At 32.6% G+C, this 144,179-nt stretch overlaps 1 protein-coding gene and 1 non-coding gene across 3 annotated transcripts; both read left to right on the forward strand.

The window, feature by feature from the left end:
* The first annotated feature begins 26,483 nt into the window (after positions 1–26,483).
* Positions 26,484–89,553, forward strand: LOC118186368 (protein FAM98A-like). 2 transcript variants are annotated; one of them, XM_035356449.2, is made up of 11 exons: positions 26,485–26,686; positions 37,707–37,855; positions 39,238–39,294; positions 45,019–45,096; positions 48,147–48,226; positions 54,114–54,221; positions 61,238–61,432; positions 71,455–71,554; positions 71,708–71,790; positions 79,176–79,272; positions 89,041–89,553. In XM_035356449.2, exons 1-11 carry the CDS (start codon positions 26,649–26,651, stop codon positions 89,121–89,123), a joined length of 1,068 nt encoding a protein of 355 aa, XP_035212340.1. In that variant the 5' UTR covers positions 26,485–26,648; the 3' UTR covers positions 89,124–89,553. The 2 variants fall into 2 exon arrangements, with proteins under 2 accessions (XP_035212346.1, XP_035212340.1); XM_035356455.2 differs by lacking the exon at positions 37,707–37,855 and having other exon boundaries at positions 26,484–26,686.
* An 18,390-nt stretch (positions 89,554–107,943) lies between these two features.
* On the forward strand, positions 107,944–108,017 carry TRNAT-UGU (transfer RNA threonine (anticodon UGU)). Its single transcript has one exon. It is a non-coding gene; the product is annotated as a tRNA-Thr (tRNA).
* The last annotated feature ends 36,162 nt before the right edge of the window (positions 108,018–144,179 follow it).

The following is a 144,179-nucleotide window of genomic DNA, read 5'->3' on the forward strand; positions in this document are numbered from 1 at the left end:
AACAAATTTCCTAACTTACTGAAACCCAATATAAAAAACAATAAAATTAAAGAACATGATGTGCAACATTACATCGAAACCAAAGATAACCCTGTATCCTTTAAAGTCAGACGACTTTCTCAAGAAAAGTTGATTGCCGAGAAAAAGGAATTCGATTATATGCTGCAAGAAAGTCTCTGCAGACCATCCAAAAGCAGCTGGTCAAGTCTATTACACCTCACTTTAAAAAAATCCGGTGACTGACTAGAGACCATGTGGCGACTACTGTGGCTTTAATGCAAATACTGTGGCAGACCGTTACCCATTACCATTTCTAACGGACTGTACTCATATTTTGCATGGAAAAACAATTTTTTCAACCATAGATTTGATAAGAGCCTACTAACGGATTCCTGTTCATGAAGCTGATATTCCGAAGACCACCATCATCACACCTTTCGGACTTTTTGAATTTCCTTATATGACATTTGGCTTACGCAACGCTGTACAGACCTTCCAAAGGTTTACGAACACTGTGCTTAACGGCTTTGTATTTTGCTACCTCGACGACATTCTCATTGCTTCTCCAGACACAGAAACTCACAAAAAACATCTTGAAATAATCTTCCAAAGACTCAATAACTATGGACTGTGCATAAACATTGCAAAATACAAATTCGGTCTGAGCAAATTTGAATTTTTAGGATATGAAATATCAATGGAAGGAATCAAGCCTCTTCCATCGAAAGTCGATACAATTAAAGAATATCCTAAACCAGAATCATTCACAAGCTTACGCAGATTTTTGGGGATGGTGAATTTTTACCATCGTTTCATTACAAACTGAGCCAAACTACAATAGTTCCTGACAATCTTGCTTAAAGGAGTGAAGAAAAACAGCAAAAAGCCTTTAATTTGGAATTTTTCAGTTATGTCCCTACTGTTACGCATTCAGATTTTATACAAAAATTCCAAAGTCACATCCAAAACCTAAAACCAATTCCAACAACCAGCCATAAAAAAAAATAAAAATAAAAAATAAATTTCGTGCACAAGGACTTAGCAAATTGTTCACACGTATTCATCTATAATAGCATAATTTCATCTTCTCTTCAACCACCCTATCTCGGGTCATATTTAGTTAAAAAACATTTTGAAAAATTTTTCGATGTGGAAGTTTCAGGTAAAATTAAAAGAATATCGATAGATAGACTGAAAAACCATGTTTCAGTCTTAAAAATGAAATAACAATAAATCTCCAGAGACATGAAGCTGATAACTCCAAAATCTCACCTCCACTTCCTGGAGACAATGATTCTTCCAAAGATATTCATCCTAAAAACACAAAAGCTGGAAGAAGGGTGAGATTTCCTGCATACTTGAAAGATTACGAGGTATAACGCTATCACTGGGAAGGGGATGTGAGGCGACATCACTTGCGTTAATCAAGCGCCATCTGTGAAACTCTTCGCATACAATATTCTTTTCGCCAGAGTGGCAACACTAAGCCTTCAAGAAGAACAATGACTGATTTTCTGTCTATGTAATCCTATTTCCAGAAAATGTAAATAAATATTAATCTTATTGGAGTCAGAACGGTGTTTAACATTCCGTGTATCAAACTTCCACAACCACCATCTCCATGAGAAACTATAAATCCGAACAAGTATCTTTGAACGTCTGAGGGGCCTATGGCCAATATCCGGCGTGTCAGATACATGTGTGCTGCGGCTGCACCGGGAGTCGTAATCATTGCGCATGACGGAATACATCGTCGTTGGAGACGTATTTGGTGACAGTCAATGAAATTGAGTAAGGAAATCACGCGTCCAACAAAGCAACGGCAGCTATTGGATCAGTGTTTAGCCTACTAAATAACATATGCCACGAAATGTTTGGAATTTTTGTTAATGTTTTAGCAAAGTTTATTTATGATGAGATATTTATTTCATATCGTAATTTAAAATTTATTTCTTTATAAATAAAATATTTTTTTCACTTTGATAGAAGTGAATTGCTTTTGTAAGCTACAGAGCGATGTATTTTTTTCACCTCATTTGTTAGCATTAATTAACGGATAGAATAATTTTTCCTGTTTAAAGTGATTATTCTTTTGTTCTGAGAAGTCTGATAAGTAACAAAGATCTTAATCTATCGTCTATTCGCATTTGATTATATTTTTGATTTTCTACTGTTAATGATGTATCATTGTCTGGACTAGTTCTAGTTAGCTCCATTGCTTTACGCAGTTACCGAAGTGTTTTTTGCTCTAACCATCAGACTGCAAATGTGAATCCAGCTGAAGTGTTTTCTCACTTTTCAACAGAAAATAAGTGTATTATTATTTCGTAATTAACAAAATTCTGTTAATATTAAATATATCTTATGCATGTAACATATAACTTATTTTATTACTATAAATACAATATTATTATGCATAGAATTTTACATCGATTATTTATTCATGTAATAATTTTATATTAATTGTGCAAATATCATTATTAGATTTTAATATTTTTAAGTGAAAAAAAAATGTTTTCCCTCTTTCATATACTATTATAAACATAGATTCATATACTATTACAATGACATTCTATTATAAATCGAATTTATCTGCTACGCATTTATATGTGATAGTATATATGAAGCAATTCGACTTAGTTTCTTCTTTTATATAAGTGAATAAGTCAAGAATGCCTTTAAGGAGACGAAGAAGGCAATATCGGCAATTTGCTCATCTTGTACGAAGTCGAGTAATAGGGCTACGGTACGGTATATTACGGCAAGGATATATCTACTCTTAATTCGTGTTTGCAGTCGTAGTCACGGGAATGTACTTTTTTTTTTTTTTTTTTTTCCTCTTCGTCATCGATAGAATAACTGGCCCACTGGATTAGGTGCTCTTTAGCCGGTCGGATCCCGTCGATGGAATAAAGAAAATTTAATTAAATAAATTTTAAAAACTAGAGCTGGTTTTTCTGGAAATTGACTATTATAAATACTCAACGAATGACAGAAATATGGAGAGAAAATGCATGGTGAGGGCACTGTTATTGAGACTAAGTCGAAAATGCTGATCACCGTTTACTTTGAGCACTGGAAAGTTGCTGTTGCTTGCAAGGAGGTATTAAGACACTGGGCAGTACAATGTGCTCACAGATGTAATGCATACTAACAGTTATACTATAAGGTTCCAACCTTAAAGTTACAGCTATGTGTGTGGAACCTGGTAAGCGAATAATCACTTTGGCTCAGGAGCAGAAACGTAAACTCATGAAGAGTTAATTACCCTTTATTGCTCAAAATAAAGGTTAACAGAGGGATTTTTCTCAGGATGTACAGGAAAGCCTCCACTTGGGCTTGAACTCGAGAGTACTAAGAAAATCAAACTTAACTAATGCTTAACTAAAACGATATAGCCGAAGCTATCAAAATTCTACAGGAACTGGCCCCTAAATGTTAACTAAAGGGCAAAGCTATCAAGGGTCTGAAATACCGTGGAGCGTAGTAATAACTTAGAGAAAGTGTAGCCAAAGGGCGAACACGCGCTAGTCAGAATCTCTGGCTCTCTAACGAAGTCGGTGGAACTTCGACTTAAGTACTGTTCTTCCTTCATTTGCATTTAACCGCGATTCTAAAAACGCACTTTGGCAGGAAATTTGTAAGCTGAAATTAGAAGGGATAGGAAAGTAGCTTTAACTAAAGATAGCTGTTAAAAACTTAAGATAAAACCTTACAATACAATTAAATTAATTTAAATAAAAAGATGCTTTAAATGCTACATTACCAATAGATTCGCAAATTTGTAAATACCAAATAGATTCGTTATTCGGCTAATTCAATACATATTTTAGATACTTTTCACTATTATTTTATATGCTAGGCATATATGTATAATAAAGACAGGGTGTAGATACAGGTACAGATGTAAAGATGAAATCTGCACAGATATTTATGCATTACAAATCATGAAGCAAAAAAAATTAAGAAGTAGGTAAATAAAAATGAATATATGTTGCGATTACATCATGCAAACACTAATGGCAAGTTATACTGGCAAAACTGCAGATTCATATATTCATATTATGCACTAATAATAATTACAAAGACATTAAATGAATTACATTAACATAGATAATGTGATGTTAGGTGCTATCTGAATGACTTAAATATAATATGTGTACGAATTGATTTCCGGAACATACATTATTGCAGATAATACCTGTTTATATATATTTATGGTACAATACTCCTTGGTAATGCAAAATAATAAAGAAAACCATGTACCTGTTAAGCTGCGTTCACACTAGTCCGTTAGGACGAAAAGCGACAACGCGGGAAAAAACGCTTTCCGCGTACGTCAGTTCACACCAACGCGGCAACTTTCGCTTTAACCCTTTGCGGCATGGTGGGTCAATATATGTCCCACCTAATTAATATTTATTTTGTCAGTTAGCAATTTCCGTTAGAAATTTTCTAATCTTTTGAAAATGTTCTATTTTAGTTATTATTTTTCTCAGTAGATGTCACTACAATACCAGGGCTTAAGTTTATAAGCAAAAAATATTCAAAATAGGATCACAAGAGTGATATCCATGTATCTCGCATTTTTCAATATTTTAAAAATTTTGGTATACAATTTATGATATGTATGATTCTTTTTAATATTCAAAGGTATTTTATTTTAAAAAATCTGAATTGGATTCAATATTTTATAACATTAATTCTGCAGTTGAAATAAGTGGGTTAAAATTTGTCCCACCACACACTTGAATTTCCGCTCAATAGATGGCAGCACTCACGATTATTTTTTCTTTTCTTTTTTGCATCTATCTTTCGTGATTGCACTCACTTTTACATCCGTTGTATGCTCTGATGTGCTAAAATGTCTAGAAAAAAAAATTAACAACTCAGGAAGCTTTAAATCTTTTTGCTGAATTACCATCCGATTGCGACTCAAATGCTTCAGATGTCAGTTCTGATTCAGATGAAATTGAAATCCAGAAGAGAATAACTGAGGTTAAAGTTATTGCTGAAGAAGAAAGGGAAGTAGTTATAATTTGTTTCGCTTTTTAAAGACACAGACCCATCTATGCATGTGGCTGCCATCTATGCATGTGGCACAGTAAATATGAATCGGAAGTATCTACCCACAAATATATGTCAAGAGAATATATAGACTTTTCAGTTAGCGATGATTCAATTTATTGCATAAAATGGAAGGATAAAAGATCCGTTTCTATCCTGTCTTGCTTGGAAAAGGCAACTGAAATTAAAGAAATTAATAGAAAAGAACGAGACGGAAAGACCAAAAAAAAAGTACTGTGCCCAAACAGCATTATTTCATACAATAAGAACATGGGATATATCGACTGATTGATAAACTGAAAGGACTATATGAAATATACCGCAAAAGCAAGAAATGATGGCACATGATTTTTTTTTTTTTTTTTTTTTTTTTTTTTACTTTTTAGATGCGAGTATAGTAAACGCATTTATTCTATTTAAGTTTGTTAGCGAACCCGATCATGATGTAAACACAATGAAAGATTTTCTTCTCTCAGTTATAGAAGGTCTAATGGCACTTGCAGGCAAGAAAGAGCTGAAAAGAAAACTGAAATCCCCAGTTCAAATAAAAACTAAAACCCGTTCGTACAACCGGAAAAGTGACTAAAAAATGTAAGTCATACGTCAAAGAGAAAGAGCAGGAGAAGATGTGCATATTGCAGCACATCGAAAGAAGAACGACGAACATTTTGGATGTGTGAAACATGTGAAGTGCCTCTATGTTTACAAAAAAATGAAACAACATGGTTTTCGAAGTTTCATAAAAAATGACTTTTTTTCAATTTTAATCATATATAAATGTTTTTGAATCAAGTGCCAATATTAATATTTTATTTAGTATCATATGTACGTGTATCAAATTTTAATCTTAAAATAATATTCAAGAAAATATTTTCTTTTGTGCCTAAAATTTAAAATATTAAATATATATATGGAAAATGTGCATATGCAAAATTTTACAAGTCATGCATATATGCAATAAGTACAAAATACATTTTAGTGTGTTTATTATGAATATTTTAGAATTTCACGCTTTATTTTGTTTATTCATTCCACATATTTTTTTTTCCTGCTATACACCAATATGCTATACAACATGTGCTAGCTGCATAGTGGGAGAAACGGTATCCCACCTTCCCCCGTAAAAAATAAAAGCGCAGAATTTTTTTCAAGCCTTAAAGGCACTTAGGTAAGTCCATCTGACTTATTCGAAGACATTTTTTTAAAGATTAAAATATATTTTAAATATGCGTGTCACAAAGGGTTAAAAGTTGTCATATGCTCGCAATAGATGGCGCTTCATATCAGAAACTTGGAGTGAAAACCTGAAATATTTCTGTGGTATTTTGACTTTTTACGATTATATATTTTAATTAAAATGGATTTAATTTCTGCTCGATTAAAACTTATTTTACTTCTTGCTTTGGGTAAAAGAAGCAGAATGCAGTGGTTTATATTAATATGTGAGAGATAACTGCAGTAAAGAGATGCAAATAATTTAATTGAAAAAATGCGCTTGAACGAAACGAAATTTTTTTTAATTTCTTTCGCATGACACCACATCAATTCGATACATTTCTAGCCCTCATTCAACTATTTATTCAAAAGCAGAACACTAATTTTGTCCGAATATCGCAGAAAAGAATCGTTTGAAAGATAGGAATAGGATATCCCAGAAAAGGATCGTTGTATATGTCAAACACTGTATATATATAATTTAATTTATTTATGAATTTTGTTGAATGATAATTAAAAAATCTTAATTGCATGATTCTATTTTGGAGAGTAAATTTTTCATGGGGTAGAATACCATAAACGTTTCTGCATGATCTATGAACTTCCCTTAATTGGTTGCAATAAAAAAGTATGTTTTGTTTAAATATATGTAGTATTTACAGCATTACTAAATTAAATATCACACTTCAAAACGCAGTTCTTTTTAAGTTAATAAACAACAGCAATTTTTTTAAATATTTTAGTTTCTGCCTTATGTACATATTTTTCCCTTAAATGTAATAGTAATTACTTCAATTAGTCATTTATATGTTAATGAATAGCCACTATCTAAAGGTTTATTTTATAAGGTCACTTTTACCTAAAACTCATTGAAGTAAGTGCATTTTATATAATACTTCGTTTTCTGCGTTAAAAATTGAATTCCGCAATTAGCAAATTTGCTAATATTCATGCAAAAGTTCTTTAAATTAATGAAGAATTATCATCAAGATTAAACCTTTCGAAAAGTGATCATGCATGTTAAGAAAAACAAACATGAAGCCGTTAAAATACGTAGAAGTATTCCGTAAAATTAGCTACATACTAGTGAGCTTCTTTTCTGCATAAATAACGGTTTTTTTAATTTTTTAAACAAATGGTTTACTCGTCACCACTTGTTTAACCCGCAATATAAGTCCTTAGTTAAAGCTAAATATTTTACTTGAGCGTGTTACCTTCGCGACAAGGTATGTTGCGGGTAAGTATGGTTTTCACACTTCACCTTCAGGAAACTGAAAAAGCATCTGGGCTACTCTGAAACTAGCGATAATATTTTCTGTAAATATATTTTTTTTAAATACCACTCCATTACAACAACACTCCTGGTGACGCTTAAATCCAAAATCTTTTATTCAAGAAGCCAACGTTTTATCCACTAGGCAAGAAGAGCAACCTTAAATTGATGTAGATATATTTTAAGAAAAATTCAAAATCTAGAATTTCGAAATCCATCACTATTTTCTCTATTGCTTTAGATTACTCTTATTTATTTACAATCTATTGTAGATTACTCTGTAAAAATTATCAACCATCTATCATTTATGGTTGATTATTAAGGTTTATTAGTGCTAATAAACTTGAGAATTTTCAAATTCAAAATCTAGGATTTCGAGATACATCACTATTTTCTCTATTGCTTTAGATTACTCTTATTTATTTACAATCTATTGCTTTAGATTACTCTGTAAAAATTATCAACCATCTACCATTTATGGTTGATTATTAAGGTTTATTAGTGCTAATAAAATTGAGAATTTTCCTTTTAAATAATTTATAAAGCTATTTATTATATTAGCATTTATTATTAAGATTAGTCTATTTGACTTTTTTTTCATCAAGAAGAATTTCTGAAAGGGCAATCATTTAAAAACCATGGTATAAACTGGACGTTTGAAACGAGATGCCTGAAACTGACGCGTCAAGCATCAAAAAGGCTTTAAGCGAGAACGCATGACCGCGTTGGTGTGAACGCAGCTTCAGTGTTCAGTGCAAAATCTTTGTATAAATAAAATCATATAAGGTTCACTCTTAGTGCAAGATTAAGTAATTAGACATAAATAATAAAATTTAACTGCGAGTAAATATTCAGAACAATACAAGCTGCATTAATCATAATAATAAACAATATAACAAACAATAAGCAGATAATTATTGGACAGTAAAAAATTCACAAAAAAAGACACTGATTAAATTAATAAGGCACGGTACGGTGTCAGAGGAAAGCAACAAAGAAGTCACTCCAGGCTCTCGCAGTACTCTTAGCAATATTAGTACAATCTCTAAATTGGCTGAGCGCATAGTTATTTTTATTTGTATTCCTGATCCACGCCGCATAATAATTACAGCGGCTCTTTTTAATTAATGAAAGAATCTTTTAATCAATTTAATCTTTGAGAACTCACTGTTTGTAGGCCATCATACAGATAGGGTCACCATTACTGCCACAAATACACTGGTCGCTGCCTATGAAACTAAATCTGTGAAGACAGAGCATAGTTGCGAGAAGTAAGAAGCCGCTTTTTAAATTCTGGTTTACTTTTGGATAGAAATTATACAATCTTTCTGCCCGTGGTGCTCGATTCCTAGTAGTTTTGCCATTGTTCTATTAATTCATATCTGAGAGGGATTTCGAGATATGATTTCGGAAGAGACACATTGATGCTATTCAAGTGGTTCTCGTTAGCTGCGTTTTTCACAGTCACATCTTCGTTTCCTTTAATTCCAGTAAGGGCTAAAATCCATAAAAGCTTGGGCTTCAGACTTGTAAGGAATCGAAAATAATTGTTTCTGTATGACTTTGACCATGAAATGTGCACTGCAGCCACTTTGAATGGCCTAGAAGCTTGACACGGGAAGGTACTGTCGTCTCAAGAAAGCCGAAGTTCATCCGCACACCTGCCACCGCTCAAAGGGAATACAGCTACATTTGACGCATGTTTGTGCTGCAATGTACCGCATTTGCAGGTTTAGGTTCAGTTTGAGGTGTAGAGGACACTCTGTTTGCTATTGATGATGTGGATATTGTCCTTCTGCAATAACTGATTGTAAAGCGTTAATTTAGTTTGCAGTAGTAGTACAATAATGATACATCAATGCCGTTATAGTCGGTACTTCATGCACTATGGCACACTTGAGGACATCTACAATTGATGAATGTTTGACCATTGTTGTGATGGTTTAAAATTATTTATTCACAAACGGTATATCAGGCGCTTACAGATACGGAGGGGATCTCCGATATTATATTACAAATATACCAGGTCGCAACATACTAGACGTAAATAAACTTTGTACACTATCACTGGTACTAGTTTCAACTTATGTGCATTGCATTTTGCTTTTATATATTCTGCTGATTTATGCAAGTTACTAATCAAATTTTTTCCTCCTTTTATTTTTTCCCTCCAAAGAATACAAAATTTCTTTATGAAGCTTGAACAGATACTGCTAACTGTTTGAAGGTCCTGGCATTCTAAAGCTTAGTTGACGTTCATACAAAACGCTACTTAAGAAACAATTTAGCAAATTTCACCATTTTGATGTAATTTCAGCTTATTTTGTATTACCAGGAGTGATGCAATTTTTCTACTTAACTTAGAGTACTCTGTAAAGATTCACTCGTTTCTTCGTCGTGGAAAAAACAACAAAGAAAGAATATTCTTTTTTCTGTTTACTTGTTTCTTATCATGTCATTTATTTCGTATCATGTTTTATTAATACAAGGATTTTTTATGAGATTTGATTTTCTTGTGAAATTATTTACTTTTAAAATAATTCTTTTCTAATTCTGTTTAAAATTAGCATTATTTTAGGTCAGTTTCTCTTTTTTTAAAACAAACGTTAATGAACGATGTCATAGTAGTTTGCGCCCACCAGCGGCCGAGCGGTAAAGTCGCTGAACACTGGTAGTTCGGTCCGAGGTTCGAATCCCGCGAACGGGCTGGCTGCATGGGCGTTTTCGTGGTTTTCCCCATGTGTAACGTGTATACGAGCCAGTTTCCCTTAGAAAGTCCTCCACGAAGGCATCCCTCCTCTTAGGCAGATAGCCCTCGAGGCTTTGCCATAATCACACACACACACACACACACATAGTAGTTTGCAGCAAAGATGTATGTCAAAGTTGGATGAAAATTCTAATTATGAATTTCTTTTCAAGAGTAAATAATTTATAAAATTATATAAAATTTTGGAAACTTCTTATGAAAATAAAGGAATGGAAATCAAAAATGATAAAATAATATAATAATGGCTTTGTTTCTGATTTTTTAAAGATTTTCTAACAACAGAGTGTGTAAAAATATATAAAATTCTTATTAAAATGGTGTTCGTTTCTGTTTTCGAGCATTTAAACCAAACCTGAAGAAACATTTTAAAAAGAAGTATTTGTAAAATTAAAAATTATTTTCTAATGAAAAAAGCAAAAACATATAATTTAATTTGAACACAATTTGAAAAAATATTTTTATGATGTGCAACATTTTGGTTTTGCTTGATGCAACTGAAAGAAATCAGCTTTACAATTTTAACATAACTGTACTATGAGAATATGATCTGTAATTTTAATTTTTAATATGAGAAATAAGGAAACTGACAAGAAGTCGTATTAATTTCAGTAGAAATGATAAATAGAAGCCAAACTGAAATTCCAGACTATGTCCGGTATGGTATAAGACTAAATCGTTTATAATCAAATGAGTTATTTGCCAAGCAGTAGAAATCTTATTTAGGAAATTATTGCATTGGACTATCCAACAATTTCGGGAATATTCGTTTTGCTAAAAGTAACTTCATTTTCCTCAGGTAATTCTGAATTTTGTTGAATATTTCTGATTCTATCGAGTCTTATTGGTTGAATAATGATTTTCTGTTTAAAATCAACTTATTCAGAAAAGAAAAGCAATAAAAATAATAAGCTTTACGAAATCCTGTTTTACGCATCCTCTTAACTATGAAAGAATTTTCCGAAAATAAAAATAAAATTATTTTATTAAAATCAAGCATGGTTTTCCATCTGATGCATTGTGCTCGCTCGTTAATCTGCCAGAGGAAATTGATAATTGTACTTAAATTTTTGTTTGATAAGATTAATTTGTAGGGTTTATATTTATTTTAACTAACATTTATTTTAAGTTTAAACTATCTTTCCTGTCAAGCCTTACTTTCCCCTGGAACTGCCAATGCCAGAATATGTAAATTTGAGTAGAACGCGCAAGGATTCAAATTATCAGCGGAAGTATTATGATTTAAATAGAAGGAAACGAGTTCGGTGAGAGAGTTATTCTTACTTAGCGAGCGCGGAGGTAGAAATCGAGAATTGAAGAACCCCGCGTTGCGGCCTATGTGCTTGGAGGGAAGTAGTTGCAATTGTTCCAGTGAGCTTCAAGTCTGCTGAATTAGCTGCGGCATTTGTAAAACGCGGTGAGTTAGTTATTTTAGAGAGCCTCGTAGTTAGAAGCTTGTCTTTACTTTCTTTTCAGGTTCTTATTTTTATTTGACTGCCTAGTGGGCACAGTCTGTAAGCGTCAAGAGGACGCCATTGTAATTTATTACGTTGAATAAAAAGGGACTTAAACCCTTTATAAGACTCTGTGGTTTATACAAGCTTTCACAGTCACCTCTTGGTTGCGTGCTAGTTAGAGGCGCGCAACGTTATATTGGCGCCCGAACACTTATCGAACTGAAATGGCCGAAAACTGGATGGAAGCCGCTGGACAACACCAAGAAATGACAACGCAGTTAGAAGGATTTGGATACCTGGTCCAGACTTTGAGAGCATCAATCAAGCCAAACGTCTATTTCGACGGAAAAAATTCGGTGTCCGTATTTTTAGAAGGTATAGAAAACCACTTTCAGCTCTATCCTGTGCCTGAAAGACAAAAAGTTGCTATTGCCACATCAGCACTAAGAGGACAGGCCGCGCTATGGTGGAAAAATATAGGCAAATTTCTTCTAGGTGAATTTGGAAGCCCGACGTATACATTTGAAAATTTCAAAAAATCGTTAGTAAAGGCCTTCCCCATAGTGAAAGATCGCGCACGGCTGGAAGCCGAGCTATATAGTTTCTATCAACGGGATACATCACAATTGACGGACTTTATTTTACGAAAAATCAAGCTAACGGATATGCTGTATGGCAAGAAACCCGATGCGGAGATTATTGAAATAATATTACCAAGATTGTTACCCGCTGTTCAAGACTACTTTGAAATTAGAAACCCAACCACATTGCAGGAACTTTTCGAATTGGCGGTGAAATTTCAAAATCGCAGAATAGCGGAAAGAGCGAGAGGGGAAACATATTCTCAAAGTACCAGAAGGAAGGAGGAAACCAGAAATGGAAATCGCTCGTATGGGGTAAAGAACTATCAAGCTAACGCATCGAAACTCGAAGGTGAAGGCCCAAAAAGAAAATTTGAAAATAAGCATCCGCGTACCCAGAAGACACAGATTGAAAGGAAAGCTTTAAACGACTAGAGGGGCCTGTGAAAGGGAGGGTCCAGACCCCGGAAGTTTTAGAAAAACCCTCAAATAGACATCTAAATACAGTCATCGTAAAAAACTCACAGCTACCAATTATACAAGTCCTGGTTGGCGATGTACCAGTAGAAGCCCTCATCGATACAGGGGCAGAAGGAAATTTCATGAGTGAAAAGTTCTTCAAAAAGAATTTTTTTAGGATACGACTCTTTAAAACCAGAAATACGGAAATTATAGCGGCGCAAGGAAAAACATGTCACTGCATCGGGAAAGTATCATTAAACTTACAGATAAAAGAGGAAAATCTCAAAGTATTAATTTTTGTGGTGAAAGACCTCCAACACTCTCTTATTTTAGGTATGGACTTTTTAAGGGCCGCGAGGGCCAAATTAAATTTTCAAGATAGTTCCGTGGTGCTGGAGATGGACCAGAGGGTGGTGGAACCGGTGGAGACACCTGAATTGGACCTTAGCCATTTGAATGACCAGGAAAGTAAAGCAATACAGCAAGTGGTGAGTAATTTTTCTCATTTGTTTTCAGAAAAACCGGGAAACTGTCAGATCGTGACTCACAAGATTCAATTAAATGCCGAAAAACCTTGTAGGACTAAACCGTATCGCTATGATAAACAAAAAGACTTAATCATCGAAGAACATATTAAGGAGATGTTAAAGAATAAAATAATAACGCCCATAAATAGTGAGTACGCGAGTCCAGTCGTACTATGTAGGAAAAAGAACGAGTTTCCTCCTTCGGATAAAAGGGCTTGGAGGTTTGCTATCGATTATAGAAAACTAAATAGCATAACTAAATTTCCAGTTTACCCTTTGCCGGTTATAGACGAGATCATTAGACAGATCAAATCGACGAGATATATGTCTACTTTGGACTTAACGTCTGGCTACTATCAAATAGCTATGAGACCCGAAGATATACACAAAACCGCGTTTATAACAAAATCGGGCACTTATGCATTTTTACGCATGCCTTTTGGGTTGTGTGGGGCCCCATCAACATTCCAGAGAGCTATGGACATTGTTCTAAAGCCTGTCCTAGGAAAATCAACTTTAATTTATCTAGATGATATAATTATAACGAGTAGTACGTTGGAACAACACATTAATGACCTCGAACAAGTTTTTAAATTATTAAAAGAGGCCGGTCTTACAATTAACGCCTCAAAATGCAAGTTCGCAACTAAAGAACTTAAATATCTCGGTTATAAAATTTCGCAAAAGGGTATAGAAACGCAAGATTCAAAAATAAAAGCTATTAAGAATTTCCCACCGCCCAACACCGCCAAGAAACTTTCGTCTTTCCTTGGATTACGTTCTTACTATCGATCTTTCATAAAAGATTTCGCTAATATTGTTGAACCACTCTTAGTAATCAAAAGAAAAAAGAGTAAATTTACGTGGACAGCGGAAGCGAACACAGCTTTTGAAAGATTAAAAGAAGCGCTTATTAATGCCCCTGTTTTAAAATTCCCTGAGGGGGACGAAAACCTGGAAATTGCGGCAGATGCATCAGACTATGCGGTGGGTGCGGTTCTTATGCAAAATAACCATCCGCTGGCATTTTTTAGTAAAACATTGAATCAAACACAAAGGAATTATACAGCTACAGAAAGAGAAACATTAGCCGTATTAATGGCTGTACACAAATTTCGAGTTTATTTCGGCAAATCGCCAGTAACAGTCTTTTCGGATCATGCGGCTGTTGGTAGACTTTACTCGGGAAAAAACCTAACGCCCAGGTTAATAAGATGGGCTTTAAAACTCCAAGAATATAATATCACAATAAAATATAAACCGGGTAAGGAAAACAATGTAGCTGACGCACTTTCTCGTATAAAACTGGACGATGAAGGTAATGAACTTAAATGCGCTGTGTTGACTTCAAAAATTTTAGATTCTAGAGATACGGTTATTACTGAACTGAAAGCTGATCCTGAATTTGGAAATATCTATGCTTATTTGAAAGACCCCGAAAGCTATGAGCATACAGATATCGATGCGATAAGAAATAGAGCAAAAAACTATGAAATAATAGATAATTTATTATTCTATACGAAAACAACAAACGAAAATCTTGAGTATAAGCCAGTCATCCCAGCCTCGCTTCGATTAAGCATTTTGTGTGAGTTGCACGAAAAAAAAACAGCGGGCCACCTCGGGGTCAGAAAGACTATAAAAAGGGTACGCGAGGCGGTATATTTCCCGCAATTATACAAAATAGTAGCGGCGTATGTCAGGTCCTGCAATCAATGTCAGTTAATAAATGATATTAATTACAGCCCGGGCGGGTACTTAAATAGCATTCGCGCTACATTTCCGAATGAAATTTTAGGCATAGATCTCCTTGGTCCCTTCCCCCAGAGCGAGTTAAATAAAAATCGTTTTCTTTTAGTAATAGTAGATCATTTTTCAAAATGGATAGAAATTGTTCCACTTAAACGCGCGTCAGCCAAAACAGTCGCAGATGCATTCTTACACAGATACATTTTAAAATACGGTGCACCGATAAAAGTCATTAGCGATAACGGAAAACAATTCATTAGTCAAATATTTGAAAACATATGCAATGGACTTGATATACGCCATATCAAAATGGTTCCGTATAGACCACAGGCTAACATAGCAGAAAGAGTTAATAAAAACATTGTAAAAATAATTCGCAGTTACGTTAGCACACATCACAAGCGCTGGGATGGCTACATAAATGAATTAGCTTATGCTTTAAGAACGGCACATCATGATACTACGGGAAAAACTCCAGCAGAATTATTTTTAGGCAGAAAGTTAATTACGCCTTTAGGTAAATTATTCTTTGTGCAACAAAGAGAGCAGGAATTTAGATAACAAGACGTGCAAAAGTTGATTGATCAGGCGCTTAAAACCTCGGATACGGCAAGAAATAGACAGAAGTTATATTATGATAGAAAACGCCGTGAAGCAGATTTTAAAGTTGGGGATAAAGTATTGAAACGGAAATTTTCTTTATCAAGTGCCCCAGACAATTTTATGGCAAAGCTAGCTCCAAAGTTTGAAGGCCCCTATGTAATTCAGGAAATCAAAGGAGTAGTCTTATATCTTAAAAACGAGAGAGGGGAAATCTGTAAAGCAAGTCCCGACCAGGTGAAAAAATACTATAATCCAAATGATTTTGAAATCCTTAAAAGTTTCTTGCAGGACTCAAGTCTAAACGAAATAGAAGGGCCACAGACTGCAACAACTATTCCACCACCCAAGAAACGGAGAACTGAAGAGAGACCTAGCACTTCTACAACCCGGACGTCGGTATCAAAAAGAAAAAAGGATTTTCAAACTCCGGCGTTTAAAAAAAACAAAAATACAGATGAACCAGGTAAAGAAACCGTGGTAAAGACGAAAACACCACCTACAAAAGATGGCAGGAGAAATTACACATCAAGGAGAACGCGCACACGGCCACAGAGTCAGGTGCCAGCAAGGCCGCCGTTCCGGAAACTGAAACGCCAACAGGAGGCACAAAAATACGACGAACAGAAGAAATTCAAGAAGGACTCCAGACCGGAGGACGTCACGACCAGCCGTCCCAGGCAGAAACGCAAAGGCCAACAACCAGACGATTACTCCGTCAAGAGGCTAGCATGTAGAGGACGCAAAAGAAAGAGCAACGGGGACGACACTCGGAGATCAATAAGGAGAAGAGTGACATCCATGAAACCTCTAACTTGGGATCAATTTTGCCAAAAACGGATGACGGAATTTCAAGCATCGAAAACTCAAAGATAAGTTAAAACCTTCTATAAATATTTTTCTCTTTTGTTCCGAAATGTTATGCATAAGTACGAAGTTCTATGTTTTGACGAAAGTCAATATGTCTCGGTTGAGACTTAGTTTTGTTACTTTATTTAGCTAAGACAAAAGTATTATTTTCTTTAAGTGTAAAAGCTAAAAACAAGCATTTTCTGTTGGTCGAAAGACTAATTCTGTTATGTTAAAGCCAAAATTTGGCCGGAGATAAAAATAACTTCGTATTCTTGTACTAATAAGAATTTTAGTTTCAGTGCCGCCAGTTTGGCGAAGAATGAGTAAAGTAAAAATTTATTTTCTCTTATTCATTTTATGGTAAATTGTAAAAAGCATATGTATTAAACTTTTGTAAATGTATGTAAATACTTGCATGTTATGTAAAAGTAGAATTTAGTTTAGAAGCATAAAATTGTAGATGCTAAAAGTGAATGCTTAAAAGCAATGAAGTCAAAATTTAAGTAGTAAATTGTAGATAAAGTCATGCTTTAGAGCGAAAGCCTGCATGTCTAAAGATGAATGAGGGGGAAGTTAGAATGAATGTGTTTTGTAGGGTACTCCACCTACATTTGAATTTTTAAGACTATTAAAGTAGCTCATTGAGTTGTAGAATGTCGAGTAAGGTGTGTCTATTTGGTTGTTGAATTCTAACAAATCATGGTGGTTAAGGGAAGTGTTGTAAGACTAAAACACGAATATTCCCGTTTGACACCACACACGGTGGAGAGCCAGGGTAAAGTTAAATTAATGCTTGAAAAATTGAATGAATGTGAAGTGAGCAATAACTAAGAAAAACGAATCGTTTAAAAACAAAAATTTATTGTGTCAAGAAAGTGTAAATTATAATGTATGTAGAAAGATACTGATACTTATTCCTTCCAGATGCTGGAAGGAAAGACCAAGATTGATTGATGAAGTCCAGGAAAAGTTGCTGTAAGAAGAAAGCTTTGTAACGAGCAAAAGAATTTTAGTATATAATTGTTACATAAGATTTTTTTTGTGTAAACGAGGCTTTCGCCAGTTAGTTCAGAATTAGATAAACTTACAACAGGTCGTTTGTAGGACCTGCTTCCAAGTTTTTCAAATTCTGGCAGCGGCAAATGTAGGGTTTATATTTATTTTAACTAACATTTATTTTAAGTTTAAACTATCTTTCCTGTCAAGCCTTACTTTCCCCTGGAACTGCCAATGCCAGAATATGTAAATTTGAGTAGAACGCGCAAGGATTCAAATTATCAGCGGAAGTATTATGATTTAAATAGAAGGAAACGAGTTCGGTGAGAGAGTTATTCTTACTTAGCGAGCGCGGAGGTAGAAATCGAGAATTGAAGAACCCCGCGTTGCGGCCTATGTGCTTGGAGGGAAGTAGTTGCAATTGTTCCAGTGAGCTTCAAGTCTGCTGAATTAGCTGCGGCATTTGTAAAACGCGGTGAGTTAGTTATTTTAGAGAGCCTCGTAGTTAGAAGCTTGTCCTTACTTTCTTTTCAGGTTCTTATTTTTATTTGACTGCCTAGTGGGCACAGTCTGTAAGCGTCAAGAGGACGCCATTGTAATTTATTACGTTGAATAAAAAGGGACTTAAACCCTTTATAAGACTCTGTGGTTTATACAAGCTTTCACTGTCACCTCTTGGTTGCGTGCTAGTTAGAGGCGCGCAATGTTATAAATTATATCTCAAAATCAAAATACTTTTGTAATTTACTTAGCAACTCCTCTGCCTTTGAAAAAAATGGGAATAAGTAACAATAGTAATAACAACAAGGAATGAGTAAATAAATTATTATTCGCATGAGTATCCAAGAGCAAAAAAAAATCTTCAAAAATTAAATTTCTCACGTTGTTTTTTTTGAAGATAGAGCTATCCCGATATTTCCTCTTGTAGAAATTTCAATTTCAGTGTTTTACCACGAAAAACTGCATGGTCACTTAAACTTTGTTACTGATTTGTATATATGTAAATTATTTTAGTGAAATTACAGATAAGATTCTAGTTTTTTTTTTTTTTTTTTTTTTTTTTTTTTTTTTTTTTTTTAGTGTAACAAGAAAATATAAAGAAACGAAGCTTCGGCGGAAAAGAATACAGAGGCAAGTCTATTTAACACTAAATAAATGGCTATTTCGCTAAATTGGCTAGATATCACAAACTTGCGATGATTTTGGCGACTAAGTTTTGTCGCCAAATTCGGCAAAACATTTTCAGTGTCGCCAATTTGACGACTATTTGGCGTCATTTTGACCCTGTCCCTAACTGGTATTGTGATTTAATAATTGCCACTAATCTATATATGTAACTGTCACCGTACCCGGCCCTCATATGCTATCTAGTAATTTCGAGAAGTGGAAAGTACTAGAGATTTCTCGGCGATCTAGGGATATATAAGATGGGAGATAATATCAATTTTTGATATGTTACCTCAGAGCTGAATTCGGAGCATTGAGATATCCGTGAGAGAGCTTCGCTTTTAGATACGCTTTGCATTGCATTCTGTTCAACGTTTTTAGTATTTTGAAGTACAACGGATTGTGCTCCGAGATACTGAGAAGAGTATTTTTATGGATAGTTCCAGAATTGTAAAGAGTTTCTTCTGGTGAAATAAATTTTATCAAGCTATCATCGGGTATGTGTTCATTCAATCCGTTACGAACCCGTATGCAAGGAACAATATGTTTTAAAAAAAAATGTAGTTGGAGGCATGATATTTTGGGGACATTTTCAACAAATGTCCTTGTTTCTCCAGCATATTACGTAAAGCTTTCAAATTTTAAAAGAAATTAACTTGAATTGTTTATTAAGAAAAACATTCGAAAATTTCTTGCTTTAGGAAGGCTTATTTGTGGAGAATTTTATAATGAAAATTAATGTTGCGCTTAGACATATAAACACACCGTACAGAAGTATGCTTTAAGACATATATATATATATATATAAGATATAACAAAATATGACAGCTGTTTCAAAAAAATAATTGGCAACCTCAAAATTAACATTCTAAATTTGGTGATCTGTCCCTAAATCCATTTCTTCTCACAGGTTCCAGATTTTTCTATCTTATGTAACGTTTTAATGCAGATGCCTCTTGTCCAATCAAATTAATTGTAAACCAAAACTCTGAACTGAAACTTTTCCGACTCCTACCTTTCTTCCTCTGAGGTTCTATGATACTTTCCCCTTTTCTGCATAAGCTCTCCTGCCGGCAATATCCTTTTTATGCATACTGCTGCCGCTTACTTGCTTAAAACTACGTCGTACTTCCAAATGCAACTTCTGTATTCAAATATAATTAGGAAACATCTTCTCTGAAAAAAGGCTGATTTGATAGATATTGATGATTGTAAAAAAAATAAAGATTGTGATTTTTCAAGATACGTTCTGCTAAATAGCGTCATCATGCTTACCACTCAGCCAGCTTCAAGCCACTACGATCTCCTCAGCCATCTATACAATATCGAAAGCTATTCCAGTGCTGTTCCAGAAGTTCCAGTGCCTTCATCTACTCATTGTAAAATCATTATATATTTATAGGAAGTCAAAACAGGATTAACCTGGTGCAAGTTTTCCCCAATCTGCTGCCTCAAACTTCCAGTGAATCATCAAATTCGTTTCCGGTGTGTGATTTAACGGCATATTCAAAAAGTGCTTTGAAATCATCGAGTACGTATAAGTTCAAAGTCGAAAAGTATTTCGAATCAAGGTCAGTGCCGCAAACGTAGCGAAATATGGTTACTGGTTCCCGCTCGCTTCGAATATTCATAAGGTTTAGTCATTTCCAATCATCGTATAAAAAGAAAATTAAACATCCAAAGTGATTTGAAGGTCAGCCACTTCATGACTGAAATAGTGTTTTGTGCACATTTTGCGTTTTTCAGAGCTCTTATTCAAAGAATGGAACATTATCAAAAGTTATTAATGTGATACTGAAGAGGTGTGAAATTCCAAATTGAGTAAATTACGATTCAAAAAAAAACTTTGCATTTTTAAGTTATTGTATTATGATTTACTGATGGTAATATTTTGCTTAAATGATTTTAAGATCAAAGTTAATAATTCAAAATTTTATGATTTATGTAAAACGTAGTTTCCTATTTCTGAACTGGGAAAATTATTGAATTTGGTAAAAAATAGTTAAAAAATTTGAAGGTTTTACTTAGGGAAGGTTTCTAATACGAATAAGATTTTTGTACTATTGTTTAAGTTTCTTTAAATTTATATTTTTTAATTTTTACTGTATGTTAAGAATGAAATTATTGTTTGAAATTTTTGAGTTGTAGGTTAACTGTAATGTTTTCAAGATAAACGTTGACGGCTCTCACCTTATGAAAAAATATTTTTTTAAATTAAATTGCGTCATAATGCTTACCACTCAGCCACCTTCAAGCCACTACGATCTTCTCAGTCATCTACGCAATATCGAAAGCTGTTAAAAATTCAGTGCCTTCATCTACGCGTTTTAAAATCATTACATATATACCGTATTTGACGGCATATAAGACGCACTTTTCTCAAAAAAGTTAACTGCGTCTTATACGTGAAGGACGCGGGTTAACTTTCAATACTGAATGCTAATTTTAGCCCGGATAAAGATCTAGACACACATAACTTTTTCTACATCTGCCATAATTATTTTGCACATGCGTGAAATATCTGTCGCCAAAAAGCGCCAAAGCTTGAAGCTGATGTCGAAATTCGAACAGGTTCCACGGTCACATTACGTCTATGGAGCCTTTCCTTCTTTACATAGACTTTCTTTGACTCAGCCGACACACGTGTCGGTATCGGTGCTAGTCTGTATAAACGTGTCGGTATCAGTGCTTAAAACTATTTGTTTAAAAAAAATACCCTGGAAAATATGACTACAGGAAACAAGAGATTAAGCTATACAATTCAGTATAAACTAGGACTGTTAAACTACGCCAAAGTGCATAGAAACAGAGCAGCAGCAAGGCATTTCGTTCCGCCTCCTACCGAAAAAATTATACGTACTTGGCGACTGCAGGAAGATCAACTGAAGACTGCTAAAAAACAAAAACATAACCTTCGATGCCCAGCTCCATCTTGGCTTGAACTTGAAAATGCCGTAAAAATGTGGGGGATACGTAAGAGGAAATCTGGGATAAGTGTTTCAACTAAAATGATAATCAATGAAGCCAAAGGATTTGCAGAAAAACAAGGGAATCAGAATTTTTCATGGTCTGAGGGCTAGTGCTACAGTTTCATAAAAAGGCAAGGCTTATCAATGCGCACAAAAACAACTATTGCACAGAAAATGCCAGCAGATTATGAAGAAAAAATACTAGCATTTCATAGGTTTGTTAAAAATGCGCGCAAGAAAACTTCTTTTGAGCTCGGTCAAATACCGAAATATAGATGAAATTCCACTCACATTTGATGTACCATCCAACAAGACTGTGAGTATTAAAGGGTCTAAATCAATAACCATAAAAACCACAGCTCATGAAAAAATCCGATATACGGTAGTTCTAACATGTTGTGCTGATCGCACAAAACTAACGATTCAAAAGAAAAACTCATCCGAAAGAAAAACTTCCAATGGGTGTAATTGTTCATGTTCATCCGAAAGGCTGGATGGACGAAGCTGGAATGAAACTGTGATTACAGAACGTATGGGCGAGGCGACCTGGTGGACTCTTAAGAAGACCCTCTCTTTTGATTTTGGATCAGTTTAGCGCCCATAGAACTGAAACCATAAAGAGTAAAGCGATAGAATTAAAAACCCAGACAGCTGTCATTCCTGGTGGACTGACTAGCCAATTGCAGCCTTTAGATGTATCAGTGAATAAACCATTTAACCTTTTGAGGCCGTTGCTTTGCTAGCAGTAAAAGCTACCAAAGGACAGGGAATCTTGAACCAAATGCTTTCCCCCTTTAAGAAATCACCTCCTATGTGCAACAAAGATTCTTGTGTGTAGTTTAATGGATTCTCAGAGGGGTGCATCTATGTCACAAAAGGAAGACCTTTGAAAGAGATAAGTGGTTAAAACCCCAGGGACGTCAAGTTTGACATTTCACTCCACTTTTCAGCCTGGAAAATGGGGGGAAAATGACATGGCCACTAAAGTGGATAACACCGTCTTTTCAAAGAGAGGACTCTATGGCCACTATAATGGCCATCCCGTCTTCAAAAGTTTAAGGAACAAATGGATAGGAGAGCCACATCACGCCCTCACACCCTCAGGTAGAATGAAGTGGCGCTCTATTTCACAAGTGTGAGAGTGGGTAAAAAGATCTTGGGAGGACGTAAAGGCTGAAGTAATTGTTAAGTCCTTTAAGACGTGCGGAATCAGTAACACTCTTGACGGAACAGAAGACGACGCATTATTCGAAGAAGGTGATACTAGCGAAGACGGAAACGATATAACGAGAATATCGAATGCCGATATTCTCGTTTTCGATGATGATGATAGTGAAAAGGATTTTTATGGTTTTGCAAGTGATTAAAGTCTAATTTCATGATAGGTAACGTTTTCCTTGAATCTGTGTTTTTTGTTGTTTCTGCTTTATTTTGTATTATGTTTGATTGCTTGCCGTTCATTCATTTATTCATTATTGAAATTTACATATCATGTTCAAAACAGCTTGCTGTTTGTTAATTTTCCTTAATAAAAATATGATTGGTAATTGCATTGAATGATTGTTTATTTGGCTTTTACGAAACGTGAGAACTAAAGAAACCACATTTTAAGTTATTGTGGTACCGCGCCATCGCGCGGACTATTGAAACTTTTTTTTTCTTTTGTGTAGTCTTCTAAATAAGGATGCGTCTTATATGCCAGTGCGTCTTATATACCGTCAAATACGGTATATATAAAATAAAACAAAATACAATGGCTGCTTCAAAAAATAATTGGCGACCTCAAAATTAACATTCCAAATTTGGTGCGATCCCTCCCAAACTCATCTGTTTTCCCAAATTCGATAACATTCCAAATTACACAACACTGCTTGAAAAAGGCAACTAAAACTAAAATTGACCAGTCATAGCTTAGAATAATTTCTGCACCCACGAAGTATAAATACTGAATCACGAGTACTACGCTTCCTTTTTTTCCTGACTTCTGCCGTGCAAACAACTCTGCGCCATTTATGCTTCCCTAACTGAAGGCTCATGTGCGAAGCACGTGGAGAACAGGCGCCTAGGCTAAAAGACTCATCCTGTATGTAACGCATGGCGAAATGACTTAGCTTTCCTACCATAACATAAGTAGTGTTGGTTGAGGATTCTAAAAAAAATTCCCACAAGATGTTGCGATGGTAAGAGCCTTGCGTATACCACCTCAGGAGAAGAAGGTAGACTGCATAAGAAATAGAGAAAATTAAGTCCAGAAAATAGTTGTGAGGATTTCCTGCTTTCCTATTGGTTAGTCATGGAAGGCGTTTCTAAATCTTTTCTAATATTCTGATTCTGCGAATTTTATAAGTAGCATAGCTGCTTGAAATTCTGTTTGTAGCTTTTCTGCTGAATTCTTTGCTGCTCTGATTTTGCCGATACATGATATGATGGAAGTTAGGAATGTGTTAATTTTTTCGTCTTGAATCCAATTAAGAGCATCGTTTAGATCTTTCGGTGGAGGGGTGATTTTTCCTTGCAATTTCTCGCTGTACGTAGCTTGAAGGGGGTTTATCTTCGCTGGGCTTGAGGCTGTCTTTGAACTGGGAAAGTTTTCTTCGGAGAGTTCAGGAGCTTTAGGCTGGGGTGGGTTGCTTTTCCTTTCAACCCTTTTTTTATATTCGCGGCAGCCTCTGTAGCTGCTCACATGGCAGAGTCCGCAAAATAAGCATTTAGATTATATTCGGGTTTCATGGTTCATTCGTTACTTTGATGTTGTTGCCCACACTTTACGCATTTCACTGGATTACTGCAACAGTATTGAGAGGTTCCGAACTGCTTGCAGCGATAGCATTCGACTGGTCTTTTCTTGAGGTTGAATTTTTCTATGGCGATGTTGAAACTGAACATATTATTGAGCTGGTGGATCTCATTTCCTTCGAGGGTTCTCTTGAGTTCCAGGAGGTAGATGAGAAGACTAATTTTTGGTCCTTCGGGACTTTTGGAAAACTGCTTAACTTTTTCAATAAGATAGTTCCTGAACTTCAGGTCTCGGAATATGGCATCTTCTTTAAAAGTAGCGGGGAAATTCTTCATGATAACCCGGACTAATGTCATAATGACGCATATGATAACTAAACTAAACTCAGTAGCGCAAACAGCCCTAATGGGCCAATTCCCTACCTGAAATGACTTCGCATCTTTTTACCTGTGCATTTAAGAAATTATCGTAATTGCTATGATTAAAGAGTATATTGTCTACAAGGAATTATTCTAGTGTGCCTGCAAATCTGCAAATAAAGATGTTAATTGGCTAAATCTAGTTTGGTATCAATTCCTTCTCGCCGTGCCACTCAGCCATCGCGACTGTGCTTCGAAATTAAGACATATATGCATATATACATCACATTAAATCAATTTCACTTATCCCTGTATAATGTGAGCTGAAGAAAGTTATTTGCAAGCTTTCTTTCTTTATTTTATTTGTAATTGCTGCCCGTAAGCTACTTTTAAATTGTGCATTCGCCCGTGTGCGCTGTAAGTTCGAGACCACTGCTGCAAAGTATAGTTTATGCAATATGTCTTCATGCATTGTAGCAAAGTGCCATAATAAATTCATGGAAATGAGTGAAGTAATGATATTTTACATCGTATTTTTCCAAAGGACTACTTGCTTTTTGCGAAAAAAATGGATGCATGTGTCCTAAACAGGATTTTATGAATGTGAAGAATAGCAATATTTGTCACTGAACATTTTCTATGCATGGTTGTGAAGATGACACGAAAAATCACTTGCTTGGATTACCGCAACAGAAGCTTTTAAAATTCAATACTGTGCCAAAAAAAAAGAAAAATAATGTAGAATGTTTTTGAAAGACTCTACGAATTAAATGTGAAGAAAATTCACTTTGAGGCCGATTATGAAAACGATATATATGAATGATAAATCAGATAACAAATATCTTCAAAATGAAACTCACAAATGACGATGCAAGTATTGCTGAATCCCTTCATTGCAAAAATAGACAAGAATGCATTAATAATTTATAAAAAAAAACAAAGCTAGCTCAGCCTTTTAGGTAATTTATAATCGTATAAAACGTCAAAGTAATTTTGCATAAAAAAAAAACTTTCCTCCTTTGCCCCTCTTTTGAAAGATTAAGTAATTCTCTTTAGATACTGTGAGCAAAGTTCTTTCCTCAAACTTAAGACAACGATCTTGTATTTATTTAAATGTAATGTATGTGTATATATGTGAGTATGTAATGTATTATATCAAATTGGAGGAGAAACACGCCAAAGTAAAATTTGCAATTAGGTCGAAATAGCAGTCTAACTATCGATTTCAAGGGCAGTCAAACATAAGTTCCTCTTCTTCAGCTGCAGAAAAAAAAATTGACATATAAATTCAAAACTATGCCAAACTAATTTTCTTCCCTCACTTTAAAAAGCTATTATCTTAGAAATCATCAATTATCTTAGAAATTATAATATAATTCTCCCACTTACTATGCAGATGAAGAAACGAGGCTGAATGCCGTAGCTTTTTTCTTTGTAATTTAATAATAAATGCACGGAGAGAAAAGCCTGCAACTTTTAAGAAAACATAGCGTAATTTATCTAGTGTTTTTTAATTAATAAACAAGTATTATTAACTTTTTAAACGTCATAAGTGCTCACAGTAATAACATCGTTCTCTTGCGAATTGCGTCTTTACAATCAGTGTCAACATGGATATGTCATTACACCTCACTTCCTGTTTCAGAGGGAAAAGCTCTATGAACTAGCCCTTCTTTGGTTCTGTTATATTGGAGATTTCGTAGTTCTATCTTGAAAACGACGAACTGTTGGCGACTGTTAAATCTGATACAAACATTGCGAAAGGGAAAGCAAATTACCGCGTGAGGAATATTCGAATGATATTAATGGTAGTTCTTGGTTGCGGTATTATACATTTTTTTCTTGCATAAACCGAAATTAAATCATCAGTATGGATTTTGATATTTTAGATTCATTGGACGACTTGGGGTAGGTTAAAATTTGTATATATTACGTTGTGGTGTGTAGAATTTTACTAAACACGAAAAACATTTTTGTAATTAAAGCATGGAACTAGGCTTTATTACTTCATATACATTACTAGTTTAACAGCTATTATTTGTATATAATGCTGTTAATGTTTTTACTCTGGAATAAATTATTCAAAATACGTAAACTGTTAAATCCCTGTTTAACGAATAAATAAAAACATACCAAGACAGTATCTTCTAAGAATGTTGTTTTCATTTATGTTTTTTTTTTTTTTTTCCTTTCTTTTTTTAAGTTTTAGATTAGGTTTTTATATGCGACATTAAACAATTTCACATTCTAAATTTATGCTTTTTTTTTTTTTTTTTTTTTGTCAAATGAAGGCAGATTTCTTTTACAAATCAGGTTTAACATTTAGGTAGAAAGAATTATTTTTGGTAGCTTTGATCATTTCAAGAATCCGGGGGGCAGGAGAAAAAGTTTCCTGTCTTTTCAAACAAAATTTTACAATTCAGATTGCAGTTAATTTTTTTTTCTTTTTAAATCTTCCTTTCAGATGTTATTATTAACGATAAAAGTATATTTACGGGTACCCATTGGTGGAACATGGATACTGAGTTTGTGCAATTCTTTGACATGTTATTTTGGCTTTGTGTAGCCGCGATTTTAGCTCCAAAATTGCCGATACACAAAGACAAAATAGCAAGTCAAAAGAATTGCACAAATTCAGTATACATGTACACATTAGCCTATTTTCACTTTAAAAAAAAATCACAGAATTGCACAAACTTGGCATTACACACTCCCTTAACTTTATCCATGTACATGTCGACCTATTTTCTCTTAAAAAAACATCAGAGAATTGCACAAACTTGGCATTGCACACTCCCTTGACTTTGTCCATGTGCACATCAATATGTTTTCACTTAACCTTTTGAGGCCAGGGCTTTGATAGCAGTAAAAGCTACCAAAGGACGGGGAATCTTGAACCGAATGCTTTCCCCCTTTAAGAAATCACCTCCTATTTGCAACAAAGATTCTTGTGTGTAGTTTATTGGATTCTCAGAGGGGTGCATCTATGTCGCAAAAGGAAGACCTTTGAAAGAGATAAACCCCAGGGACGTCACATTTGACATTTCACCTCACTTTTCAGCCTGGAAAATGGGGGAAAAAAGACATGGCTGCTAAAGTGGACAACCCCGTCTTTTCAAAAAGAGGACTCTATGGCCACTGTAATGGCCATTTTGTCTTCAAAAGGTTAAAAAGTTGGAGGCAAACAAGTTCAAAACACCCAGTTATAGAGGCAAACAAAAAATATATAATCTCAGTAAACTACATTTTAAAGCAAACAATAAGTTAACATAAAAAAGGGAAAACCTGTTATGCGTCTAAGCACTACAAAAAGGAAATATCAACTTACCTTATTTAGAAATTTCCTTGTCTTCAGTCTGTGGCATACAAAATTCCTTAACAGCATCCAAAAACGTACTAAAATTATCTGAACTCGAATCTATATATTGTCATCGCCACATAAATTTAAAAAATATCCTCCGTAGTTCTGGACTATCTGGAAAATGGCTACTAAGTAAACCTTCGTTTACACACCAGTCAATTAATCCTCTTTTCTCCTTTCGTTTCAAATCATGCAGAAACTTCAAATTAATCTTACTATATTCAGCCATTCAACCATCTAAACAACAAAACAAGCAGTGTACTTCCTTACCGACGTGCACTATAAGCCCTTACAAAACATGCCATGTACTGACCACAAAATTTACCACAATCTTGCTACCCGTTACATCATAATAGGTTTTAACATTCAACTACTCAGGTTACCACAAATGAAACAACTGGCGATAAACGAAACAACAACTTGGCGATAAATGAAACAACTTTGCAATGATGCAAGGGGTACCCTTTAGTTTACTCTAACCTTATTAACGTCTCAGAGGCTAAACCATTATAGAGCCATATTTGTCTTATTATCCTTGCGTAAGTACATTTTTTTATGTATCTTAAAATGTGCCCAAAAGTCCTAAGTTCAACATAACAAGATCATTTTGAATTATAATTAATTAAATGTCTCTTTCTCATGCTTTTTGTGAAATTCAGGATATCAAATTTTGCTGCAGGGAGGATTAAGAGTTGAAATAGTGTGTGAAAACGCACCATATAACTGAAACTCATTTAATTATTTTATTAAATAAAATCTGTCATGTGCAGAAGAAATTTTGTTAAAAACGTTTTTTAATGTTTTGCAATATTTGCCATACTTGTGATTAATTTTTTGTGTGTAAAGCAAATTACTCATATCTAAAACAGAGGACTTCAGTTGGATCACATTTAATTTGATGATATCTATGATCAATATGCCTGCCAGCGGCTGAGTAAAGAACGCCGTTGAATATTAGGAGTTTGAATCCTGATGAAAAGGCTTGACTATATGAACATTTTTATAGTTTTCCCCTTTTGTGTAATAGTTTTCTTTTCATAGGTTTCCTTTTGTGTGTTTGTTTTCCTTTTAACTGAGGCAGATTTAGCAGCCAAGCACTAAATTTCCTTGTTGCTGTTATTGTTGGTAGCCGGGATTGGCGGTGATCAGCCCCACCAGTCACCAGGGCCCGTGTTACAACTCGAACATGAAATAAGTAAAAGTTTTGCTTCTGCCTGTGGCAATATTGAGTCGAAAAACAAACTTTGAAATGAGCTGTGGGTTGCTCTACTTCTCTTAATAGAATTTGATTCAAAGGGGAGATAATCTCTATCTTCTGATTTAAAATTAATCTTGAACCATGTAAATACTGTAATATAAAAGATGTGTGTAAATAAAGACTAATTTTGAGTTATGATTCAAGTTTGAATTGAATATCGAAATCGAAAGTTCTCCCAAATAGATTCTTCGACCTTTTAGAATTCGTGAATTAGGAAACAACAGCCCGTTTGCCAATAGCCGATTATCCAAAATCTGCCCAATAATCTTTGAAGAATAGAGGAGCTGGTACGAGGGAGCTTTATCTATATAGAGGAGCTTGGCCAAAATAGCAGATGGTCTGGAGAAAGTTGGATATGAGTACAGTGAGGACAGCTATTACAGTTTCTCTGGCCATCAGGGGATATCTTCATTCCTTTAAAATATTTTGTCCTCAGTCTAGCTATGGTAGTAGAAGTGACACGGTTACATAAAGTTTAAATAAAGTGACATACTCTTACACACAAGTAACTACTAAATGGCACAGCAGCCCTAGTGGGCCACGGCCTGCAGTGCCCCAAAATATGCTCTCTTGACCTTGGGCCCCGGAGTGCATCAGCATATGCCCTGGGCAAGTAGTCAGCTTGTCACAGGCCTCCCGGTGTTTAGTCCGCAAGTGAACTTGGTACTAATTTTATCAACCTGCTCAAGGGATGAAAGGCTGAATCAGCCTCGCCCAGCCTGGGGATCAAACCTCAGATCTGTGGTTCAGCTGAGTGACAACTAGCCACCAAGCGATCACACACAGAAAAAGCGAGAGAAATATTTATTACTATTATTTTTACACACAGGAAAAATATTCTTACACATAGGAAAAGTGAGGGAAATATTTATTATTATTGGTTCTTTTAGCAAATTTAGTTAAAGTAATGTATTCTTAAGAAATGATAAAATCTGTCATTCATGAATTTTTTAATTTTTCTTTGTCAAAATGAGTCTCATTCTTCAAGAAATTTCATGGTTAACTTATTTTATTTTTATTTATTACAGTTGCTGAAAATATTCTTCTAGATGTTCCCAGGGGTCGTATGGTCCTTAAAAGTCCTTAAGTATTTTGGAATCGATTTTTGGCCCTTAAGTCCCTAATTTTGGTCAAAATCAGCAGAAGATCCTCAATTTTAATCATCTGAAATTTCCGTCTTTTTACGACTGCCATTTTGTGTGTATTTAGCATTTTTGAGAAATATTTGTGGTGATTAGCTGACATATATGGTTATCTTTTGAATGGGTTCATGGGTTATAATTTGCTTCTATTACTAATATAAATGATGGGATACTGATACTTGCATTTCTAAGCAAGAAGTGAAACATAAGCATTTTGAAATTAATTTTTTTAATGAAGAGCTCTTAAACAACTTTTTGCTTTTGGGGATGTGAATTCTTTTATTAAGTAGTTCTGAATTCGGCGACTTATCAACATTTTGGCGATTTTAAGATCAGCTTCTGTAAAAAATTTTTAATTTTGAGATATGGGAATTTTTCGACGATTTTTTTTTAAACATTGTAATGTTGATAAATTTCTTTAAAATATTGAAATTGTGTTTAAAAAATAACATTAAAATAAAACATTTTTAATTTTCGCTGTCATATTACAAAGCTCTATTTTGGCTACTTAATTGTACAATATTTTGAATCTGCAAAATAAACAAGGTCTAAAGCACAATTAACAAAATTTTTAGCAAAAATAAAATTGCTATGTAAATAATTTAAAATGCCTTTTTAAATTTTTTTATTATAAGAGTTTTGCCCATGTAATTGTCTCAAAATATTCAAAATTCTCAGAATATGCATCAGTTTTCTTTATAAATTTAATTTTACACTTTTACCCTCTGATATTTTTTCTCAAAATATTTCTGGCTTTTTACTGTTACAGAATAATTTTTCTTTAGGATTTTAGACATTGCAGCTTGAAAGGTTTAGGAGGATATGAAGGCAAGATTTATAGACTCATGATTCTAGAGGATTACAGAAAAATGTCTCCATGGTATTAACACATAATGAAAGTATTGAGCAGAAAGTTTGCAATGTATTTCTTACTTTTTGGAGAAGGTCTGGAAGAGCAATGAAAACATATTTGAATGTTTTAGTTCTGATACTAGAATCTTTTTCTTAACGTGTTTATCTTCCATTTATTTCGTCTACTGTTCACTAAACACAGGCATGGAAAACATCTAATCTTATCACAAGGACAGGCATTATAGAAAGAAATTCTTTTATTTGTAAAGCTGAAAACTGACAATTTAAATGATTCATATAATATGTCTGAATGCATCATACACAGGGCTGGCACCAGGCCATTTTCCCACCTGATACAATCTCTGTAGATCCTAAATTCTGCTGCCAAGTGCATTTCTAAATTCTGCATCCAATGCCTGCCCTAAATTCTAAAAGTTTTGCCATTTCTAGATTTTGTTGCTTGGTGTGTCACTAAATTCTAAAAATTCTGCCACACTGTCTCTGTAACCACATCTTACCATATACATTTCATATTTTTTCTGAATGTTCATATTACTAAAAAATAAAATTAGCAGCTTTTTCTATGCATTCTAAATGCATTTAGTGTTTTTAGAATAATAGAAATATTTAATTGAATCCAAAAATTCTCAAATGAAAAGGAAACTTGCTTTAAAAAGAAACTTATTCTTTAAAAATATGTACTGCTGCTATTATGTATAGTTATTATTATGTAAATTATTTAGTTCTTTATAATTTCAGCCTTTACTATAATTTCCCATTTCTATTTTCTCGCCAGAATGCAAATCGCTTAGACAGTTTTTAAACTGAGGTGTTTGGAGTATACGAGTGTGTTTCTGATTGTTCTCGCTGCATTACTTCCTGTCAGCTCTGATAATTTGTAACTACTCGTCTTTGCATTATCACTTCAGATCAAGTAAACCCTCATAGGTACATTGTGGAGAGGTTAATAAGTTAGGAGATAAAGCACGCAGAAACTAGTGAGAACACTAGTTTGCTTGCTGTCAACAAATTTCTAATTGTTAGAAAAGATGTTAAAAGAGAAGGAAATTGATACAAATTAGCTAGAATGTCTGCAAAGCCTTCAAATTAAAAAGACTCATAAATATTTTGTTGTACTGTTGCTACACATGTTTTGTAGCTTTTAATGTGTAATTATCCTAATATCGTTTAAGAATATATGTCATAAATTACATCTATTTTAAACTGTAACATAGATTTTAAAAGATTTTTAACAAAAATTTTTAAAAGATAAATTTAATAGCGGCCAAGCTGTAAAGTCACTGAACACTGTAAGTTCGGTTCAAGGTTCAAATCTCCCAAACGGCCCAGCTGCATGGCCTTTCGTAGTTTGCCCCTTGTGTAATGTGTATATGAGCTAGTTTCCCTTAGAAAAGCCTCCACGAAGGTATCCCTTCCTCTAGGAAGATAGCCCTCGAAGCTTTGCTGTAATCACATAAACCGAATCTATTTGGGCTTTCTTTTTTTTCCGTGGCGTCTATACGTACAGACAGCATAAATGCCTCTTTTTTCCAAAAAGTATTGTAAAATGGATTCAAAAGGGATTTTTTGTTGACATTTGTATGTTCGCATCTATGCACATATATGTGTATGTATGCATCGCATAGCTCAAAAACGATTAGCTGTAGAGCGGTGAAATTTTGTACATGGTACTGCTATAATATTTGTGTACTTCTCTTTTTTATTGCAATTGCCAGTGTACATTAACATTATATTCACCCCCCCCCTTACCAACCTTTATTTTTGAAATCGTTTGTCGTAGTCATATCTTCTTTTACAGAAGTGTTTTAAATGAGAAAAAATGTTTTGGCTATGTCAAATTTTAAAAAACATAATGTTGGACAAATAACAACATTTAACTTTTCATTTGGTCTCCCGGTTCATCTACTTATATTTGGGAAAGTTTTATACTCGTTATGAAAAAATTAATTAGAAGTTTAAATCCCGTACGACAAAAACTGACAGGGATATTTAATTCAAAATTTGAAATTTTTGATGTCATTTTCAACTTGCCTTTAAGGATTGGTTAATTAAGTTAAACATCATTCAAGGAAATAACTTTAAATGAAGTGCAGCAAAAAATGTGTATAATTTAATAGGCGGTACAAGGAAGTCATGACTGTCCATATCAGATTTTTAACTATTAATCCTGATTTAATGAAAATCATTATCAAACCTGGACTTTTTTGGGGGGCATAGTACCGTAAATTTATTAGGAGGGCAAGGAATGTTTTTGCATAGAGGCCCTAGAGTTCTAGTTACACCACTTGATTGGTATGTTTCTTTAATAGCAGTTTCATTTAATGAGATTTATAAATTCAAAGCAATGAGCATTATAATATAAAAATAAACTCATCAGCAATACTAAACTTCTCAATATGGAATTTTTTTTTCTTCCACTCATGTGACTAAATGTCACTGTATCTGATTGAGCATTATCAGCTGGATTTTGCATCAGTTGATGTAAATTGTAAGAGATTAAGATTTCATAAAATATTTCTTTCCTGCAAGTGAAGTTTCATTTTTATTTCCTACAAGTGAAATTCGAAGGTGAATGTGACAGACAGTCAACTAATTGAAATTTAGATTTAATACTTCTGGTGTTATGAAAATTAAGAGAAAATGTGCCTTAAGTATTTTGTAGTATAGTGACAAGTTAATGCGTGCCCAATTTCTTAAAATCCGTCTTCTGTTTTGCTGAAGATGAGGCATACATTCATAAATTTTTTTCTGATGTTATTTGATTGTTATTACTTAAAAGGGGAAAAGTACTGGATCTGATGGTAAATATACTACAGCACTAAAAGCTTTCAGAAATGTGTACTAGATCTAGAACAAAGATATTAGAAGTGATTCTCTGGTCCTTTACTCTTAATAATCTTACTATGCAAGATGTTTCAAAGGGGACTTCTTTTATCAAACCAGCTCAAATTAAAATATACTCTAATAAGAAATTAGAAGTAATAAAACTCTGAGGAAAAACTCAAATGCATATGATCAAAGATGACATGTTTATTCTGTATCTTTTTTAATTCTAAAACATAACAAAAAGCTGTCTTAAGAGATACATCACTGTTGCACATAAAAAATAACATGAAAAATAATTATTGTGCATTGAATATACAAGTGTCATGCTTAACAACACTTCTAAGATACATAACACATTAATATTTATCACATGGACTATTTGCAGTTATTATTTAAAAAAATTTCATAATAAAGTTTGCAAGAAAGTTGTATGCCCGTAGTTTTTATATTGTAAAGTCATGGTTAAGAGGAAACATAAATAATGTAAAATAATTATCAAGAATAACTTCACAATATTATTATTTATGGTTAAACATTGTTTGGTTTACTCCCTTTAAACTGTTTCAGTGTTACAGTATAAAAACTTATAAAGTTAGGTTGTTCATTGAAAAAATATAAATGAAATAAAGCCGTAGGAGTTATTCAGCAATGTCACTAGATGACGGATGGACAAAAGGCAAATGCAGCTGTTCTAATTACTTAATCCAACCCATTATCAAATCCTCAACACAATTCACATCTCCTTCTTGTTGATTTTGTATGCAGACTACCAAAATTAGCAGTACAAGTATGCACCTATAATTACAGTGGATATGCTCATATAAACACATGATTATACTAGCAATCAGCCTAAGCACAGACCGCCAGATATGTTAGAACGCATGTTCATTTGCTGAAAAATACGCCGAAGAGCCATTACATTATGACCTGCCCGTTAATAATATGTAGGACCACCTTTAGCCCTCCAAACTGTACCTAGCATGGCATTGACTCTACTGGTTGCTGATATGCAGTCTGAGATATCTGGTACCAAGTCCTCACCAACTGATCCTGCAATTCCTGCATGTGAGGGCAGCACGAATTTGGTTTTCCTGGTGAACCACAAACTGTATTGAATTAATATCATGGAATTTGGAAGCCAAAACATGACTTGAAAGTCACTGGAATGTTCCTCGAACCACTCCTTGATGATACAACCCTTATTGACATGGTGCATTATCTTGTTGTTAACACCTTCCCCCCGGAAATACTGTTGTCATGAATGGGTGAACCTGGTCTGCAATAATGTTCACATAGTGCAGACATCAGGAATTGTTCTATGGGGATTATGGACCCTAATGTGATCCGTGAAAAAATTGCCCACACACCATAATACCACCACCACAGGCCCATCTCCATCCAGTTGTGCATCCGAGAGTCAGAGTTTCATTTGGAAATTGCCATATTAGCACATGCCTATCGATGTGATGGACCAGAAAATGTGATTCGTCGAACCATGCAACTTTCTTCCATTCTTCTAATGTCCAATTCCAATGTTTCTTGGCCAGACGCAGCTGGCAATGACTTGCCATCAGTGCAGAGACATGCTTTGGCCTCCGGCTGCATAGGCCCACACGCAGCAATGTACGCTGCACAGAGTGTTGAGAAACACTGTCTAGGTCATCACTGTTGTAGCTGGTGGTGATTTCGGCTGTTGTAGCTCATCGGTTATGGCGAACAATGGGTAGCAATCTCTGCTCTCCTCTGGAATCAATGCACCATTGATGACACACTGCTGGCCTGCAACTTGTCGTTTCACCATCCATAGGCCACTTTCGATATATGCTCACAACAACTGCACGGGAACAGCCCATTAAACACGCTGTTTCTGATATTGATGTTCTCGCAGTTGCTGAGCCATAATGATTAAACCTTCATCGAAGTCTAATAAATCAGCTGCTTTTCGCATTATGTTGCTTATCGCACTGTGTTTGGAAAGACATTGTTTAGCTGCTTTATATACTACTTCAGCATCAACCGAACACGCACAGTGCTTTTGTTCCTTGATGACCCCATTGTTATAGATGGAGGGTTGTCATAATGTAATGGCTGTTCTGTGTATAGTTCTATCATTTCTAGCAACTTTAGTTTAGAAATTTAATAATGAAATATGAACATTGTTGAGATAAAAATTGATCAGAAAAAAAGCGTAGAAAAAGCATTAGAGCAAAAGCATTTTCCTCCCTAACTTTTATTTGGAAGTGAAAGTGCATACATGTTAATTACTGATGAGTAATAGGAACAGATCCAATTTTTTATGTATTTGTAATTTTTTTAAATTACCATTTTTTAAATTTTAATTGTTTAGCCCAAAGGCCAGACTAAAAGTCTCAAAACAGCATTTTGCATTGTTTCACTGTACTATGTTGGTTCACTTTTCAAACTGTTGCCACCAAATATTTTAAGAAACTAAATGATGAAGAATCTGCATGAACGTTTCTCGCATTGTGAAAAAACAGCAGTACCTACAGCCATCGAATTTTGAATAACGTAGTCCTCCAACTAAAGATGGGCACTTGGAAGCCTGAATTTAGAATTTGTTTTATTATCCATTTCAGATTTTGTAAAACTTTAACAAGTTTTTGATTAACAAACTCAATGATTTCAAAGCAAGCAATGGCAACACTATGGAAAAAAATATTTCTATCTCCAGTGCACAAGACTGTGTATGGGAAATTCTAAAGATATGCTGTTTTTAAATATTTTGTGATATTGCTGTTGAATTGAATTTTATGTGGTATAAGTGCAAAGAACATGATATGTAACAAATAAGGGTAACACGTAAAATGTTAAAGAAAACGCCATTTTGGGCATAATATAAAATATGAAGACCTTCAGATTTTTTATTTCCCTCCCATCATTATCTCCAGCAAACAGTAGGAGTACACCAATAGATTGTTAGTACCCTGCCAGCATGATATGCTAAAAAAGACTTTTGGCTGATGTTTGAAAGTATTTGCCCACACTTGCACAATATTTTACTTGGCTGATATCAAGATAAGTGTGATTGATGCTCATCCAGTGATGAAGGGCTAGACTGAGTATCTAGGGATGAAGGATGGATCTGTTAATAATTAGAGATATTATGCGTTGCATCCGACTTTTTCAGTTAGAATATATTAATAAAAAGTTAACCCTTGAAAAAATCACCATTAATTCTGCTTAACTTCTCAATCAGAGTATTGAGGAGTTCAAGAAAACAACTGAATTTAATCGTGGAGACCTCGGTAAAACCATTTATGCTAAGTGATATCATTGTTTTGTGGCAGCATAAATTAAAACTTCTTTTTTAATTGTTAATATCATTAATATATATATTTATTCATTTTGGCATACTTTTTAAATTGACATAAATGTGAATCGTGGTAAAATGGGGGTTTGCGTAATCTTGCTGTTGTATGTGTTTTACATATACATTATGTTTTGCAGCTATGCAGGTCCTCTGAAGAGTGATTCTGCAGTTAAAGAGGCAATTAACGCTGGACCGAAGTCTAAAGAATTTACAGAACTTATTGAATGGTTTTCAGAAGAGTTACAAAGTGCTTGTGGACTAGATTCATATGTGAATGCAATTACAGGTTTTTTTTTTTTTTTTTTTTGCCTTTATGACTATTAAATAATTATTCATCTTAAAATAGATGGAAGTGGACTACTCACATAAATTGTTGGTGATATTATAATTATTTAGTTTAGATTTTAACCATAGGTATTATTTAGTTTAGGTTATATATATTTTAAAACTGATTAAAATTTGCTTAGATCATCATGTATGATACTTACATATAAGCCAGGAATTTCTTTTTGCATGACATTCAGTGTAGTGATAATTTGCCAATAAATATATGCATTTCTGTTGCAACCATGCCCTCAGTCTGAGACCCCCCTCCAGCTTTTCCATTTTTTAATGAATTCATTTGAGCCAAAATCAGAAATGCATGGCAAAGAATTCTTAAATATGTTAAATGGATAAGCAATTGGTATGAGAATATAAACAGGAGATAGAACTGCGTGTAGTCTTTGTTTGGCATTATTGCTCAGAAGCAACATATGTTTTCTAAGGTTCTTACAGAGAAATCTGCATCTCCAAATGTTGCAGAATTTAGTAAAGTTGCATTACTCTCTGTTTTTAAGTATCTGAGAACTTGAAAATGCTATCCATGTATCCAGCTTATTCAGTGTGTACACTCAAAATATTTCTCCAATAACTTTCCACCATCTCCCAATTAAAAGGTTACAATATTGTACTTTTAATTAGTATAAAATAGAATTGAAACATCTAGAACTGCTAAATTGTTTAATTGAATGATATTTACCACTTAAAGCTCAAAGTAAATTTTAAAAAATTTGGTACTTTTTGATTATTAGCATGCCAACTCATTGCAGATTTTATGAATTATCAGAAAATGCTTGTTTATATAATTTTAGGGTTTCACATGTACTGCCCATAAAATAATAATAAAAAGAAATACTTTAAAAAAAAAGAATTTTTTATGAAGAAAACAAAAATCTGTAATTCAGATATTAAAGTTCTGGTGAATGCTGCTGAGCAAAATAACACTTAAATATAAAGCATGCAAATGGGTGTATACCAAGCACATCTGTATGCATAGGTTGACTTTTGTCACAAGTCTGCTTGAAAATATACCAAAAATGTGGTAAATCTATAGTTTGTTGAAAGCAAGGGCATAAATAATTGAAAAGTAAGTTGAGTAATGTTTCTCAAATTCTTATTTATAAACTTATGTGTTTTATAAAATATTAGTCTATATTATAGCAGTTTTGAAACTTCTTTGTTGAGATAAAAATAAGTTTTGTGTGCATTTAATAATATTATATGTATTATTTATTACATGAAAGGCTTTATTTAATGTTTTGTGTTAATATGAACATTATCTTTTCATTTGTACTTAATATTTGTAATTTGTCTTTTCCCTGAAAATAAAATATTTTTATCTTATAGATCCCGAAGATGTAAGTTCATTCCTAATGGAAGTTAGTTCCCTTTTAAAAGAGCTACGTAAGTGTATATTATTGCTTTTATTATTATTTTGGACGTGAAAGCATTTTTAAACTGTAATTAGTGTAAAATAGAAATTAACTTCTGTAATGTATTTTTTATTTAATTTGTTTCAAATATAGTAAATTTCATTTTAAATTGTGCTTATTATCTAGCATGTAAAATGTACTTTCCTTCCTGAAGTGTTTTTCAAAATGTTAAATTTTTTGCTAGATTCTATCTGTAGTCAGATAGAATTTATTTCATGATTTTGCTCTTACACATTAAGTGAAATTTGTGATAAATTTGAAAGAGATTGCTGTAACTAAAGAAGGATTTGAATGCATTCTAAATTGCGAAATGGAACTTAAGTTGCATTCATTTTCAGTTCGAGACAAAAAATACAATGTGTTAGAATCTTTTCTCAGTGTCCACAGATAGCAAGAGAAATTAAATTTTTTCCTGTTAAAACAATGCTGCGAGTTTGTGAAAGAACAAACTTTTCTTATAGATAGCAACATTCCAATAACTGAATTTTGTGCATCTATTTTATGAGCCCAAGGCAGTTCACAGCTTCGATTTTCATGATTTTATGATGACACTTAAGAAATTTCTATATAAGTCTGCTTTCACACATCCGTTTGTTTCGGAAGAACAACTATTTGGAACAATTTTTCTGCTCTGTCACAACAGCCAATCACCACAGATCGTGCTGGGGTTAACATGTAAAGGGAAACTGGTTCTCCATTGCAAACAAGCTGATAGGTGATTGGTTGAAAACGAACAACGTAAAATTTTTTCCGAAAGGAAGGAAAAAAATCTTTCTTTCAGTAGTAAACCAGGCAGAAAAATTGGCTGAAACAGTTGTTCGTATGAAACAAAGGCATGTGTGGTGTGGACCTAACACATGCAAGAAGTTTGTGATATTTTGTCTTTAACGTTTTTCTTAAGAATGCTATAAGTAGATACACAAAATGAACTTAATTCAAAAAGGATACAGGAACTATCAAATTACACAAATTCTTGTTGCTTAAAATTATCTTTTCATTTGGTAATTGGTGTGCTTGTATAGATAAGATAAAAAATACGTAAATCAAAATTTTAACTTTAATTTGCAGTGCTGCTTTTAAAAATTTTGTGTTTGTAAAGTTGTTGGTTTGTGAATCTGAAGCATTACATCACCAGAGAATATTATATGCTACAATCAATGCAGTATTTTCAAATGAAAGCATGAGAACGAATGTGTACGTGAGTACGTACAGTTGTCACTGTCCATAGTAGAACAAAGAATAATAAAAAATGAATAATGTTTATAGGTAAAGTTTAGCCATGAAGTTTATAAACAGATTAGATTTCATCTACAATCAACTGCACTTTAATTTGGGTATTTCCCCTTTCTGTTGTAAAAATAGTGAGTGCCTATAATAAATCTCTCTAAACTGTGTCATTTCAAAAGGAATCCATGTCATAATGTTCTTGCATAGTGCTAATGACAGAGGCATTTATATAAGGCTTCAGCTAATAATGATTTCATATTTGGGAATGAAAACTTAATAACCATTAGGAATTAAATATAGATTTATTCTGAAGATTATTATGATATTACAGATTTTTTTTGAAGAAAGCATTCATGTTAGGCCTGTTATATTCTTGCTGTCCTGCCAGCATGTGACTGCTTACCTCAGTTTCATCAATCAATGTCATAATGATGTAAAAAGGCACAAATGTGATTAAAAGTTGGCATGTGAGTTTGTGCCCATTGCAGTTTATAATTCAAGCTGAGAATGTTTTCAAGGAATTCAATTGGGCTGGATGGTAGCTATCATTTTATGCATCAACATAGTTTATGTTCCCAACAACTTGCAAATGGTTACACGTATATAAAGAACATATAATATATAGATACTTTTCCGTTTCGCCGGCACAAATCTCGCCAAGCAGACTTTATTGCCGACAACACACAGTATACACATAAAAAATATTAAGAAATTTTTATTTTGAAGGCATAAGCATTTTAATATCATTTAAAATTTTGTAAAAAGACAATAAATAAAAACAAAAAATGTGTAAAAAGATATTAATTTAAGAATTTACTATGCTTTCATGGTACGACATCCTGATTCGCCGTTTCATATCACTTGTCCCTAAATGATCTCATCTCACGTAAACTACACTACAAAAATCTAATTCTCTCAGTAATTATCTACATTAATTTTTAAGTTAAATCGTAATTTGGAATACAAGTGCAAGAATTATTTCAATTCGTAAAAACTGCAGTGCTTTACTTCACTAGTGCATTCTCATTAGAATTGATTAATTTAAACCTTGGCTTTGCCTTTTCTATATTTTCGTCTTCGGGTGAGCGGTGTGATTTCACCCTAATTACCGTGAATGGCCTTAGAGCATAAAATTAAACTATCTGGTTAAAATTGTATGTAATTGTATGCCAGTATTGAAAGAAACAATCAATCTGATAACTGGACTTGTTTTGAAAATGAGGCGTTAAAGGTTACCGGTGAGGATATTCCATTTGGCATCGGTTGTACCATTTTTGGCGACTTTATTGCTTGTGCCGGCAAAATGGAAAAGTACCAATATGTATATATATATATTTTATATGATCTCGTAGTGTGTATAACTCGTTTATAACAAGTCCTGATTTAATGAGGAAATCAGAAATATTTAGTTGCTACAATGTTAAATCTGTGAAAGCGTATCTCGCTTTTAATGAGCAAATCCCAGCTATAGTGAGTAATATTTTTGTAATCCATAAAATTTCTGTTGACTTCACCTCTCCAGCTCAGCAAATTCTTTATTGGAAAAATTCCCTTAACATTCCAAAGTCAACCAAAAGTTAATGATGAGTCATAAATCCCGCAAACACGTCATTGTTTCCTTTTCATCTTGTGGAATGCATGTGCGAGGACATCTCACGACGTCAGTTTGCCGATTGGACAGAAGATTATTGTGCTTAGGAATGTAAGGGTCTTTTGTAGAAGTCATTCTTTGATCTGTATTCATAGAGTACACTCGTCAAATTATACCTTGCGATGTTAAAACTTAAAATTTCATTGGTTGATGGAAAAGTAAGGATTTTATGAGAGTTAAAGATGGCGTAAAAAATTCCAAAATCTGAAAATCGCATGATCTGTCTTCTACTGTTTCAACTCTGTTAAAGAACAAGGTAAAAGTAATGGCTGTATTTGATCAAAATAAGAAAGATTATAAACATTCAAAAATGTCCTAAAGAGGAATGGATAAAACTCTTTTAAAGTGGAAGAAAATGCAACGTAGATCAGTTTACCCCTCTATAGACGACTTGAAAAATTTGGAAATGAGTATAGAAGAATTTGAAAATTATGTACCTGTCTTTTTCTTTAGATACCTGTTCCTAAGGATATTGTATCTGAAATTCAAGCTAAGAAAGTTTAAAAAAATAATGAAAATGACGATGATAAAGATGAATGTGAATAAATTCAAGCTGAACCATCCCTGACAGAGTCATGGCTTTCAAGAACCCGTTTTTTATGAGCACTCGGTTATAACAAGCAATTATTGTGATCCCTTCCACATTATAAGTGAGATCAACTGTATATATATATATACAGTACAAAGTCTGTAATCCAGACTCGTCGGGACTTCGGCGATTCTGGATTATAGATCATCAATTTAAATCTGATAAGATGGCATGCAGAAATTATACAATTAAAAATATGAAATCATAATTTATGAAATAAAGAACAATTATGATCTAAAGGGTATCAAAATTTGCAAAAAAAAAGCTTAATATTTATTTGTTTACTTTATTAAACATTTCTTTCAATGCAAGTTGTTTAAGATGCTTCCACAAAAAATTCAAAAAGTTCCTTTTTCTTGTATGGGCTTTCCAGTATAATGAACTTTCCAATGCCATACTTCTCGCATAATTTTGAGGCAGATGGGCCTTTATCTATTTTTTTGTAGCAATTCTACTTTTTGTTTAATGGACATCAAAACGGGCTTTCACTTTGTAGATCCTTTGGCAGCTCCAGAATTGGAAACTCTTTAAACACCTTTCTTTTTATTTATGACTATTTTTAATGTGCATGTTTTCCTTTTATGTGAAGAATATAAATGGGTTATTAAATTAAACTTTCTAAGAGTGGTTACAGTTAGAGGGTTCTTATCCAATGTTATTGACCAAGTGGTTAAAAATTTTCCTCTTATTAGATGAAAGAATATTCTTCCATTCCAATCGATCATGAAAGTTTTCATAATTAGTTGATTCTTTCCTTCAGTTAGTTTCAAAACTGCACATATTGTACTTAGGTTTAACTTTCTGATAAAACTGAATTGACAAATCATCATCTTTATTTTTACACATTTCAAATCATCTCTTTGGCAAACAAATTACTATTCAATCATCGTCGGATACAAAAAGTTTTTATTTAAGAGAAAAAAGTACATCATTTCAGGCAGAGAAGCATAAGCAGCGTGGAGATGTTGGCATGACGGAGTTCCTCGCGAAGCAGTATTTATACTGCATAGGTGCATATGTGAATCTAAACCGTAATTGGTTAATTTAATCTTAGTTACCTTTTTCAAGTAGTGTTATGTAATATGGAATGATCTCGAATTTGGGAGAACAGATGAATTTAGGGAGGAGAACATCAAATCTAGAACAGTCTATTTTGAGATCACTAACTATTTCTCAATATAGGCATAGTATTTTATTATATCTTATATATATATATAGTTCAGTTTCTTTTAATAAGATTTCATTTAAAAATTCATTATTACTTTTTTTAAGAGGGCAATGCATCAGGATTTCTCCATTGTGAATATTATATTTTTAGAGATTAGAATAATAAGCATATTTCCAAGCAGTCTTAAATTACACTTTTCATGCATATAAAAATGTATTATCTGTAATGTTATTAAAACTTCAAAGATTTTTTTATTGTTAGATGCATACTGTTTTTTTAAATATGATGTAAAATTCTACATAATTTATTAGTGTAATTTATGCCTAAATACTTTTATATAAATTATTATAAACTAAGTGTAAAAGTCTTGTTCTTGTTATTTAAGCCTCCCCCATTCTTTCTATATGTAAAAATACCACATTTTTAAATAATTTAAGAGAAAACATAACTTTAATTATTATATTGAATGTTATTAAAATAATCTTTATCTTGAAGTTCTTGAAATCTCTGATATATTTCTTGGTTAAGGAAAAAAAAATTTGAATTGTTTATTATACCTGGATTCAAATGACTATATATATATATATATATATATATATATATATACATAAACATCATCATTGTTTCTGATGGGAAGCACACATGCTTTCTAATAATGAAAGAAATTTAAAAAAAAAAAAAAAAAGAAAGCAAGAAAGAAAGAAATTCATTCTTTACTCTGAATTTATTGCATGATGCTCATACCAGCTTAAGTGCTTGTGAAGAATGCATGTTATTAGACTAAGAAAGGGAAAAGGAATTAACTGCATCAGAAATATTATTATGAAAATAGACAGCTTTGTTATAGACAGAATTTCTGGATACAGATTCAAGATATAGACAGATTCAGGATATGGAGCATTAACTGTAACATGTATAATTTATTATAAATAATCACACACTTATTTCACTTATTAATACATATTATTCATATTAAGTGAAATACATATGATATATCTGTAATAAAACTATAATATTTTCTCTAGGTGTGAACTGAATTTGTCTTCATTTTTATTTGCAGATTGCCCTTATAAGTCACTGGTAAGTGGTCCTATCAGTCAAAGGCTTCTTGATGTTCCTAGCAGAAATGTGTTGTTAGGTAAATAGTGATTAAATTATAATAAATTATAATGCTACCAAAATAAATACCAAGTTTTCTAATTTAAATATTTGTATTTAATGGTAATTACAGGATTTTCCCGTATTGTTTAAATCTGTTTTGTATGGTTGCTTTAAATAAACTTGATAACTTGTTCAGTGTTGATTTTTCTCTGATTTATGGAATTATGAGTTAAAACGCATTGCTACAGTCACAGAAAGGGGGAAATACAAACATTTATTCAGAGTTTCTTCTTTTAAAAATTAAAATTTTAAAAACTTATCATAAAATGCTGTTTTGCAGAGAAAGAACACAAAAGAATTTAGATGAGACATTTAAATTGAATATGCCTATTATTTCCTGTTTCAAATTCAGCGTATTTTTAAAAGTAAATGTCAAAATTTTTAAAATTAAGACACTTGTTCAGTGTTAAGATATCTTAGAATTATATATAATAATGAGATTTAAACTTATAAAGTTGTAAGTTCGCTAGCATTGAATATTCAAATGTTTGGAATGTGTGTAGCAAGAAATTTGCAGTTTTTTTTAATTTTATAATATATTAACTTTTTTTTTTTTTTTAGTTTGGTTTGTGAATCAATTCCCTTCAGTTTTTGGTTCTCAGCATTTCCTCATTTCATTCCAGGAACTGCATAATTCAGTTTTATTCAAAGTTCTCTGTATTTTTTGCTTGTGCTTTCTTTCAGTTACCTTAGGATCTTACTGTTTCATGTATTTTAAAGGAAATAATCTCAAAATGTGTTGTTGTTCCAAATGGCTGGACACTTGTAACTTAATACATTCATCAGAAATGGCCAATACCCTTTGATTATTTATCTGTCTCATCAGCAAGAACATTGACTGGGTGCACCATTGACAGCTACCAAATTACACTCATTAGAAAAGGAAAACATCATCTGATCTATATCTCTTTACAGGTCCGTTTGGTCCTAAAAGTCCTTGATTTTTGCCAAAATCAGCAGAAGGTCCTTAATTTTTATCATCTGAAATTTCTGTCTGTTTTTACAACTGCCATTTTGATTGTGAATTAGCATTTTAAAGGAATATTTTTGGAGATTCACTGGCAAATATGGTTAGCTTTTAAATGGGTGAATAAGTTCATGGGTTATAATTTGATCCTATTTCTACTGTAAATGGTAGGATACTTGAGTTTCTGAGCAAGCAGTGAAACATAAGCATTTTGAAATTATTTCATTATTTCTAATGAAGATAAAGGGCATTTTATCTTCATTATAGAAAGGAATTTTTTTATAATAATTACTTTATTAATAAAGAAATTCCTTTCTATAATGCCTGCCGATGTGATAAGATTAGAAGCATTTTGATATTATCCATGCTTGTGTCTAGTAAAAAGTAGGGAAAATAAAGGGGAGATAAGCATGTTAAGAAAAAGATTCTAGTATCAAAAATAAAAAATTCAAATATTATGTTTTCATTGTTCTTCCAGATGTTCTCCAAAAAGTAAAAAATTCCATTATGTATTCTGTAAAATACATCCATTACATGTATATAAATAATGGTACAAACCCATAAATATTGGTACAAACTTTAATTGCAGGTAGGGCACAAGGATTGAGAACTAACTGCATAGCAACCCATAACCACAAGTGTCATTGTACACCCCTAGGTGGTGTTATTCACAAAGACACTGGAGGAAAAAAATTTTTTTTTTCCCTTGATCAGTAGTCACCTTAAAAAGAGCATGCAATGTTATACGAACAGAGAACCACTAGCGGACATACATTTAGTGTATGGATTAACTGATGGCAATGCACGAGCAACTTATGATCGTATAGAGAACGGTTCCCATAGAAAAATGTACAGTACAACCATTTGTTATTTGAATATACACCACAATTTGTGTGAATATTCCTAGTAGCCTTAGTATGCTGAACCTGTGATATGTTTCCTTTACTGATGAGGCATAGTAACACGAGATGGTGTGTTTAACGAACACAATATACGTTAATAGGCCCGTGTGAACCCCACAGAGTGAAACCACATGATGCCTAACATCACATCTTAGTGAATATTTGGGCTGTTTTGGTCGACAGTTTCTTAGTCCAGCTTTATCTGTTGCCATCACCTGTGACATCAGCAAATTATCTCATCTTTTTTAAACAGGTTTTACTAGGCTTATTTCACCCTGTTTCTCCAAATGTAGAATGCATCGTGTGGTTTCAACATGATGGAATGCTGTGCCATTAGGTTGAGACATCTGAGTGTCTGGCTGCCATGCTCTCCGGTTTTGAGCAGCCAGGATTTCTTTCTTTGGGAAGCACTTAAAGCTGTTGTGTCTGAAATGGAGCTGGTGCAAGAGTCATCTGTGCTGCTGTAAATATCTAAGCAAATCCACATGTTTTTGACTGGGTTCAACAAACCATGGTTTGTCAGTGTAATGCATCCATAGCTTAACATTTTGAAATTACGGCAAATGTAATATTTATGAGGAATAAATACTTCTAGTAATATCTGTCCTGTGTCTCTTAATTACTTATACCTCTTACTACTTTCCCATGATGTTTCCAATCTTGGGTTGCTATACAATTCTCAATCCTTTTGTGTCTGCCCTAGCTTTCTTAGTCTGTTTTTAATAATGAAAATAACTGTTACATCTAATTGATAAAATGAAGTAAAAATGTCAAAGCTGATGTCTTTCAGTCTCTGTATCAGCTGTTGTGTCTTAAGTGCAGCTTAATTTTAAAAACCATTTATAAAAAAAAATTTCCAAGCAAGATTGAAATTTTACATTAATATAATAATTTGATATGAATTTTGGTAATTTAAATGTTTATATGTAATAATTGAAACTTCTTGTATTCACTTACACATGTTTTAGATTATATATTTTTAAAAATCATAAAACTTAGAAAAGTTATTGGTGATATTATTGTAATCAAATTAAAATCAGCATGCTCATTTGTTTGCCCTTGTATGAAATATAATTATAAAAAATCATTCCTGTGTGTAGTAGAACTATGTATACAAACTATATTCCCTTTAACATGTATATTATTATTTCTGTTTAGATTTCTTGTGTACTGAATTGCAAGCTGCTCGTTTACTGCAGTGTAAAACAAAAAAGAAGCATACTCTTGAAATTGAAATGGTAATTTTCATTCCATAATAATTATCTTAAATTTAAAAATTTATTTAGGTAAACAATATAAACATCTCTGTTATGTAAGGAAAAAGGTGCTGAAAAACCTTTATTCCAAATTGAGTTCCATTTGACACTGATGAAAACTGACATGAAAGCATTAATACTATATAAAACTGCTTATGAGTGTAATAAAGAATATGATGTCTCTTTGAATGTGACATAGGCAGCTATTTAAATATGACATGATAATTAACCCTCTGACCGTCATGACCGGATGAGATTTTTTTGTCACTTGTTATATAGTAGCTTATAATTTAAGATATTTTGCTTTCTTACTTTCATTAATAACATAAATGCAATCTTGATGAATGTAAGTTTATGAAAATAGAGACTAAAATAGGTAAATATACATATTTAGCTAATAAAGGCTTTTTAAATACAGGTCTTCATAACAGATCCGAAAACCCAGGCTGCTCAGAGGGTTAAAGTCCATAAGCTCCATCTTTCAGTTAACCCCTTCGCCCCAGGTAGCACAAACACGCGCTTATCGCGGAGGCCGGCAGTATCTTACGCGAGCGTCTGTCCAGGGCCGGGGGCTTTTTTGCTATTAAGCCTAAATCCATGAAATTTCCAAAGTATCAACGCATTGTTTAATAATGCTCTATAGAGTATATAAACGGGTTATGCTTTATAGATATTTTTATATATACTCTAATTACCTTATTTCTTGTTTAAATGCATATTTTACACATTTTATTTTCATTACTCACCATTTTATGACTTTTAACATTATACATCTGAAAACTAAATATATTACTTAAAATTCTCTTTTCATATGAAAAATTTGAAAACAGGGATCTACACACAGTCCTGTGTTACATTCCTTGCACTCGTAATAACGACATTGATGATGAGGACATTAATTAATTAAGGATTAATGATGAGGAGGACATTTCGGACATCTCGTCGGCATACAGATGTCCGAAATGTCCTCATCATCATTAGATTCACCAGATTCTTTATGATCAGAATATATCATAGTATCACTATCACTACTATCAGAATCTGTTTCAGAATCAATATCTGAAATATTTTGCATCATTTCTGCTATTTCATGCTCTGTTAAACATTTTCGACGCTTCGACATTGCAACGGTAAAAACAGAAAAATTTCACGTCTAACAAGATCTAATTATTTTCTAAAAACTGAACTGCAAACCAAAATACCCAACGCTTGAGCGAAAATAAAACTTCTCTACTTACAATAAACAACTACCACGCGCGAATTTAAAGAGACGTCATTAATCGCGCCATTCGGAAACATTTATTTCCCCTTTTGTTTATATAATAAAAAACACGTGTATGTAAGTCATGCTTCTCTCATTTCGAGTAGAAGATCTAATGTCCATGTATCTGAAACCATATGGACATACAATGCCATCTTGTGGCAGAAATTATAGTTTTTAAAATGTTCCAGGACACTGGCACAAATACGTGACAGTCGGGGCTGAACGGGAAAATGCTCTGGCACGCCTGCGTGTCAGTCGGGAAGTGAGTCTGTTCGTTGCTGGCACGTGGACGTGACAGTCGGCGCGAAGGGGCTAAACAGTTTAGTTCTGTATAATTCAGTGTTGCTTATGTGATGACTGACATTATCATGAAGTGAAACATCAAAAACACAATCTAGAGTCACTAACCTGGTAGATCCTTGAAAGTTACTGATTTAAACATATGAAGACTAAAGCAAGTACCGTATATACCCGCGTATAAGTCGACCCCCACCCACTTCGACATAAAAAATTCATAGAAAATAAGAAACCCGCGTATAAGTCGACCCCCCACTTCCGAAATCGATCGAGAAAGTTCGAAAAATTTTTTTTAAGTACTACGTTTATTCAGAATCATCTGAGAAGAAAAGTAAATATACGATAAAAAATACCTTGGTAAATAAACAAAATCAAAATCCTTCAACGTCCGATTCATGGTCAGATTTGCCAAACATTTCATAGAACTCTTCTGTCGTCATTGGCTCGTCATCATACATATTTTCAGTCTCAAACTCTGTATTGTTACAATCACTACTAGAGCCTTCGTCGTCATTTTCACTTTCAAAAACAGCGTCATCTTCCGTGCCGTCTAGTTCGTTGCTAATACAACATTTTTTAGATGATTTTATAATCATTTCAGAGGGTATTTCGTTCCAAGCATCTTTAACCCACTGAGCAATTAATGTAATATCGGGCTTTTTATTGTTCGGGGGCCGAAAATTCTTTGGTTTAATAGAAACTTACTCTAGTTAAAGTATGAAACTCTGTGATTAGTTCATCACATAATTTAAGTCATGAAATTACTTCAAATAAGTGACTTATTTGACAAGTCATCCAATGTGAGTGCGGGAAGAAAACAATTGCATTATATAAAGAAATTTTTGAACTTCCGATTCTTTTAATTTTTTATGGCCCTGCATATAAGTCGACTCCACCCCCACTTTGAAGTCTTTTTTTTGTCCAAAATATCTCGACTTATACGCGGGTATATACAGTAGTCAAATAAAATCATGAGATAGGCTCAGCAGATATTTCAAATATCTTTCATGTAACTTCAAGTATTTCCTTTAGCATGACATTTTTCTAGGAGGGAAATTACATGGCATATTTTGGAATGGTGTCATATCATAATAGCAGTAGTAGCAGCATAATGGTTTGATGATGTTTTCTGGCTTGGACTTTGATTATTATTTGTAAACATTGCATCTTTGGAGTCTGAATTTTATTATTTTGATGTTTCAGGTCAGTGATTTTCAACCATAAATGACCTCTTCTGCTTGATGATTAGCTTTATGCTTCCCTATGTTAGAAAAGTATAATAAAAAATACGAAATTAATTTAATTTAGAAGTACAGTACCACTTATTCCAAGTTGAACAAGAAGTACTTATTCCAACTTAGAATGGAATAGGTTTGCTTTTCGTAAGTGTATCAAATTTTAAAAAGCTCAAGTTAAAGTTGATGTGCCATAAAAATATGTCTGTGGCTTCCCAAAATATAATTTTGTTTGTGTAACCTCCCCAGCAGTGTTGTGTGGGCCCTTAGGATACTGTAGAAAATATAATTAATGGATTCATATTCCGATATTCAATACCGCAAGCAAAGGGTCGGCTTAGGAGATACACCATTCTCACACATATCTTGATTATTAAAGTATAATCAAGATATGTGTGAGAATGGTGTATCTCCTAAGCTGACCCTTTGCTTGCTGTATTGAATATCGGAATCTGTTTCATGTTGAGAAGTTGAGCTTCCTGCAGCTAATTTGTAAGATAGCTGGTAATTTGGCCTTGGTTCAAATGTTTGTGAATGGGCTAGCTGCACGGGAGTTTTTATGATTTTTCCCTAGCGTAATGTCAACATGAGCCAGTTTCATTTAGAAAATCCTCCATGAAGACATTCCTTCTTTTAGGCAGATAGTCATTATGTGCTTTGCCGTAATCTAAATAACTGAAACTCATATTGAGAATTCAGTTTCAGGCAATAACATTCTTCTTTTACTGAGGCAATAGTTAGAATATCCTTTGCTTGTTTTAGTGGGTCACTATGCATTCTTCGTGAAGTGAGATTTCTAATTTTAGCACTCCACTCTGAGGTAATTATGCCAATTAATTGTGTGACACTAATGTGAATATTTGTGTCTGAACTTGTCTGAGTCAGTGTGTTTAAACTTCAGGCTGACATAGGCAACTATTAATTAATTAATGGAGAGGAAAACAGTTATCTAGATGTGCATTGTGATGTAAAATAGGCATCCAAAATTTTAATCTTCTGATTAACATCTAATTTTACATGAATGTTTGGAAAATATATTGCTGAGTGCTTCGAACTGTTAAATATCACGTTTGGTGAAAATGCCATGATAAAATCAATTGTGTTAAAGAGACATAAAAGAAGGTGGGGAAACAGATGTGAAAGAGTCAAAAACAAAAATTGAAGAATATTAATAGTATGGAGTGTGAGAATTGATATGGTGTAAAAACTATTAAATGTGATATTGTTATCAGAAGAATTATAAATTATATGAAAAAAAGTAGACTGATTTTAACTGAAAAATTACACAAGCGAAAGATTTCTATGAAATGTTTGGCTCATACATGCAATTACAGTATACTGCTTGTGTGAAATTTCTGACCAGAAAACAATTACAGTCAAAAGTCTTTAATCCAGACGTCCATAATCCGGAATGATCTATAATCCGAACCTCAAAGCTACAAACTTTCTGTGCATTTGTAAACGCATAATACCTTTATGCATGCTCGTTTAATGTATAACAGATGGTATAAGCTAAGCTAAAATTATCTATTTCAGTTAATGTTGCAGATTGCGTTGTCCTAAATCTTCGAATTGGATCTGGCTTATTATTTTTTGCAGACTGTTAGAGCAATTTTATAAAAGTAAGCTTGAACTTTCGATTATGTCAAAGAATTTCCAATTCTGGAGCTGCCAAAGGATCTACAAAGCGAAAGCATGTTTCGATGTCCATCAAACAAAAAGTGGAATTGCTGCAAAAAATGGATAATGGCATATCCTTCGTTTCTCTAACCATTCTGAAATCTATTTATCAATTTCATGCTGCTCTACAGGGGGGGGAACGTCGCGGCACGCAATGAACTGGAAGTTGATCTGTCAGCACTATCCTTATCTTCAGGGCAGATGTTTTTATTTTATTTGGCTTATAATTCCTTACTAACTGTAGTATTTCATCTCGATGTACTCCGTCTTTGATATGATTTAAATCAAATTCCTCACCATTATAAATATCATGAATACATATCAAATAGTTTTCTGGTTGCAATTTTCTAATTTAGTGCTTTACGCATGCACGCATTGAAAGAAATGTTTAATAAAGTAAACAAATAACTATTAAGCTTTTTTTTTTTTTGTAAATTTTGATACCCTTTAGATTATAATTGCTCTTTATTTCATAAATTACGGTTTCATATTTTTAATTTTATAATTTTTGCATGCCATCTTACCAGATTTAAATTGATGATCCATAATCCGGAAAAACCTATAATCCGGAATCGTCAAAGTCCCGACGAGTCCGGATTAAAGACTTTTGTCTAGTTAGATCACCCTACCTCTTTAATTGACTTAATTCCCTATGATTTCTGGCTATTTCCAAAATTAAATGCTGCTGTGAAAGATTGAAATTTTTCTAAAATAATTGACTTCCAACAAATGCTTCACAACTCAATAATATTCTGAAAAAAGGTTTTCTAGTCCTTCTTTCCTAAGAATGCAATCTAAATCAGTTCATAACTGCATAAGAGGAGTACTTTTTAGATGAAAGTGTCCACTAGTCTGAAGCTATATGGATATATATTTTTAAATGTATATAATTACCAGGAATTGATTAATCACACTCTGTAATATGCTAAATTTTACATATTGATGTATTTTTAGAGTTATATCTGTTACAATTTTTACAAAGAAATATCTAAAAAATATTCAGTTTTTATTATAAACTTGATTATTTAAAATACTTATGTTATTGGGTGCCATAACTCAGCATCTGGTTCATCCCACAGTGCCAGTTCTGCTTGAATCTAAATTGAACATGAATTCTTAATTTGCAGCTTGGCTTAGGTACAAGATCTTTGTACTGAAGTGTAAAAGTTGCTCTGATTTTAATGATGCAAATTTTATTAAATACTTTGCCATTTAAATTATGTCATATTAAGTTTTATAAATACTAAGTCTTTTGGAAGGTTATATATTTCATCTGGAAAAAAAAATTGTGATAGAAAACTTGTTTGACAGAAGAAGTGGAACTCCTGTGAAAGTAATAGTAGATTTTATAATTTTTTTCTGTATTAGTTCTGCCTTTTTTCACTATTTGTAGGATGATAGTACTACTGCCACATCACTCATGAAAGTTATGGAAATTCTTGGTATTCCTAAAGAGCTTGCTGAAAATCCTGATTCTGTGTTACCTGAAATAGAAAAGAAGGTAAGCTGTTTTGTGTATTAGGTTTTACATGCAAATGTTCACTTTTTGTTCAGAATTCTTCAATTTTGTTATTCATGAGTATACTTTCATTATTTCTACATTTACGTTATTAAAATTAGGGGATATTTTTGTTTGAAGTGAAATAAATATTCAATGATGTCATTCATAGTGTATTCACATGAACTTCAGTTTTTCCTCATATGCAAGAAAATTGTTTTGAATTGATGGTCCAAAAAAAGCTTTAAAATATTGATTACTTACTGGTTACTCAAGTCAATTTTCATGGCTACGATTTTTTTTTTGGGGGGGAAGAAGGAGGCTAAGAAAATAAATATAAAAAGTAGGCTCCCAAGATGAACAATAAACAGTAAACTTGCTCATAAAACTTCATAATGGAAACATTTGTACAGATTTTTGCTTTAGGAATGATATTAAACTTTTGAAAGACATCTATCACTTCTGGCACTGTCCATGTTAAATTCAGTTAAGTATACTTGTTTGACATTATTGCAAAGAAAAAGTAGGTACCAGTATTGATGTGCTGGAAGATCAAAAGAAAAAATGCAAATTGATTGTAATAATTATGAATGTCTTTTTGAAAACTAAGAAAAGAAAAAAAAAAAAAAAAAAACTAGAGGTAAAATAATCATTAGATGTCACCTAGAAAGTGTGTCTCATAATAAGTGCCAAGAATTGATACATAAGTAAAGCCCAAATGGACCTTAGCCCAGAAGGGCTGTTAACCTCGAAATGGCATTTTGTGTCAAATCACTGTAAACAGCTGTGTCACTTTTTTAATTGTTGCCACCAAAAATTATTTCTATTTAAAGAAACTAAATAATGAAGAATCTACATGAATGTATGTAGGTATGTTTCTTGCATGGTGAAAAAACAAGGGTAACTAGAGTCAGCAAAGTTTGAATAACATAGTCCTCCACACGAATATGAGCACCAGGAAGCCCGAATTTGGAATTTCGAATTTGCTTTATTGTCTGTTTAATAGTTTGTAAAAATTTAATGAATTTTTGATTAAAAACTTTTACAATTTTAAAGCGAGCAATGACAGCACTATAGGAAATAAAATATTTGTATCTCCAGTGCATGAGACTGTTTATATGAAATTCTAAAGGTATGCTGTTTTAAATATTTTTAGCCCAGTGTGCCATCAGACCAAATGCTCTCAAAATGTGTATGTGTCTGTAAATGAAAAAAATGCCTGTTTAGGCATAACATAAAGTCTGAAACCTTTTAACTGGTGCTAAAAATGGAGACCCTAGCAATATATACAGCTTCATGAGAAGAATAATTTTCTAATTAACTTCAAAATAAATACAAAAGTTTTCTTAAGTAAAAAAAAGTACAAAATCAATTTTACCATAGTAATTTCAAATTATATAGGATGCATAATTTGTGATTTAATTCAGCATTTTATCATGCAATCAATGCCACATGAATTAAATTGAATAGAAATCTAAGTATTGCAGATAATGCAGCACTAATGTTTATTTTGCCATTTCTCAAATCATGTAATTAGTACAGATTTTGTTTTTCTAAAATGTAAAAGAAGAAAGAGATAAAATAAAAACATGTAACAAAAAAGTAACTGAAATTCTTAGATTTAAAATAATTGGATCATGTTCATTCCTTAGACATTATTGCTTAGACAATTATTGACATTGTTATTTTAGTTCTAATTAAGACCTTACAATTTAAAGGGGTATGGTATCAAATAAATTACATTGCATTTTAATGTGCCTTTTGTGGAGAAAAAGAAAAACTTGTATGTCTCTTACTGTTTCTTCCAGGTATACTGTTATAATATGTTTTCTCTAGATTCACTCACGAAAGGTTAGATAAGGCTGTTTGAATATGGCAAAGCTCTCAAAGACTATCCATATTCAAATAACCTTATCTAACCTAAGAGGTTGGATGTCTTCTTAGAGGAATTTCTAAGTAAAACTGGCTCATTACATGAAAACCAACCATGCAGCTAGCTAATTCGTTTGCCTGAATTTGAACCTGGGTCAAAAACTACTAGTACTAAGCAGTCTTAACCTCTTTAGCCACTGGTGAGGCTATGTGCATTAATAGAAAGCAGATTACTGCATGAAATAAGTTTACATTATCGTTTATCAGTGAAAGTTCCAGTGATTCAAGATTAGTCTCTTATTAGAAGTGAAATGAATTATTTTTTAAGATCAAATGTTTTTGCTCATTTTATCTGTCTTTAAACTGTTTATTGCTAGCTCTTTCAAATGATTGTTTCGGATTTCATTACAAAGATTAGTATAGCACATATGTGGGTGCTAATCATCATCTATAGTAAATTGACTATCCATAAAGCTTGGAAGATGCCAAATGCAAGATATGGGAAAACTCTGGATAGTTGAATTTATAAAAATTGAAATTGTTGGTAGACAAGCTAAGTGAATGGAAGAAATTTGAGATCTAAATTTATAAAAACAGACACTATATTTATTTTCAAAAGCCTACCTATGTAAAATTTAAATATATATATATATTTATATAAAAAAATTGGTGTATTTTTGTAGGGTTGAAACATATAAAACTAAAACATCTTAACCAATTATAAAAATTCTGTCAACCATGAAAGTTGATGCTAGATTTTGCCAAGCTTTTACCGACCATGCCAGCAAAAGCTTGAAGGAGCAGATTTATCTTTATTTAATTAAATAATCAACAGGTACAGTATAGTTACAGATTATAACAAATAAAAAATTTAATTACCTTTCATAGTTTTTTACATCACACCAATATTGTTTATCCATCTTCAAATAAAATCGCATGCTGTGCCATTAAATGCCATCACTTTTCTTGATGACAGGATATCACATAACTTTGAAAATACTCCTCTAGATGCTGCCCTACAGATTGCATCTCAAGTTGGAATACTTTTTTTTTTAATGCAAGGGAAGGGCAGATAAACAGCAGTTAACTTATATCTTTCTTTACAAAAACTAAATCTGCTTTTTAAGAATTAATCAGGTTTACATATAAACACAGCAAAAATCTTATGATTGTTGGTATCTCTTATTGATGTTAAACGCACCATTCGGCAACAATTTCTGTCTGTTACAAATGGTCCATTCGGAACAAAATTCTGTGAGGAATATCTTGTTCCAAGTACACATTCTTGGATTAATATGATACGTATGACAATGTGTGGGGGGTAACAGTATCTACTCATGGCAACATCTAAACGATCAATGGTTCTCAACATTTTCTGCCCATGCCCATTCACCACTGCCAAGAAGATCGTCTCCCCCGCTTTTTGTGAAATAAGGCTCATATATACACTTATTTAGTTTTAAAGTATTTTAGCTAAATAAAAGGCTGACCACATCCCCCTCTTGAAGTTATGGAATTTCTGAAATTCTCAAATGGAGAGGAATTAAGACTAAATACTTAGCAGCTAAATAAAAGTCTGACTACATCCTGATTTCCTCCCAGTTGAGAACCCTTGTTCTAGATGTTGTACATGGATTCTCAGTGGTAGTCTTATACATGTTTTTGATGCTTTTATAAGTCTTGTTTGCAAAATTTTTTTGTTTAAAAAAATTCTAAAATTTACCAGCTATTTGAATTTTTGAGTTAGTTGAATGTCGAATAGTCAAGCTTTTATTGTATTATATGAATTTGTATTATATGCCAAATTAAAACTGTGTTTTGTAATTAATTTTGAAACAATATGTGTTCATTAGATAACAAAACTAATGTTGCATTTTCTTGTTAGCATATGTTTATTCAGATCTTATGTATGACTTTTCTTTTTTGCATTTTCCCTTTTCATTATGCTGCATTAAATATTTAAATTTATTTTTTAAATGAGAGATTATATAAGAAAGGATAATAAACATATGAAGATGAGTTTAATTTCTCTTTATACAATTTATAGCATGGCTGAAATACGATCCCTAATATTTTCGTGTTGGGCAGCTGTGTGCTGATTTCAGGCTAAGGTAACTAAATATGGATCATTGCAGGACTTGCATATGTTCTCAAGTTGCAAGAAATATCTTAAACTCTTTAACTCACAACTTAACTGTATAGTCATAAATATTTAGTTACAGATTCTTATCTATTAGTGTTGAGAGAGTATTTAACTTAACTTTGTACCCATACTTTTCTTGATTCTAGTATTTACTGTATTCCCATTAGAAACATTTTATTTTAGTTCTGCTTTTAAAATTTTTGTTTATCACTATAAAGGCCCTAAATACATATGATTAGTAATGTTACAAATGTTTGGAAATCGCTGATATGCTATTAAACTAAACTAAATGGCATAACAGCCATAATAGGATAAGGCCTGCAGTGCTAGAAATCTGATTTCTTGACTGTGGGCCCCAGGGTGCATAAAGCATATGCTCTGAACAAGTAGTCAGCTTGTCGTAGGCCCCCTAGTGTTTAGTCCCCAAGCAAACTTGGTACTCATTTTATTGACCTAAGTGATGGAAATCAAGGGATGAAAGGCTGAGTCAACCTTGCCCAGCCCAGGAAACGAACCCCAAACCTCTGGTGCTGTTGCACAATGTGCTAGCCATTGCGCCACCGGGCTTCTACTGATATGCTATTAGTGCAGTTAAAATGAAGGATTCTTATTTCTACCTTCATTTGAAACAACTATTCAGTATAGTATAGGAATACTGCTTATATTTCTTGCTGATGTTTTGCAGATTTAGTTAAAATGTCAGAATATCTTAGTTTCATACTTATGAGAGTTAGTATATTATAGTATACAATATATTTCATATTACTGCCTTTTGTAACATAGTAAGTAAGAATGCTTTATTATTACTTCATTTAAGATGATAATGTCAGTCTTAACCATAATTATATATACATTACACAATAGATCTATTTGATATAATGCTCCTTATCTACTCTCTGTGGTAAGTTTTGGAATGTGTCAGCTATAGTTGATGTAAGTGTAACATTGTCCAACACAGCATTCCAATTTCAATGTATTTTGGAGAATAATGTTTAGAATCTTTATATCTCCCATTCTACTGGGCCATTTGACGAAATTCAAATTGCGTTTTTCATGTGTCAAAAGCGTGACTTTAGAATATATATTAGATTTATATATAACAACATTCCAACATAGGTATTTTGACACAAAATTAGGCTTTTATTGAAATGATATGCCAATTTTTTTTCCATATTTCGATTCTACGACTCAAATTATGCCTAAATATTAAATTTTGTAAAATTTGTGCAAAATTTACAGAGAAATTCAAAAATTTATCTTGTCGTATTTTTTCCAGTCTTCGCTCAGAATACTTTACTTGACGAAATTCTTAATTTATAGCAACCTATTTTCCTTTTCTTTTTTTCATTGTAGACAAGCAAGGGGGAAAAAAAGTCATTGTTCATACTTTCAAATAATTTTAACAAAGTACATATTATCATTTGGCATTATTATCTTTAAAAAAAAAAAAAAAAAAGATTCCAAATTTCAAAATGCTCCAATATGTAAATTCATGTATATCTTGAAAATTTTGAATAAAAAAACTCTAATTTTTTGCAGGTGTGCCTAGAAATACATCTACTTTAAGATGATATTAAAAATTTTATAGGTTATAACGCAAAATTTTTTTCAAAAAATTTATAAAACAATATTTAAAAATACTGGGTTTAAAAATAAATCATAACAAATGTGCAAATTATATTTGGATTAAGCCTAAACTCCAAATTCTGGAAGCAAAAATAAAGTAAGTTTAATAAAAAAAAAAAGATATATCTATAAAGATATATCAAATTCAATTAACATCGAGGAGCTAAAATTTTGAGAGCTAATTTTTTAAAAACTATTCATGCGATGTTTGCAAAACGTGGCAGTTTGGCATAATTTGAGTCGTTGAATCGAAATATGGAAAAACATTGGCATTTCATTTCAGAAAACGTCCGATTTTGTGTCAAAATACCTGTATTAGAGCAACGCTATGTAGGAATCTAATGCATATCCTAAGTCTTGCTTCGGAGACATGAAAAACGCAATTTGAATTTCATCAATCTGGACAGTAGAACGAGAGACATAGAACTGTCCGTTCCCCTCTGCTGCAGTGTACTTTTTTGTGTATATAATGATTACTAACATTAATTTAGGATTCAAACCCAAATTTTTCAGCATGCTAGTAACCTCTGCTAATCTTCATATTGATCAGGCAGTTTTGTGTCTTAGGTTTTAAAAAATAATAAAAAATTATCTTATTTTTCCAACAAAAGCTTTATTTCCCTTCCTTATTTTCTTTGCTTTGAAAATAGTGGTCTTAGTGAGTTTTAAGGTAGTTACTACTTAAGATATATATTTAACTTTAGCAATCAATGAAAAAAATAGGATTAAATTGAAATGTAATTTTTCTTTAGGACAATTAAGATACAAAACTGAATATCCTTATATATCTTGAATATCTTCAAGAATCCTACTTTTCCTGAATATTTTGAGGATGTCAATTGCACTTTTATTTAAACAAACTGATAATCTTTTTTAAATAGGAAAAAAAATAAAAAAAAGCAGTAATTGGAAAATGTGGTAAGAATTGAAATATCTCCTGCAAACGCACACATACGTATATGAAATTGACTTTATTTACCGCTGTAAAAAATTAGTGATTATATTATGTTTTATGAATTACCTCCACCTAAGTATTTTTCACAAGTAGTTAAATATCATATTAGACAGTGTGAAATTAACAGACAAATAACAGAGACTTCTTTTAAATGTGTTTTATTCTAACAAAATATTGGTTTTCAGCGATGCATTATTATGTCTGTAAGTAATTTAGCATGTAATGTTTCAAATCTATCATTATGCAGGCTTCTGTTTTTTCCATTGTGCTTTATTATATTTTTTTATTATTCAAAAAATTGAATAAGAAAACTCTAGTAACGAGTAGCCATACTGAAATTTCATCATTTCTTTTATCATGTTTATTTTTATTTGCTTACAGTTATGTTATAAATTCTTATTTCATTTTCAATTCTCTTATTAGGTGAATGAAAAAGTATCAAAAAGGCCTGAACTCATATCTGAGCCTGCATTCAAAGCAAGTTTGACTGAAAAACAGTGGGCGGGGCTTGAAAACCTTTTTGAAGAATTTGAGGCTGATTATACAGTTCGACGAGAATTATTAATCACAAGGTTAGATGTAACCATCCAGTCATTTCAATGGGGTGAAGGCAGCAAGGTTGATAAAACTTTTGCTTATTATATCAAATTTAAATTTCAACATTATATCTGCAGGCTTGCCAGCTTTGCTGGTAAGGTGTGAGACTCCCGGTTTTCTGACTGCACTTCTGCCACTGAATTTCTTGTGATTTTTCTCTTATACTTAAAATTTCTCATGATTTATTATTCCAGGTTAATATTTCATTATTTTCGTTCCGGCATCTGAACTCGTTTGTCCTTTATATATATATATATATACACACACAGTACAAAGTCCGTAATCCGGACGTCCATTATCCGGAATGATCTATAATACGGACCTCAAAGCCGCAAAATTTTTTTGTGTGTGTGTGCTTCACGCATGCGCGTTTAATGCGTGCTTCCGATATGCATTCGCGTATGCGTTTACGCTCTTCCGATAGTGAAGAAAGTGATAGAGAGGTTATTGAAAACGAAAAAATTTCGATTGACAAGTTAGTCGGCATTCTTGACATAGCAATTACAGGACTTGAACAGTGGAACTTTGTAACTGAACAAGAAATTATGTCTGTTTATAGAATTAAAGAAAAAGTATTAGCAGAAAAAATGAAGCAACTTAAACAACTTGCATTGAAAGAAATGTTTAATAAAGTAAACAAATAAATATTAAGCTCTTTTTTTTTTTTTTTTTGTAAATTTTGATACTTTTTAGATCACAATTGCTCTTTATTTCATAAATTACTGTTTCATATTTTTAATTGTATAATTTCTACATGCCATCGTACTAGATTTAAATTGATGATCTATAATCTGGAAAAACCCCTAATCCGTAATCGCCGAAGTCCCGACGAGTCCGGATTACGGACTTTGTACTGTATATATATATATATATTATATAGATCAACATTTACTACTATGCATATGGGTTTTGAAAATATATGATCTAGTCCTTCAGTGGGCATCAAGCATAGCTACAATTCATTTGATGTATTTCAGCCATTGTGCAGCAAAACAATATCAGAACAGTCCTCAGAATTTCTGGACTTGTAAATGACACAATCACATAACAACCTTCATATGTTAATCACATAACAACCTTCACATGTTAAAAATTGAGAAGGAATTAAAAATTAAGTTAAGAATATGCAATTTTTTGTCTTAATTATTAAAAAAAAGAATGCCAAAATTAGATCTTCAGTTGTTTTTTGCATTAAAACAGCTCCTTTCTTCCATTTTATAGATGGAAGCAATAATACTGACACAAAATTGCATCCAGCTGTTGTTACTTTTTTAATCCTGTGAATTTAGGAATTGAATATAGTTTATGCGTTCCCACTTCGGAAGGAGATTGTATAGGCCTTTTATGTAGCACAGCTAATTATTAAATCTTTGAAAGAAAATGAAGTTCCTCAAGATAACCATTTAGGTCTTTGCACAGATAATGCGCCTGCTATGGTAAGTTTGGGGATTGGTATTGCTGGCTTCTTTAAAGAAAAGAAAACTCAGATTTGCAAATTATTGGTTGTACCAGTGACCTTTTAAATTTAGCATCTGAAAAAAATACAAAATGCAGATAATAAATGTTAGAAAAATAAACATTCTTTGAATAAATATAAATAATTCGGATGAATAAATTACATTAACTGAAAAATTCACTTTTTGTCTGTGATATCTGAACACTTTCAAATTCGCAACAATCATCATAAAGATTGCTAGAGTCTGCTATACACTGCTGAAAATGTAACATGAGATTGGCAACTAAAGACGTGTTGTTCTGCTAATCTTTGTCTTCCTTTCGTAGCACACTGAAATCTGAAATCCACTCGTGTGCAGAATTAAGAGAATTTGCAAATTATGTGTGTTTTTACAAATGTGTAATTAAAGGTCTTATTTATTTCTCCAAAGAATTATACAAATATTCAGAGTTGTATATGTAACTACAGCATACTGCAGAGCTTAATGTAATGCCTAGTGGCTTCTGCAATTTGTGGAAACAATTTCAGAATGTTAGATCCATATTGAGAATACCTGAATAAGGTTGACTAGCACTTTCAGCGAAGTGACACAGGACTGCTACAGCTTCACAACTCACACTTGAGCAGTATATTGCCACTGGAAACCAAGTTTCACAATCTGTAGTTGCCAGAACACTTCATGAGATAGAACTGTATGCCAGAAGACCCACTGTTTGCATCCATTCACTGCACTATGCAAGAATGTGCATTCAGTATGGTGCAGACAACGTGCTCCTTGGACCAGACTTCAGTGGAGCAACATACTTTTTTACGGATAAGTCAAGATTCTGCATTGACACTGATTCTTGGTGTACTTGTATCTGGACAGAGCCTGGAACATGCCATCCCTCCCTCACCAGGAAAAAGGATCATTTCTGTGGTGTAACAGTTTGAGTAGGCATTATGTTGAACGGCTGCACATCCCTGCAGTGCATTTGACAAAGGCTTCCTGATTGCTGTAAGGTATAGAAAAGAGATGCTAGAGCTCTATTTTCGACTTTTCAAGGGTGCTATATGTCCTGGGTACCTGTTAATGGATGAAAATGCTTGTCGTACAGATAGGAATCTGCTGATTGTTGGTTACTTGGAAAGTGAGGATATTCACTGCAGGGATTTGCCAACCAAATCTCTTGACCTTAACCTTATAGAGCATGTCTGGGACTCTCTTAAGAAAGCAATTTCCTTTCACCATCCCTCCGACAACCATCCCTTACCTGAAAACTGTGTTGTTGCACAAGTGGGATCGACTGCTACAAGAATTTCTCAAATGCCTCCCGTCCAGTATGCTGCGCGACTTGTCTGGCTGTGAGATGCCACTTTACCTCATGTTAGACTCATTTTCAGGTCAATTTCACTAAATGGCTTTTGGGTATCCCTGCACTACGAACTTTATGAATAATTGTGTACATGTAAAATGACTTTTGAATGGTACATCTCTTTCTCTGTTAAAAATGTATATTCATACCACATTTTATTAAAATCTGTCCATAAGTCTCATAGAAATCTGACATAATGTACAAATTCTCTTAATTTTGCACACAAGTGTAGCTTAGTTATTTATTATTCCTTATGCCTATTTCCTGCACATACTTAAGGATTAGCTGAATTCTGAATAAATAAATTCCCACATATACTTAAGACTTATCCAGAGCTGGAGCAATCATAGTAGGTCCAAAATTCTGTGCCAAGCCCCTCCCTGACTTCTCAAAATTTTGCCACCCCTTAATTTTACATTGTAGAACCTTCCCAAAATTCTAAAGATTTTGCCATCCCTTAATTTTGTCGCTCAGTGCTTGTCTAAATTCTGAAAATTTTGTGATCAGCACCAGCTGTGGCACCAGTCTTGTACATATCTGAATAATAAATCAATTATTCTCAATTCAAACAGCGCTAAAAGTAATCTTTTGGCATATGAGTGTCATTTACAAAATCTGTCTTGCATATGGAAAGAAATTTCTGTTAAATTTCACCTTGTCAAAACACCCAACACTTAGCAGCTGAGTAATGTAATCATCAGTGAGTAATCATCACAAGCATAATGCTGAAATAATTGCAAGCATAATGTTTAATATGAAAGATTACCATGCTGTTAGTTTTTTTAATGGCCAGCAGTGTATATGTGATGGCCATTAAAATTGCAACACCAGGAAAGAATGATCTGATGAACGTCAAAATCCCATGAAAGGAAGAAGTTGAGATATGCAAATGATTACGATTTCATCGTATTTAGACGACACGGAAAGGAGAAACAATATTTGCAGTAAAAGAAAAGTTGTATAGTGTATCTCTCATTCAGAAAGTGCTTTGTAAGCTTGGCGTTTGCTCAGAATATCATGTTATGCCTCAAATAAGAAGAGGAAGTGCTTACCAACAAGTAAGCTTAGAGTTTGCTCAGAATATCATGTTATGCCTCGATTAAGAAGAGGAAATGCTTACCAGCAAGTTTCGGAATTTGATAGAGGCATGATCATTGCCTGTCAAGAGTGTAGATTATCGTTCCATGATATCGCCCATTGCACTGGTCGACACGTTCCAACTGTTGTGAATACAGGCCTGCCATGATGCTTTTGCCCACTGCCAAGAGCTCATATGGCAAGTGTACCACTTCCCGACTAGTCCTCCAGATAGAGAGCATGATCTTGCGCCGCTGGAGAGAAGGTCTCGCAGTGTGAGGCACAGGGTCCCGTTGTGACAACCAATGTCTGGAATGCCTGGGTATGTCATACTAGACCCACTGTTAATCGCTGGGGAGTACTTGATCATATATGGATGAATTGCAGTGCTGAGCAAGCAGTTACGTACAGGCAGCGACACTCTGTTACTTGTTTGCTTTAGACGGTGATTGGGGTACCCAATGTATGCCTTTCCTATGTGGTGCAAATGCTTGTATGCCTTTCCTATGCTGTGCAAATGGAGTCTGATCATTTTGTCAGATACCTGGAAGAGTGCAGTAGGCTCACCACATGTTTGGCTACTGTCACTCTCAATGGCTGCTTTCAGTGCCTCATTGTCCAGCGCTTGTGGGCGACTGCTGCGTAGTGCATCACCTAAGAGACATATCCTCTGACCTGAACTTCTGGAACCATTGCCTAGTGGTTTGTTCGTTAACGGCATCATCCCCAAAAGCCTGACAAATTCGGCGACTTGATTCTGCTGCAGACAGGTCCACTTTAAAATCATATAGCAAACAATTCCGAACGAGCGCGTTTGATGCTTCCATTTCAATCAGTCGTGTGAGTTATGTTTGAAGTACCGATGCAATGCACCTTTATACTCTTAATGTTTGGACTCCCATCCTAAGCACTTCATCACCAGGTTTGGCGACTATTTTTAATGTTGGTGTTCACTCTTCCTGTGTCATATCAGAAACGACAAGAATTTTTTTGGTTACCTTCTAGTTCCTAACTGGGGCTATTCTCTCATCATCTGTGTAGATTCAAAAGCTTTATCAGTGACTAATATGAGTCTGAAAAGGTAGGCGACATGAATCACTATGAGTTTGAATACCGCTTGACCCAAAGGTGACACCTACCCAAGCAAGCATGACAACTGGCCCACACCAACTGTCAACATATCCATATGGAATATTCTTAATACTTGTTCTGAATCGTATTAATATTAAGACTTACTCATATTTAATGCAGATAATGCATCAGTATTCACTCACACTGAGATCCATAAAATCTATATTTCTTCTTACATTTAGTGTTGTACATCAGCATACAGTATTTCATTTTGACTGGTTGCTTGCATCGGTATTATGAAAGTAGATGATTTATTTCTTCATTCTTCTTTTTAATGAAGGAGTGTTATTATTACTGATCATGTTTGTATTTCATTAACTATATATGGTATAACAACAAGTGCAATGCAGTGCAAAGTCTGATATCCTTGCCTTTGGGCCCAGAGCTTAAATTGCACCGGAGCCCGGCTCCGCTACTTCTTATTTTTGGGGAAAATCATAATTCTAGGCGGAACGCATCGGAGCCCTAAATATGAAAACTCCGGCACTTATTTTATGTAACTGAACAACAATTTCAGTAGAAATTTGATCTCGAAAATTTTATTTTTTACAATAAAATTATATTAAAAATCGCTTATTAAATTTTATTTTGTCTCTTTACATTTTATTTAATTTGAATTACTTAATTACCTTAATCTGTAATTATCTAGATAAATAATTAATTTTTATTTAATTAAATAATAATTATTATTAAATAATGGTAAATATTAATTAAGTAATTATGAATTAATTTGATAATTATTAACTATATAATTTTTAAATTATTAATGATTTTAATAGTCATTTTGTTTATTTACTTTTGTTCCTCTTTGCTGACGATCTTCCATAGGGCTCCGGCAGTTCTAATTTTAGAAATTAGCCCTGTTTGGGCCACCTACATATTTTCTTCTTTTAATTCAAAATTTGGAAATGGAGAATACAGTAAAGAAAAAGCAGGTGTGTAATAAAATCAATTTTCCTTCCGACTAACTGAGATTCCTGTATGTCACCTTCAAACACCTTCTGGCCAAGGAATCGCACCATTATGGACAATGATTATACATCAATTGACATCAGCCATGACCATACTTTTAACCTTGAGTGATTGTGGAGGTGGTAGGAGGAGATAATATTTTACTTTCTAACCTAAACATTAAGTAAGATGTATTTGTTTGGACTTAGCTGTTACTAATGTTGTTTTCTTTTGTTGACATAGCAGCGGGAAGAGAGAAAGAAATTAGTTTGACCCAGTTCATTATTTTTCCTGGCTATTATTATTATAGCTCTCGTATCCAAATTGTAGTATGAATTTTCAGTTATGTCAAAAAGCCATTTTATCCTTTTCTCACGTGTATAAGCTGCACCCTTAGTTTTTAACCTTAAATTTTAAAAAATATATATTCAAGTCTACTGCAGATAGCCTGTCTGTCATGTACTATATATATATATATTGAATGTATGAAAGCAACTAAAATGAAAACAGTACTTACCCCACCCTGAAACCTTTCTCCCCCCCAAAAGGAACATGCTTCTGTGTTTAACACCTCTTATTCATTGTCACTATTGATACCACAACAGTAATTGCATGCACTACCGGTATCATTATCTCAAGTACTCTTACCCAACAACAATGGATTTATACTCAATCGTTAAATGTGCTGCTGTGTTGCCATATATTTTTATACAGTCAAAAGTCGTTAATTCGGACACCCATAATCCGGAATGATCTATAATCCGGACCTCAAAGCTAAAAAATTTCTGCGCATGCGCCGCGTTGGCACATGCGCACAGGCATTTTACGCTTGCGCGTAAGTCCTTGACTACTGCGCATATGCGTGTGCGCAAGTGCAGAAATACGTTTTCGCCTGCGCGTTTAATGCATAACGGACGGTGTAAACTAAAATTATCTAATTATCTATTTCAGTTAATGTTAATGATTGCGCTGTTCCTTAATCTTCGAATTGGATCCCGCTTATTATTTTTTGCAGACTGTAAGAGCAATTTTATAAAAGTAAACTTGAACTTTCGATTATGTCAAATAGAATATCCGATGCTGGAACTTCCAAAGGATCTACAAAACGAAAGTATGTTTCGATGTCCAACAAACAAAAAGTAGAATTGCTGCAAAAAATGGATAAAGACATGAAGAATGTGACAGAGAGGTTAGTGAAAACGAAAAAATTTCGATTGACAAGTTAGTCGGTATTCTCGGCACAGCAATTAACGGGACTTGAACAGCAGAACTTTGTAACTGAACAAGAAATTATGCCTTCTTATAGAATTAAGGAGAAAGTATTATCATATAAAACGAAGCAACTTAAACAACTTACATTGAAAGAAATGTTTAATAAAGTAAACAAATAAATATTAAGCTTTTTTTTTTTTGTAAATTTTGATACCCTTTAGATCATAATTGTTCTTTATTTCATAAATTACGGTTTCATATTTTTAACTTTAGAATTTCTGCATGCCATCTTACGAGATTTAAACTGATGATCTATAATCCAGAAAAATCGATAATCCGGAATCGCCAAAGTCCCGACGAGTCCGGATAAACGACTTTTGACTGTATACCCATTTCTAATTATTCACATGTATGAGCCACCTCTTGATTTTCATCTGCTTTTTTGGGGGGAGGGGATTATTTTTGTACAGGAGAGAATATAGTAATTCTGAAGCTGTAGTAGGATCTGCAAACCAAAAGTTTTTTTGGTATTTGTTTTCTGTCATGCTTTGGAATAAGAAAATGGTGTTGGCTTAATTTGGGTCCAAGAAAGGACGATTTCAAAATTAGACAAAATAGCAACCTTATTTTGGCTTAGATTTTGAACACTATAGAAGGCAACATTTTTCAATTAGTGGAATTTGTGAAAAATATGGAAATGTAATAAATGAATATAACAGAAATATTCTTTTGGGATGACAATGCCCAATCAGCAATCAACTAATACTTGATGAAATCTGTTGTATGGTTTTAAATCCTGAAAATATCCCTACTGATATTGATAAAAATGACAAAGAGATTTTTGAGAATGAAAAAATTTCACTTGACTGTTTAGTGGGAATTCTCAACAGGGCAATTGCAGGGTTTGTAACTGAACAAGAAGTTATGTCTCCGTACAAAATTAAAGAGAAAAACTTAGCATGAAAAATGAAGCAACTTAAAAAACTTTGAAAGAAACAGTGAAAGAAGTGTTGAATAAAACAAATAAATAATGAGGTGGTTTTTTAGTTGTTATTGGTTCCTTTAAAATTATAAATGGTTCATTATTTCAGAAAAACTATTTTAAATTTTTTATTTTGGAATCACTACATCTTACTAGAATTAAACTAATGATTTAAAATCTGGAAATTTCTGAAAACCGGAATAACTGAAGTATTGACAAGTCCGGATCTCGGACTTTGCAGTGTATCTATGTAACTGCCATTTACTTCACTATCACAATGTATGCTGCATCTGTTACTGATATCATAATCATTGTTATTTATTTCTGTGTGTATTAAATATTGATTGATTTTCTGTACATTTAAGTTACATTACCTGGTTCAGGCACCAAATTTCAACATAAGTTTTTGTTCTGTATTTTATTTTAATCTATTTTGCTTGCAGTATACATTCGTTATTACTTGTTAAATTGCTTTTCCTTAGCATAGTACTATGTATTAACGTGCAAGGCAACTATTGGTGGGATACATTGGCTGTATGCTCAGGTGCTACTAAGCTGCCCTGCCAAAAGAAGATTCTGCTTCAAAATTGGTACGACGCTCAGCTGTCACACTGTCACCTATAAAACCCATGCCAATGACAGGCACAGCCGTGCCCTCCTCACTGTGATAACGTCCATGTACTTGTTTTGCTGTTACTATCAGATAATTGAGATAAGTCATAAGGCAATTCATTTTTATTTGTTGCTAGAAATCTGAATATGTTAAATGGATAAAATTTTGAATTTAAAAATCTTATTGAAAAATGAAACATGTGATTAGCTGTTTTACTATTTGAAAAGCTAACTGGGAACGCCATTCTCTGTTTTATAGGGAGGTAGCTCACAAGTATAAAATATACCAAAATCATTCAATGCATGCACTATTTTCGGAAAAGATTGAAGTGAGCACATGTTTGTTTGTTTCTGCAACAGTGATCCAGAATGATTTTGGACACTAACCAATATGAACAGAGAAGAGAACCACCTTTTCCCAATAGCAGAATATCCATGAAATTGATCAATATGGCAGAGAGATCATTATAAAAGAAAGTTATGCACATTAGAAGAACATTACTTCTCATTTTGACATAAATACTGCATTGAGATGCTAGGCAATGTCCATCTTTTTCCATCATTGAGTGCATCTAGATGTTTCTGTTCATAGACAACAGTGCACACCTACACAAGACATCTGAAATGTCCAAGATAGTGGAAAGGGGTGCCACTTAATTCATGGTTTGCATATTCTCCAAACTTAAATCCCACAGAACATGCCTCTTACATTCTTGGTAAATGTGTTTGTGTGATGAAATTATTCATCTTGAACCATGAAGAAATTCAAAATCATCTTGAATGATGAATAAGACAATGTCATGCAAACTCTCTTTAACAGTTAAGCAAAGAGAATACATAACAGATATAAAATTTACATTAGTATCGAAGAAGATCACACATCCAACTGGGGGGATTAGTATCTGTCATCATTCTTACAAGAGGTAGCATTTTCTGTGATTGCTTTAAATTGCTGCAGTGAGCATCTTTTTTCTTGCTTTCTTTTCCCATGTGATGAAATCTGTACCATTTTGCATCATAAAGAATATACATATATATGCTAAGTTTCATTTCTTCTGTCACGAAATATGTCTGTTCCTTAACTATTGTCAAGCAGTATAAAAATATGTCAAGTCATGCAATTGGAGATTTTCTTCTAATTCATTTATTTGAAGGGGAGACACAGTTTGTCTTTTCTAAACCTAAATGAGGATGAATTATTCAAATTCCAAAAATAATTCATATTGGTTTTACTCTAAAATAACAATAAAAACATTTTTCTGTATAGGGAAAAGAACATGGAATTGTAGATGCCTATGTGTCTCTTCGAAACAAATTAAAGAAGCATCCATCTGTTAAACTTACTGATGTATTAGCTGCCAGAGAAAGTAAGAATAAATTTAAATGAAATAGTATTAGTTAATGTAATTGAAGATTAATGACATGAAAGAAAAATTAATGTCTGTATTATGTGAAGACAAAATTTCTGTTTTTTATAACTTACTTGTTATTATATATATCTTTCCTTTCTGATATTTTAGGCATATTTATAATTGAAAAAACTAGTTCTGCAGAATTAGTGAAAAATACAAAATCTCATTTGAATCGAGTTTTAATACCAGCTGTAAGTATTTGTGTTTGTTATGTTACTCCCTGTAGAGATTTTTTTTTTTAAACAAGTATTTTAATTTTGCATTAAGTTGTTTGTTCTTGTTTGCTTGCAGTATATTCTAATTACTTCATTGTAATTATTGTTATTGTTTTGAATATTCTGATCTGATATTTGTCTTAAATAAAGCTTCATTTGTAGTTGAAAGCTCAATACAATAAATTCTATTTATTGAGATTAGATTATAATGAAAAGTAATGCAGTTATGTCGAATTTATAACTTGACATTTTTAGTGTGTTAACTTCTAATAAGACTTCCTAACTATTTTCTGAAGCTGTCCTGCATAGTTAAAGTGAAAAGTAATGAAAGTGAGTAACCAGATAATATTTACATTATAAGCATTAAATGTCAGAAATTCAAAAGGTTTGAAGTTTTGTTCTTTATTACAGACATAGCAATTTTTTTTTTTTTAATTTTTGTGTATAAATCCAAATTTTTCTGCATTTTTTATTGAAATCATAATTTGCTGTTGATCTACAGTTAAGGAATTGAGAAATGGGGGGGGGTAAAACAATTTTCCCATATCTTTTAAGATTAACTATACTGCCTAGTCTGCATCGTCAAGATACTGAATACATACTATAATAGAGTGTGAAGTAGAAAATGTACAAATGAAATGAACCAAAAACAAAAAATCAAATTTGTTTTGATTTTTGCTGTTAAAACATATGCCTCTTGTTGGGTATAGAAAGTTGTTTAATTTGTTGAATCGTTATCTGGAATGCATTACATTTTAACTTAAAAATCAGAATTAAATTCCTGAATTGTAATTTAAACAGATCACATCACTTGTGTATTTCACCACTGATTTACTTTTGTTTTAAAAGTAAATTATTAATCTATAAGATTACTAAACTGAAAGTGAGAAAAAAATATCCTTTTATGAGAGAAGCTGAAATGATTACGATGCTGATCAATAGCTTAACAAACATTTTCAGTGGGATTCAAATCTGGAGAACATATTGGCAATATGAGGCTTGAATATCGTCATTCTCTTCACTTGCCAGATCTCATACTCTCACCAGATATCGTCTTAAATATTTGAAGATCTGCCTCATTTTTACACTGGAAATACAGTTGTCAACATAGAAGCTTCTGCTCAGCTTTTTTATGACTTCTAGTGGGTATGTTGAATTTCTGGAGTGTATATCTTTTATAACAGCTTGTATATAATGCTGTATCACAGAACCTAAAAGGAATGGACTTGAAGACACTCCAGACACAACTGCACCATGTCAATACTGTTTCAACTAGCCGTTGTTGTCAGGCCATTGAAAAAAAGAAGAAAATCTTTGTTTTTAGGTGCAGTAACACCTATTCTCTTTTTACAGAAACAAATTTAAATTATAATTAACTCGGTAATATTTTCTCCTTTTTCTAAACAATCTTTGAAGCTCAGTGACCCCCTTTAGTTTGGCAGACTTATTCTAGTATTCTTCCTTCAAAATGGGACAGTTGGGTGAATAGTATATTACAATTCTCTGTTGATCTTTCCCATCTTCTATAGTCTGCTCTTTAAGCCAATCAAAAAAAAAAAAATTACAAATACTTTATACAATGATTGGGACTTAAGACATTGCACAACATTCAATCTTTTTTAGTGCTAAATCATAATTTTCAGCAGAATGATTTTCTATCCAAGGTAAGTACACAACATAATGACTGTCTTCCATGTTAGCCACCTTTATAAATAGATCAGATTTTATAAAGCCCTCACAGATTTCTTTAATTCAGCTGTTGTCTTTTGTGCATATAGATCAGTAATTCCAAGTGAGTCCAGGAACCTCAAATCTGTTATTGACTCATTAACTGGTAATGGGAAAATGACAAATAAATATGTATTGTATTTTCATCTTTTAAAAAATTTGGTATGCATCCCATCATAGTCCATCCAAGATGTATCTCAATGGCAGTCAAACCACTAGGTAACATTAAGACAACTAGTCATTAGCTTTCTAGCTACATCGGCACCAATTGAAACTTAAATAGGGGTCTGCAATGCATATATTACCGTTTTAAATGTAAAGCTCTTTCATGACTTAATACTTTGAAGTCGCATTTATAAGTTCCATTAATACTTGATAAATACAATGTAAACATGTCATGTTTACACACTTCTGTGTTGCTTCCTCCAGAAAAAGTGTTGGTGATATTCATAGCTTCCAGTCTGATAAGCAAGCCTCCTCATTGGTGTACATAGAGGTATGCTGATTTAAATTTCTACACAGTAAAATATGCTGTTTCTTTCCACAACTCAAGCAACTGTCTTTTACATTACATTTTCGTATTTCATGACCAGATTTTAAGCACATAATGGAACAGCGAGACTTTTCAGTAAAATTTTCTGTCATTTTTCTGTCTTTAAAACAATTCGAAGAATTATGTGACTTGGTGCAAAATATGCAGAAAATTTGTCTCTGTACTGAGGTAAAGAGCTCTGCAATTGGAATTATTAGTAAATTTTAATTCAATAATAAGAATCTTGCTTTCAAAATTATTTCTGTTATAACATCTTACTTGGCTTAGTTTATGTTGCTCAAAACTCTGCATGCAAAGCAAGATATATTCTTTCTTCTCCATCAACTTCCTCTCAGAGAAATTCGAGTAACAAATCTAAATCACTGTTCTCGACAACAGTCTTTTTATCAACTTTTCTGGAAAGCTACCCTTTTCCATAGACTGAGATGAATAGGCAAATTTTTCATGCACATCCAAATCGGGATCCTTATTAATTTTTTGGAATTGGCTCCAAAAATTGTACCATTAAATGAAGGGAGTTGTATTTTAGGGTAATGCAATAGTGAATTTTGGCTTAAAACACTGCAATTTTCAACAAAATTAACATTACCTGATTAAGGTATTTCTAAAGATTTTAATTATATTATAGTAGCAATGATTGTTATCAATCTGTATATGCTTCCAATTCATCTATTTCTAAACTATCTTTCATCAGTATATTCAGAAAAAAAGCATTTTTCATCGCAGTCAACCATAATTAAATCCTTTTCTTTGATTAATTTTGCTATCTTAGCAGATATATCCAATATATCTTTCTCGTTGTTAAATTTTTTATATGATTTTGTAAATAACCTCTGATGCTGCTTTCTAGCTTTTTTATACTATAGTCAAAAGTCTTTAATCCGGAATGATCTATAATCCGGACCTCAAAGTTACAATCTTACTGCACATGTGTTTATGCATGCGTGTTTAATGTATAACGGACGTTATAAGCTAAGCTAAAATTATCTAATTATCTATTTCAGTTAATGTTGCAGATTGCATTGTTCCTTAATCTTCTAATTGGATCCAGCTTATTAGTTTTTGCAGACTGTTAGAGCAATTTTATAAAAGTAAGCTTGAACTTTCGATTATGACAAAAAGAATTTCTGATTCTGGAGCTGCCAAAGGATCTACAAAGCGAAAACATGTTTCGATGTCTATCAAACAAAAAGTGGAATTGCTGCAAAAAATGGATAAAGGCATATCCTTTGTTTCTCTAACCATTCCGAAATCTGTTTATCAATTTCACGCTGCTCTGCGGGGGGAGGGGGCGTCGCAGCACGCAATAAAATGGAAGTTGATCTGTCAGCACTATCCTTATCTTCAGGGTAGATGTTTTTATTTTATTTGGCTTATAATTCCTTACTGAATGTAGTATTTTATCTCGACATACTCTGTCTTTGATATGATTTAAATAAAACTCCTCATCATTAGAAATATCATGAATATACATCAAATAGTTTTCTGGTTGCAATTTTCTAATTTTGACTATGCGTAATGTATGCTTTACACATGTGCGTGTTGAAAGAAATGTTTAATAAAGTAAACAAATAAATATTAAGCTTTTTTTTTTTTTTTTTTTTTTTTGTAAATTTTGATACCCTTTATATCATAATTGTTCTTTATTTCGTAAATTATGGTTTCATGTTTTTAATTTTATAATTTCTGCATGCCATCTTTACCAGATTTAATCTGATGATCTGTAATCCAGAAAAACCGATAATCCAGATGCGCAGAAGTCCTGATTAAAGACTTTTGACTGTACTTAAAAGATTACTATTAGCTTCCTAATCAACACAAAATTAATGCAATATGCAGTGAACTCTGAGTGAAAGAAAATGTTCACTTAATGAGCTTAAAAAATGCAGACATATCCTATCCCAGATGCCAGATCTCCGGTGGCAGTGTAAAGACATTTAATCAGAAGAAATATTTCATTCACAAACCTTTATTTGAAGATGATCACAAACGGGAATGATTTACATCTCTTCAAACGAATAACATTTCTCAAAATTCATAAAATCATATTATTCAATAAACATGTTTCTAATATATTTTCTGTATGATGCTTCTAAAAAATACTATAAAAAACTCTATTGCTCTCAATAAACATTAATTGCATGCAATATGCTACCATGAGTGTTAACACAGCAAATGACTTATAGTCAAACTTAATAGTTTCTATACAGTTTCTGCCATGCTCAAATGGACCATCATATAAATAATTGTTTTTATCACTCTGAAGGCAGCTAATTTCCTGCAGAACGGATCACCCCCAATGTACAGATACTACAAAAGGCCAACCGTGGGGGAGTGGTTGTGGGCACATAAGCAAAAAGTACCTTATACGTTCCCGCCACTGAGGTGGTTTAAATTCTTCTATAATTTACATAATCTTTCTTTTGATTTTTATGTTCATTTAGTTTGCATCTTATAGCTAAGCAAGTAGTTTTGTGCCATTTGTGCTTTATTTTTTTTAATATACATCAAATACAAACAAATGAAGTAAACAAAACTTTTGAGTAATATGAATCTAACAAACGTATTTTCATAACAAAGGTCTTCTAAAATGCATTATTTTATTAATGTTTTAACTAAATTCTGTAATTACATGTAATTGATTTTGTCTTCTAAGGGGATAGCTGTAACATTAAAGTATAAAACTGAATTATACAGTAGAAGTCCAGAAATCTGCAAAGCTTGGGACCAGAGGTTGTGCAGATTTTAGGATTTTTGCAGATTTCAGGACAGAAGTGCTAACTCATAATATTCAGACTAAAAGTGCAAAATAAATAAGGCGTATTAGATAGATATATTTAATTAAATTATTATATACATTATTGCAATAACTTATTATACGCATAATTATTACATATATAAATTGATTATATTTTTCATTGTATCATATGTACACAGCATAGAGGTTTGCCGATTTCACCCCATGCAAAGATTTCTGGTTTTGGATTCCGGTGTTAGAATCGCTGTTGCTCTAAAATTTTAACAGCTTTTCTTTATTTTTCCGTATATCATAAACAATCGTGTCGCAATTCCATATGTTTCTGATATAAACCAAGGAGTATCACCTGCCTCCACAGTCTTTTGCAGAATTTGCACTTTTTGCATTAGGCTGTGTTCAGACGGCGCCGTAAAGGCCATAGACGCATAGCCATAAAGGCATAAAATACGGGAATTCCGTTCGCACTTGTGAGAACGGTGTGTAAGCCATGGCCAATGAGATAAACTAAATTTGCGCATGCGTGGATGTGTCTACAACTTTCCCGCGCTGTTCTCCTGCGCGACTGATTTCCCGCGTTCGCTCTGCTTGTTTTGTGACAATGAAATCTTCTGTAGACCACCGCTTCGTTTTAGCTTCACTCTGATTGGTCGACACTTATCCCACTCGGCGTAAAGTTGAAATCTTTGAACCCTATGTCACGAGCCCTAAACCAGATTTTGTGACGTTGCACAGACTGGTTGCCTTGGCAACGGAGCTTGGCTTTAACCACTTATGCCCTTTACGCCCTCGTTTGAACGAAGCTTTACTGTCAATGCAACGTGTTTACGTTTTCAAATGTTGCAAGCAGTAAAATCATGCGTGTGTTTCTTATCTGTAATTGTATTAAAAAGGGCAGAAAATACAACAACATGAATCGTGAACTTGAAAGAAATGTTGAGTGAATCATCTGCTTTTTTTACCTTGATGCAGGTTAGAGGGGAAAAAACTTTTATCATGATGTCAATAATTTGGTATTTCCGTTACGACTCATTATTATTCGGTAAGTATTTTTTCTTCGATATTTCATACTCAATGTTGGCCCACCAGCGGCTGAGCGGTAAAGTCGCTGAACAGTGCGGTCTGAGGTTCGAATCCCACGAACGGGCTGGCTGCATGGGTGTTTTCGTGGTTTTCCCCATGTGTAATGTGTATACGAACCAGTTTCCCTTAGAAAGTCCTCCAGGAAGGCATCCTTCCCCTCAGGCAGATAGCCCTCGAGGCTTTGCCATAATCACACACACGCACACATACTCAATGTTATGATTTCCAGAACCTATATACTGAATGTTTATATTTTGAGAGGCAACACGGATTTTCGGTACTTGACTGTATTACTATTTCACTCTAATAATGTAATAATACAGTGTTATCATTTCAATATCTTTTGTCAGATTTACTTAATAAATTGCTGGGCTGTTTTAAAATTTATATTGTTCTTTTTACTCAACTTTTTAACTTATTGAACAATATGATTAAATTGGATCCATTAACTAAGTCAAAGCTACCTAATTAAGGGAAAAGAGTATTTCATAGAATACTTAGGAAAACTTACTCATATTTACACTGCACATGTTGAAGATTTGAAAATTCCATGCAGCCAGCCTGTTTTATTATACAAAAGAATCAATATTATGGAATGTGGCTGCAATATTTCACAGTTAAATTTTCACTATTGCCCACTGGAGAGTTATAGAGGGAAATCAGTTTTAAGAAACCAGTTTTATTTCATTTTATTTTGCTATTTTATTCACATTCCTTTAATCTTCTATTATTACATGTGTTATTTTAAATATTCGCCACAAAATAATTTTGTATTTTTCATGGGGCAAAGTTTAAATAAGCTCTTTCCATGGAAATAGGAAATTATTCATTAATAAATAATATGATAAGTGCTATATTGTTTGTTTGAAATAAATCATCCATGTTATCTATTTAATAATTTTTCAGTTTGTTTTATGTTACAAAATATTCACTTCTAGAGTATACTGTCAAACAATTATTCGATTCCATAACATATGCTATGCTTCTTTATCAGAAAGCTATTGCCATAATAAATAAATATGCATTTCTTAGGGTTTTTTTTTTGGGAGGGGGCAAGCTTATTTTGAACTTTTAGTAGATTTTGCTAAAAAATTCTTAATAATTTTTCTTCTATCATTAATAGATCATTTAAACTATTTTTATATTAAAAACTCCATTTAGAATTCTAACTTTTTTTTGTTAATAATGGTTTTTAAATACTTTTCCTTAGCTGTAATAATTTTGCTATATTTGTCCTTCTAGGTACCTGACAGAGGTGGTCGACCCAAAGAGCAGAGACCACCTGTAGAAATGCCAAACTGGATGAAAAGATCACCGGGAGGTGCAGGTGGTGGTAGAGGTATGTGCTGTATTTTACTTGAAATGATCTCTTATGTCATAAACTGATGTTGATAGTCAAATCTCTACTAATAGACACATGCAGAACTAGGGCTTTTGTCAATTATCAGAAAAAAGTAATGGCATTATACTATTATTGAGTTTTAACTAAAAAATGAACAACATTTAGCAAATTTGTGTGAGTATGTAAAGAATTTTGATGGGCAGGTTTGCCTCTTCATATACAATCATTAAAAGATGAGCAGCCTTTACTTTTGTTTTTGATTTTGAAATTACGTTTCTTCCTTATTTTTTAGACTGGATGCCAGTGATTTCTTTCTATTCCATCATTTGAAAAATAACCTGTGATGAATGAACAATCTGAGTGAAGGATAACGTTGAACGTCATTTTAAGGAGGGTGCGAGACTTTTATCGGGAAGTGGGTTTTGGGCATATTAACATGTGCATGATGTGGCATATGGACATGTACAACATAGGATAAATCATACACGCATAGTACAGGACAGCACTTTATTTTTAATACAAGCAACTAAACAGATATAATTCACAATAACATAATATTTTTTTTTTTTTTTTTTGGTTTGCACGATAACATGCACAAGTCTTTTTTATCGTATCCCCTTCTCGTCATGTCTATTCTGACTTGGTATCATGGAACAGAGAGGCGAATGCATGCATGCTATTCACAGGATCATGGCATCACCCCCAAGATGATTTGATTGCATCTTTCAATGATTTGTCAAATCCATATAGGCAAACATTTCTTGAAACAAAAAAAGCTAATATTTATGTAATTTTTTACCTTAATTAACCAGTTCTTACTCATTTGAATTAAAATTATTTCAATAAAAATTCAATAATCTTCATCATTAACGCTTTCGAGATGGTGCATCTCTGTTTAAGACATACCTCGGGCGATGGGAGTCAAAAGGAATAGTCCCACAGAGTGGGGTTTTGCATCTCTAAGCCTAGCTTTAAAGAAAAAACTTTAAAAAAAAAAAAAAAAAAAAAAAAAAAAAAAAAACAGAACTTGGAAGTTTTGGGTTTGGAAGCATCAAGTTTTGGGTACCATTTTAGATTATTACTTAAGCTATCATATACATTAAAATTAACATTTAATATCTTTTACCCTTACTTCACATGATAATATGGTAAAAAATTTGCTTACTTTGAGAAATAATTTTCAGAAGCACTATTTAAATTACTCCAAAGTTTGAGAGAAGGAATGTATAAACTTTAAAATTAATTTTAAAAAATACAAGAAAGACTGTTTACAATAATCGTTATCATTAACCTTTCCAAGATGGTGCACCTCTGTTTAAGACATACGTCAAGGCAGATGGGAGTCAAAAGGAATAGTCCCACAGAGTGGGGTTTTGCATCTCTAAGCCTAGCTTTAGAGAAAAAAAACTCACAAAAAAATAATAATAAAAAATAAATAAATAAAAAATATTTAAAAAATTTTTTAAAAAAAACTTAGAAGTCATAAGAAATTGAGAATAATTTTCAGAAGCACTATTTAAATTATTAAGTTTGAGAGAAGGCATTTATAAACTTTAAAATTAATTTAAAAAATACAAGAAAGACTGTTATAAGAAGTAACAAAATCTTTCGCAGGAAGTGGAAGGCATGCCAGTGAGTTCAGTCTCTGACAAAATATCCGTATCAGAATCACTTGAAATTGCAATCTCTAACTCTTTTGAAAATGAATCTTCGGTCTCATCTGTGTAAGTAATTTATTCATTTACCATGCAAATAAATCCTTCCTCTGATTAAATAACATTTGCTCGCCATAATAAACTGAAATCAAGGGTTTCCAAAATAAGAAGGGTAGTACATGAAATATAAGCAATAAAAGCAACACAAGACGTAAAAGAATCTTACACAGTAGGTAAAAAGATTTTTTAAGATTTCAGAGAGATATCAGAAATGCGAATGTTTATATCACGTGGCAAGTTAAAGAGCCAAGCTCTGTTTGTTTACCATAGACCCACTCCTACCTCGCAAGAACTGACACCAAAGTTAGGCAGAATGTGATGAAATTTAAAGATCAGGATCCTAAAATCATGCTCAGTTCAAAAGTAATGCACACAGGACACCTTCTAGTGGTCTTTAAAAAATGGCTCATCTTAAAGTGCACACGTGCATCATCTGTTCTCTACGTTCATTCTTCAGTGGTGCATGGGGTGTATGCCTGGCTGTGAGAGACATTCATAGGGATTGCATAAAAGGGATGCCCATCTGGAAGTGTTTAAAAGATGTAACATTCAATTAATCTTCCTCAAAACTAAATCTTTAAACTTATCCTAAGCACATAAACAAAATAATGCAAATCGATCATTAACATTAAACTTATCGTACTTTATCAAAATATTATCCTATGTCAAAATTATCATATACTAAATATCAATCATATGTCCTTAACATTAGAAAAATTTCAAAGTCCAGCATTTTAGCTCTTAAAAGAAAAGTGTTCAAATGAAATAGTCAGATGTTCATAATGTCTCAAAAGTTACTTTCAGTCATATTTCAATCACTGGAAAATGTAATCATGTCATTAAATTGCATGATCTATATAAGACTTAGCATAGTCTGTATGGTTGTCGAAAAGTTTGTTCATAGTTCTGTGGAAAGTTGTAGTCGTGTTTCTTAACCCAAAGGGTAACTAAAAGCATAATGTTCTCAGCGTCTCACAAACGATGTCAAGTGTTGGCACTCAGGGTTTAGTTGTATTTACCTGTATCTTTAAGAATATCAATCAAAGTGAGGTAATTGGGCTTTGATACTTGGTAAATTAGGTCTGCAACATTTTACATTGAAAAAACATCAATTTCGATTTGTAAGTTTAGGTAACAGTAGTTGACACATAATCTTACAGTTCAATTTTTTTATCTCTAACTGGCAATTTTCAGAATACTAGATCTTAGATTTCCATACTTTCTCAAAATTTCCCCAAGTTCTTTTCTCTTGCATAGTTCATGATGTGTTAAGATCAAACTCTTCATCAGAATAGTGTTCTTTTGCTTTCAGTGGAACAATTCTTGGAATATTTTGAACGTCTCCAAAATCAATGTCTCCATTATACCACTCTTGTACCTTGTTTGTGTGAACATGCTTCGAACTGTCATGACACATTTGCACTATGTAACTGTAATCAGTATGCTTTTTACTTCCTTGTACAAAGTAAAAAGGAAGTATTGTAATCGCGAAAAGCTTCAGGCAGCATATTTCAACGAAAATATCCACTTTGACCACTTTCGAATGCAATTTAACGATGTTTTTGTGTGATATCTATACGTAAGGACAGAATAAAAGACTATTTTCCTCCAAAAAAACTAAAAAACTGCTTTAAAATGAATTCTGAAGAGAATTTTTCGTGGCGTCTGTACGAACGTATCTCGCATAACTCGAAAACAAGTAGCCTCAGAATGTTGAAATTTTGTATATAAGACTACTATAACATGTAGATGTGCACCTCGTATTTTGGTTTCAATCGGCCGGGCCAAACGTATATAAATATATTTATAAATATATCCACTCTGATACCCGGCTCAGTGATCTCAGTTTCTTTACTCTTATATGTTTGTAAATTGTACATTTTTTGCTTTAAAAATGATTGAATTATGTTGTTTTTATCTTCCAGTTAAAGTTTTTATGCCTTTCGTAATTCTGGAAGCAATATTTGTACAATTATCAACAATTTAAAAGCTGTTTACGTGCGGTTAAGTTTTAAATAACATGGCGGACATATTTGTTTACATTTGAAACAGCAGAATTGTAGATTTCTTGCCAATCTAGAGAGACTAAGCTTCGCAACACAAGAATAACGCCTTCATTTATTATTGCGAATTAAATCACGCTTAATCCTTTCTGGAAATTTTTCGAGGAAATAAGTGTTTAAGATTTACTTCGTAATTTTTAATACAGATATTTTGAGTTTTTATGTATTTTTGCCTTGTCGCGAAGTGAAAACTGTATTAATTGAATGAGAAATGCTCAATCGTCTGTGAAAAACTGTTTCTTTTTCGTTGTGTTTGCTTAATTTCTTTTATACAATGTTCTAGTTTTGTTATAGTATTTGAATAGAACATGTGGCAACGATTAGATAATTCTTTAAATGATATAAATTTTGTGTACTATGAGTTATAATATGAACGAAATATAATACTGTTAAGTAAACCTAGTGCCAGAGTGTCGCTATGGTAAACAAAGTGAATTTTAAAGAATGCATTTATTCTATTGTGGTTTATGCGCTGTCGGCGAAGTAGGTTTAATTCAATCTAATAAGTTAAATGAAATGCAAGAAAAAATGCGTATAATTTAATATTTCGTACAAGGAAGTCATGTGGTGTACACATCAGATTTTTTATGATAATAGCAGGTCTAGTCCATTTTGCATAAATTTTGTTTTCACCATCAGAGATTAAGACTGTAACTCTGTAACCTCCCCTAAATTCTTTATGACAACTCTTCTGGTTATAGTTGAAGGCATATGCTGGTTGCTTGCTAATAGCGGTAAGTTCTGCATATTGTAATGCAGTTACTGAATTTATAAGTCCTCCATATTATAATAAGTTACTGAATTTAGTTTAGTTGTCCATGGGGAATAGAGGTTTTGTCAGTTCATGACGTTTTCAAGACAGATAATGGGCTATTAGGCCATCTTCCATAATGCATCTAAAATGGACTAACACCAGTCATAGCATTAGAGACTTTTTCTTTAGCTAAAGTAGGTATGGTAGGGGTTTCAGTCTTGTAAAAATTCTGAGGTGGTTTGATGTATTCAGCATCAGAGCAGCATTAAATCTTTCTTCTTTTCTTTCTGTTTGAAGTTGGATGGTAAGGGGTCGAGAAGCTTGTTAACCCTCTCAGCATTACGGCCGAAAAATAAAAAAGTCCTCCACGAAAGCATCCCTCCCTTAAGACAGATAGCCCTCGAGTGCTTTCCCGTAATCTAGGTAGCGTATTCGGAAACTAAGTACCGTTTCATTCTAGCGCCGTCGCAGCTCTGTGGTAGGCGTCCTGCGCATGCGCACTAATCTTTCTTGTTCACTGACTTTCAATTGTCGTCATTTTGGTTGCTCTATGGTGTGTTTTCAGTTTGCTGTGCACATTCAAAATGTTTAAGACAATTAGTTCTCCCGCTGACTGTGAGATTCGTGCTGTGATTAAATTTTTGAAAGCGAGGAATGTTAAACCGGCCGAAATTTATAGTCAAGTGACAGAAGTTTACGGTGAATACGCAATAAGTGATGGAATGGTGAGAAAGTAAGTAAGAATGTTTAATGCAGGTCGAACAAATGTCCACGCTGAGGCTCGGAGTGGTCGGCCATCTGTTCTCACCGATGATTTGGTAAGGAAAGTTGATGAAGCAATTCATGAGAACAGACGCTTCACAATGACAACACTTTCAGAGGCATTTCCAGAAATCCGACTATCTCTTGTTCCTGCACATGAAGCGCGAGCTTGGTGGCAAGCGGTTTGGATCTGACGATGACACGAAAAATGCTGTGGAGTCGTGGTTATCGAAACTGGCGGGAAGTTTCTTTGACGATGGTATACAAAAACTGGTCACCTGCTATGACAAGTGTTTGATCATTGGTGGAAACTATGTTGAAAAATAGTTTAAGACATGTATTGTCATGTAAAAATAAAATTGGATTCAAAAAAATTGTTTTACTCTTTTTTTTTTTTTTTTTTTTTTTTTTTTTTCCCAAAACGTTACTTAGTTTTTGAATACGCCTCATAATAAACCAAAACATGTCTCTAAAGCACGACTTAGCATATATATTTGATTTATATATAACATTGCTCTAACATAAGTATTTTGACACAAAATTGTACTTTTTCTAAAATACCATACAACTTTTTTTTCCATATTTGGATTCTACGACTCAAATTATGCCTAGATATTAAATTTTGTAACTTTTGGTGAGAAATTTATGGAGAAATTTTAAAATTTATCTTGCCGCATTTTTTTTTTTTTTTTTTTTTTTTTTTTTTTTTTTTTTTTTTTTTTTCATTGTTCACAAGCGGGAAAAAAAGTCATCATTCATACTTTCAAAAAATAATTTTAACGAAGTGTGTAACCCACATTTTTATTATTTTCACTTATATAATTCATTATTATAATAAATATGCCAAACTTTGTTATTCTGTTAAATATGCCAGACTTCAAAATGGGCCAAAATGTCAATTCACATTATATCTTATAAAATTTTGAATAGAAAATTATTTTTTGCAGGTATGGCTTAGAAATACATCTACTTTAAGATGATGTCAAAAATTTTATAAGTTATAATTCTAAATGTTTTTCAAAAAATTTGTAAAAACTATTTACAAATAATACAAATTTATGTGATGCTTTTTCTGACTTGGTATCGCAGGGCAGAAAGGCCAATATGTGCACACTAAAGTGCATATGCATACTGTTTACAGGATCATGAGAGGGGGGAATAGTTTTCCCCCATTTTCTGAAAGCATCTTATCCCTAAGTGAATTGTTGTTAGAGACTGTGTAAAAAAAATACTTTTAAGTTTTCTGAAAATCTCTTTTGAGTATGTATGTTAATTCAGAACATCTGAATGTTGACTGTAAGTAAAACCTGGAATTTGGTGTCGTAAATATCTTTTCAGTTAGAGGTAAAATCGAGCATTACATATGAAGATCACAAATACGAAGAACAAATTGTTGCCATATGATAATGCATAAGTTATTTATCTTCATTTATTGGTGGACACTGCGAGCACTGCCCGAGAAAGTTATCGCTGAAATCAATCGCATCAATGACATTTTTTTTTTTTTTTTTTTTTTTTTTTTTTTTTTTTTTTTTGGGCATGACCGCTATAGCCTTAAAGCCATTGATCAGAGGTTCACAAGTTCTATCCTTGGCCAAGCAGCATCAATCAAAAGAACAGAAGCTTTCAATAGGCATCCTGACAAACATCGGCATTAAAGTGTCTAGCTGAATAGACCAGGAGCAATTGATTCGCAACACCAGTTGTAGATGTTATCACAAGATCAAAAGGTATAAATGCAATTTGTAGCAGCATCAAGTAAATGCCACCTCATTGGTGACCTGGACATATTATTCCTCTACTGCTGCCCCTTCAAAACAGGCAAAACAATAGCATCAACTACATACTCTTTCAGCTGCACCCAACCAACCAATTGCATTACAGCCGCACCGAATACGTGCTCCTGCTCCATCCCACTGTTAGCCGAGGAGTTGTAGCTGTTTGTTGAAAAGCATAGTTTGCTTTTCAACAGACAAGCCACAGGAATATCTGAAAACAAAACTAATACAGTCAAAAGTCGTTAATTCGGACACCCATAATCCGGACCTCAAAGCTAAAAACTTTCTGCGCATGCGCCGCGTTGGCACATGCGCACAGGCGTTTTACGCGTGCGCGTAAGACCTTGACTACTGCGCATATGCATGTGCGCAAGTGCAGAACACGTTTTCGCCTGTGCGTTTAATGTATAACAGATGGTGTAAGCTAAAATTATCTAATTATATAGTTCAGTTAATGTTAATGATTGCATTGTTCCTTAAACTTTGAATTGGATCCTGCTTATTATTTTTTGCAGACTGTAAGAGCAATTTTATAAAAGTAAACTTGAACTTTCAATTATGTCAGATAGAATTTCCGATGCTGGAACTTCCAAAGGATCTACAAAACGAAATTATGTTTCGATGTCCAACAAACAAAAAGTGGAATTGCTGCAAAAAATGGATAAAGACATGAAGAATGTGACAGAGAGGTTAGTGAAAACGAAAAAATTTCGATTGACAAGTTAGTCAGTATTCTCGGCACAGCAATTAACGGGACTTGAACAGCGGAACTTTGTAACTGAACAAGAAATTATGTCTGTTTATAGAATTAAAGAGAAAGTATTATCACATAAAACGAAGCAACTTAAACAACTTACATTGAAAGAAATGTTTAATAAAGTAAACAAATAAATATTAAGCTTTTTTTTTTTTTTTTTTTTTTTTTTTTTTTTTTTTTTTTTGTAAATTTTGATACCTTTTAGATCATAATTATTCTTTATTTCATAAATTATGGTTTCATATTTTTAATTTTAGAATTTCTGCATGCCATCTTACGCGATTTAAACTGATGATCTATAATCCGGAATCGCCGAAGTCCCGACGAGTCCGGATTAATGACTTTGGACTGTATATATTTCACTCAGACCTACAGCTAGGCCTTTACATAAAAACCAAAGTAAGAAGATAAAGCGAATGCGTGCCAAATTCACCAATTCTGTAGTACAATACAAAGTCCGAAATCCGGACTCGTCGGGACTTCGGCGATTCTTGTTTTGAGATTTTTTTAGTATTAGATCATCAGTTTAAATCTTGTAAGATGGTGTGTAGAAATTATAAAATTATGATTTATGAAATAATGAAGCATTTTTTATCTAAAAGTTATCAAAATTTACCAGTAAAGGGAGTGTAACAGTTCTGTTATCGGGACCAAATTCAGAAATGTTTGAATGTGTGTTTGCATGTATATGTATATATATACATGCACATATATTTGTCCTACATATTTATAGATGTATACATGAACATGTGTATGTGTACCCTTATAACAGAACAGTACAAAATAAAGCTTAATATTTATTTGTTCACTTTATTAAACATTTCTTTCAATTCCTTTTTTGTGCTAATATTTTCTCTTTAATTCTATTGATAGACAAAACTTTTTGTTCAAAGTTCCATTGTTCAATTTTTGTAATTGCTATATGGAGAATTCAGACTAACTTGTCAATCTAAACTTTTTCGTTTTCAGTAACCTCTCTGTTACTTTCTTCACTATCAGGAGCGGTATTTTCTGGATATAGAAGCATACTACAGATTTTGCCGTCTGTTGATTGATGATTGGGGCATTGTCATCGCATTGAAAATTTTCTGTTCTATCATCTTCATTTATTACCTGCGTCTATCATCTTCATCATCCTCACCATGAAATAAGGCAGCTGACCATAAATTATGCCAAGCAATTTTTAAAGTATTTGGAGACACATTCGTTCACAATCTTGCAATGCTCCACACAGCAGATTTTAAGCTAAAATATTTCAAAAATGTTCAAATAGTTTTGCCATTATTCAAGAAATTTAACATGGAATTTAAAAATGGTCCTTTATATTTGTATCCATAGCCTGAATGATGGATGTACAGTTTGGAAGAAAGAATAATACAGATACATTATCTTTCACTAAAACTTTAGGTGAAGTATGAGCTGAAAATTTGTCTACAAATCAGGAGAATTTTTGTGTTATCACATAAACCAACCGAATTTGCCAAGTTTTGGGTATGAAATGATTTTCAAACGAATCATTCATTAACATTTGTGTCATCCATGCTCTTTTATTTGATTAGATTTTTAAAAATCATTGGTAAAATCTTATGAGTTTTAAAATATGAAGTGTTTATGTTACTTTGTTTTGAATTTCAGCTGGAAGTTTGAGTAAAATTTGTGAATTGTTTATAAATAATGAATAATTATTTTTAGCAATTTTGAAATTGTATTATTGATGTATCCTGAATTGTTTTATGGTAACCACTTCTGTATAACATCCAGAATCATCTGGAACCAATAATAATCATCTTGAGCTTTTAATGAAATTTTGAGTAGTTTGAGTGAGAAAATCTGTAATCCACATTTACATCAAATATATTGATTTTTCATCTGTTGTATTTGTATATTAATATTTTATGTTATGATATTTTTAAATTAATGTATATTTATATTGCAGGTGATCGCCATGGTGGTGGCTGGCGAGGTCAAGGAAAGAAATTTCGAGGGGGCCATGGTCATAAAAGTGGTGGAAAGTGGTAGATCGAAGATCTTAAATTTTTCACATTTTTATCACTGACATTACTTTTAATGTTCTGTAAAAAAATGTTACATAAAATGTAGATTTTGCTCATGCCAGCATGATCATTGGTGTTCATATTCATCTTTGTTAAGTTTCGTAAATTGTGTTCCATTTTCCATATATTTTGCCATTTCATAATAATATTCTGCTGTTATTTTATACAGAAATTGACTTATATGAAGTAAAAATTGATAATATGGGTTGTTCCCAATTTTTGAAAGACATTTGCCTTAAATTTGTATAAATTATTGTTTTGTATTGTCAAAATAAATTGTATTTGCACAAAAATGTAAAAGCATGTTTTCAGAAAAGGCAAAATGTACAAATAAACATTGGTTTCCTCTTGATGTATTGGAAAGAGAAAATAAAATATTTATAAAACATTAAAAATGTAAAATTCAATTTCTCGTGTAAATCACATCGCTCAAGTTATAGAAGTCTTTTATGAATATTCTAAAAAGGTCAATGATAATGTAACTCTGGGCCTTTGAAAAACCTATGAAAATAGGTTATCAGAGAAGTGTGTAATATGAAGGATTATTGATAATAATCGAATTAGTGGATGAGATTCAGTGAAATAAGATAAGTACCCCTGTTTCAGAAAGTTTGTGCTTTCTTTAGATTTAGAGCAATGGCACTTATTTTAGATTATATTTGCCTACTCAAGGCTAAAAGTCAGGAGTGCCCATGATGTAATTTTCTCAAACAACATGTTTGTAACTTAAAATTAGGTGAAACAGCAATGTTATTTTGGCATGGATTTTAAGTAAAACTCTATTTATTTCAAGCACAATCAAACACAGCTCCATCTTCTTCATTAGCAAAAAAAAAATCTACATAAAAGGCAGGGGTGAGGTTCATATTTATATAAAGAACAATGAGCAGAGCAAAGCAAACATGAATGTAGTGCCATCTTTCATGGAAAATAATAATGAAGCATGAAAAATTAAGATATTATAATTTTAAAAGCATTAGGAAGGAGTGGATTGAAGTTAATATCATTAACTAAAGGAGATGAGTTTTTGTTAATGTGGAAGACTTGAAGGAAATTCAATTAGCTAAGAAGAAGCTGTGTGGATAATTAAAGTCAAAATGACGATTAAGTTTTCATTTGTGATTAGTGATTGAAGATTTGTTTAATTATCCTTTTTGGATGTAAGATTCATGTTTATTGATTCAAAATTTTAACACTCTTTTAATTTGTCCAATATATCTCAAATCGTACTGACAAGATATGCCCCAAGAATTAAAGTTAAAAATTAAATCTTTAAAGATTGAACAATGAGTTTTACATATACTTGAGAAAATTACCTTAAAGTTGAACTTCTTGGGAATCCATGCAGTTTTGAAAGCTATATAAGGATGAAATGGAATGATGATAAGGTTATAAATATAATTTCTAATAGTGGAATGTCTTCTTTGCTGATAAGATGAAAATGTTTTAAGAGCTTTATCAATGAGTGTGGGAGAAAATGCTCTGGCAACTGAATTTAAATAACTTTCATTGAAAGGAAAGATTCTGAAAGACAAACTTTGGATCGCTTAAATTCAGAACAGTTAAATTCTGGAATAAATTACCTTTACTACCATCAAAAAATATGAATATATCATCTGCATTGTGAATCCAGAGCCAGAAAGGTAGTCAAGTAGTTTGATCTGTAAACAGTGCATGTAAATTTCAGCAAGTAGTGAACTGAAGGATCTATAGTTTCAGTTTTGTGATTGTAATTATTTTGGAAAACGAAGTGGATTTGACTCGAAGAAAACTTTAGTGAGAGAAATTAACTTTTCAATTTCAGTATGTGTGGAGTGGAATTCTGGATGTCCGGTTTCAAGACATTTTAACAAAAATAACAAAATAATAAACAAAACTAAAATAACAAATAAGTTTATAAACAAAACAAGTGAAGATACCTAATCAATTACATTCTTAATAACTAATAGTTGACATAGTTTTTATGTCTGTGAATGTATGTGAGATTGGACTGAGTGAAACTTTGATTTAATTTTAGAACACTTATTTTATAAAATTTTGTTGGGAAAATATCAAGGTAAAATTAATTATGCAGAAAAACAATTACTATGTATATATATATATATATATATATATATGAGATGGTTCAAATATGTTCAGGACTGATTCTTTTAATCAACACTGTTATTGTAAATGAAAGACTTGAATATGTCATTTGTCAACATGCTTTCCTCCACACTCACTATGGATTTCCAGCATGCATCCCCTTTCATCAGGAGCTGAGTTGTAAAATCACTAAACATTGGTATCTTGACCTGGGTTTGCTTCCTCACAAACAGGCTGGTAGAATAAGCATTTTTGGTTCTCTTCCTGTAGAACATAGATATGAGCCAATTTCTGTTAGAAAACCCTCCACAAAGTCATCCCTCTCTTTAGGTGGATAGTCCTAAGCCGGCTTTGCCATAATCATATAAATCAAACCAAGAAGAAAACTGGTGGTTTGCATGAGCTTTGTTCAGGGTTCGTATGGTCCTTAAGAGTCCTTAAATTTTTTGAAATCGATTTTTGGTCCTTAAAAGTCCTTAATTTTGGTCCAAATCAGTAGAAGATCCTTAATTTTAATCATCTGAAATTTCTCTCTGTTTTTACGACTCCCGTTTTGAGTGTGAATTAGCATTTTGGAGGAATATTTTTAGCGATTCACTGACATATATGGTTATCTTTTGAATGGGTTCATGGGTTATAATTTGTTTATATTTCTAACATAAATGATGGTATACTCGAGTTTCTAAGCAAGAAGTGAAACATAAGCATTTCAAAATTCATTTTTTCTAATAAAGAGCTCTTAACCTTTTGCAGCATGGTGGGTCAAAATATGTCCCACCTAATTAATATTTATTTTCTCACTTAGCAATTTCCGTTAGAAATTTTCTAATCTTTTAAAAATAATCTATTTTAGTTATTATTTTTCTCAGTATATGTTACTACTATACCAGGGCTTAAGTTTATAAGCAAAAAATATTCAAAAAAGGATCAAAAGAGTGATATCCATGTATCTCGCATTTTTCCATATTTTAAAAATTTTGGTATACAATTTATGATATGTATGATTCTTTTTAATATTCAAAAGTATTTTATTTTCAAAAATCTTAATTGGATTCAATATTTTATAACATTAATTTTGCAATTGAAATAAGTGGGTTAAAATTTGTCCCACCACACACTTGAATTTCCGTTCAATAGATGGCAGCACTCACGATTATTTTTTCTTTTCTTTTTCGCATCCACTTTTTTCGTGATTGTGCGCGCTTTTACATCCGTTGTATGCTCTGATGTGCTAAAATGTCTACAAAAAAATTAACAACTCAGGAAGCTTTGGATCTTTTTGCTGAATTGCCATCCGATTGCGACTCAAATGCTTCAGATGTCAGTTCTGATTTAGATGAAATTGAAATCCAGGAGAGAATAACTGAGGTTGAAGTTATTGCTGAAGCAGAAAGGGAAGTAGTTATAATTTGTTTTGCTTTTTAAAGACACAGACCCATCTATGCATGTGGCACTGTAAATATGGATCGGAAGTATCTACCCAAATTTTAAAAGACAAATTTATGTCAAGAGAATATATAGACTTTTCAGTTAGCGATGATTCAATTTATTGCATAAAATGGAAGGATAAAAGATCCGTTTCTATCCTGTCTTGCTTGGAAAAGGCAACTGAAATGAAAGAAATTAATAGAAAAGAGCGAGATGAAAAGACAAAAAAAAAAAAAAAGTACTGTGCCCAAACAGCATTATTCCATACAATAAGAATATGGGATATGTCGACCGATTGAGCAACTGACAGACTATATGAAATAGACCGCAAAAGCAAGAAATGGTGGCACATGATTTTTTTTTTACTTTTTAGATGCAAGTATAGTAAATACATTTAGTCAAGTTTGTTTGATCAACTGACAGACTATATGAAATAGATCGCAAAAGCAAGAAATGGTGGCACATGATTTTTTTTTACTTTTTAGATGCGAGTATAGTAAACACATTTAGTCAAGTTTGTTCGCGAACCTGATCATGATGTAAAAACAATGAAAGATTTTCTTCCCTCAGTTATAGAAGGTCTAATGGCACTTGCAGGCAAGAAAGAGCTGAAAAGAAAACTGAAATCCCCAGTTCAAATAAAAACTAAAACCCGTTCGTACAACCAGAAAAAAGACTAAAAAATGTAAATAAAATGCCAAAGAGAACGAGCAGGAGAAGATGTGCATATTGCAGCATATCGAAAGAAGAACAACGAACATTTTGGATCTGTGAAACGTGAAGTGCCTCTATGCTTACAAAAGAATGAAACAACATGTTTTTCAAAGTTTCATGAAAAATGATTTTTTTTCAATTTTAATCATATATAAATGTTTTTGAATCAAGTGCCAATTTTAATATTTTATTTAGTATCATATGTACGAGTATCAAATTTTAATCTTAAAATAATATTCAAGAAAATATTTTCTTTTGTTCCTAAAATTTAAAAATATTAAATATATACTATATGCAAAATGTGCATATGCAAAATTTTACAAGTCATGCATATATGCAAAAAGTACAAAATGCATTTTAGTGTGTTTATTATAAATATTTTAGAGTGCACGCTTTATTTTGTTTATTCATTCCACATAGGATTTTTTTTCCTGCTATACACCAATATGCTATAAGACATGTACTAGTTGCATGGTGGGACAAACGGTATCCCACCTTCCACCGTAAAAAATAAAAGCGCAGGATTTTTTTCAAGCCTTAAAGGCACTTAAGTAAGTCCATCTGACTTATTCTAAGGCATTTTTTTAAAGATTAAAATATATTTTAAATATGCGTGTCGCAAAGGGTTAAACAACTTTTCGCTTTGGGGGTTGTAAATTCTTCTATTAAATGGTTTTAAATTTGAGAACTTGTCAACATTTTGGCCATTCTAAGGTAAGTTTCTATAGAAAATTTTTAATTCCGAGATCTGAGAATTTTTCGGCGAATTTTTTTAAAACATCATAACATTGATAAATTTCATTAAAATAATGGTAATATATTAGAATTATATTTAAAAAATAACATTAAAATAAAACATTTTTATTTTTCCCTGTCATATTATAAAGTTTCATTTTGGCAACTTATTATACAATATTTTTAATCTGAAAAATAAACAAGGTATATAGCTATAAAGCATAATTTACGAAACAGCTCTTAGTAAAAGCAAAATTAGCTGTGTAATTAATTAAAATGTCTTCTTTTTAATTTTTTCATAGTAAGCGTTTTTCCCATGTAATTGTCTCAGATTATTCAAAATTCTCAGAATATGCATCAGTTTTCTCTATAAAATTAATTTTATACTTTTTCCTCCCCCCCCCCTTTTTTTTCAAAATATTTCTGGCTTTTTGCTGTTACAGAATTGGTTGGGATAATTTTTCTTTAGTATTTTTGACATTGCAGCATGGAAAGTTTAGAAGGATTTGAAGGCAAGATTTATAGACCCACGATTCTAGAAAGTTCGAGAAATATGTGACAAAATGAAAAATGTCTCCATGGTATCAACATATCAACACATAATGGTTGCATTTTACAGAAAGTTTGCGATGAATTTCTTACTTTTTGGAGAACGTCTGCAAGAACAATGGAAACATAATATTTGAATGTTTATGTTTTACTCCTGATACTAAAATCTTTTTTCTTAACATATTTATCTTCCCTTTATTTTCTCTACTTTTCACTAGACAAAAGCATGGAAAATATCAAAAATGCTTCTAATCTTATCACTTGGGCAGGCATTATATAAAGAGATTTTTTTATTAATAAAGAAATTGAAAACTTACAATTTAAAAGATTCATCTAATGTCTAAATGCATCGTACACAGAGCTGATGCTATGCATTTTCCCACCTGATTCAATCTCTGTGTATCCTAAATTCTGCTGCCTAGTGCGTATCTAAATTCTGCTTCCATTGCCTGCTCTAAATTCTAAAAGTTTTGCCATTTCTAGATTTTGTTGTTCTGTGTGTCACTAAATTCTAAAAATTCTGCCACACCTGCTCTGTAACCGGCCTTTACCATATATATTTCATATTTCTTCTAAATGTTCATATTACTAAAATGCATTTAGTCTTTTTTAGATTAACAGAACTCCTTAATTAAATCCAAAAATTCTAAAATTAAAAGGAAACACATTGAAGAAAGAAACCGAATACATAAAGAAAATCATTCTTCAAAGATATGTGCAGTTATTATTATGTAAATTACCCAATTGTTTATCATTTCAGCCTTTACTATAATTTCCCACTTCTGTTACCTCATATGATAGAGTTACTGAGCCAGTTAAATTATAATTAAATTGTATTATCTTTGATCACTAGTCCACATTTTTAGTTTGAATTTGACTGTTCTTGTTTAATTACGTCATCGTGAGCTGTAATTGACTTTGTTAGCATCAGAACATGCCTTTATGTTCTGAGTTCTTTGTCTGATGTTCTAGTTACTTTCAGATACAGTGATAATTTGCTTCACATTTATTGGGGGGGGGGGACTATTTAACTTTTTGCAGATCAAGTAAACCCTCATAGGTACATTGTTGAGAGGTTGACAAGTTAGGAGATAAAGCACACAGAAACTAGCGAGAACATTGTTTTGCATATTGAGACAAATTTCTAATTATTGTTAGAAATTATCGATAATTAAAGAGAAGGAAATCGATATAAACTAGCCAAAATGTTTGGGAAGGCTTGTAGAGACATTAGGTATTTTTGAAAGCAGGAAAGATAAAAAATTAACAACGCCTTCACCAGGAATCGAACCGGGGACCTCTGGAATACCGCTACCAGTGTGCAAACCACTACTCCACGAAGGGTCGCCAAGAAGGTGGGAGAAATACCATTTATACTCCCTCTTTTAAACGGCGACTGGGGTTTTTAGGGAATGCAATCGCCAAATCCTTTGTGTGGAGAACCCATCAAGTAACCATCGCTCATCAAATAACCATCAAGTAAAACTTATTCTTTGCAACTACTGAGACTTATATATAAAACAACTTATCACCTCTGGCGCTTTAATGGCTTATTGGAACCTTAAAGTATATTAACTGGGTTGCAACCCCTGGAACTCTACACAAAGCTATGACATTAACTGCATTAAACAGAGCTTGACTAACTTCAACACTTGCCAACTGTACCTACATCAGACCTTTCAGGTTTGTTCCAATCAGCAAGTCTCTCTATAGACAAGCAGCAGAGGGACAACATTCAGTCTTTTGTTATGAATCATGCTGATTATGATCTCACTTCTCATTTTAACCTATGCCGTTTGAGATAAAATCTCCCTAATATTTGCTAAACCTCTAGCCTGACCAATTATGTGACAAAATTAGACATAAATATATATATAAAAAAGCATAAAGCTAACTATTAGTAAAACGTAAATGTCACTTATCTTCTTTTAAATATGTCCAACTATTATAAGTGTAAAATATTTAATGCTACTTGATAAACTGCATGAAATGTATTTTATTCTCAAACTTATTAATAATTATGTTAGTTGATTCATGTTTAGTAATAATGCATACTACTTAGGGATCTATTTTATTTTTAGGATGGTATTACAAAAGTGAAATTCAGGCATAGAATAATATTTTTAATTGAAGTTATTCAGTTCCCATTTGCTCATAGGTCCTTGATTTTTTTTTCATTAATGGTCCTTAAAAGTACTTAATTTCCATGTGCAGAAATGTGTATGAATCCTGTTTGTTCTTGTGTGCATAGAAGGACTTGGAATATGCAAGCATACACCTTTCAATACTGTAAGTGATTTTTCACAATGTTTCTAACCTACCAACACTAATTGAAAACATTAACACAAGTTCTTTTATAGTGATTTGCCTATTCTCATAAATAACTGCATTTGCAGGATTAGTTTTTGTGAAAGGATGGAAGTCTTCGTGTACTTTCCTGTTTGAATGAAGCACTTACACCTCTGAAATGCATGGGTCCTAAAGAGACACTGTTACTCATACTGTGCTTGAAATCTCTTGGAAATTTTGAATGACCCCACATCTTCTCAAACAAGAAATTTGATCACAATTCTTTGTTCTACGCTCCTAGGCAGCTCCTTCTCATTCATCACTTGAAAGACACAGCTGAGCAAGTTCTAATCTGCATGAGGGATAGTGTCTGTACATACCAAAGGACACACAGTGCTAGGCACAGGTGATGGTTTGTAATGTGGCAATGGTTCCAGTCATATTTGAATTCCCTTCACACATATATATTGTAGCAAATTGTAAAAGAACGTTTATAGGTTTTTCACTAATGGATGGAAACTCTAATTTTGCAGTTACCCATAATTGAGATTGAACATCCTTAAGCTCACTTTCAATGGTACTATTACTTTTTAAGTTCTAACAACTCCATTTCTTTCATATATGTGGAATGCCATTGATAAATGAATGATTGATAAATGGCCAAACTTTAAGACGATAGCAGCTGCATGTCAGATTTCTTGAACATTTGAGAGCCACAATCCAGATTTATATCGCTTAAAAAATGATGACACAGGTTTTGAATGTAAAAAAAGAAATTGAAGTAAGTAAATGAGAATTTCGAATTTTATATGTGATTAACGTGGTCAAATATAAATATGAATAAATACATCTTGCATCTACTGCTTTGTGTTCAGAAAAGTTAAGTCTCAAGAAAATATAAATTTGTAACTCTTGTACTATGCAACTCAACAGTCTTCCTTCAGGTAAATATATCACAAGCAGTCTTTTATAAATAATAAATTAAATGTTACAGGTCAACGAGCACTGCAGAGAAACTGTTATTTGAGAAAAATATATTTAGAAACACAGAGCTAACGTTTTTAGGCCTTTGCATAAAAACTAATTTGGTTTTTCCACACAATTAATATGAGGATCAACATACTGAGATCATTCGAATCTTTGGATCCTAACCTAAAAAATCGTCAAACATTTTAACCAAATTTTTGGAATGATTATTTTTACTGATGCTCAGTGTAGAAGAATTTGCTAAAAAAGAACATGATTTCAATATCAGTGATATCTGAGTCATCGAAGTATGACTCGGGATGCTCTTGAATGATGCACTATTTCAGTTTGGCATCCAGAGAAATCTGCTAGAATTTTGAAGTATTTGCACGTTATTGAAATTTCTCGAAGCTATTTCTTGAATCATTCCAATGATTCTGTACACGAATTGCTAGTAAATGTAATAGTTTTGGCCGCATTCATCATCTTTATAATGTCACTTAATGTGGATTCTAGAAGTAAATTATATGACAGACTATTCTGAACATTTAAATTTTTCATGGTGCACTTTTAGTGCTTTTACTGCATACCAGTGCTGTTGTACATCAGTTGAAAAGCATTGCCTTTTAAGGTACAAAGTTTTATAAAAAGAATTTCAACATTGTGAATTAGGAGAGCTCAGTAGAAACAAAATCTTAATTTTTTATACGACCACTGGTTTCAATTCAATTTAAAATTCTTCATTCTGCTTTTATTAGTTAAAAGTAAAACCTTTATGGGCCAAAAAAAAGTCTTAACCAGTCATAATCCCGGCTTTCCGTAGGATTCCGCCAATAGAAATGGTCAGTATTTTTTAAGACATAAATAAATAAGTAAACAAACATAAATAAATAGCTTGTGTGAGAAAAATGCCTTCCCAGAAAGCCATAATTCAGTCTTTTTAGTAATTAAATGCACAATGTGGTAATTTACTGTAAAATAATATTATTACTTTCTTTTTTCATTTGAACCTTTTGTTTTAAATATAAGATCTTAAGTTACTTATTTATTAGTTTTTATTTCTATAGTTTATGACAAAGCATGTGAAGGTCTCCGTGGAGGATTTTTGTGAGGAACACTGGCTGGTGTTCATGTTACACATGGGAAAACCAGAAAAGTTCCCATGGAACTAGCCCCTTCTCCGAGATCAGAACTCAGATGGAACTGGCAATGTTCAGGGGTTTTACTGGTCGCTATCTTAGTGGGCTCAAGATTTAAAGTTCTGTGTTTTTAATTTTGGGAGAATTAATTTCCAAACTAATAGTAGTACCATCATTATTGCTTAGTTAAAAATTGTTCCAGGTTTTATACTGAAATATAAGTACCAAGATCAGGGAGTTTACTGTTAAAAATTTATAAGATACATCCGAATATAAAAAGATTGCAATTTTTATTATTTTAATTAAAGCCCACTTTAAATAGCATTCACTGTATAATATTAATTTTAAATCTTTGAAGAGTTTATTTTTTAAATACTAGTGCAATTTAACACATGAACGTTTTTAGATTATCTGTTTACCATTATCCTTACAGACACATTCTATCATTAGCTCGGATAACTGAGCGTTCAATGTATTAGTTGTTAATAATGTACGGAATTTTTGTTCTTATAGTGACTACACTTGATTTGGCTTGAAGTAAATACTAATCTACCTTTCTAACCTGCAGGAAGAATTTTCTTCCTGTCTTTACCTTTCAACACTAACATTAAATAAGTACTACAATTTAAAACAATTAAAGAACTTATTTAAACTTGTGGTAGAAGTACAGAACTAAAACAAATTTAAAAAACTGATTTCTGATTCTTGCAATATTTACCTTTTCAAAACATTTTTGCATGAAAATTTCAATTTAAACTCTTAACAACCTGGCTTTGCTATTTCATGATTACCAACTTAATTTTTAATGAAAAACAAACTCATCAGCTGGTAATACGCTCAAGAAAAGTAATAATAAAGGTGTAACACTAAAGAGGCTGATGTTACTAAATTTCTTTCTTAAACTTAAATCCTCCTTTTATTTAAGTTTCGCTTAATTTACGTATTCTGATCGAGTAGACGAAACAGAAGAATTACAGAAAAGATTTTCACATAAGAAATAACATGTTAAGTAAAATAAAGTTTAACAGCTTTAGCCGTTTCGGTAGTATTTTTTCCTTTTAGTTGAAAAATCATATGTTTCTTTTACTCAGTCAGACCGTTAATCTTCGCCATTCATTTTGGTCCATTTAATTATGCTTTAAGACAAGAAGATCGGGGGAAACCGACGTACTGAGAAGGATTTATTTGATTTTATCGATATTTTCCACGCGAATACCTTTTAATTCATGGTGAGAATGATTAAATTTTGGCCGCAATTGAAGTTCTAGATAGTGATTGAAAAAAAAAGAAATTCAAATTCTAGTGCATAACTTTCATTTGAATTTAATTCCATCTACCCACTTCGACTCTACCAATACCTTGCAAATGAATTTTCGCACTAGGAGGCCATTCAATTAGCCTAAAAGAGGCAAGGTGGTCAAATCGAAGGATCGCTCAACATCTGGGTCGGAACGATGTCGCCATTTGACGATGTTGGTAGGAATGTTTGAATCACAGCAGAGCACAGCGTCAAAGAAATGACGGTCGACCTAGAGAAACGACAGAGCAATCATCACAGCGGCTTTCGCAGTGCCTGATTCATCTTTATCAATGACCTGACCTGAAACCAAGACACCAGTGTACGATGTCCATTGCACCAATCATACCTAATCTGTGCACATAGTGCGTTATAGTGTTACCTTGCTCATTCGATCTAAATGCCATTGACTGGAGTAAAATTATCTTCAGCGGTGAATCCCACTTCAAGCTGAGTTATGATAACCAGAGAAGACATATTTGAGGATGTCCAGGATAGCAGTGGAATATTGACCTATCTGTCGACCGTCAAGCAGCCTGACAACATAGAGTTATGGTTCTGGGCTGTACTTTCAGTATAATAGTCGAACTTCTTTGGTTGTCATCTGTGAGACTCCTACAGCACTGCGGTACGTTGACCACATTATACATCCTGTTACGTTGCCGTTCCTTTCGAGGCACTGTAGGCTTTCATTTAAAGAAGTGATACAAAAATTTGGTTAAAAACAAATAATTAAACAGGCAAATTCAAATCATCCGAACGTTTCTTACAACTCCATGGGAACGCAACTATATATTCTGTACTGCTTTGCGGCTGCGCAAATATTTTCAAGAGCATGCGAACGCCCATCACAACATCCTGTTGTGTTGCCCTTTTTTCCGAGGCACCCAGGCTTTCATTTCAAGAGGATACTGGCTGCATACGGCAAATATTTCTACTGATTGTCTTCGTGCTTATCAAGCACTTCCCTGGTCATCTATATTGCTAGATCTCTATGCAATAAAACCCGTTTAGGGTTTGTTGAGCAGGCGCCTCCCACCGTCCGAAGGTATTACCATCTAACTTGACAACTAGAGAGAGTTTGGCAAGAAATATCGCAGGGGATCATCCGCCAATTTTACAAATCAGTACCAAGTGCTAAGGCAGATAACAATTCTCGCAACGCCTTGCATATAAATGCCCTATTTTAAAGATGGCTATAATCCAAACCAATTATCAGAAAATTGTTAAACTTTGTGGCGAACTTAATGAAGGGATGAGAATGTCTTTCAGCGGGGAAAAAAATGTTACAAATAGTATCACCAGAGGGCATTATATTAATAAATTATACTTTTAGCCACACTTTACAATAGTTTTACAATTTTACAAATTTTATTACAAAAAGACATGTTCCACATGATGGCTATCATTTTCAGCTACCATCTGAAACCTCGAGATGGCATGTTCCAAAGTTGACTGAAGTGTGCTCTGGAAAATGTTCAGCTCGCGGCATGAAATACTGGCTTTGAGATTTTCACGACTTACATTTACAGATGTTTCAAATGTCCTCAAAGCCAAATATCGCATGGATTAAAGTCTGGGAATCGGGAAAGCCATACATTACAAAAGTGTGTCTGCTATTATGGCAAAGCCTCGAGGGCTATCTGCCTAAAAGGAGGGATGCCTTCGTGGAGAACTTTCTAAGGGAAAGTGGCTCGTATATACATTACACATGGGGAAAACCATGAAAACGCCCATGCAGTTAGCCCATTCGCGGGATTCGAACCTCGGACCGAACTACCAGTGTTCAGCGACTTTACCGCTTGGCCGCTGGTGGGCCTCCATACATTACGAAAGAGCCGGCTATTTTGGTAATGCAGTTTTATTAAGAAAGTGGGATCTCGTAAACTTATCGTCACTGTGAGCAACAAGCACATTGAAAACAAAGTCTCCGCGAATGTTTTTAGGTTTTATAACAGCTGCTGTATGACGTCGACAAAGATTTGCATTTTTACTAGAGGTTTTCAAAGTAAAACACGCCATTTAGTGACGCTATTTGTAGCCTTTTTTTTTTTTTTTTTTTTTTTTTTTTTCCCCGCTGAAAGACATTCTTAACCATTCATTCAGTACAAAATTTCACAATTTTCTGATCACTGGTTTCGCTTGTAGGCAACTTTAAAATAGGGTTCTTTAATTATAGGCACCCTGTATATCTATTGACTTTTTTTTTTTCGTCCTATTCGGATTCGGATATTCGGTACGTCCTTTTGTTTTTCAGGGTGGGGTGTTTTCTAGCGTATTTTACTATCCTAACTTCATCCACAACTCCATGCTTTCGTTTAAAAAATAATGATAATAAAGTATAGGATAATTTAATTAAACTCATATAAAATAATAAAAATCAAAGTTTGCTTAAATGAAAGCTACCAAAAGCAGGATGTAAACATTGTTGATTGCAGAGCAACCGGCTGCAAATTTACCAATTGTTTTCAACAAATTGCTTTCTATTTTGTTCTAGACGAAATGAAAGTAATTGAATCAACAAAGAAAGCACTTATAACAACTTTATAAAAGTGTGTGCCATCATCAAGCAAATTACTAAATTGCATATGAAACGGAAATGGCTCAGTATAAAAACTCTGAGTAGATTCGGGTCTGAATATATATAAGTATAATCTATAATGTCTTATTGTAAATTAAGTAAAAGACATAATGGAATTAATTCCATCCTCAGTGTTTTCCCGTTCTAAATTATATGTTATTAAATATGACTTCATGTTTGAGCTATGCGTGTGTAGTAGTCCACTTAGGACCTAAGTGGACATAACCGCATAACTTAGAACACAATATTTTATGAGACCATTCTATAGGTCTCTTATTATTTAAAAAAATATCTATGTTTAAATTTTTTTAATTAAAGTTAATTAGCAAATAAGATGTATTTAATCTTAATAAACACTAAACGTGGTTAAAAAATTGCGTAAACATAAAAACATATAAAAAACTGCTTAAAAAATATAAGCATTAAACTGCTTAAAACGTATAAAAATATGTAAAAATACTGTACCAAGTAAAGATCTTTCGTCTCAACTTCTCAAAAAGAAGGGGATAGAAAGTAAAACCCAAGACTCCATCCAGTCTTTAAACCGGTTCTGAGTATCGTTTTCTTGAAATATTTACTAAGTACTATTACTTACCTGAAATATTACTTCAATCTTTGCATTTCCAATAAATAAGAAAAGTATTCATCCTTATTTAAACTTCTAGGATTATTATAGTTCTTAAATGGAAACAAATGTGGGCTATTTTGTTATCAATTAGTTATTATCCTTCATAACGAAAACATCATTTGTATTTGAATATAAACCGACTGGTAAGATTTAGCTGTAACAATTCGGCCAAAATTTAAAACACGTGTATAAGCCGAAATCAAAATCTCTTTGTAAGTCCAGATACGTATTTCAGAACAACAACAACGTTAATTGACGCAGATTTTATTTTAACAGAAGCACTTTCAATAACTTGTAGAGACATTTTTTGGAGAGAGGATTTTTTGGAAGCAAGAGAGATTGAAAAATTAGCAACGCCTTCGCCGGAAATCGAACCACGGACCTCTGGAATACCGGCCCAGCGTGCAGAACCACTACACGAAGGCACGCTAGGAAAGCGGGAGAAATACCGTATAAACTGAAACACTGATGCTGATGCAGATGCTGAGGAAATCAGAAGCTGCTATAGATCTTCAAAAGCTCGAATAAGTATTTGTCTAACCTGGGTGGACTTTCAAGACGAGCTGAAGGTGAATGACAGGCTGCATCCACTGAAATAGCGAGAAATGATCGCCTGATCGCTCGAAAAATGTTGCATCAGTAATGATGTGGACAGAGCTGAAGATGATATTAGCTATGAGGTAGATACAATGGGAGGGACGATGTCACGTTCAGCTGACTTGTATATAGCAGAGAAATACTTTCGAGAATTCCTAAACAATTCTGAATCGGATATTGACATTGAGAATTTTAATTAATGTGTAGTAAGATTAAATAAAGTAGAAATATTTTTCTGTGAATTTCAATCAGTTATATTTAAAAAAAAATTTTGAAATATATTTTGAAATTGGTATAAGCCGATCCCTAAGCTCGGCTAGCAAAATTTTGATTTGCTTAAAAATTATTACCTTATATACAGAAATGGATGGTAATTAATACGTATCATGCCTTAATAATTCGGTTAGTCTCTTTTTCTTCTTCAGTCACTCAAAAGTGTAGAAATCATGCATGATGTTCAGATGCATAAGCTCCCATGCAGTCATCAGCAATATGAGCTTGTACTAATTTCGTGTCTGCTAGTGTACTTTCACTAGTCTAGCACTTTTGTATTCTGTGTGTCTGTGCGCTTAATTTGTACGCTAAAAATATTTTAAAGGGAAGTTTAAATTTTAATTGCTGAATTAAAAGCAGTTGCTTACGTACAAGGTTAATATTAGTGGTAAATAACAGGGGCGTAGCTAGAGGGGGGCATCTGTCCCCGGGCGCAGAATCCAAGGGGCGCCAAACTGATGTTACGACATTTTAGAATTAAATGTTTTCCATCCTTGGCAAGCAATAGGGGGCGCGAAATCTTCAGTTGTCCCTGGGCGCTGAAAACCCTAGCTACGACTCTGCTAAATAATTCCCGGATGATGGCACTGTAGGCTATAAGCGACAAGGAAAAAACTGTCTCAGGCAAAGAACAGTTGGCTAGTTTGATTTGATAGATTATGGCAAAGCGCAATAGGGCTATCTGCCTAAGGGATAGGGATGGCTTCGTGGAGGACTTTCGAAGGGACACTGGCTAGTATACACGTTACACTTGCTAAAATGCGCAACGCCCTCGCAGGGACCCGAACATGCGATGAGTGGCTACAGTTATACCACGAAGGCATGTAAAGAAAAAGTATGTCTAACAGTCGAAAGAATTAATTAAGAAGATTATAATATCAAATAGAACACTTGTAAATATTAACATAAGGATTTCGAACTGTCTTTTTTCAGCCCTAGTATCTTTCAAATCTTCACTTAAAAAACTGACTTAAAATTTTAGCATTAATTTTAATCGACGTCTAAAAAAGAAACGTTCATTTAATAAACACCGCGATTATTGCAATTTATGTTAACCTGGATCATTCTTGCTACTTCTTGGTGGCTCAGAGGACCATACGTTTAATTTTCTAGACAGAATTTTATCTAGAAATTAGCTTGTTTAGTGTTAAATCTTGAAATAATCCTATACCTCTTTACACTTGCCATGATTTAAAAAGATTTTGAAAAATGTAAAAAATTTGAAATACTACTCAAATAATTCGTCACTTTATGTTCAGAAAATAAATATCAAACTGAAGAATTGTAGTTATGTATTTTATTTAGTGAATTTCATTTGCATGTTCTTTTATAAATACAAGTATACTTAAAAAAACTGTATGAAAATGTATTCAGAATTTTGCTTTAAAAGTAGAAACGTTTATTCAATCAAATCCCCCCTTTTTTTTATTTTCCTTATTTATTCTTATGAGATTCGAGACTCAAAAATTTCGAAGGATTAGAAAAGCTTTTAGGATTCGAGCAAATTTAGAATTGGTATCACTTCTACATTAACAGCAGTAGAAATGTTACTTTTTTAAAGCAAATTTTGTCGTGAATAAATAATTTATAATGTAAAAGTTAAGTTACGCATTATTTTATTTAATTATTGAACGTTTAACGTAATTTTGAATTTCTTATTAGTAGTAGTAACTTATATACATAGTTAGTGGTAGTAGTAACTGTGTACATAGTAGAATTAACATTCTATCGCACTTTGTGCAATTTTAATCGCATTAACACAATTCGCAGTTTTAATGGCAATTTTTTTTAGGTTTTTATCATAACGTATTTTCAGCACTGGAGATAAATAGTAATTAATGTATTACTTTCAGAAAAGAAAGGAATTTATTTTCTTGATGAGAGAAACTTAAGTTATCTCGAATATTTTGAGGCATCAATACTTTATTTTAATTTACAGAAGTATAAAGAACAAATTTTAACAATTTTTAAATGTTTGAATGGTGGTGTGGTGTATTCAATTATGGCAAAGCACACTAGGGCTATCTGCCTAAGGGGAGGGATGCCTTCGTGGAGGACCTTTCTAAGGGAAACTGGCTCGTATACACGTTACACATGGGGAAAACCACGAAAACACCCATGCAGCCAGCCCGTTCGCGGGATTCGAATCTCGAACCGAACTACCAGTGTTCAGCGACTTTACCGCTCTGCCGCTGGCGGGCTAAATGTTTGAATGAGACTGTAAATATGTTAGCATATTGCTATTAGCGAAAGCTGTTAAAGAAATTTGCCAAGTACTTTATTTACTTGAACAAAATGCCTAAATTTTTTTAGTGATAATTAAGTTTGTTCTCTCTTTTTTTTTTTTTTTTTTTTTTTCTTTCCCAATTTCAAGTTGAATTATACTGCAGTTAAAACACTGAGAACGTATTAATAAAAATTCATGGTTTTTAGTCTAGGAAATTAATGAACAAGATGTCTCATAAATGTGGAAACGTTTAAAAAATCACATCAGCAAACCGTCATGTCAGAATGGCTTACAAAGCCCAGCGGTGAAGTTACTGATGCGAAATTCTGTTTTATCTGTATAGTTAATTTGATTTTCTCTTAAGGATTTTAGTAATAATTTTTGTATTTTTCAATAAATAGTTTTGTAACTACTTCTAGGTGAGAATAATTCCTACGCATTTGTCCCTGGCTCTTTTAAACTTGGCCAAGTATTAGCTCTGAAGAGAAGTTACTTCAAAGATAATGTGTGAGAATTTCACCGTGTGTAGAAACTCCATATGAAACTGAATATTGCGGCTAAGCATTTATTTTAAAGTTTACAGCCTCTTTTAAAGCACAGTGTGCGTATATACTTGTGTATCTAGGGTACTGTATTTGAAAGTACTTCTCTAACGTTAGTTTTTTTTTTTTTTTTTTTCCAATACTTCCCTTATCATATTTATATGAAGTTAAATGTCCCTCTATTCAAGAAGCTCGTAGAAAATCATGTCACTTTCACGAAAACTGCAGTGCTAAGGAACGTTAGTATATTCTTTGTAGAAGAAATGCGTGCTGGCGCAGCACAGTTCGTGTTGCAGAACAAATGCAGTTAATTTTTTTATTAGTCAGCTCGATAACCAAAGACGTTTGAAAAAGGAAGCTTGGATTTCTTTGATCAGAAGCGTAGATCCTCGCCATGTTCCAAAACACTTTGCTAAATAAATTTCTCTCCGTCTGACTATGCTTTTTTCTTATAAAAACGGTTTTGTGGATTTAATGCTTCCAGACACTTTTCAAGCTATCCGAAACGATGTGATGACTGCTATATCGCAGATAGAAAAAGAGGTAATTTACGATTGCTTCTAGTAATGTCAGGGACGCTGTAATTGGTGTATATGTTCTGTTAGTTAGTCCTTCAAATATGGCCATGTAATGAGCATAATTAAGAAGTAAGTCTCTAGATCACGTTAAAACCGCACATGGATGGTTAAAATGGAAGACAAAACGCTATTGTCAAACTCCAATACGAAACGAATAGGCGCCGTGGCTTAGTTGGTTAAAGCGCCTGTCTTGTAAACAGGAGATCGCGAGTTCGAATCTCACCGGTGCCCTCGACGCAACTGTAGGTTTTTGGATCAGATGCTGAGACTTTTAAATTCAATAAACTTAATCTGCCACAAACCTTTCGTCCTTAAAGGAAAAGTTAAAAATGAGAAGGACAAAATAAAATACTTATACAATCTGTAATTTTGTTAATCAAATTGTGATAGTATATATCTATTGAAGCGATGATTTCACGTCAAATGAAGTTTATATCTGAGATGATTCAACACAAAGGCTGTCTGGTCTTGTTATGAATATCCTCAGCTCCTGAGGCCGATCAGCTAAATGTTTATGAAAGTATCGACTGCTTTAAGATATTTTTTTACGTCAAAGATTTCTTTTATGACGCTTAAGTCATAATTTTATTTTATTTTATTTTATTTATTTTTATTTTATATATATATATATATATATATATATATATATATATATATTTTTTTTTTTTTTTTTTTTTTTTTTTTTTTTTTTTTTCCGATTGATAATGATTTCTTACACTAGACTAGGAAAGATAATAGACACTTTCTGCTGTCTGCCGAAATCTTGGTTTATTCTATCCATCCAAATAATATTCTTTTTTAGTTCTAATTGTTCGAAAATTAAAGCAAAAGAATTCTGTGATCAGTTTTAAAAGAAAAGCAGAATGAAATATTCTAGCAGAATTTAATTACGTGGTAACTCAATAATCTCATCCGAAGTTTCGAAAATTTATAGTACAGTAACTGTAACAAATTCAGCATAAAGTTTTATATCAGTGCATAAGGGATCTCTCCTCCAAGTTTTGCAAGTACCATGTATTCGCTCAATATATGCACACCAGGACCCGTGGTAGATGTCGGTTTCAACTGTTCGTCCTAAGTTAGTCTATATTCGCTTTCAGAACACTGTAGAGTCCTTATGTTATTTTGAAGCAAAAAGACATGAAAAACGAGCAATACCCTCGCCGGGTCTCCAACCTGGACCTCTCGAATTCGTGTCCAGTGTGCTACCGTAATACCACGAAGGTCTGTTGGAAGCATGGAGGTACTTCCATGGCTTATTTCCTACCTCTATGGCTGGAAGCAAGGAGTCAGCCAGTGTCCTTGAACTCGTTGAAACACACATGAAATTATCTTGTCTGAAAGTAATTGCGTTTGATCGAAACCTCCGCTGCAGAAACTCACATATAACGAATATGCCATAAGCATTATGTGCACAAGTAAATGTTATGCTTGCGTTCTGCTGTCACCTGCCTAGCTAAATCTACAATTGCCTGACCAGGTCCCCATAATGGCAAATGTAAATTTGATTCTTTGTATACTACTATGCACCTTTTTGGCGTATTTGCTATTGCTTTGAAAACCCACAGGGTATTATGAATCATCCTGCGTTTAAAATGGTATTGAAGGAATTCGGAACTAAAATTTAATATTCGATCAATGTAAACATTTGTTTTAATGTATTCGTAAGCCTTAAGTCAAGAAGCTTAGAAACCATCCATGATATTACATTCAAAATTATATTAAATTAAAAAATGGAATCAAGGACTCTTTTGTTTTTATTTACTGAAGTTTTTAAGTGATCTAGATTAATATTTTCGGAAACACTTCTTTCAAAATAAAGTTCACAACACTTTTTTATAAATAATTTTATTACATTGCTCTTCAATAATTCTCATGCATTGCTAAGAAAAGTGATACAATACCAATTTATTTTACTTTTTATTTTCTATTGGAAGCATTCGCTGTATGCACAAAAACTTTTGCGAAAATACTCTTAATAGTTTCATAGCTGTTACTTCTGCATTGCACCGAACAAAATACTCCAGACTAAGTTATTTTTATGGTCTACCGAATTCCCGCTTTCGTTTGACTCTTTTAAAAGCCGCATATAATGGACGCAGGGACGAAATTCTTTCAAGCGAGAGAATTTTCGGAGGTGCCCCAAGAGCTTAAAAGGACCATTTCTTAAATCCGAGCTAAAAATACGGAACGAGGAATGTGGGAATAATCTCCTAAGTATTCATACTTTGCTGTGGGTTGTCACTTCAATAACTCTGCGCTTCAGCGATCTTTTGTCGTTGACCGCCACCATTCTGGGCTTAAAGTACAAAAATGGGTTTTGTTGAAGAAATCTAAGGGGCTGTACAGATACTATTACGAGCTCTCCATCATTCCATGTATTTCAGTTTCGCATTCAATTTTCTGTTGTATAATAAGAAGTAGCTGTATCTTTTGCCTACTTGATTTTATTGATTTTGTGCACAAATAAGGTATCTGTTAATAACTCAGAGATCATTCTACAAACTAATATAAATATTTTAATAAAAACCATGCTAAAATATTGTAGCATAAATATTAACCTTTCATCTATCAATGTTTCCAGATGGGAACGTGTATAAGGAAATTATTTAAATTGATCCTTTTTCAGATTTTTACGTAGTAACTCACCTATTTGAATTACTGTTCGAGAACTAATTTTTAAAATGATGTGTTTAAAATGATTTTTAAAATGATGTGTTTAAAATGATGTGTTTTTAAAATGATGTGTTACGATAAGCGAATTTCTTGACAGCACATTGCTATCGCAACAGTGGTAGGAGCTTCTCACATTGCAGCAATGGATCTGCCTTATTTGTTTCTGAGAATCAGCTATCAAATTTTGTGTTACTCACGATTTGTAACTGACGAGAAAATTTTGTTGAGAATGTTTAAAACTACAGTAATGTACAGGAAGATTTCAGAATACGATTAACTGAATTTAGAAATAATATGAATACGTATTAGACACTACCCAGAACTTCCGAAAATGGAATTTTGTTTTCTTTTTTCCTCGAAACATCACGTGAGCTATTTCTCAATTGAAAGCTATTCGTCCATTTTAGGAGCCCCTCCCATGGTTGCGATATCAGTGTGCATTTAGGAAATTTGCTTACGATAATGGCCTAAATATGTATTAAATCATCACTTACTGTAACATTCTCTAAGTAAGTTTCTAACTTTTGTCTTCTGTGGACGTAGTTTTCTTACAGAAATGATATTCTACATTATTTTGTTCCTCCTTACGGCTAACCTTCGTGGTGTTAATGGAAAGCACGTCTAGCTAGCAATCAGGAAATCCGAAATTCGAATCTCCTTGAAGGCACTGCGCATATTTTTCATATTTCCTACTCTGATAAAAAGCTAATGGTTTCTACGGTGTTCAGTACCGATGTTTATATATGACTTGATAAACAGTGGTCACTTTCAGAGGTGGTCACCTTCAGAAGGTTTTTATAAATATATTATAAATCTAATGAATTAGAGTTTAAAGTACATCAGTGCCTACTAGAGACCGAGTGAACAAGACAGATGAACTTTGTTGTTCTAGCCGCATTCCAATCCAAGTTAGAGGCCCACCAGCGGCTGAGCGGTAAAGTCACTGAACACTGGTAGTTCGGTTCGAAGTTCGAATCCCGCGAACAGGCTGGCTTCATGGGCGTTTTTGTGGTTTTCCTCGTGTGTGTCGTCTGTACGAGTAAGTTTCCCTTAGAAAGTTATTCCATGAAGGCATCCTTCCCCTTAGGCAGATAGCCCTCAGGTAATTTGCCATAATCAAATACATCGCATACCATAATCAATGAGCTGGCTGCTTGGGTTGTCGAGCTTAATCCTGTGTTTAACATGAATGGAAGCTAAATTCCCTAATGAAGTTCTCTACAAAGGCAGTTTTCGCTTCAGGCAGATAATACCTGTATGCTTTACTTTATTCAACTAAACAGCTATAAGTTATGCCAGTTAGAAATGTGACTGAAAGTATAAAGACTGAATTATTAACAGAAATATTGCTTTTAAATCGCTCAGTTTGCTGAACGATGTAGTATAGTTTTAATATAAATATTTTATCTCATAGAGCACACCATTTCTTAAAGGTGCTGTCCTTCGACTATGTACTCGTATATCGAAAAGCAACATCACAAGAAATGGCAGTTTATCACACTGCTTTCAAATGGAGACTCTTACGCTTTATAAGGTGCAAAAAAGCAAAAGCTCACTAAACTGCTTGGGTAATATATGAAATATTAGTACAGCAAAACGTAACATAAATATAACTGAATAATAACTGTTTGATCATTACTTAAATGAGATTTTGGAAAGTAGAATTACGAATATGAAACGAATACGTTATAGTGAACGAGCTAGATGTGTATGTTTTCCAATGGAAATGCAATCAATCAACTTCCGATAAACCGAAGAGGAATTAACTGGCCTCGTCAAACATTAAGTTTGTTTATTCGGCACCGGCGGAAAAATTACTGTCACTAACCATCAGCGTGAACAGAATTCTCTACGAAAAGCAAGGGGATGCGTTAGAGAACAGTTGTAACAGTCAGTGATGGTAGACTATTTGGAGTTGTGTTTGTCCACAACTATTCGTAATTTAAATGTCTGTAATTCTGAATGTATGAACATTATTAAATTATCTACTAAAAGTAAACTGTTTAATGTTTAAAATAAATCGAGAGCATGCAGCCATTAATTTTGTCGTTTTCATTGACTGATATTGAAATACAAGAGTAAAATAAACCAAAAATTGTGCTTTTTGTGTTGTAGTTTCTTTTTTTTTGGGGGGGGGGGAAGGGAGATTTTTTTTTTTTTAACTTTATAATGTATTTTTTCTGCTTTCCTAGCGTGCCTTCGTGGTGTAATGGTTCTGCACACTGTGGCGGAGGTCCGTGGTCCCGGCGAAGGCGTTTGTTCATGTTTCCTCTTGCCTGCTTCCAAAAAAATACCTAATGTCTCTACAACTTAAACAATTGAACCCCACTGAAATGCTTTAAAATACAGATAAATAGTACTTTTCTTTTAATTATAATGTGGGTTATGACCTCTTTTTACGTTTTTATTAATTGTCTTTGGATTAATAGTGATTTGATTTAACAGTGGATATTGCCCCTTACTCACATTACAGTTATTTGGGAGTTGCCGCATGCTCTATGTCAAGAAATTATGTAGAATTTTTCGCTCGTTATAGTTATATGTCTCTTCTAATGAAACAGTAATGATATTAGAAAACACACAGGCACATGCACACGCATTCTAGGAAGAAATAAAATTCCAAGTATAACTTAATTTAAAAATTTGATTGTTAATCCATACATCGTTTCCTAATTAGCTAACTTTCAGAGATTAACTTTATTATTACCAATATTTTATATTAAGCGAATTTCTAGTACGTAAAGTGTAATTAGAGCGAACAGAACGACCCTTTGAAATCCATTTGGATGATGTACAAAAATTTCGACGTTTACTGTTCTTTTTCTCTCCCCCCCCCCTTCACAAGATACGTAGGGAGCTATGCTTAAGCCTTTCGCTATGGTTTGTTAGCGCTACCGGTCCATTTCAACATCTCTGTTATGAATGATAGATAATTTACTAACAGGAAAACCAATTTACCTTTCATTACAACGCGCATAATTTCATTCGCGTTACACAATCAAGACGGCGTGACGAAAGGTTGCTCCAAAAATGACTGCGGTTCTGGTCTCTATTGTTCGCCCGCTGAAGAGATGAACATGGAGATTGGGACGGTTCGTTAGGCACGATTATAATGACAATCACGGAGACCCTCGTGCTTTGCATCCGGCTGCAAGCAACGACATCGTTTATAACCACTTAGTGAACATTTTTGTTTGGTCTTCTAATGACAGCCTGCCAATTGGTAGAGGAAGAGATGGGAGACTAAGGACGGAAATAAAGTTATTAGTAACGAGGCGCGTTTCTAGACGGATACGAAAAAAAAAAAAAAAAAATTGCAGCTGCTGTTTATGACCGAACCTCCCTTTTTGATAAACTGCCGAGGAATTTTTCTTTCAGTTCAAACGTTTTCTTCTTCTGCGTTGCCGCCTAATGGCTTTGAACATTTGAAATAATTTTGGGGGGAGATGCATAGTCTGTCTCATATCAGGCAGTTTGTCTAGCAAAAGGCACCTACAAGGAGAAAATTAAAGAAATTGCTGGCAATCAGTAATGTTTATAACTTGATTTTTAATACTTATTGATTAGATAATATGCTGAAAATGAAAGTGAAATGCTAGGGGTATGTGGGATTTAAACTGAGCTATTTATATAATTTTTTATTCATAACTAGCAGCTTCGCTGCCAGCCTTCGTCTGGCTTTTAAATGTACCGGAAAAATAGCTGAAGGGAACAAACACCAAACGTTAAATTTAAAAACTGCGTAGAATTTTACTCTGAAGAACAACTTCAAAAAAATGTTATTATGTATAACAAAATTACAATGAAATAAGCAATATCCCTTAATACAAATATTAATTATCCTAATAAATAAATTAACCAACTTCCCTATGCAAAATCTTAAGAACTCAAATGGTATAAAGGAGGTTAAGAACTTTGTTTCCTAAAAAAAATCACTCCAAACTTTTCAATATCTTAAAAACAGTGAAATGAGCAATAAATAACATAAAAGAATACAAAAAACAAAAAATTCTGAAAAGGAAAGTATAATTAATGATATTTTCAAGAGAAAAAAATTACAATGAAATAAGTTGTATCCCTTAATACAAATATTAATTATTCTAATAAAAAAATTAACGAACTTTCCGTTGAAAAAAAAAATCATGCAAAACTTTTCAATACCTTACAAACGGTGAAATAAGCAAAAAATAACATGAAAGCAATTCAAAAAACATAAAATTCCGCGCAGAATTTTACTCTACAGGACAACTTTATCAAAAAAAAAAATCAATAAAAATGTATTATATATAAAAATAACAATGAAATAGGCCAATCTTTTCAAAACAGTGACATAAGAAAGTACAATGAAAAATTGTTGCCAAACCCATATTTCTAAAAGAATCAAACTGTTCAAAATGATGCTATTTCATCAAAAATCTATCAACAACAATAAGACAGGAAAATTGTTGCCAAAATCACATTTTTAAAGATGTGAGATGTGCGAAGTGTACTCGGAAGCTTCATTAAAAATTTTTTTTAAAAAATACAAAATATTATCATTTTTCCAAAATTCTTTTTTAGAAGCAGCTGCAAGGATGAAAGTTTACCGTGTCCAAAAATCAAAGAAAAATAAACTGTACATTTTTAGACATAAACTTTTTTAGAAAAAATCCCGTTGAAAAGGTGTTAAGCTCACTTTGTTAAATAAATTCGTATTTAATCGATTTATTGAAACACGAAATTTATTTCAAGTTCGTAAAATAGCTAAGTGCCTACGTTTTATGACGATGTGAAAATGGAGTGTGTAGAGTAAAATCTCCCTTTCCTATAGCCCAGTATGTCTCAAAATGACGCGATTTCGTTACAAAACATAAAATAAAAAAAAATTCTAAATCGAATTTCGAAAAAATCGCTTCGAGGTGCACTGGCTCTTGTCTAGATGCACCTATGTACCAAATTTCGTAGCCGTGGGTCTATTAGCTTACGCGCAGCGCGAACGAAAGACACACACACACACACAGATAGACTCTTTGTTTTATTATATGTAGAGATTTCATATTTTGGGAAACATATTGTGTGAATTTTTTATTAACAAACTCAACTATTTTAAAGCGAGAATGGCAACACGGTAAGGATTTTTTTTTTTTTTTTTTTTTAAATCTCCAGCTCGCGAGACTTGTGTATCGGAAATTGTAAATATATGCTGTTTTAAATATTTTGTGATATTGCTGTTAACTGAATTTTATAGTTTAAGTGCGAAGAACATATTTACGAGCAATGATAATACACAAAACGTTAAAAAAGGCGTCTTTGGGCGTAATATAAAATATGAAAGCTTTCGGATTTTTATTTTTTCATTTATTAATTTTATTTGTTTATTTATTTATTTTATTTATTTATTTATTTTTAAAAGTTTTTTTGATACTTTAATGATAAATTCTTCGAGGTGTCAAACTGTAATCCGAAGTTCTCAAACTGCATTTTCTTTTCGTTTTATCTCTCTCTCACTTTTTTTTTTTTTTTTTTTTTTTTTTTAAGGTGAGTACATTAGAAAGCAAAAAAGAAACGGCTAGATGTAAAATCAAAATACTGTTTTAGAAAGGGCGTCACAAAAATAATCATAGACTCAAAATCCCATTTTATCTGTAGACGGAGATGGTATTTTAGTTGACAGAGATTGATGTCAGAAAACTATAGTCCACATCATCGGAGAATTAAAAAAATGCTTCAGAAAAGTTCATACTTTGAGACACAATTTTGAACTTGGTTATCTACCAGATGGCAAATCAGTAGCTATAATTTTAAAATGTTTTGTTGTCTGTTGTAGAATGTTTCCGAAATTTTACTCCTGAAAAATACAGTTTGTGTCTTTTTTATTTTCTAATCTAGTATGTTACATAAAGTTTTTTAAGTTGTGTATCGTGCTTTTGATCTTCTTGTGAAAAAAATGGCAGACGAATAATTAGCTTAAAAGCACTTACGAAAGTAATCCTGCATAACTTACTTTATTGCACAGCTGATATTTGAAGATTACGTATTCTGGTTTTGAGTTAAGAAGCCAAAATTATTTATCGCTCAGGAAAATCAGGGAAGGCAGGCAGAAACCTCTAATTTCCTGCAATAATAATTGCAGTAAAGGGGATCATTAAGGAAGCGTAATGACGCCAGAAAGGAGTTTAATTCGTTGCACGACTCTGAGTAAAGTAAACATAGTGAATGGCTTTCTAATGCCCGTAATGATACCTTGACAGAGAAAGTATAAGAAAGCATACTTTATGGATAAAAATGGAAAAGTTTGTAAACTTTTATGATATAGGAAATCAGATTACATCTGGATTTTTCTGACACGTTCGCTAATATATCATTATATAACAAAACTTACATAACATAAAAAACAGTATAAGATGTTTTGAGTCTAAGTTATTTCTAATTATGTTTTCCATAATTACTTTGTTACAGATAAAAATCATTTATTACTTTCTACATTGGTGGCCGATTCTAAATCATTATTATTACGGAATCGAACACATTGGTGAAAGTTGTAATATAAGGAGGTTGAATATTTGTTATGTAATAAAAATTACGCGGCCTTGAATCATCCGCCAGCAATTAGTAAAGTTCAGTTTCACATACAGTGAATCCTCTAGGAAGGAGCCCAGGCCCCCTCTGTAAAAGACCACTTCTGAAAAGGAGAGCATTAATAAACAGAGATATTGAATATCATCTTGAGAGAAGTAAAGTGAAGAGATGAGTGAAGAATTAAGCAATATTTTTTTTTTCAATGAACAGCTATTGTTCATCTTGTCACTAGTTTTTTTTTAATCTTGATTTCTCTCTTTGTTTGTTTGGGTCAAATCTAGAAATTCATATTTCGTTCCCTTCCGCTAATCTGAATTTTTGAAATTTTTCTTACACATAAATTTCCAGTCATGACGCAATATTATACATGAATCTTTACAAGATTTAATGAGGAATTTATTAACTATACGGTTTTATTAATCCAAAAGGGCTGTTTGCCTGGAAATACTATTTTGCGTTGTTTCTCTTTAATGCGTTGTTTCATTTTTCATTTAAGTCTGTTGCCATTCGGCAAAATGTAAGATATTTATATTTCAAGCTGAATATGCCCGTTCTGAATAAATATACTAAGCTATTTAAAAGCAATCGATATAGTTCTTTATTTATTTATTTTTTACTTTTGAATCGGATTGATATAAATAAAAATACATGGAATTTGGATACATCTAATTAAACACATTCAGTTTTTTTATAGAATTATATATTTTTATACTTTTTAAACACACAGAAGATAAAGAACCTTTCCGTATTAGTTTCAATGCATATTCATCTACTATCCTATAAAATATTTCGCTATTCTATCACCTGAGCTATTTCTATTGATAATCTCTAATGATAAACAGTATTTAAATTTTAAAAACACCTGTTTTGGCCAGCCATTAAAATTGGAATCCTTTCAGATTAAAAATGTTTTAACTTTTTTAATTTATCTGTTTGTTTGTTGGCTTTGTTTACCTGAGTCATGTTTTGAAATTAATATGTACGTTCTACCGACGGCACAATTCTTATGAAATGTTTCACATCTACATTCCACACGATATTTTTCAAATTTCTACGAAGAATTTTTTTAGCACTAAATTGTTCTCTTGTACACTTGCTCAAAGTTCGAAATAATAATCACAGGATTTTCATTTTAAAACCGTCGAATAAACAAAACAAAAAATAATAATAATTTAAATAAAGATTTTTCGGGATTTGTAATAAAATTTGCTGAATTTTTTTCCTGTGTCGAAAATTGTTCCATATTTTGTAATTACCTTGGATAAATGATAGAATTTTACAGATTTATCCTTTATTGTTGGCAGTGTTGTGTTTTAAGTGGAAATGAAGTAGAATTTTTAACTTTAGTAAATTTTATAAATAATTTGAAAATGTATTTAGGCCATCGGGTAGATTTCAAGAGCTTGACAAAAAGATGATATCACATTCATTTCATTGCTTCGCCAGTTAAAGGATGATAATTTTCCTACTTCCAGAAGCTTCTTTATAATACTGGCTTTCTAGAGACAAAAATTTATAAACCAAAATACAGAAAAAATTTTAAGGTTTCCAGTTAAATTCTTTAGAGATCAAAAAAAAATTTTTAACTATCATAATAGTTTTGGTCATATGCGAGTAAAATTTAAATGTATAAGAATTACATCAGGACGTAAACAGAATTTCAGGAAGCACCAAAAATGAATGTACGAAAATGGCATATATAAGAATGATGCATTAAAATCACTTAAAGCTCTCCTCTGGAAATTTTGATTTAAAATTCATCACTGCTAGCAGCCATATGATTTTATTTAATCACATATGACGACGACTGTTATAATAGCTAAAACAATATTTCTAAACGTCCTAAGCGCTAACTAAAACCGTGTAACTTAAAAGCGTTTTTACATTTTATAATTCTGCAAAAGCATTTCAGGTTTTAGGAGACTGCTATAGGAGACTAAATCTGTAATTTAGCGTTTTTATCTTGGAGAACAATTAAATGTTTCAAAGTGGAAGAACGGGTAGAAATTCGAAATATATTCTCAATTATGCGATGGGAAAGCGCGTTTTAAAATGAAATTACTTTGCGAATAAGTTTACAGGAAACAGATTAACGAAATGTGATAGGTTACCATAGCTGAAGTTTCATAAGAAATATGCGATAATCTGATCAAATTTGACGCTAATAGAATTGCTCTTATTTGGATGTAATTTCACCACCATCATCTTAGGTGATTAGATTAGACGTGACGAGCAAGCCAGAAGTTCAATACAACAAAGTGGCTATCTCCATAGGTGAATTATATGTAGAAGTAATAACATTCCTGCGGAACTTCTGACTTACAATCCATTACAAATAATCCCTTGAAGTTGATGGAATGAGTCACCTAGATATAGAAGTCAAAGTATGTAGAAAATTCACGTCAAAGAATGCATCTCTATGGAAAGTTATGACCACTCATATGTTACGCGAAAGAATATTAACACTCTTGAAGCTTTTCTACAAACATTGAATTTTTTTTTAAAGAAAAATTTTTTGAATTTGAAAGAAATTTTTTGATACCGTTCCATCAGGCGTGAAAATTTCGAAAATTATTAAAGAACTTTATTCATCTAGATCACATACTAAATTAATCTATTTAAAGAGGAATATCGTCTAACGAATTTTTTGTTCATTAATACATCCATTTAGCTGATACGATTAAAATTTTAGATTCAAAAACAGAGAACATAATGGAAACTAAAATTTTCTTTTCATTTAAATGAAAAGAAAAACGAATTATGTCAAAATTTTGAGAAGTACTTTTTTTTCAGTAATAATCATTTACCAGTAACCTTACCAAAATCTTTTACAGAATACTCTGATTTTTAAATTTAAATATTAGATTTCGAACTGAAAAGTGCTATCAAATTTTCGTGATGTGAAATATAAGTCATATAAATATTGAATGCAGAAACATAGCGAACCCTCTGTAAGACGACCATCCATACATAGCTTTAGATGATCTGATCAACTAAAGAGGTGGTGGTCTTAATTAATGCTTTAAATACCGATCTTTGTTCTCTTGTACTCAGAAATATTTTCCCCGGATGCATTTTAATACTGTGCTTATTTATAACTTTCTTTGATCCATCAGACTTGCGGCTTTTTTATTTATTGATTTATTTATTTTATATATATATATATATCCATCTTTTAATGACCGTAACACTTTCTATTCTGTAAATAAATAAGCATAACAAGGATAAAAATAGTTCCAATTTCTTGCTCTATATTAGAATTAGACAATTAATTCAACCAAAACTTCATTTCGAACCTTTGAAAAATAAAATTGGTCCTTGTTTCATTTCTTATTCAGATTTTATTCTGTAAACAATACAGCAGCTAAGCAAGTCAAACGTTTTTGAATAAAGATGCGTAGACATACCTTTCATTAATGAATATCATGACTATGGGAGCACTTTTATGAGTCGCATTTACATCCGTCCTACATAAAATAAATTATATAATTGGTGGCATGAACGTATCATGTATCCATCTCTAGAAACATCTCTGATGGCAAAGATACGACTTTCGACTTGAATGCAAATGCTCAAAAGATGTCACATATCATGGAAATTATGTTGCCGGTCACTGCGTTAACAGAAGAGGTAGACTGTCATCAATGTCCAAAATGCAGCAGCGCATAACGAGAAAAATGACGTAATTTCAATGTGATAAAAAATTCTGTCCAGTTTAACGACAATACAGCTTTCAATAAAGAAAGAGGTTAAAATAGGTTTTTTCTTCTTTCTCAATTGGTTTTAAATTTTACTCTTATCATGAAACTATTGAATTTTGTTGCTGTGAATTAGTGCTGGGTATCCACATAAAATGTAATAGTGCTACTTTGGTAGACAGTTGCACAAATTTTGGTGATTTTTCTTCATTGCTGGATAAGTTACTTATGGTAGCCGATACTTTGTTGTCATTTTATTTTAAAATAATGCGTTTTATTATGCATAAATTACGTGTTTTAAATATTATTTATGGCTTCTAAATATTAAAAACAATTTAATTTTGCATTTATATTTGAAATAAAAATTTTATTCTTTATGATATTTTATGAAATTTTATGTTGTGGATGATGTAATTAATGACGTCACCTTACTTTAAAAGTAATTTGTTTTAATATCTATAAATTTAATCTAATGTTTTAAACATTATTTATGGCTGTTAAATATTAAAATGCAATTTAATTTTGCATTTTTTAAAAAATGATTTATTATGAATGATTATTTAAATATTTTTAATTCTATGCGTGATGTAATCAGCTCCCTGATTGGTTACTGAATATTTGTGCGTTACCGCGCCATTTTAAAATTTTATTATTCATCTCTTCGAATTCCTCAGATTTCAAAGCGAATGGATATGTCCTTTTCCAAGATGAATGTTGTTATTGGTAATTACCAAGAATTATTGGTATCGGAATCAAAAAATTGCCCTATGATCCCATTTTGGCCAACCTGGCTTTCCTAATCAAAGATTTATTGATAAATTGCTACAAGGATCAGAGGAAATTTATTTTAAATTTTTGGAGGAAACCTCGCTAATTGCTTCTTCAATGAAGTGCGAGAGATATGGGAAGATTTTTTTTTTTTTTTTTTTTTTTTTGTACTTATCAAAATACTACAGGTAAAATACTTAAAAAAATTTAAGTACATATTTTTATTTTACTTTATAATTGTATACTTCAATTTTTATTATAAAATTAATACATTGTTTTAAAAAATTCCTGAGATATTTATTGCCACATATGTTTTAATGTTAAATAATTATATCCTATACAATTTATTTTAAAGTATTTAAATTTAACTAATATTTTAATCTCTTAAACGTTGGTATGATGTTTTTAATTCGATATTCAATTTAAGTAATATTTTAATCCAATTAAATGTTGGCGCAATGTTTTTATAGCAGTGTTTTTATTCTATTATATGAAAGTAATAAGTTAACCTCACTTTAGCATTTTATACTCTTAGTAAATGTATTTATTTACATTTGCCAGCCATCTTAAAAAACAACGTTTTCAACAAAAAATTAATCCATTATTTTTAACGATATTTATTTTTTTAAAGTTTCGAATACTTTACTATGCGTAAAATACGTAAAAACAGCATTTTTCAAGATGGCTGACGACTATAAAAATCGCGCCAACAATTGCGCCAATGTAAATCGCCAAAAATCCGTGCAACCGTCTACCAAAGTAGCACCAATGTAATCATACTTTGAATGGTCATAATGCCCTTGTTTATTAACACGAAATTTATTTTTAAAATTTAAAAGAAAGTACAGAAATCTATAATTATTTTTTCGAAACCTGTCGATCCATATTATTTGCATAGACAGCATGGATTATTTTTAGAAAGTAACTTTTCTCATGACAGCGCTTCAAAATACATTATCATTTCACTTTCAAACCCTTGCATTACAGAAAATTGACAATTCTGGTGATGAATTTCCATCAAGTCTTCTTGCTCTGTAAGGCTTAATAATGTCTACGATCTTTTAAAACCTTTTTTGTGGATATTTTGAACAGTTCTAACGACTTATCTCTATTTCAACTGATGGTATGTCACACAAATGGATATATTTAAAGCTCTCTCCTTAACTGTACCTGCACTTAACTGGATTTTCAAACTTCCAGTTGCATTTTAGAATGCATTTTACTTGTTCAGTGTTTAGTCTAAACTCAGTTTCTTAATTTTCAATCAGTTAAACACGAAAGTGGTGAAAATTAACTGAATGATACTTTTAAAGTAAGGCTAATTTCTCAGAGCACCTAATACAAGATATTGTTACGGATTTGGAATTTAAATAGCTAATGCTGGTAAAATTATAAATTAAATTATTTTATTCCCCGTGCAGTGCAGCGCGTGACGAATATTAGGAGAACTCTAAGCCGGAAAATTAAAAATACAAGAGCATGCTTTTAACATTTAGTAAATAAATATCTCTTTTGGATTTCGAGAAAATACCAGAAAATTCTCGCGCATTTAAAAAGCTTATATAAGCGGCATGAAAACCTCTCAATTCGTTAGTTAATTAGTTGTTGTTTTAAGAGTTTTGTTAGAAAACTGTTCTTGTTGACTGATAGCGACTCATAGCAAATTAGTTTTCTCTAGCTGTTTTGAATGAAGTTCTGTTGAACGTTTGAGTAAAAAGATAACTACTGTGAAATATTGTAATACTGAACGAATATCTGAGGAAATTTAAGCATTTCGTTTTATTTGTTGTGATAATAATAAATTTAGTTCATTTTCCATCGGACTTGTGCATTCAATTCATAACGAACCTGTAAGCACGCAACAATTTTTGGCGGTAGCGGTGGGCCAATAACAAGAGCGATGAAAGAAAAGTTACGGCAATTAATATCAGCCTTTGCGTCGTTTAAAGAAGAGATGAAACTAGTCAGGAGAAGATTGAAGCAGGGCAAGAAAAGATTGAAACAGGGCAAGAAGAGATGAAAAGAGAAATTACTTGCATAATAGAAAATAAATTTGAAGCTATGGAAGGCAGAATAGACGCGGTTAAAAACAAAGTTGGGAAAATCGAAGAAAACGTTTCTTCAATCAAAGAACAAATAGAAGAAAGAGTTTCGGCCGTAGAACAACAAATCGATCATAGAGTTTCTTCTGTAAAAGATCAAATAGAAGAAAGAGTTTCTGCTGTGGGAGCAACGAATAAAAGGAAGAGTTTCTGCAGTCTAACAACAAATTGATGACAGGGTTTCTGCTGCCGTCGCCAAAGAAGTTGACACCCTAAAGAAGTGCATAGCGACAGCAGTAAACAATTCTGAAGGTTTTAAATTTCTATCTATGTCTGCTCGTCCTCTCTCTAAAGCTATCTACATAAGATGGGAAGACCTCCTGGCAAGTGTATAAGACACAATTTTCTTTAGTTGCGGAAGCGAATGGATGGGGTTCCCAAGCTAAAGCCTATCATCTCGCCGCTTCTTTGAGAGCAGACGCAGAGAATATCCTTTAGACTCTTCCTGAAAACTAAAGGCTAGATTTCGCAACTCTGTCCGGCGTATTGGAGCTGCGGTTTGGAGAGAAATGTTTAAAAGACTACAGCAGGCTTCAATTAAAATCCCGTCAACAGAAACCTACCGAATCACTCTAGGAGCTTGCCACGGACGTTGAAAGGCTGTCCCATCTCGCCTTTACGGAGTGCCCTAGAGTAAAGAGGGAAATCCTGTCCCTGCAATACTTTATCGACGGCATTCGGGATCCTGAAATACAGAAAGCTCTGCGAATGGCAGATGTGAAGGACATAAAAAGCGCTCTGTTGTACGCCGTGCAATTCGAGGCAGCCCAGCAAGCAACTTGTAGAAATCACTACCCAGTCAGAGCTGTGCGAGTCCACGAGCCAGTGGATCAATTGATGGCTCGTTCAGATGATTTATCCAGACAAATCAAAGCTTCGATACGGAGTAGGAGAAAGAACGGGCTGGCTCTAAAGTGTTGGAAATGTGATACTGAAGGCCACCTACGACGAAATTGCAGAACACCCCAGGGCATGGAAAATAAAACAGACGATTCGAAAAGACTAGTCAGTGCCTTGAGACGGAACCGGAGTGAAAAGAAACCAATTCCAAACTGCTGGAACTGCAGTGTTGAAGGCCACATACGAAGGAACTCAGAACATCTCCAGAGCACGGAAAATAAAACAGACGACTTGAATAAGCAATTAAACAATTAAACACCATGAGATGGAAAAGGAATCACAAGAAACCAAAGTGCTGGAACTGCGGAGCTGAAGGCCACAAACGAAGAAACTGCACCCCGAAATACGGGAGATAAGATCATTTCCCAGCAACGACGCAGGAAACAAATTAGTGATCATATCGGGGAACGGAGTTTGCCAGATAATGAAAAACCTTTTTTTAAAGCCCTCAAGATTTCTACAGCGATTGGCAACAGTAACGGGCTGCCCATCAATGGGCATATCGATGGAATTCCTTGAAATATGATCATTCGGAAATATTTAGCTCAACAGCTTAAAGATAAACTTATTTGGACGCCATCCTGTGTTACCCTTCAGACTGCGTCTGCTGATAAGATCGACATAGCTGGGAAGTTAAACGTGAACATCACGTTTGGAAGTGCCGCTCATCATCACACGGTTTATGTGGCGGATATTACAGATCCATGCATACTCGGATTTTGTTATTTTGTTTCTAAATGTATATTTGATTTGTTTATGTTAGTTATTGCACTTATAGTTCATGTTTTTTTTTTTTTTTTTTTTTTTTTTTTTTTTTTTTTTTTTTTTTTTTTGTTTTGTTTTGTTATTGTAATGTAATGTTTATTTTGCATGTATATCTTAGTTGTAGTTTGGCTTCCTATCCAGGGATTGTACTGCCCGGGACGTGCAGTCCTTGGGAAGGGGGCAGTGTTACGGATTTGGTTTTTAAATAGCTAATGTTGGTAGAATTATAAATTAAATTGTTTTATTCCCAGTGCAGTGCAGTTCGTGACGAATATTAGGAGAAAGCTAAGCCAAAAAATTAAAAATACAAGAGCACGTGCATTTAACATATAGTAAATAAATATCTCTTTTAGATTTCGAGAAAATACAAAAAAATTCTCGCGCATTTAAAAAGCTTATATAAGCGACATGAAAAACTTTCAATTCGTTAGTTAGTTAGTTAGTTGTTTTAAGAGTTTGTTTAGAAAACTGCTCTTGTTGACTGTAGCGAATTCGTGGTGTGAAAAATTGTATCTTTCAAATAGTTGCAAACGTAAGTTATTATTCTGTTTATATTTTATTTTTATCTTTGAATAATGCGTGCTGAATTTCATTTTTGACGTGTTTGTAACTGCACGATTTTTTAGTAGTTAGGCTCTGGCAACAGTAAAATATTGCTAAGTCTGTTCTATTCTTGTTTTAATTTTAAGAGTAATATATATAGTGTTTTTGAGTTATAAGAAGAGAAGGCATCTTTTTGTGATATTTAAAGATGCACGTATTGAGTTTCGATGTGCTTACGTCTAATAAATGTGTTTTATTAAACAACTTGGAGTTTTAATGAACCCTTATTGACTTTGGAGTATTTTTGAGAGACAATTATTTGTCACGCGGATTAGCTTTCTCTAGCTGTTTTAAATTAAGTTCTGTTGAACGTTTGAGTAGTTAAAAGATAACTACTGTGAGATATTGTAATACTGAACGAATATCTAAGAAAATTTAAGCATTTTGTTTTATTCGTAGTGATAATAATAAATTTAGTTCATTTTTCATCGGACTTGTGCATTCAATTCATAACGAACCCGTACGCATGCAACAATATAAAAATCTTCTTAAACTAACGATTCAGCATTTTCTAGTCAATACTTTTTGCTCATTAACTAAGTTTGCGAAGCATATTACATATCTATTGTAATATTGTGGTTTTTCGGTCACAATATTAGCTGGTGAAGTCGGATAAATAATAACAAAATCCTCACTTTCCAGTGGTGCCGGATAAAATATCGAAATGGTCACGGCACCAATGTAATATTGGCCCTTTTCAGACACAATAAAAACTTGGTGGTTAGCTCCTGATCTACCTTAGTATTCAAAAATTTAGCTAAATCATAGTTTAATTTAACCTTAAATATAAATGCAAACAATGTTAACATTTTGATCGTAATTAGTTTGACATCGCGTTGAGTTATTTTACCTTACCGGGACCGTGTTCGTGAAAATGATCCTGATGAATTAAAACTAAAGAAAACACATAATACATTTTTAACCATTAATAATCAATTTATTTCATCATAGGACACAAAGTGAATGACATTATTACCTTTTCAAAGTGAATTACATTATTACCTTTTCTCTATACATCTGAAAGTTCAATAAATATCACCAATAATTATTCAAGAATTTCGTTTTTCCCATTCTATTAATTTACCAAATTACAATTTTTGCCTACAAATTATAAATTCAGTAGTATTAAGCCAAAAGCAACGAACAAGAATTTACCCATGAGAAACACTATTACTATTATGATAATAAAGGCCCCACAAATTTTCTTTAGATACTATCTCGTGGTTAACAGTAAGCCTTAATAAGACATTTTCTTTAGATACAATTTGTAATTATGAGTAAAAATATGATCTAGTACAAAATAAAGACTTTCAGCAAAGGCTATTAATTATTACATGCATAGAGTAAAGAAGCAGAAAAACATTTTTGTAGCGAGCAATTTCCGCTAACAATGGTTAGATTTCTATTTTTGTAAATTATTTTCTAATTATTCTCAGATCTTTTTACACATTCGTGATGAGCCAAGAAAACACTTTTAAATCCTAAGCTTGAATAAGAAAAAATTTACCTATCCCATAGCGCTGTCCAAGGCCGGAGTTGGAGAATTGACGAACACTCTTCACAACTAAAAATGGAGGCAAATAGGTGATTCTCTCTACTTCAAACCAAATTATTTTCCTTAAGGGAAGTCTGGAAGAGCATTAAAAACAGTTTCTGAAGATTATTCCGTAATAGTGTTCCCGATGAATTAAGATTTTTTTATTAACAATACGCGTTATGAAACCTGGCTTCCCCGAGCACATGGTTGAAGAAGTCCTTTTTCGTGAAAATTATCTCACCGTTACGATAAGCAGCCTTCGACGGGATAAACAAGCATATCCAGTAACATAAAGACGAAAATCCATGTGTCCAGACTCGAGTCCGCAACTTGCTACTCGCAGCGAAAAAAATCTAAATAGGCAGTCAATTAATGATGTCCACCATAACAACGACGAAAGGTTCTGATTCAACTTTTTTTTTTTTTTTTTTTTTTTTTTTTTTTTTTTTTTTCCGGATGCTTAACTAAACGTAAAAGCGTTTTAAGATTCGTTATTGTCATAATTGATGAATCATTTACTTTCAAGAATCGCTAAAACAATCCGATTCCACTAATAAATCCTACGCAGCATCATACCAAACACAGGCTACCTTAAAATCCAGAATCTCGCAGCCCCCCTTAAAGACTAAATCTCCACTTTTCCGTTAAACCCATGGAGATAGGAAAGGGAGGAGGGGCCATTCCGCGCTAGAAGTGAAGCACTGCTTTAAAGCTTGGGTCACCAGACGGGGTGTTCTTTGTTTACATTCAGAAGCTCGCTTGACAAGATTCTGATAGTATTTCGACACACGACAATTCCATAGAAATCGAAAAAGGGACACTCTCGCATGAAAGAAACATTCATAGTGTGATGGATAATAGCAATTTGTATAGTTTACTGACATTTACGCAAAAATCACATCTTGGTTATTTTTCGATAACTAACAACAGCGATTTTGATTATGAATTTGTTTTATAAAATTCTAAGCAGTTACACTACAAAGATATAGATTTTAAGAAAATTGCTAAAAGAGATCTGCCAAAATTTATTTTCTAGAAGATTTGAAAAGTTTGAAACTTGATGGCTAAATGTAAATATAAAATTATGTATGTTAAAATATTTGTAATTAGGCACATAGGTCAGATTAAGTTTTTATTAAATAGAGTAACGCATGCAAGGGCTATCTGCCTAAAGAGAGAGATGCCATCGTGGAGGAATTTTGAAGAAAAACTGACCTTTGATTGGGTATTAAAAATAATACTTATAATTTTCATTCAAATTATATTCATATATATTTTTATGTAAAACTTTCGGGTGTATGCTAAATTAGTGTAAATTACTTTACACGAAAAATATAGTGAATGCACAGAAATTAAAGATTTGCACATGCCGGAAATGATAAATAGGAAATATGTATGGGTATTTATGCATTTGTTTGCAAAAAGCATGTATCTGCCTTTGACAAAATACTTAAATATTCATTAAATTATTTATAAATGTATTTGAAATGAAGAATTTATTCACTTATAAACAACTGTGAAAGTACTGTGAAGAAATCTAATGATTAAATGTATCTAATTTATAATGATTATAAATGTTATCTAAATATATAATAACCTTAATATTGAATTGGAAACATAAATTGAAATCCTGTTGACAAATACGTTATAAAACTATTTAAGAAAGAATTGTTCGTATTGGAAGGCAATCTGTTAAAAGGTATTGTAAAGCAAATGCTATGAGATGCGCACTTAAGAACGTAATAAAGAGTTTTGGAATATGTATTGTTGAAATGAAGGGTAAAAAAAAAAAAAAAATCTGATAAGTATAATTAAAAGAATTATTTCCTTTACATTTTATAATAACTCAGTTACAAGTTTTAAATAATACTTAAAAAAAAAAAAATAATACAATAAACTTTGATCTTAATTTTTGTACCTTAACCGAATAAAATCGAATTACCTTAATTTTTTTTCTAATGTAATTAACGAAAACTTGTGAAAATATTTCATTCAAATTAAACCATTCTGAGAAAACTGTCCTGTGAAAAGTATAGGATTTAATTCCGTTCAGAATGAAATGTTGTTTTCACATACTTAGGACTCTGAAGTGTTGTAGAAAAAGAAAATATATACATTTATATGTATATTTGCGACGTAATTAGAAAATATTTACACCCGAACGCGTCAAATCCCATAGAACTCAATGGTAAATGACCCAATGTTTTGGTCACCACGTAGGGATCGCCGGTGCTTCAGAGCAGGGTACGGAGAAACTTGTTTAGGGCGACTCCATGGTTAAACCGCACAAAACAGCTCATCTGTGCAAGCCAGCCAATCAGGACCAGTAGCCAAAGCGGACACTTCTTTGACCAAGACCTGTTGACCTTTTCTAGCAAACAGCTATTAACCCTTGACCTTCGTCAAGTACTCCATTTTCCCCTAGCAACTGAAGACAAAGAAAATCCTCTTATAACATCCGATTTGAAAAAACAGAATGACGCTGCAGAAGTTTCTCTCCTCGCCTGGTCTTTCTTGATTCTTTCCCTTACAGATTACGAATTTTCCGATTAAATTTTAAAAATATCAATGAAGCACTGGTTTTCGGGTCAAAAATTCAGATAACAAAATATTAATTAAAAAAAAATCTGAAAGGTTTTCAGATTTAAAATTACGTCCAAAAGGGCGATTTTTTTTTTTTTTTTTTTTTTCTTTAAAGTTTTGTGTGTAACCTTTATTTATTAGATATGTTCTTTGGATTTAAACCATAAAATTCAGTTCAACAGCAATGTCGCAAAATAATTTTTAAATGAGCAGATCTTTAGAATTTCCGATACACAGTTCCGCGCGCTGGAGATATGGACGTTTACCCCCCCCGGTAGAGTGTTGCCATTACTCGCTTTGAAATCCTTCAGTTTGTTAATCAAAAGTTCGTTAAAGTTTTACAAAATATGAAATCGAGAATAAATCAAATTCCAAATTTCAAATTTGTGGTTTCAGATGCCCATATTCGTAGTAAGATTACGTCACTCAAAATTGGATGGCTCTGGGTACCGTTGTTTTATCACAGTGCGAGACACATACATACATTTATGCAGATTCTTCGTTATTTAATTTCTTCAAATATAATACAGGGTGATAGTATTTGGTGGCAAAGATTTGAAAAGTGATACAGCCTTTTAAAGTTTTCAACGCAAAATCGCAAAACGAAAACAATAGTTCTTCAGAGATTCAAAGCCCCTTTGGACTAAAAAATCTTTAACCTAAAGAATTAAATAAGTTCTAATTTTCCTAAATAACTATAATTAAACTTTTCTTAATAGAAAAATTCAGATATTAATCAACATAACACAAAAATGTATATCAGTGGCATTTTAGGAATGTAAGAATATTAAGGTCATGAAATTTTTATGCAATTTGTTGATGTTAAATTTTGATTGAATGAAGTCTGTACTGAATTTAACGGCAAATTCGAAACTTCGATTCCTAATGCAAAAAATCCTTTTCGTAATTCTTTGTGACCCTAAAAGAATATTACATGGGTTTTGAAATTCTTACTTAACGGTATTCTCACATGTTACTGGAAGCATGTGATTTAAGATGTTGGGAAGTAATTTAAACAATAGCGTTAATTCCAAACTTAATTAAGTTGTTTAAAGCGCTAGGATTAATTTTAAATACTGTCTTTCATTTAAATGGAGGCGAATAATACTTGTAATAATTTAATTTTCTGTATTTCTGAAGCTTATCGTATAACAAACACATCTCATGTACCAAAACTTAAGCAGAAAGTAGGTTATATATACCCTTTTATAAATGCCTAAACATTTTCATTACTCGAATGAACTCTGAATTTAAAATTACATGTTTCTGTGCTACAAAAGAAGGAATTTAAAGAATGCTTTGAACAATAGGTTGGAATGAATCAAAGCCACCATCAGAATGTGGAAGTGAAGATAACAGTTGGAGACGGGGTGAGAGAACGCAGCTGTACCCCTCGATTTTAATGGCAGCTGAAAACATATAACTCTCTTGAGGGGGGTTGTGAACTACAAAATCGTACGCCTCCTTTGGGCTGATGCCCTTTCAGCGGGTGGTAAGGATCTGAGTCTGAGTCACGTGATTAATGGTGATTGCATGGGGAGGATATTATCCCCATAATATGTTGCTTCCGGCCTCCTATGGTGCTGGCACGTTCTGTTAGCTTTGGATTCATATCCTGCGCCAAAAAATGCATGATTTCGAATGGAAAATGCCTTCCTGTTTCTAGATGTAGAACAGAAGCAACAATAAGTCTATCTAAATTTATATCCAATGGAGGCTTAGAAGCTCATACTCAAGAATTGTTTTGTGAAATGATATGAATACTGCTGAGTGTCTTAACAGTAATCAACGAGTATATAATAGAACATAGAAATTTGGAACACCGAATCAATAAATCTTTAAAAATCACTAAGTTTTCAACATATTTCTGTTTATATTAGCTTATAATATATTACAAATCCCTAAGCTTAAAATGTAGAAAATTACAAGTTTTTAACGTTTATTACGTTATTTTTTTAATTGTAATTGTATAAATCATGGTTTTTCATGTGTAACTCTATGTATGTAAAATAAATGACGAACATGGAATTCATCACAATGGGCAAAAGTCTGTCTCCAGTTTGGTGATATTTGTCCAAAAGGTCATTTTCCCAAAAATTGTTTTCGTTAATTTGACGATCCTTTTTTAGAGTTTTTATGAAAAGAACTTTTAGAAATCTAAGAAGATTTTTCCAGAGTGTCTTCTTAATTCATTCCACTCCCCCTTTCCCTTTTGGGCAAAAGTACAAAAATCCTTGAGATGATTTTCAAGTCAATTTCTCGAGTGTCATGATTAATAAAAATTTTACATGGTCATTTACCATCAACCATACGAGAGGCAAGAATTACTGAATAATTATTCAACTCAAGCCCATACCTAGTTCGAATTCCATTCTGAGCCCGCTGAGAGAAAAACACTACACGTTAACTATTCGTAGACAGATTCTTTCAAAAGATCAGCAAATGTCACGTATTTGGTTTTTCGATAATACGAATAATGATATTACACTAGATGATATTGTATTCTTCGGCTGTATGCTGCTTACCTCTTCAAAAATTTCTTCCTCTTTATTTGCAAAACTTTCAAAATTTGAAATTAGATTTCATCATTATACCCTCACCATATGTAAGATTCTTTTCTGAGATACAAAGAGACAATACTGTCCCACCTTCTCTTTTTTGATATCATATAATCTCTTGCTTTCGTATAAGATTTTATAATTCTGGACTTCTCTGTTTTCAGACTCTTTCTATGAAACTTTTCCAGTCTTTAATTGCTTTTTCATATTGTTGACTTACATATTTGTTGAGTATTATAGACCATTTTCTCTATCGTTCATATTTACATAAATTAGCTTTATAGAACTTAAAGTAATATGCACTGCTTATTTATTACCTTCTATGTTATTTGAATCTACAAAAAATTAAAAACAAGCAAAAAAAAAAAAAAAAATTAACAACGAGCTTAATACTGCTTGGTTAGAAATACCGATAAACGATTCGAATATGTGAATTTCATTGAACTGATGTTTATAAATCTTAATGAATATCTGGCCGAAAGTTTATCCCCAAAAAGGGAAAGTATTCTTTCCCTAAAAGTAAACTCTAACTTTTACAGCTTTTTTTTTTTTTTTTTTTCCCCTCTTGCCTTTTTCCTTTCTGAGAATTATTACAGCTACTTTTTCTGGGATGAACATTAAATCAATCAAAATAATCATCTCCAAGAAAATTCTTTCTCCCACTTATTTGTACTAACTTTCGACGCTCTGGCAACAAATGGGTAAAGGGGAAAAGGAATATTTCTGAGGGAATCAGTTTCATCTTGAAACAATCGGCTTTGTGGTAAAATTTTTCTGCGGCTGTTTAAAGAAAAAGGGAGAAAAAGAGCTTCTGCTTTTACTTGCTGGATTTTACAAAAAGTTTATTTAGCTTAAAAGAGTCTAAGAAGCGCTGTTCTAAGATATTAAATTCATATTTTTAAACAATAGCAATATTTTGCTGCTTCATTAATTGTGAGGAAAGTCATTAAAATGGAAATAAATTTAAATGCCAGTTACTTTTTTGAACTTTCTTCTCAAATGTAAATTTAGCAAAATAAAAAATTAACTATGATGAATTTTAAATTATTCACCAAAAAATGTAATAATGCTTTGAATATGCCGCTTTCAAATACACTATTTTAACTATTTCTTTGTGAATCCCATCGTAATTGCTTTCAAAAATCTGAATTTTTAAAATTAAATAACAGAAACCAACGGCTAGATAAATTTTTCTGTAAAATTATTTTAATTACTTTTAAAGTAACTTCATTTTACTAAAAATCTTCATATATCGAAATTTAATTCTTAAAATAATGAACATCAGATTCTGAGGGAAGTCATGTTAAGTCAATCTTTTTAGCAAAATGGTCCATTTTTAGCGCATACAAGCAGCTTAACATAAAGTTGCTATCAGTTCCATACAAATGTGACTTACAAAGCAATGCACTGTTACTTGCCTAAAAATAAATTCGAATTAATCTTAACGAAGCTACTGTTCAATTTTAAAATAAAAACTGAAGTGTGATGAATTACATGAGGATATGAGCTTCTTAATAGTATTCTGTGAAATGTATTTTATTTTTGGACTTTAAATTCGTTCAGTTTTTAGCATACATCCAATATATTGCATATGCACTATACATAGTAGATTGTATTGAAGGAGATTTCTAAGCTTGATATATATATGTAATATATTCAGGAACAGGAATTTTGATGGCTTAGAAGTGTTGATCCATAATGATTAGGAAATTGGAGGCGAAGGCAGATTAAATCTTCAGTTTTATTTTCAGCAACATGTTGCGGCTACACACACAAGTCGGCACATTAAATGTGCCTCTTCCAAAGGGCTTACATTTTTGATAGATTTTCAGCAAAAAGGAAGAAGCAGACAGACTGCAGTCCAGCTAAGGCAAAGCGTAGAGCTAAGCTAAAGAAAATGCGTAATGTTCAGGATGAAATTTTAAGTCAAACTGAGTTAGTTTTGGTTCTCAAAGCATTTTGATTGAATAGTTAATATTACTATAAAATTATTATTGGCTGCTTTAGTTAAATTTACATCACCAGAATTACGTCATACAGAATTACGCCAGAATAGAGTCCTATGACATAGAATTTCCTCAAAATAACACAGTGCAAATAAATGTTACTATTTTTTGAATAGAGAAGGGAAATTAATTTACGCTGCTAATTTAATCTTTTACATATTCTTTATTTTTCTTACATATATATATATTACCCCTTTCCCATATTTTTAATTCAAATTATAATCAAATGATTTTTTTTTTTTTTTTTTTTTTCAAACACTGAATAATACGGATGTCCAAATAAATGCTTAAAAACAAAGTACTTGGTATCGATTTTCTCTATCTACTCGTTTGAGTTACAGATTAAGCTGCAACGGAATAAATGAGTCAGTAATTTTCATACAGAGAAATGTTTAAATTCTGCACTTGACAACAATGATGAAATATGAGATGATGTAGTCTTACCCGTCTTTGTTTCTCTTAACAGTATATTGAATCCCATTTATAGTTTCAAATCAGTTTTGATGTTAGAAACGGTCTCACCAGAATCTCTCCAGAATTTTTGGACCGTTACGTTAAGTTTCCATGGCTATATCATCCACTTGCTTTGATAAATAGTACAAATGGGCAAAATATAAGTTAAAAAGTCAGTCTTGCATATTTCATTGCTCCTGATGAAGAGGAACCTATACTTGTTTTCCCTCGAAATCAATTAAGTTCTAGACTAAATAAACGCGAAACACAAAGTTGTTGCCTTGCTGATTTTAAGAAATATAAGTGGTTTAATTTAGCGACCACAAGCCTTACGCTTAACTATGTCTTAAACCATTGTCATTCGACAAAATGTAACGTTTTAAATTTATCTTTGGAATTTTATCACCCAATAATTGTTTAACCAACTAAGTGATTTAAAAGCAGTAAAAGCATTTCTTAAAATCTTTTTTGATCACTTTCTTTTTTTAATGTCATATATGATTGATATAAACTAGAATACATTAAATTAATATAATGTAATTAATAAAATATCATTCTAACGGCATATATTACGTATCTAGTGCAATTCGTTTTTTAAATTCAAATACATGATCCAATTATTTATGGTTTTTTACTCGGAAAAATTAATTAGAAATTCTAACAGATTGTTATCCATTTTAAGAAATTTGAGTTGAATGAAAATTTATATATTCAATTTTTTTTTTACTCGTAATAAATGTAGAATTTCCCATTTACATTTCTCAACAAAGTATTAGTTGTGTGAATGTTAAAGTACAGCCAAAAGAATCTTTATTGAAATACTATTTAAATATACATTGATTTTCAAATCGAGGGAAAGAATTAAGCTAAAAACTCGAATAAAATCTTAAAATGATATTAAAAGATCGACACCTTGTTTTTCCAATACAGGTAACACTTAATATACAATTATTATAGAAAGTCTTTAAACAAATTCTGTTGGTTAGATGCAAATTCTATGATTACGTTAGTATATAAGGCATTCTAAAATTATTTTCAGGAACAAAATATTCATATTTGATGCACATAACCGAGAGTTATCTTGAAAAGAATGAAATCAGTTTCATCATTAACATATAATTACTCAAAATGTTTTCCTTCATTTTTCGGTGAATATCATAGCTTTAAAGCATTCAAAGCAAAAAGAGTATTCACTTCATTAAACAATTATTTCTAATTAAGTGCCTTTTCATTGAACGAACAAAAACAAATGCCTTCTATTTAATTACATGAACTATCCGATAATCTGATCGGTAAAGCAGTATCAAGATAATTACTTTTGCTTTAAGTTCCAGAAAAGAAAAATCGATATTGAAACAGATTTTATTATTTGGTTACCAGGAAATTAAAACAAACAATCACGTAGAAAACATATTTTCTTAGTAACCCACATAGCACAGAAACATCCTCGGGATATCCTGAGGATGTTGATCTCAGGATATCCCCCAAACCTCCAAAACACATCCTTCTGAATGCTTAATGTCACATCCTAGTATATCCTCATGACATCCTAAGTCCCATCGACAGCGTACGCGATGTTATCAGGATCTGAAGTCCTACTTACTACATCATCAGGACATCCCGGAATATCCCATTAACATCCTAAACACATCCCATTGTATCGTCGGAACATCCTATCTAGATCCCACTGACAGCGTACGAGAAGTTATTATGATTTGAAATCCTACTTAATACATCCTAAGGACATCCCTAATATCCTAGATTCCTACTGAACTCATCCTTTCCAGTGCTTAATATCACATCCAGTATATCCTTAGACATCCTGTCTAGCTCCCAACAGCATATGGGGTTATCAGGATTTGAAATACTATTTACTATATCCAGGATTATTCCTTTAACCTTTTAAACACATACTCCGAACTGCTTAATGGCACATCCCAGTATATCCCCAGTAATTTTCCTTATTTTCTAGTGAAGGTATTGCGATGACCTAAAACCTATTTATTTTCCACAGATAGTCTCAGGTCCTCCTCCTATGCTTACTGTGGAAAAATAAGAAATGCTGAGAAGAATAATATATCTTACTTTTAAGACACAATAATACGCCGAACAAATACTAATTCAGAAGTCAAACAACAAAAATCAGCGTTATATTTTCAAAATTTTCACAGGACTAGTTTCGATGGTTTTACCGAACCACCATCCTCAGCTGCAAAACCGCAAATTTTATGATGATGATTTTATACTGCAAAACCGCAAATGATTTTATGATGATGATTTTATACTGCAAGACCGCAAATGATTTTATGATGATGATTTTAGGCTGCGAAACTGCAAATGAAATATTTACGGTTTTGCAGCTGAGGATGGTGGTTCGGTAAAACCATCGAAACTAGTCCGTGAAAATTTTGAAAATATACGCTGGTTTTTGTTGTTTGACTTCTGAATTAGTATATCTTATTTTTTAAATCTGAATTTCAATTTATTTAATAATTTGTAAATATATCCAAAAGTGAGCAAGGTACTTATAATGAATTATCAGAACAAAATTTTGAAAGAGAAAACGTTGCTTTTATTTTTAAAATATTAAAAAATCTTTCGATTATTTTTAAACATGCATTAGCCCAAAATTGAAATAATCAAATTATTCTACGAAATCAATTTCTAACTTCAGTTAATTTATATTTAAAATTTAGCAAAATTAATCTTAACAGATTTAATGAATCATCTTTCCTTAAAACATGTAAAGAATTTTTAGTCTTTTGGTGAGACTGTTGGGAAATAGTTAAAGGGAAATTATATTTTTAAAACTAAATCAACTTCTAACACAGGATAAATAAATACTTTTGTGACATGAAAATGTTGCAGGCTTATTTATGTATTCAATATTTAGTTACAAAAATTATGTTGTTAATATTGTTAATAATTCTCTGAGTCATTAGAAAGTCAAGAAGTGTTTAATTTCTTCAAATATAAAATTTTGTGGCAATAGTTTGAAAAGTGAACCGACATTTATAGGAGTCCGACGCAAAATGCCAAACCGAAAGTAATCCCTTCGGGACTCAAATCCCTTTGGACTAAAAATCTGTAAGGTTTCAGATTTTAAATTACGTCCAAATTGTCTTTTTTTGACGTTTTGTGTATTACTTTTATTTATTAAATATCATGTTGTACGAACTTAAACCATAAAATTCAGTTCAATAACAATATCGCAAAATAATTTTTAAATGAGCATATCTTTTTAGAATTTCCGATACAGTCTCGCGCGCTGGAGATAAAAATGCTTTTTTTTTCTTCTTTTTTTTTTACGTACAGTGTTGCCATTGCTCGCTTGGTTATAGAAATATTATAACCTTTTTATAGTAATATTTTTTATTGTCAACATTTTAGTCTCGATGATAAGTTATCATTCATCGAATGTGCGAATGATATGTACGAAACGTTTTCCACATTAAATTTAAAAAAAAATCTAAATCGAATTTTAAAAATATCTGTTCACAACATTGTATTGTCATCCGTAAGCAGTTCGGCATATTATTATAATCTATAAACAGTTCTGCATACTATGTTTTTCACTAACAGACAAAACAGAATATTTTTTTACCCTTTAGTATCACACACTCATTTATTTCAAACAATTTTCTGCCTACTTTATCATTTAAAAAAAGAAAAAAAAAAAAAAAAAGAAAAGAAAAGAAAAAAAAAAGAAGCAAGATTTTTTTTTTCCTTTCTCTTTCGAAAAATTTCAAGCTGTTCATTTTCAACAATCATTCAGTTCTCAGCAATTAATCCCCCGTCAATAACCATCATTTGTAATACAGAACTAGTTTCCCCTTTACATGGTAACATCAAAACGATCTGCGGTGATTGGTTGTTTTATATAATGTGACAAAGCATAAAAATTATTTTAAAGATTTGTTCTTTGAATGTGTGATACTATTTATAGATCGTATAGACACGTAGTTAGAGATTAAGAACTGGATTAAATGTGATATACTTTCAGACTGCATCAGTTTTTGTCAAATGGCACTTTTTAACTTTTTAAAGCTAAAGCTACAATATTTATATAAGTCCCATGTGAAAAAAATTTTAACGAAAAATTCCAGAACTGATGTTAGTAAAGGAAGAAAAATATAATAATAATAAGAAGAAGACGAAAGAAAGAAAGTCGAAAAAAATAAAATAAAATAAGAGTTAACCGTTTAAACGACAGCAGCCGAGATATCTCGGGAATAGATACCGTTTTGATTTTCCTATGAATGAGTTAACATCGACACTCTGCCATACACATGTTTCCTTAGCTGTGGGAGGGTTCCAAGCGGCTTTTGTGATTACCCTCGAGCTTCAATGGCGGTATTATTGTCCAGCCTGTGCTACTATGTGTTACACCATGTTTCAAATTGCACCATACTGTCAATGATATTTATAGATCGTAAAATGTATTTACTTGATTTTTACTTTAGCTCTTATTAATGAATATTACTTAGACTACAGTTCTATATCACTTTTGGCTAAATTGTGTTTTTTTCGCTGCTTCATTGAAACCCGAGTTAACTCAGGTAATGTGATGAACCATAATAAATGTCTTGTTTTTTATCGAGAAAAAAAAATTTTTTTTGCGCCTTACAAAGCTACATCTAGTGAACTATATCTGTAGATAATAAAAATGGTATAAAAATCATGGATTTTCGGCATAATTTTTAATACATATTCGGTCATTAAGCGGCTAAGGGAAAAATCCAACTTAGCGCCTTCAAAATTATCAGATAACAAGGAGTTGTCGCCCACCAAATTTTTAGTTTATGCGCCGCTGCAGTCTGAATTCAATGTAAGGTTGGTAAGGTTATTTACCATAAGGCTCCTTTCTTACTGGAATAATCAAACTCATTTACCAATTATAAATTTATTTTCTTGCTGGAATTAGCAACTGGAAAAGGCTGTCATCCTTAATCAGTTATATTTATATATATTAAAATGGTATTATGCCTGTGGTTTAAGCTAGGGAAAGCTACCTTTCTTAAATTTTCTGAAAAGTGTTTAAATGTTAAAATTATAATAATGTAGCATAATTAGCATGTGACTCTTTCCAAGTTCTCTGACAATTAACTAAGCATTGCTTTTCAGCTGTTCTGCCAGTGGAAATTTAAAATGTGTCTAGATATTCTCTTAACATTTAGATGAAACTCATTGTATTAGGAAAATGAGCGGCCGGCGATTCTTGTATTCCGCGTCAACTGAAGGAGAAAACCCACGAGCAACATTTATCAGGACAGCATAATAAAGATAATGGTACCAGTAGCGACTCTCGTGGGAAATCATTGCAATTACTGTATGGTTTGTGCCGCATATCTCATCAAAGTAAGATGATGTTTATAGTCATCTATGAAGTATAACTTTACTTGCGTCTTCATGTATGAAGTAGCGCAGTATGCTGTTGAGAAAACGAAAAAAAATCTAATTTCTGATGCAGTAAATGACCACTTATTCTATATTTATGACGAAAAATCACTACCAAGCAGAAGTTTAGAAGACAATTTATAAAGCCTCCTTTCTTTATTTACAGTTCTCTGCCAATATAACTAGAGGAATGAAGTCAAAATTAAAAACCACATCGCACTAAAAATGAAGCATACGAGAAGAGGAAAATATTAATATTTGCAAAACATTATTTGTACAGACAGAAAATCAAACTATTTTTATGCATTTCAAACAACAAATTTCATAAATAAAATAGAAAAATATATATTTCGGTATAGAGTTACATATAAAGTATAGTTTTTTGATTTACTGGGTTGCTGATTAGCAGGCTCTGTCTAAAAAACAGTCTTTAAAACACGGTAACGTAAAATTTAAAATTATGCAAAAAAGGTTTTTTTGTTTGGCATAGATTTTGAATAATATCAAATTAAGAGGCGATTAGTCGCAGGCTCATTTTGTTCAGAAACAAAACATTTTTTACAAAAATAGGAGGAAAAATAGGAGGTTTTATATGCAAAGCAATGGGCGGATCAAACCGGAAACGAAAATAGCACCATCTATCGAGAAAAACAGTGTTGAACAAATGCAAAACTAAACTGGATCGGAATCAATGTCATTAAATAAAGAAGTTAAATTTATGTGTATGTAAAAGTTTCAAGAAAATCCAATTCTCCAAATGAAGAAGATTTATGTGTAATTTTTGCAGAATCAAAACCAAAATTGTGATTCAAAACCCAACTAGGATTAGTTTTTGAAGATTTTGTTTACATGCACATTTCAGTTTAAGGTCACATAGAATAGATTATGCATGTTTTATTAAATTACTTTTAAAAATAACTTTGTATTTTCATCTCTGTCTTTTAGCCTTCCTATTTTCCTGTAAAATCAAAGTTATGATCGTGAGAAATTAAGAATACAATTTTAATGAAATCAGTATTTTGTTTTCAAGACCTATTCACAAACAAGTTCTGAAAGTCTGGGGGGAGGGGGTAAACAGTTTTTTCTCACTGGTTTTTCATTTCTTATTCTCGATTTCGGTCGCTTATGACATTTCTTTGATAACAGATTCTTCTCTCGGGGTTTGAAAAGTTGGCTCTTATTCTGAAGATTGGAATAATATCTATTTTTTCCCTGGACCACTGTTTAGAGTTCTCGTTATTTATATCTAGTTTTAATTAGTACTGGGTAATACTATTTGAATAAGTAGTACTATCTGAAATCGTGAAGTCTTGAAGTCGAGGAAATCTTTAAGTAGTAGTGTCTTAAATCGCGGAGTATCAAGTAACAAATATTTTTTTCAACTGCTTGTAGTGTTTCCAGTAATCACTTCCAATAAGTTCACTTGGATTCAATACCAGTGCATCAGAACTTGTAACCATATAATTGAAATGTTTTGGAATTTTTACATAGTTCTCAGTTTAGAAATTATGAAGTTGTCTCGGAAATAATTTTTGATGCTTTAGTGAAAAAATGGTCTAAAAAATAAGTTAATTAAGTTAAATGAAAAACGAAATGAAGCTCACTGTGGAATTTTAAGCACCGCTATAAATTTCCGTAAAAACTAGAGTCTTTATATTTTGCTCTTGGATAACATTGGAGAGGGAGTAGAGATAATAAGGATTTAGTTTGGGAAAGCCTGAGGAATACTTCTTACTCTTACCTCTACATACAAAAAACACCCTCGTTTCCAAGGTGTTTATTAAGTAACTCTGCAGTGGATGGATGGAAACTGACGTTCATCAAACAAAAATATGGATCCACTGGAACCGCAGAGTCTCAAGAAAAATTCTGTGACTTGATTTCAGTACTTTTCCACTGTCAAACTATCGCCTATGAACGTGTGAGGTACGTGAAATATCCCTGCGAAAATCAACTGCATGCCACCATACTGCAATGACTAAAATCATTGGGATTAGCAGTGTTAGTCTGCAGATTAGGTATTGTTTGTTCTTCCAATAGCCCTTAAACATGTTGACTATACCATCATTTCACTAATGAACTTCTGTCCAAGTTGTATGGGGCTTACATACACTAGTCTTACTTTTGGTCTGTGAATCCACTATGTATTGGTCACCAGATGATGATGTAACCTAAAAAGTCTCCGGATAACTGCCCCATATATCTGAAATTATTTCCATAAGAAATAAGTAATATTAGAATGGCTCACAGAAAAGATATTGACAACTTCCATCTACAGCCTCCTAACAGCACCCTGAGAACTTTTCAGACATAACCTTCATTTTATAAAAATTAATATAACTGGAAATCAACGAAAGCAGTTCTTTATAAAATTGCTTTAAATCCTGAAATTCTAATGTTCAAATACATAATTTTCACATCACATCTAATCTGTGTATTTTTCAAAAAGTAATACACTTTTGTATATATCATTTGGGTTTTGCTATCCCTTCTTCCCCGATAACAGTCATATTTCACTGCATGAAATAAACGGATTGCCTATAGCTATTTAAACATTTTCATCGTTTGTTTAATCTCTGGGAAGCAAAGACGGAAATATGTAAATATTACTGCAAGAATTACGCGCGATAATTTTGTGCTTTAAATTTTATTATTTAATTTTAAATTCTGTTTATTACTTTATTGATCTCAAATTGTATAATTTTAAAATAACCGAAAACAGTTACTATATTTTTTTAATGGAAAAATCCAAATGGATTTTATTTTTTATTTAAATCTGATATAAGCACATGTATCTAAATCACACGTATTTAAATATAATACAGGGCGATAATATTCGGTGGCAACAATTTGAAAAGTGAGATTCGACGCAAAATGCCGTTTCGAGACTAATAGCCCTTCTGGTCTAACGCCCATTTGGGCTGAAATTTACAGTATCAAGCAACTCAGTTTTGTCTAATTACAAATAAAAATATATTTTATATATTTATACAACAAGACAACATTTTCTTTGGAACCTTTTTAAATATCACAACTGAAAGGGTGAGGTTACTTGCGGGGGTGGGTGTTGCTAAATAACCAAGAAAACCATGGGAATTCAAACTGTTATATTTAATTACTTAAGAATGGAGGTTTCGGGTACCATGGCTTAGCCTCATATTATCAAGAACGCAAAAAGAGAACTTGTCTCATATTAATCAAACAAGTCGACCTGCGAAATTTTGCGAATTAATGATTTCGATTAAACGAGAAAAAATAACATTAATTTTAAATATAAAATGGACTTTCTTCTGGCTACCACCCCCTATGATGATCACCTCTTAAAGAAATCATTACTTCTAAGAGCATAAGTATAGATCCTCTTGTCTCTAGAAACGACCTGCTCCACAAAAGAATAAAATTATTTTGAACAGATGTTGGTCATCGTAGAGAGGGTTCAATGTTTTCCATTTGTAGAAATCATTCGTCTCGAATTATTAAAAAATTTGAATTATCGAAGTTATGTTATGGTTATCAATGTTTTACTGCTGACATTTGTAAAAAAGGGAAGACAGTGGAATGGCATACTGTATGTGACATATTTCTTCAGAAGATAAAAAAAAACTCTTTAAAAATATTTCCAGTATTGAAAAAAAAGCTACCTAATCTTTCATGCAAATCGAAACGTATTGACATTTTCAACTACATTCAAACACATTTCAGAAAAGCATCCATTCATTTCAAAGCTATTAAGATTATTATCGCGGTCTAATTTGATTCTCATTGTTCGATAATGACATGCATGCCGTA

The sequence above is a fragment of the Stegodyphus dumicola genome, chromosome 8 (assembly GCF_044657685.1).
Source record: "Stegodyphus dumicola isolate Sdum_Otavi_A_Nest chromosome 8, ASM4465768v1".
Classification (NCBI taxonomy): Eukaryota; Metazoa; Arthropoda; class Arachnida; order Araneae; family Eresidae; genus Stegodyphus; species Stegodyphus dumicola.

What these genes read in the sequence shown, in the direction of transcription:
- LOC118186368 (XM_035356449.2), top strand. Translation starts at nt 26,649, where the DNA reads ATGGATTTTGATATTTTAGATTCATTGGACGACTTGGG. An exon ending in TACCTGAAATAGAAAAGAAG is followed by an intron (nt 54,222 to 61,237) that starts GTAAGCTGTTTT and finishes TTCTCTTATTAG; the next exon opens with GTGAATGAAAAAGTATCAAA. An exon ending in AATGGGGTGAAGGCAGCAAG is followed by an intron (nt 61,433 to 71,454) that starts GTTGATAAAACT and finishes TTTTCTGTATAG; the next exon opens with GGAAAAGAACATGGAATTGT.